The sequence below is a fragment of the Festucalex cinctus genome, chromosome 21 (assembly GCF_051991245.1).
Source record: "Festucalex cinctus isolate MCC-2025b chromosome 21, RoL_Fcin_1.0, whole genome shotgun sequence".
In the NCBI taxonomy this organism is placed as follows: Eukaryota; Metazoa; Chordata; class Actinopteri; order Syngnathiformes; family Syngnathidae; genus Festucalex; species Festucalex cinctus.
Window position 1 is genome coordinate 18,463,167 of NC_135431.1, and position 101,047 is coordinate 18,564,213.

The window sequence follows — 101,047 nt, forward strand, 5'->3', positions numbered from 1 at the left end:
GGCTGATTTCCATTTGTGCAACACCCGCTGGTGGCTAGTTTTTTAGTGCTATTTAATTTTCATTAGGGATGTTTTGGCCCTTCTATGCTTAAAATCTACACTAATTGTCAGATGAAGGGGAACGTAATATGCCTGTGAAGCAAGTCAATATGTGGAGGAACTCAATGTGCGCGTGCATTAACAATATAACAATAACATAGTAATAATAACATAATATTGATATGTACAAAAACACAATATTGCGCGTTTTTTTAGTATGAGGTCATTTTTTTTTTTTTTTTTACAATATTGTGACCTTTTCTAAATATCGCCAACCTCCCCCACAATATCGTGATAATTATATCGTGAGCTTCATATCGTGATAATATCATATCGTCATGTGTGGACATCGTTACATCCCTACAATACAGGCCAAAAGTTTGGACACATCTCATTCAATGTGTTTGCATTGTTCTAATTCCAATTTACATTGTAGATTCTAACTGAAGGCATCAAAAAGAATGAACATACGTTGAGTTATGTACTTCAAGAAAAAGGTGAAGTAACTGAAAACATGTTTTATATTCTAGTTTCTTCAAAATAGCCACACTCTGCTCTGTAGTTGATAACGTGTAGGTGGTGTGCTTTTGCTAAAATACCCAAACGATCCAGGCTTACATAACACTTCAATCTTCTTTTTAGAGTAGAAATTGTCAGGTGCAGGTAGAAGTGTGGACGAGGACCCAAGTGCAGGAAGCAGGGAAGTGAGGCAGGCTTACAGGTGTTAAGAACAAAAAGGGGATTTTATTTTCAAGGATATAAACTAAGAGAAGGAGGCAAAAAAGGAACTGATCAAAATACAAACTCCAGAAAGACGAACAAGGGATACTTGGTCAGAGCACAGGACAGGAGAATGGCAGTAACTCAGGGAGGAAAATAACATCAACGAACGGAAAACAGGTGACTAAATACACACACTAATTGACAATGACTAGACACAGCTGGGCAAGACACAAGTGGCAGGAGAAGCTGATTGGTAGATACACTGGGAAGCGAAGACACATGCAGGTGGACAAGGTTAACAATAACAAGACCAGGGGAGACAAACCATAAAGCAGAAACAGAAACATGACAAACTCAAAACTAGAACCCCAACAAAACCCAAACCCGAACCAAACCAAATACAGGTGACAAAATCCAAACCATAACAGAAATCAAATTATCCCACATTAATGGGTGGTACTGTTTCAAAAAAATAGTGTGATTAATCTGCGTTAATACGTGATTAATGCGACAATTTTCTGTGATTAATTAATCTATTAACGCTTTAACTTTGACAGCCCTAATATATATATATATATATATATATATATATATATATATATATATATATATATATATATATATAGATGAACTGTAATGGTGTTTTTTTTGTTTTTTTGTTTTTTAAATCCCTTCCACACTCCCACTGCCAAGTTCCCATAGGATATGACAGGCTGTGGACCCATCAGTAATGCAAATGAGAAATTCCTTCATCTCTCATCATGCATGTGCATCAAAATCATTGTAACACACAGAGATCTGCATGTCTCTGTACTTGGCTGAGGGGCTAAGCTGCCTGATTAAATCATTCAGAGGGCGCATGCTATCAGACTGCTGTCAGACCGCTCAGCAGTCTCCTCTGGCTGAAGCCCTCGTCCACTTCCACGGCGAAGCGGCGCTCACCTCTCTGCCTGCAGTGTGCGGGGGTGTGCGTGTGTGTTTGTTGGTGTGGGGGGGGGGGTGCCACACATTATATCTCATTTGTCATGATGAGGTTGTCAATTCTATTCAGGATTTACATGTGTCAATGCCTGGCCAAATATTGCGCTTTTTTTCCTGTCTGTCTATCTAATCTTCTTAAAATATAATGTGTGTGTGTGTGTGTTTTTTTTTAAATAATTATCTTGAGTTGTGTAAAGTAAAAAGAGAAAGTTGCTTGGAGACACTGTACCAGGTGCATTGATCTGAGAATATTGACGTCATCTGACGTTTCTCCCTTGTTTACAATGCTTCACCTTCTGGCACGTGGAACTACAGCCCCCTCAGCAAAGCATGCTCCCTCCCTATCTGAGACATGGAGGGACAAGTGCCAGTGCTAAAGTACTGTAAAATGAGAGAGAGTGGCAGTCCTTGCTTGAATGGTAACCCGTGCTAGACCTGCTTTAGGCATGCTGGGAAGACAAGCGGCAACTTCCCCAATCTCTCTCCAACAAGAGTTGACGTTGCACTTCCCAGATGCCAAGCGATATTTTGTAAAATACTGCTAAGAATTACATGATTAATTTTAAATAAGTTGTTTGTTGTTCTCCCACGGCAAAAGTATATTGTATGTTTTAAATGTTATGTGTCATGCTACCATTTAGTTGGTACCATCAGTAATATTAGTCTCCTGTTTTATGACTAGCATGTTTGTTTTCAAAGTGCATTGCAAAAGGAGGGTTCATGATCATTGTGTACAGTATATGCACTGTGCACTAATATGCTTGCAGAGGATCCCTCCACAATGGGGCACAAGCTAGACGGTCTGAGTGATTCATTTAGACTAATCCTGAAACTGAAATCTTTTAGTAGGCTATACGACATGTTTTACACTTGTAACACATACATATAGGTGTTCACAAATCTATTTAAAATGGTAAATAATGTAGTTGTTTTTTTTCTACACGGCCCTGGTTGATCTCCTTTGTTCTGCTGCCACCTGCTGGCCGTTTGTGTAATAACTACCATTTCTGAAACCGTTCTTTGCAGTTGAGAGGCTGCATCAAAGCCTTCTGTATGCTCTAGCATAAAAAAACTAAACAAAAAAACTACAACAAAAAAACCGTATAAATACGTCTTTGGGACACTTTAAACATAAAAAAACGTATTTACACGTTATTGGGAGCAAATGAGTTAAAGACATAATGAACTTGAACATATGTAGTATTTTAACAAATGCAACATGCATTTACATAAGCAGTTAAATCAGTCTCACAGACAGTTACATCAAGTCATGCCAATACCAAAAGTAAACAATTTCAGGCAGCCAATATTTTTTTTGCAATGCCATCCTGTTTGGCTGCATTTGTGTGAGAGCGAGATGACTGAGAAATGAGAGGCTACTCGCCAACAGGTGATTTTCTACAGCTGTTAGAAAATGGAAGTTGTTTGTTTACATTAAGCCATCAGCCAAGTGATAGCGAATGTGCTGAGGGAATACAACTCTGAATCTCCAGTATGACCACAACTGTGTCCATATTCATAGGTTGTGTCCTCCAAAGACTGAATTTGACGGTCACGTGACATAACTTCTGCCGGTGTCCAATTTACGTGGCCTTTGAATCTGGCCTTTGTTTCCATGGAAGGCTGCTTTGGAGTACGCTTGTGTTACAGCCTACATTGCGCCATTCTTCTTCTACACCGCTCTTCTTCTCCGTATGTTCCATGTTTTTGGTGGAGTTATTTTGAATGTCCAGGCAGAAGTTTGAAAAACTTTGAAGGAGTTATTTCAAATATTGTTTTATAATTATTTCATCATTTCCCAAAGGGGGCGAATGACAGAACTTTTACTAGTTGTCCATTGGAGGACTCTGCTTGAAGCACCAGACAGACGACACCCCTCATTCTGGACTTTGGCTGTTCTTCTCACCCTCCTCTGCGAGATACACCTTAAAAGCACAAACAGGCTGCTAATGGAACAGCAGGCACACCAATATGACAGTTTGGTCTAAAGACAGTGGTGGTGCTTTAAGAGTTTTTTCACCAAGTGGTTTTATGTTTTAAAGATTTTATTTTTTAGTGACAATTAATAGCCTACTTTATTTATTTATTTATTTATGTATTTTTTTTAATTTTTTTATTTATCCATCCATCCATCCATCTTCTACAGCTTACCCGAGGTCGGGTCACGGGGACAGCAGCTTTAGGAGGGAAACCCAGACTTACCTTTTATTTATTTATTTACTGTAACTGATGATGATGATGATGATTATAAAATTTTTATATCGCAGGAGCCTATCCCATCTAAATCCAGATAAAAGGCAGATTACGGCCTGGATTTGTAACTAGTCAACCACGGGGCATAATTATGATGATGACGATAATGATGTTTATTTGTCTATTTTTATGTGAAGAGATTTGTTTCAGTTGTGGTTGTTTTGTTTTTGTTTTTTGTTTTTTTAAGCGCTCTATAAATACCATTAACTCTTTTTACATTGTTTTGTTTTTATCGAATCGTCTTACTATGGTATTCTATTGTTTTATTGCAATGCTCTTATTTGTTTTATTTTGATTTTTTATTGCTTTGTGATCTGTATTTTAATGTACTTATGTATAGGGGACTACAGATGCAAATCAGCAACTACTGCTAGAATCTGGCATATTTACAACTTAATGTGTTGTTTAATAATGTGCATTGTCCCCTTCTAAGCAAAAAAAAAAGTGATCAATGATTTAACTAAAAAGATGCACAATTTTAAATAAATAGCACATAACTAACTAAATATGATTATACTTTATATTATGCCGCTAAAATAATATTTTCCTGAGTTGCGATAAGTGTATAATCTAAATTGAGGAAAAAAAGTGTTGTGAAATTATTTTACTGGTCTAACCACCATCTGTCACTAGAGGGCAGTCGCGTGTTATTTGGTGAATTTTGAACTTCCGCGGTGAGTTAAAACAAAGGTGTGTCTCCATTCAAAATGGTCATGAAGAAAGGAGCTGATCTAATTGTATGGCCTCTTGATAAATCTTAACAGCAACACTTGAATAATGTTTGACACCATTAAAGAAATTAATAATTTCCAATGCCAACTAAATCTGACACTGATAAAGGTCAGAATTTCAGTTCAGTTTTGTGTAGCTATCTACAGTTGTGAGTCTTCCACTGGCCAGATGATGCCTCCATGTTATCAAGTTGCTCTTGTCCATCCAATTAATTCTTACCCACGACCAGTCTCATCTCCTCCGACATGGCAGGACAGGGCCAGCCGTGATGGATTTGACATTAACTGGAAATGAAGCTGGGGAGATGCGACGCCCCAGTCCAATAGTGGCATTTGTCACTGGCCTGGTCATGCAGATTGGGCCAGCCTTGCTCAATGACTAAGATTAATGATGACGGTGGCCCTGTCTTTGTCTCCCTGTGTGGCTTCCCTGAGCACATGCAGCCCAGTCTCCAAATGCGACCAGTCTCATGTTAACCTCGCATCGCAGACATAACATGCATCTTGCTATGTAAATATGGGTTCTTCCTTGTGTTTGCATTAATGATGGGGGTGACATCTACATGCAGGATTATGTTAATTAATCCTGAACATGGCTTCAAGTGAACCATAGCTTTAATATAATGTAGGTGTTCTATAGGGGATGTTTTGTCTATTTGATTGGTTGTACAGTATTCTGGTGGGCCAGGTTTGTAATAAAGAAATGGAATAACCTTAAGCATCGTGCACCAGTGCACAGAAAATGGCTTTTCCCTGACAGATGAGGTAGCCGGGGCAGGCTCAGATGGATGGGGGATTGGGCCGCTTGTATAAGACTTCAGGGATGCAGCACATTCCCCAGGTCATCCATCATTGGGTGACACATCCACTTACATCCGCACCACACATACATACAGATGTAATCCTCTGATTGATCAGCAATCTACTGATTCGAACACAGTGCACGCTCAGGCCTGCAGTCTCTGCCTTGTCCTTCTGTTCTGTATGCTGTGCATGGATGCAAGCGTGATTTAATAGGCATTTAAGGTGAAAGCTAATAGCTAAAGTTCACCCGAATAATATTTCAATAACAAGTTGGTGTTTTTCCCCTCAAATGTTCAATTACAGAACTAAAAAACGAGTAGTATCTCAACTCAATACTTAGTGCATTACTTTCTTTTTAGATAACCAGAAAAAATGTATGGATATGAACACAAAAATCTTACTTTACAAAATAATATTGCTACGTTTTGTCAGGGATGTGCAGAGGGGGTGGGCAACGGGGTGGTAGCCCTGGGCGTCCAACTGGGGTGTATCCCCATTGCCCCTGCCCCTGTCGACGAAAATTTTAAATGCCGCTGACAGCTTTGTCTTGTCCAAGCTCAAAAATCTCCAACATTGTCAATCCAAAAGAAACAATTATTGCTGCTATAACAGCACCATTTATGTTATAAACCTCCTTTACTTGATCTTATCAGACTGTGTGGCATCTCATGTGATGATGTGTAATATGAGGGTGGGTATGTGAAAACATGTTTTGGCAATTAATTTCAATTTTCAAGTGTGTAGCTATTAAAAAAAAAAAAAAAAGACATCCCAACAGAGGAAAGTCTATAAAGTATGTGGTGAGGGGTTTTACAGCCTTAAAACTTATATTTTAAATGTAAAAAATAAAGTAGACTCCTTTGCGGATGTCTCCTATTTAGCGATAACTGAAGGAACACTGTACTTGAAAACAAACAAAAATGTTGATGAATATTTATCTTTTGATGTGAATGTCAATTTCAGTCTAAAGCAAAAACATACTTTGATCAAAACACCCCAAGTACTGTACAAGATAAAAAATTAAAGCACAATTTTAATCCTCTTTCCAGGCTTGCTTGTTTTCAGGACGTAGCTCTGTATCATCCAAATAAACCACGGCTAGTGCTAGGCCACACGACGCTGAGTACGGTTTGCGTTTCCATGACTACTATGGGGTGGATCTTATATATTGAGCTCTGAGTTGACAAAGTGAAGGTTTGATAACTCCATCAAATGATGAAGTAGCCTACTGTATGTGTAGTTTAAATGGATACTTGACTCATTGAGCCATTTTACGCAGTAAAAAGTGAACATTTTGTGCAGAATGAATTTTATAACTTCATTATTTTTTTTATGTAGTATTAATACCTTTAAACGTAGGTAATGACCAATCATGGCTTACCTGTTTTCCGTCCGGCTCTGGTCAGTAAACTGAGCCATGATTGGTCATTACCTATTCTTCCTTAGCACAGGTGATATCATCTTCAGTCGACAGTAAGTGGAAAAATGAGTTTTTAAAGTTATTAATAGAGATCCTGACGTTGATGCCACACGTCCCAAAATGGCCGTTAGCGCAACCATTTTGGCAGCACAGAAAACATGTCTTCCACTTGGACTAAACGGCAAATGCCACACTTTAACAATGATTGACAGCTGTTGTGGACCAACTGCCAAAACAAGAAGAGGCAAAAAAAGAATCGAGCATGTTCCAGGCTACCAAAAGAGGAACCAATACGTAGCTAATGTTGCACTTTGTACATGGTGGCTAAATCAGCAGATGCTAAATGTTACCACACGCAAAATGTGGGTGAAATAATCTGTTTTGTTCATTTGTGCTGCTACGGTTTAATAGATATTACACAGTTGAATTTAATAACTGACCAACACCATAAAGAAGACTTTTACGGTACAAACAATGACGGTTGTGGCCCGCGGCCAATTTAGCAGCTGCTAATTTGCTAACGTACATAAATAACAATGCACTGCCAAGACTTTGGTGAAACTGTCAACTTCAATGGCATTTTGAGTACTCATAAAGGGGAAATAAATCTGGATTGTACAAACTTGTCAAGCCTTTGTATAATCAGATTTGAAAGCACTCGCCAGCAACAGAGGTAATTCCACATTAGAAGTGTCACTAAGTTGGGGGAAAAAAAAAACAAAAAAACCTCCTGATACTTCATCGGCAATCCAACATATCCACCTTGTGCATGTATATCATGTCCTTTTCATCAAAGTGACTGTCAATGCTTTTGGGCGGAAAGTTGACGGATAAACGCGAGTTTTCCCCCGCCACGCCATTGTAGCCCATTAACGCTTTCCTGCCGAAAGGGGGCTTGTTCAGAGAAAGTCAGGTGACGTCAGGATCTCCATTGTATAGAAAAATAACGTAGTTCACAAATTCATTCTGGTCAAAGTACTAGCTTAAAGGGGCTGTCTGCCGGATTCACTCAGGAAAATGCACTTTTTAAATACAGGATGTACACTCTTTAACTTTCTCTCAGTCTACACATCTATGTTTTTGTTCAACTTTTGTGGTAATTTCATCCTAAACCCCCACCTCCCCAGCCTGTATTTTGCCATTTTGTGTTTGTTTTGTAAACAGCGGGACGTTTCTGTGGGAAGACAGTATTTACAACCCTCCACCCAATCGCAGAGCGGGGGGTGGCGTGTCGCAAACGGGGCCGGGCGAACGTGTCAGCTGCGTGACGTCACTCCCGCGGCAATTTGAAAGCACGCACGGATTTTTTTTCTTCACTCACTCATTCAAACACGTAAGCTTCTGTACATATATATATATATATATATATATATATATATATATATATATATATATATATATATATATATATATCCTGCTGACTACTGCTGAATGTTGTCCAATCTTGTTTAATTTGATATTCCACAATCTTTGTGAAGTAACTAGAATACTGCAAAAGAAATAAAAATAAAAATAAGTTTTTATTTTTAATCTATGATGTGTCCACTACAGAGGACATTTTTTTAAACTTAAATGCTAGGCTCAAATACAGTTAAAATAATTCTAACAATACTAAGAACACTAATGTGTTCTTAAGATTCTTATACAAAACATGCCAACAACATTAAAGCCTAAATTTATTCAATAAAAAGTGTTATACACTTACTTTTCCTCTTCCCTAAAAAGTGCTTACACTGAGGAAGCCATTTTCTTTAATGATGCAACCAAAGGTAGCAAGGCCCCACCCCTACACATTTGGTATCATTGGAAAGCTCTGAATGTCCTCTATAGAGCACAAAATTAATTCGATCGTATGCACTGGGTGGGAGATATTCAGGTTTAAAAATGTCCACTACAGAGGACAAATTTGAATTGCTGGTCATTTCACTGAATTGCATTGAATTGAATTCCACTTCCTGTAATTCAAATTCAATTTAACATTCTGTGGGGTGGAATCAATTTAAAATTTATCCATTGAATTGAATTGAAAATTATTTTTTTTTAAATTTTGCACAGCGCTGGTATACAAATGTGACACGCTTGTATCTGGTCCGCTTTTGAAACTTTTCTGCTTTTGAAACTTTCAGTCTGTATGTACTATGCACACCTGAGCACTACCTATGTGCACCCCTGTGTAAAAGTTAAAATAGTACAAGAACATTATAGAAGCAATATAACAAAAAAGAAAAGTCATTATACACTGAGTAAAGCTTTAGCTCACAACTATAATGTTGTTGTAATCATGCTTATGTAATTTTGACAAATGCTTAGCAGAAAAAAAAAAAATTTTTTTAAAGGTTTTAATTACACTAGCAGGGGTGGCCAAGTTCGGTCCTTGAGAGCCCCTATCCAGCCGGTTTTCCATGTTTCTCTCCACTAACACACCTGATTCATGATCTCTATCGTTATCAGGCTTCTGCAAAGTTTGCTGATTCGCTGATTATTAGATTCAGCTGCGTTGAAGGAGGGAGACATAGAAAACAGGCTGGATAGGGGCTCTCGAGGACCGAACTTGGCCACCCCTGCGTGACTAGAGCTATCGATCTATACCAAGTAAATACTGGTGACAATATTGCCAATAGCGATACCAAGTACTTTTAGGTTAATAAAATATTATGAAATTTTAAATAATTTGTCCTATTAAATAACTTTTTTTTTCTTTCTTTATTCTTTTTTTTTTTTTTTGCAAATTAGAGTTTCTCATTAGGTTCTTAAACATGCCATAATATAATATCCTCAATTGAAACATACCTGGGATGTTATTTAAATTTGCAAAGTAGTAATAATCTTCATATTCTTAGTCCCTGTCACTCTTCTGCATTAAAAGAAATGTCAGCCACCGAAGTACCTCTAGTCTAGTCACGACATAAACAATACTTACATGCACGAATACATAGCTCAAATATTAGTTGGAAAAGCTCAAACGAAGCATAGTATGACTCATTGTCATATTTTGTCATTCACTGTAAATATAATTAATCGTTACCGTCAGTGCCGCCCACCGCTGTGACTGCCAGGCCGGCACATGCGCATGCGCCACAAAGGGATTGCGCAAGGGACACATGAGAAACCCAAATAAATAAATACATGCAAAATATCGATACTAGCGCTCTGGTATCCATCCGATACCGATACTCACCTTAGCATTGATTCTATTGATACATGGATCGATCTGCACAGCCCTATTACACACAACAAAAAAATAACTTTGCATGTATGGACTGATGAAATTTGTGACTGCATAATACATACAATACATTATAATAAAGGCTTTTGATTTTGTGCCATATTTTTAAGCATCTTTTCTTAAATCAGAACATGGGGAAATAAAATTGTTAGTCTTATTTTAAATAATTTGTGAATTAAACTCTTTTGTTTTCTTGTTCAGTTCATATGAGATGAGAATGGGGCACACACTACAGCTGCTGCATGGCTGGAGGAGTCATTATCTTTCATGCATATTTGTAAACCAGTCATGCATTTGCCCAGCACATCCCAGATGCTGTTGGAGTCATCTGCCCAGCACACACCCTGCTGTGGCAAAAAAACTCAACTTCCTCTCTCTCTCTCTCTCTCTCTCTCTCTCTCTCTCTCTCTCTCTCTCTCTCTCTCTCTCTCTCTCTCTCTCTCTCTCTCTCTCTCTCTCTCTCAGACCTAGAAGAGGATGACGTTGTCTTTATATTGGGCCTCAGGAGAAGGTAAACAATGACGCCTGCCAAGAGGGCCCAAGGGATGAGTTCTAATGTGGCTTGGGTGGTGGAGCAGAGAGTTCCCTCTTTGTCCCTCGGGCATATGAATGTTAATTAAACATGTGCTCAGCCTAGGATATTGAGTAATTGGACGAAGAGCAAATGTCAAGTGTTTGTTAATTTCAGTGTTATGCAGTGGTTTATAGCGTGTGATCAGTGGAGGGCGGTGAGCTGGGGCTTCATGGTGTGTGACCCCGGGTCGTGATTAACACGCGCTGTCATGATATACGTTTTTGTTTGTCCTCGTTTTTACAATGAAACAGGTCATTTCTGTTTCTTTTGTTCTTGATTTTGTGTTAATCCGGTTTCTGGATTATCTGGTTGTGAATGGATGTTTGTGTCGGTTGGAAAATTAAGATGCATCAAGTCTGCAGGCATATCTGATTCCATTCGGGTTCCTCCTCAAATCTGATTTTTAGGGCTGACTGTCCACACTCTTTTTAGCAAGTGTCCAAATCTGATCTGGACTGAGACACACTATTGAGCCATCTGACAGGTTGCTGTCGCAGTGGAGGTGAGTGGAACATGAGCGCTGACCTCCAACGGCAACCAATATCACATCTACAACAGTCTGGACAGACATTAGCTGTGTTTCCATTCCAGTTTTTCAGAAAATAAAAGCAATACAAGTATTACTACAATTTCAATAAATGCTGAGTTGTGAAAAATAAAGGCATTATGTGTCGAGCTAGACTATTTGTCACATATGCTCAGTATACTCGCATTATGGGCATACACGATCTGGATGTTCATGCTTTGTTGACTTTCTTCAGTTCCTGTAGAGGTTTTCTTTTTTCAATGGGTCCCTAATCAACATTACTTCAACGAGTAATGTTAAGTACCTTTGAAAGAGAAGCTTGGGATGTACATATCCCATCAACAGTGCTGAAAAGGCAAGATGCAAGTACCGTCAGGTCATTTGTTACCTACAAATACACCGGTAGGTAGTGATGGGACTACTGATGGTTCTTTGACGGGAGCCGTTCAATCAGGAACCATTCATTTGAAAGAGACGTTCAAAAGACATGTTAGCATTATTTTGAATAATCAATGTTTTACTCAAGAAATCAATACCGAGGTTATTGATACATGTCATAGTGTGCAGTATACTTTAACTGTATAGGACTTAGTTATTGTAGTTACTGACTACTGTAACATACTTGGCAAAAGGCTACAAAGGCTTTAATATGTACAAAACAGCGCTTAGCTGCCCAGATACTGATGAGAGTGCGAAAACATGAGCAAATCACCCCAATCCTATGCACTCTGCACTGGCTTCTCATACAGTTCCGTATTAAATACAAAATCCTCCTTCACACCCATCACTGTCTGCACGGTGTAGTTTCCCACCTACCTCATAGAACTCCTCAAATCACACACATCACACACATCAGACAGAACCTGGTCAGGCCAAGTGCACCGTCTGCGCCTGCCCAGGACTCGGCTGAAGACCATGGGCGACAGGGCTTGACTGTGTGCTTTTATTGTTGCCTGTGCTGTTCACTTTGAGATTTATTTTATAAATCTAAAGTGTGTTACAAATAAAATCTATCATTATTATTATTATTATTATTATTATTATTATTATTATTATTATTATTATTATTATTATTATTATTATATGGTGGAATTCATGTTATTGTGGGTGGTACATTCGGCATGTTGGGAATTGTGCCGAACATTGCTTCATTTTGACAAATGAATAGTCTTAAAAAAATAATATTCAATAACGTTTTATTCTCTGAGAACATAAGCAAATAGAAATGTGTACAACACTTTGCATACATTGGCCAGCACGTGTGTACACTGCAACAGCGATATTTTGACTGTCTAGCTGTCACATCTATTAAATCTAACCTGTATTCACTCACTTGTAATTGGTCGCGAGTTCTCCGGCAGCTCCTCCTCTCCCCCGGCCCAGTTTCCCCCCCCCACACTTGGGTCCATTTCACAAAGCAGGTTCAACAAACTCTGAGTCTAACCCTGAACAGCGAGTTGAGATAAAAAAAAAATTAAAAAAAAAACGCTGCATTTTTGGTTCCATGACAGCTGATTTGAGTTAGTTTGATCAACACAGAGTAGTTTGACCTGGAGTTACCACCACACTAAAAAGACCGCATCAATGGAGTCCCAATTCGACTACTCACCATGACAATGGGGAAGCAGAGGGCCCCATCTCAAATGAAAATCTTAATGCGATCATATGGCAAATTTGAACATGTCTTTAGAAAAAAAAGTGCAACACCGCAGCAGCTCCCCATAGAGGGAGACGGCGTGGGACAACATTGCTGCTCGGGTCAATGCGTAAATTTAAATGGAACCCTTTGCAATCACAATTATATGAAAAGTTTAGTTTATCATTTTGTTGATTGCCCTTTACTGGACAAATTTTTTCCAAGGATTAAAAAAAAAAAAAAAAGATGCTAAATTAAGTTAAAAGTGTTCATTTGAATATAGCACATAAAATATAATACATACATTTAGGTATGATGCCGATTCACAACAGCGGTCAACTAAGCTAAAACAAATAGCAAAAAAAGGCACATGTTCCCATCTCAGGTCTGAACATGCTTTTATTGAGCCATCTGTTTTCAATACTTGTGAAATTCCAAAAAGCAATTATTGTTTTTGTTTAAGCACAGATGTACATTACACTTGGCACATTTGAAAACGGACTGCCCCCTTACAGTTTGGGAGTTTACAACGTTGCCGTGCATGTACCAACACGAGCCAGTGGCCCACAGTTTTACAGTCCTGCAAGGTATCTGTGTTCTATTTCTTTTACCTGTAGTAGTTCTTGCAGGTGCAGCACTGGTGGTTGGAGGTGGATGAGGTGGCCCATCAGCATCTTCCTCACTGCTGCTCCTGTCCTCTGTATACTTGCTCGCTGCTGCTGCTCTCATCACCTGGTGTAGAAAACAATTCACTTTAGAAAAGACCAAACATTTTTATCTTTTCAGTGTGTACATATGGTTACATCCACATATGTCAAACAAGCTCAAACTTGACACAAACTCACCTTCAGCTGGTTTATTAGGAGTGTACTCCTCATCGCTGCCAGAGTTTGCTACCTCTTTTTATGAAACAGGCTAGACTTACTTCTTTTTCTCTGGTTTCATTTACCTCCCTTTCTAAAACAAAAAAACTTAGATTTTCCCGCATTTCAGGGTTAACAGACTCAGTCTTCTCACTAAACCTGCTTTGTGAAATGAACCCCTGGTGTTGTACGCCTCCTCTCCTCTTCGCTCCGTCTTTCCGAGACTTGTGTTCTAACTTCTGCCATGGCGCTAAAGCAGGCATGTGCAGCGTCCCTTTTTTTTTCTTGTTTCAGAGCTTGACGACCCACTTCGAAATTAATTGTGTGATTGATGCTAATATGCAAAGATGACGCTCCCTTTAAAAAGCGAACGGTCAGCTCACGAGCGGCGGGATTAAGGGGTTGAATAGGCTCTCTATAAATACTCAGTTCTCATCGTTCACATTGAAGAGCCTTTCAAAAAACTTGATTCGTTCATGAACGTCACATCACTACTAGGTTGATAATCATCATCATTAATCCATTTGTATCGTGCAGTGGAAAGAAAAGAAAAATGGTGTGGATTCATAACAACAAATAAGGCCCACCTAAATTCTCTGATTTGCACTGACAAATCTAAAAGGCACTTTTTGTTCTGCACAGCTGTTACGTCAATGTATGTAGTAAATACTTGGTGATAGGAGCAGTTTAAATAAGTTTGATAGCTTTTCCGGAAGTATCTTCTTCATATGTGTGGCCTATTTTGTGACTTGCATTCAAAATATCTATGTGTAGTAGGGGTGGGACGATACGGGTAAACCACGATTCGATACTGTGACGATATTTGGCTCACGATATCGATAATATCACGATACACGATATCTACGATTTTTGATATATTGTCAAAAATATTTTAGCAATATGTCACGATATGTAACTGAAAAAGCCAACAGATGCCCATAAAAAGGAAAATGTCTAATTATGCATTTATTCAATGCCAAAACTTTGTACAATGTACAAAGTTCTGCATACTGCTTCACTGCCTCTGAGCCTTTTAACTGTAAACATTGTAAAGTGAGACAAATTAAAGTGCATAAACATTTATAACATAACACTGCACAACTGGACACAATATATCGATATCTACCGTCAGTGTATCGATAATTTATTGCAACAGAGAGCGCAATATATTGCTATATCGATTTTTTCTCCCACCCCTAATGTGTAATATAATATTTAATTAACCTTCCCAGAGCATGACTTAGTACAGTGTCTGAAGCACATAAGAGGAAATGTAATAAAATAAACGGGAGATTACGGGCAAGGTCAGATTTGGCAAGGAATGCCCACTTTTTTCAGAATTTAAAGTTAAAGTTTTGTTTAACGGTGTGATGTGAGCTTTTTCAAATGTAAACTAGGTGCCTTGAGTCAATAAAGGTTGAGAAATAACTGCTTACACCACTGTTAGTGACCAAGACTTTGATTGTTCGTTTACATGTTTTGTTTTGTTTTTGGTAGAATATTGATGGAATATTTTCCTCTCAAATGATTAATTAAGAAAGATCACTACTAAAAAGTTATATAAAGCAAGCCTTTTACCAAACAGAACTCTAAACAAGAGAAAAATGTCCAGTTGTCTGCCACTCAGAGATTATAACATCTCCGTCATTAGGATTATTTTTGCTGTAATGCAATAAACGTGAACCCTGGGATGGTTGTATTAGTCCCAGACCTGACAGTCCAATCTAATGAGCATCATCTCCATCTTGGGATGCTAACTGAGTATCCCAGCTCCCCTTTGTGTGGCTGGACATGTGTCTAACTGAATGATGAATGACCCTGTTTCTCCTCTTATAATTGGCTCCTTGCTGCTTGGACTGAGACTGGCTGCATGTCTGCTGGGCAGCCACCTCCATCTGTCAATCACCAACCTGCTGCTGCCTGCCTGTACCTCTGATAGCTATGCTAATGCACAGCCCCCGAGTCTCATTGGCTGAACCTTTGCTGGCCAAGCTAATCCATTAAAGCTGTGACAGTAATAATCTCTCCCCAAACACAGGGTTCCCCATGTGCTAAACGTTATTTGACCGTTCCTGTCACATTGCTCTTTGCTAGGCACAGAAGTTAGGTGATGGATGAGTCCTACCCGGGCTTATTCATTCGTCACCTTGGGACTTGCATGTGTGGGTGTCTTCTATATTTGAACTGTTTGTACCATTAGGTAATTACTTTCAATTAAAACACAACTCAGCTTGATGGTATTTCAATTGGGGTTCTTTTTTTACTGTAATTTATTTTCTGTTATTTTGTATGAATTAATACATGCATTTATTTCTCATTTTCATGAATTTCCCCAATGCATGACTAATAAATGCTTATTCTCACAAAATATCAGTGGTTGACAAATATATTTTCAAATATAGATGCCTAGTGGAGTGTAGGGGTGTTTATTTTTTTATGTAATTGCACTGACTCCAAGTGATTGATGTCATCAACCTGACCAAATATACACTCTGAAGCACACCCATTAACCTTGGTGGTTTATTTTACTTTCTCGTTAACAGCTGTGGAGGTGCAGCATGTTAAAGGAGTCCGCTCGCCATATTAAGCGCCTAAGTACTTAATTGTAGAGTGGGATCTCTAAAAGCGAATATAATTCTATTCTGTGAAGATCACCAATTTATTCAAATTCATGATACCGATATATCTCTAATGGAAATAATCTGTTAATGGGTCAAACTGTCAACATTGTTAAACTTTCAATAAATGTGCAGGCAATATTTTAAATAACATTTAAACATTCTTAGCTGTCAAAAAGGTAAAACAACCTTTTTTGGCACTGGTACCCTCACAAAAAAAAGGTAAAGTTAAAAAAAATAAATAAAATAAAAAATTAAAGCAAATTTGTGGAGTAGATACTCTCTGAGTGCAATTGGTGTGATTTGTTGATGTTGCACAGGACTTCCTTAGCTGAGGTCTCACATTACCAACTCTAACACTTGAAACTCCATTTTTGCTCATATTTTATTGATATTTTCCCTTAATACCAAACTTTGCAACTTTTGCGGCATCTAATTTTCCAGTGTAGAATGTTCTGTTGGATTTCTTTTGAATGCAATCGACTCATGTGTAGCTTCATTGCAGGTAATTATAATGTCACCCTTTTTGTTTTGAAGGCATGCAAAGACCTTTTCCATTTTACATCCAAAATGCTCCATATTCACCATTTCTATCTCAAAGTTACAGTCCTCAGGATCTAACTTTTCTTCTATTTGACTTTGACCTTTTATTTTCTTTCCTGTCATAGAAAGAGAAAGCCCAATTATTCCGATCCCTATAAAAGAATAGCATATGATGTGAGCCCTAATATTGAAACAGCAACAGACATCGAAATTTGGTTTTACCGTCACAAAAACGTAGGTCACAGCAAATTTTGCTCAATATAATCACGCCCAGATGTCATCCTATTGTCGCTTTTTTTTTTTTTTTTTCTCTCTCTTCTAGTATATGCTAGTGGCACATGCCTGGCAGTGTTTGATTGTCTTTCAGCATTGCAAGAAATGAAGACACTTCAATGAATTCATTTCTGAAACAAAAAACTAAACAAAAAATGTTCAACACATTTCTTGGGGGTGGGGGGGGGGGGGGGTGGGGGGGGGGGGGGGTTGGTGTATTGTCTGATTATTCTTAATCATGTTTGATATGCATTGCACATCACAAGAACTAACCCAGATTAACTGCACTCTTTAAAAAGTTGGGTCACAAAAAAACATAAATTGGGTCAAAAAAGGACCCACTGATTAAACCAAATCTTTAGTTCATCATTTAAACCAAAACGTTGGGTCAAATGAATAGCACACAAAACAACAACAAAAAATTTGTTTTGATTTATTCTTTTGACCCAAATTCTGGTGTCACCAACCAAAAGTTGGGTCGGGCTAAAAAACAAACAAAAAAAAATTTAGTGGGTTAGTCATTTTACCCACTTTTTGGTTTGCAAAGTAAACAAATAACCCAAACATCATGGGCTGATTCCCCCCAAAATGGGTTGTTTTGTGGATTATTCATTTGCCCCAACTTTTTGGTTTACATAAATTAACCAAAACGTTGTATCATGTAGTGGTCCCTTTTTGACCCAATTTGGATTATTTTGACCCAATTTTATATTTTTCATGCACAACCCAAAAAGTTGGGTCAGTTCTCCCCAAAAGTTGTTTTGTTCAAAAAAAAAAAAAAAAAGGGTGGGCGGGGGTTTGTTGGGTCGGTCCCTTTTTGACCCAATTAGGGTTATTTTGGGCCCAAAGTTTGTACGTCAAACTTTTCAACAACGTAAGTATGTACACTTCGTCATAAAATAAGTATTGGATAAAATTTACTTTTTAAGGGAAGGGGATGTCCCATAGGCGGCACGGTAGTCGAGTGGTTAGCACGTCCGCTTCCCAGTTCTGAGGTCTCCGGTTCGAGTCCAGGCTCGGACCTTCCTGGGTGGAGTTTGCATGTTCTCCCCGTGCCCGCGTGGGTCTTCTCCGGGTACTCCGGTCTCCTCCCACATTCCAAAGACATGCATAGCAGGTTAATTGGCCGCTCTGCATTGTCCCTAGGTGTGCGTGTGAGTGTGGATGGTTGTTCGTCTCTGTGTGCCCTGCGATTGGTTGGCAACCAGTACAGGGTGTCCCCTGCCTACTGCCCAGAGCCAGCTGAGATAGGCGCCAGCAGCCCCCGCGACCCTTGTGAGGAATAAGCGGTCAAGAAAATGGATGGATGGATGGATGGATGTCCCATATTTATATAGCATATAACACATGCACTTTATGTGATGAGAGTGCTTTTGGCAAGCTTCCAATCTGCAATGACCCTGTCAGGCCTCATTGCAGGAAAAGGCCTTTTCAACCTGTCACAAATTCTTACCAAAGAAGTTAATTTTATCAAAAATAAATAAATAAATAAATAAATAAATATTGAAGAAAACTCAGTGCCCGAGTAGTTCTGTGTTGAAATGGATGTTTCTACATATCAAGCTCAAACCATTTGCTGTTACAAGACCCCCTAAATGTAATCTAATAAGAGGCATGGATTTGGTAACATGTCACTTTTAATGCTATCACAGATGCGTTTCTGCTTTTGTCAAGGCAGGCTGACATGGATGTGATGGAATGGAAATCACAGTTGTAATCTCAGGCCAAAGGGAAATGGATGATTGTATGAATACAGTCTGACCATGGAAGTCCGCCGAAAAGGCAAACAACTTCAGGCGGAAGTATCAGCTAGCTGGCTGCAGTGCGTCGGTTAGCGCTCTACAGGGCGCCGCGCAGTGATACGAACGAACAGAAAAGTAGTGGCTAGCGGTAATGGCGTCTGACTTTATTCAGGAAAGAGTATTGTGATGGAAATGTATCACGCTTTTGAAAACAAATAGTTTTTAGAAGAAAAACGCTTTATTTCCGAGACCCCAGCCAGCTTGCTGGACTATTTTCCTCTCGTCCAACGCCGGACCAGAAATGGTGTCACCAAACGCTGTCAGGGGTAAGTCAGTGCTGATCGCACACACGGGAGGTGAGGATCAAATTGAGATTCATGTAAAAAAAGCCGAACGATCCCTTTAAAGTAAGCCACGTACCAGCTGTCAAAGTTACTTACCACTTAAATAAAGCACTATTATCTCAAGTTCAAGCTTGCATGTCAAAACAAAAAGAAGGCAGAATGACAGCCCATATAACAAACAAACAAACAAACAAACAACCAACCAAACAAACAAACAAACAAACAAACAACCTCATGAACTGGGTCACTTGTATTCACACAATTCCCAAAAGCAGGTCTTATCAATGTTACTAATGTAAATGGATAAAAATCAAATGTAGAAATAATAGGATATTTTAATATCACTTAGACTTTATAAACCGCCACTGGAAACTATACACAAAGTGATGCATTTCTCCACCATGTGGAAAAAAAAGAGGAGGCCTCAGATTGAAGGACCGTTGATCTTGGGGTCACGGTGATGTGCTAACTATAGTGTAAGGGTTGTCACACAGGCAGGACAATAGTGCCGACAAAAATGTCAGGTGAAAAACCTGGGACGACATGTGTCACTTTAATTCTGAAAGAGAGGCCAGTGCGGCAAGTTCTGTGTCCAGAGTGCCTGTCCGAATCCTACTCACTTTCCCCCTAATCTGAAGGAAACCATTTGTGTCCAGAGCCAGATGCAGCTGCAGGGGGAGAAAGGACAGCCTGACAGAAAACACTGATTCTTCAGAGTAAAAGCAAGGGAATAGGACACTTTAGGTCTGGGCTAGCGAGACACTCACCCTCTGAGACAATGCTGATTTACAAGATGACAATGTCAAAACAACAGATTCAAATGGAAAATAATATAAATACATTCTTCCTACATTCAACTGAATTTTTTTTCACTATTTTACAATAACTTTTTGTTATTATAATGACCAACTCCATACATTCATGCCCTTTGCCATATACTACTTTGTGAAGATGCTTTTTTGCCAAATAATCCCAATTATAATAAACCTATAAAATTGTATATATTTTATCATATAATATAATTATATATAAATATAATATAATATAAATATTAACTGCTTGTTCAATGGGTTTTGCTTTAGCTAGTTTTGGTTGGGTTTTATTTATTGCACTAATTTTAATCCCTCAAGTGGGAAATTCATTTTCCATTCTGCTGTATTATACAATTTTGTTGCACACCCTATCAGTGGCGTTCCTAAGGAACTTGGCACCCTAGGCAGGATTTCTGGTAGTGCCCCCGCATGCGCAACTAATTAGTCCAACCACAAAATATTCATCATAAACTCAAACAGGGCAAAAGTTATCCACTTCCCTAGAAATTTAAAACTGCAGTTGCCGTGCAATATGCATAATATAGTAATTGTACTACAATAAATCCCTATATGGGAAATGAGACCCTAGCAAAGAACGAACTTCATTGTTTACAACAACCATTCTGAGTATTATCTCAGTATCGTGAATCGGGACTTGCAGAAGTAAAGTTTACATTTCACAAGAATGTTTTTTCTTGTGTGCTTTTCTTTCATTTCATTAGCTCCTTTTCCATCAACAAGCCCAGGATCTTTGAGTTCTGGGCACACGGAGTTCTTGGTTGTAAAAGTTCAGCAGGGAATTTATAATTATGTTTCCACATCGTCTTAGAGTTCTCTGTAATCAATTCAAAAGAGTTTGATGACGTGTGAGGTTGATGAGCCCAGCCAATGTAAAACTACACCCCCCCAAATTTGACCAAACAATCAGCCGTGGTGATTTGATGGTTCTGTTAACTGGGTCTGATTATGCAGACCAATCTGAGTAGCATTTGGAAAAATACCTTATGAGAGAAAATGTAGTTTACACTCTTACTGATGAAATCTGCATTTTAGAGCATCTCCCACACTTATTTTACACTTATTGGTACACCTGTACGCCACACACTGGTATTTTCGCTGTATAGGAAGAAATTAACCTGTAAAGTATGCAACAAAAAAGTTAACAATGTAAGTGTGGCAACGCAAGATTGCCGCCGCCGGCTTCACTTCTCACTACAGCATTACGTCCATGCTGTACCAGCCTACAAATTCACCTCAGAGTCTGACCGTTTTTTTTTTTTTTTTTTTTTTTTTTTTTTTTTTTTTTTTTTTTTTTTTTTTAAAGCTTTGACCCAGGACAGCATGGTCGTGTTTTCATTTCATTTTCTTAACTAAAGAGCTGTGGTTGTACACGCGTTCGGGTCGGCTAGCATTGGGCTAGGCTAGCTTAGCATCACGTTTACAGCTGGCGACTTGAATGACATAGCCTATGTGCGCTTCTTACACAAAGCACAGATCCATATGAATACTGGATTAAGCGTGTGCATGGTGATGTGATTAGCACAGGGCTTCCATACTATATGTAAATAGTGAGCAGTGCTCGCCGGAACATCTTTTGGGATTTAAAAAAAAAAAAAAAAAAAAAAAAAGAAATTCTCCCTTCCCTGGTGCCCTTTTTGCTCTCTAGCGCCCCTAGCATCTGCCCAATCCGCCTAATGACAGGAGCGCCACTGCGTCCTGACCATCATCACAAAAACAATTAACGTGGTCGAGGGTGGCACAAGCGGCCAAAATGGCTGCACTTAGCAGGAAAAGGGTCAGGTTGGTTCCAGAGCCACAGAGAGTGGACTTCCCCGCCATAGTGGCCCACCACAAGTCAGGTAACCAACTAAAGAAATGCAGGGAAAGAACTTCATGCATATTGTCAAAGCCTTTTTGACAAGGAAGGTCTTTTGGTGACATGGATAATTTTCCCCCAAAAAAGAAAAGAAATAGGTTCAAGCATTGTGCCCATACACAATTGCCTTATCAGAGTACTCAATTTTGTGATGCCTATAGTGCCATGAATTGAATTCCGAACCAATGACATATTTAATAAATAAATAAATAAATAAATAAATATATATATATATATATATATATTTATTTATTTTTTTTACCTTGTAAAGAAAGCCACTAAGTTCAATCAAATAATGTTGGAAGGGGTTTTGAAGGACTTACAATCTGAAACATATCGCCAACATATCACAATCCTGACCACTTTTTCACCTCTGACCTTTTACCTCCTGAGCCTTTGGTTTCTGACGTATATGCCTCTTCGCACATATGATTTCCCTTATTTCAAATTTAAACAGTTTGCATGCTAAGGCTTGGCCATCCACGTAGGAGGTAAACATCTACCAAGTTGATGAGGGCTCAAAGAATCGAACGAGTCACTTAGAAGGCGCGGACATACATACATCAAATTGTGTTTGACATAGTCAACCCCAAGGTTGGGTCACGCCATGTCTCCTATCATTAGTCCTGCTCCTTTTGCCTGCCGCCAAATGCATGGTGAAGTGATCATGGAGCATGTGTAACTTGACACTTTCCACATGAGTTGATTACTGACATTAGTGTTGGATTTGACTTATTTGCCTCAGCTTTGGAAACTATGGAACACCTAAAGTGAACATTTAGGTATGAATGAATGGATGAATGAATGAATGAATGAATAAACAGATAAAATTGAACACATTTATGTTTAATTTAGACCATGACCATGTTATCATTTTATTCTCTTTTTGTCATGTTTTCTCCTTTTTTACATCTTCTTCTACTTCTTCTACTTCTTCTACTTCTTCTTCTTCTTCTTCTTCTTCTTCTTCTTCTTCTTCTTCTTCTTCTTCTTTTTTAATAAAAAATAAAATTAGCTTTGTGTTAGGATACAGGATTTGAATGCTATCTGTTTTTCTCGTATTAACTTGAGTATGTACAATATTGTGATGCTGTATTTCATGTACCGTAGGCCTATTTAATATTTTATTTTAACTATGTGAAGCACTTTGCAAGTTCTCTCTGTGAAGTGTTATGATGTCCCAGCATTTTTCTATATATATTTTTTATCATTGTTTCCCTATCTTTTTTTTCTTTTTTTTTTTGCAGTGCCCCATTTTTGGAGCTGAAAGTACCCCAACCACCACACACAAACACCCTTGGGAACAGTGGTGTAGCCCAGGGTATACACGGGTATATGGAGGATAGGATACCCACTTCTTTTTCACTCAGCATTGAGTATACCCACTTCTAAATCTCCTCTGATGCACACCGTTCAGCCATGGCCTACCGTCCTCTCCCTCTAATTGGCTGGTACCCCCTGCTTACGCTGATTCGATTGGCTAACCTTTGGCATGAGGACTGATGAGCCAATCGGAGGCAGAGTAGGGCTGATCATGTCGAGGAAAACCATCGTTCAAATGCTCCCCCGAGCCACAATGGTGACCCAGAAATTTAGCTCAGGTGAAGTAAATTTCCCTCGTACACGGGTTACTTGACTGTGACGTGGGTTCGATTCCCAGTTTGGACACTGCCAGTTACACAATAAGTACATGCTCTCGCTAAGTTTTATTGTATATATAGGCTGGTACTTGATTTTCAAGTACCAGTAAATTAAAGGTGTTTCAAGGATCTTTTCAAAAAGTAGAAGCCAAACGTCCGTTTGTCACTTTTTAAAAAAATGTGCATGGCAGACATCCCATCAGCTCTCCTGCTCATCCGCGGGGGTGGGGCCGGGGGAGGGTGCTCATGCTCAGCTAAGAACGAGCACGCACGAGGTCGTTACGGCAGATTGATTGACAGGATTGAGAACCAATTGTTAAGATGATCCACCCGGAAGACGGAGAGACAAAAGATCCTTGAATACACCTTTGAAACACAAGAATGGGGACAAATCGTTTAAGATTCAGGACAGAACAATTTTGTTTTTCACTCTTTTTGCTCATTGTTTACTACATATTGTAATTTGATTTATAACATATACTTTATGTTTGCCTCATGATAAATGCATTTCACATTATTTCAGGCTGCTTGTGTTACTAAACTGTTCTTAACAAGTCATGATAATTTTATTATTGTGAGCAAGTACAAATTCTTACATGTCACTGTTTCTAAAAGTTTTATTGGACTATAAAAAAAAAAAGGTGAAAATTGAGAGTACCGTATTTTTCAGATTATACATCGCTCCGGATTACAAGTCGAACCAGCCAAAAAATGCATAATTAAGAAGGAAAAAACATCTATAAGTCGCACTGGAGTATAAGTCACATTTTTGAGGGAAATTTATTTGATAAAGTCCAACACCAAAAACATACGTGTCATCTTGAAAGGCAATTTAAAATAAAAATAAAATAGAGAACAACAGGCTGAATAAGTGTACGGTATACTAACGTTACATGACTGACATGCCTGGTAATGTCAGTAACGATGTAACATATTAAGAGTTTGTAGCAAGCAGTGACGGGAGTCGGAGGCGGAGTGTTGAAGCACGGAGCCAAAGGCTGGCGTTTTATTGACATCAGCTTCTGAGGTCTTAACAGCAACTCCCCACTCAGCTAGAAGCTAACAGGCTAACTCCCCTTTTCCACATAACAAAACCTTCCCACCCGGAACTCTCCCTTCGTCCCAACGTTCCGTGGGTGAATTAAGTTCCCATCTCTACAAGTTATTCATATAACTCTAGCATAAAAAACATGCTAACAAGTTTACCAAACTATCAGTTTCACTCCAAATCACTAAATCCAATGAAATCTTCATCCTCGGTGTCACTTTTAAACAACTCCCCCAACTCGGGAGGTAAATGATGCGTCGCTTCCTCTTCTACCGGCAATGGTGAAATTATCAACGCAGGCCCAGAGCGCCCTCTTGTGGTTTAGTGTGAAAATAACATGTGAAATGAAATAATAATGTGTTAATAATTTCACACGTAAATCGCACCAGAGTATAAGTTGCACCCCCGGCCAAACTACGAAAAAAACTGCGACTTATAATCCGAAAAATACGGTATACCCACGTTTCCATAACCTTGCTCTGCAAGCTGAACTCTCCCTTTTTTTGTGAGTTCACAAACTCCAGAGAATACATCTTGTAGCGAGCGCGTTGATTTTTACTGATCAATCACAGAGCGACATTGTGTTTGGGGCGTGATATGCACCTGTGGCAAAACCAGGAAGCGCAGACGCCGGGGAAAATAAACAAACCTAACATAAGCGAATGGACACTGCAATGAATTCTATTCTTGCAGAATTACTCACAGTTTCGTTGTTGAATGTTGAACATCGAGAGGCGCTTCGTGCATTTTTACTTTTATTTCCCCACTACGACGAGAACGAAGACGACTTTTTCATCTGTGGCCGTGATTGGTCAAAACAAACGTGCCCAAGATGCCGCATCGTCCAATCATTTTGAACTATTGTACATAATGTCCCGCTTTTCCTAAGCAAATCAGTGGAGCAGTCCCAGATTGGTATTGTGGAGAACTTGAGTGAATCACACTATCAGTCTGGCCATTGCCAGGTTAACTTCTCCATGGACCACAACATACGCCACTGATCACGACGTGGGTTCAATTCCCGGGGTTGATGCTGCTGGCAGTGATACACTTACTACATGCTCTAGTTAAGTTTTTAATATTTTTTTAAGTAGCGATAGCCTGGTTTTGATTTTTAAGTACTGGTAAGTTAAAACACGCAGCCCGATGGATGAGTGGTAAGCATGTCCGCCTTCCAGTACTGAGGATGCAAGATTGAGTCCAGGCTTCGGCCATTCCTGGGTGGAATTTGCATGTTCTCCCTGTGCCTGCGTGGGTGTTCTCCGGGTACTCCGGTCTCCTCCCACATTCCAAAGAAATGCATGGCAGGTTAATTGGGTGCTCTGAATTGTCCTTAAGTGTGCTTGTGAGTGGTTGTTTGGCTGGCAACCAGTTCAGGGTGCACTGTAAAAAGGGTTGCAATCAGCATTTCATTGAAAGTAATAATATCCATTCAAAACAGGATATTGGATTATTTATTGTGAAAACTGTTTATTTTGCATTGACAAACATCAATTTTGATTTTGATGGAACTAAAAATACGTCCAAAGGACCCAAAATAAAGTACTTTATTTCCTTCCATTTAAATGTCTTGTCTTCATGCCCTCTGGGTAATATATTTAGTTTGATTCAAATGGACTTGAACATGAGCATTGAAAACGACAGCACATCAGTAACACCAAGGCATTATTGTACATGGACTCTGGGTGGCGGAGTGGTTACTGCCGCTTGACTCCGATGCAGGTGGCGTGGCTTCGCTTCCCCACCTGGGAGACCATGTTTCTGTGTGAGTGAATGCACTTTTAAAACAAATTGCATTGTACTGTATCTGTAGCCATTAAACAGTGTTGTTGGGCTTTGAGTGAGTGTTTAGAATACAGTTAGTTTGAAGGTCAACACTGCTTTCAGAAAGCAGACTTTGATATGATATTGATTAATTACAAGTTTAGATTGTGTATGGTCGTTGCCAAGTATGTTTGTCCGGCTCATTTGCTTGTTAGACAATCTCTTTGTTGTTGTTGTTGTCTGACTTCCTTTGAAAGACTGACCATATTATAAATGGGAAATTCTGCCTTTTCCATCATCTTCTTGCTCCTCTTCTCTCTCCATCCTCACCTCATCTCTAGTTCATATGTTGCATATGGATCATATTTTAAGATTAATAAATATAGTTTGAGTGTACTCTGTTGGCCAAGTGTCTTTATAATTTTGAGATGGGCAATCGTTTTTTTTTTTTTTTTTTTCTTCCTGCTTGACACTCAGCGTTATGGGTTGGAATTGGAGGGTTAGATCACCTGAGAACCTGCTGCTGCTCACACTGACAATCAGTGGCTCTTTAGAAAATGTGGGATGTCAAATTGAATGTTAATTCACTTAAAACTAAATGAATTAATTTGGTTCAGTATCTAAAATGTTAAAGTTTCTGTGAAGTTCTCTGGACATAATTTTTTTTTAGTTTAAGTGGGTTAAAACTTTTTACAGTGATGCCTGAAGCCAGCTGGGATAGGCTCCAGCACCCCCGCGACCCTTGTGAGGAGTAAGAGGTCAAGAAAATGGATGGTTAAATGGATGGAAGTTAAAAAAAAAATGGGGACAAATAGTTTAAGATTCAGCAGAAAACAATACTGAAGTCGAACCAGACTCGTTTTCACTATCTTTGTATGTTCTTTGTTTGTTTTATAACATGTACTTTATGTTTGCCTTTTGCCTCTTGATAAATACATTATTTCAGGCTGCTTGTGTTACCAAACTGTTCTTAAAAAGTCATGATAATTTTATTATTGAGAGCAAGTACAAAGGACACATTTTTAATTCTTACATGTTACCATTTCGAAAAGAGGACATTTTTCTGGACTACCTTAAAAAATGGTGAAAATTGAGCGTATACCCACTTTTCCAGGGACTACACCACTGCTTTGGAATCAACAAAAATATGAACAACAAACATACCTGCAATGATCACTGCAGTGATCACTTTTACAGTCTTTTACCAAGACAGCCAATAACAAAAACCTAAATCATTGTTGTACGGCAGAAGCCGTGGGCAAGCTAGGTCACGGCATATTTTCGCATCTTGGCTTTTATCAGCTTACTTGGTTCATCATCTGCTTTGGGTAGTCCTCTCACAAAATGTGTTCCCATTTTTTTAACAGACCTTCTTTGGTGGTGATTTTAAGATGGTCGGTATTAAAATTAGCTCCATCTCCTTGGTGTAACTTAATAATTTAAAGTGCTCAAGATAGCCTGCACGAACCCACCCCTGTCATAACGCAGGGGCTCACCAGGGGGCGCGCCCCACAGTTTGAAAGCCACTGTGTGTATATGGATCTTCCTCCTCTCTCGTGTCTCTCCGATTTTCAAGCTGGCTTGGTTGTCAAAATATAACATCAAGCACCTGTTGCTATAGGCGCTGACAGTCTGCACGTTTTCATGTTATCACTAATTTTTCGAAAGGCGCTGTTGTGTTTTTGGTTTCTCTTTTCACCCCATATTATTTGCAGTTTTTAAAATACACCTGTGCAAGCTTTACATAGAGGGAAATTAGATTTCAACATTCCATATTAGACATGCATGCAGAGCACAGTCACAATAATAATGCAGTTACAGCCAGTACACTCCGTTGTGAATATTGAGGCGGAGAAAATGGCAACAATCAGGCTCACCAGAGCATGAAATCTCGATATTGCTGAAGTGTAGTCCCCAACAAAACCATATAGCCTACTAATTTCAAATTAGTATATTTCAGTTGTTTTGAACACACTGCATAAAGTATTTTCCTTGAATGAGTTATGTTTCTGTTGATTATTGTCAGTTGGAATAAATGTATGCGACATGTTTCAATTGGTAGGCAGTTATTGAATATCACATAATGTTGCCATGATTACAGATGCATTATTATTATTATTAGTAGTAGTAGTATTATTATTTTTATAATTTTGTTAGGGCGGCACGGTGGAGGAGTGTTTAGCACGTCCGCCTCCCAGTTCTGAGGACTCCGGTTCGAGTCCAGGCTCCGGCCTTCCTGGGTGGAGTTTTCATGTTCTCCCCGTGACCGCGTGGGTCTTCTCCGGGTACTCGGTCTCCTCCCACATTCCAAAGACATGCATGGCAGGTTAATTGGATGCTGCGAATTGTCCCTAGGTGTGCTTGTGAGTGTGGATGGTTGTTTGTGTCTGTGTGCCCTGCGATTGGCTGGCAACCAGTCCAGGGTGTCCCCCGCCTACTGCCCAGAGCCAGCTGAGATAGGCTCCAGCACCCCCCCCCCCCCCCCCCCCCCGCGACCCTTGTAAGGAATAAGCGGTCAAGAAAATGGATGGATGGATAGATAGATGGATGGATTATTTTGTTATTATGATTATTATTATTATTATTATTATTATTAGGGGTGTGCCAAAAAATCAATTCATAAAAGAATCGAGATTCTCATTTATTAATCGAATCGAATTGATATTAACATCCAAAAATCGATTTTATTTAAATTAGAAATGAAGAAGAAAGGGAAAAGACAGTTGTAGCCCACATGCTGTTTTTGTGGAAAAAGTCCAAAAACAAAAAATACAAAATTCATAAATGTTAAAAAAAAAAAAAAAAAAAAAAAAAGATACTAATTTCTCTATTTGTCATTTTGTCTTGCAAAGCAGACTGGAGTACATCATGACAATGTTATGCATATCTGTAAATTGAAGCAGAGATCATTTGTCAATCAAATAATTTTGAATTGAAAATTATTTGAATTGAGAATCGATTCTGAATCGAATCGTAGACCCAAAAATCCTAATCGAATCGAATCGTGAGACAGTCAAAGATTCCCAGCCCTAATTATTATTATTATTATTATTATTATTATTATTATTATTATTTAAAGAATCACTTTGCTTAAAAGAAGTAATGAATAAATAAAATAAATAATATCAATGGGGAAATCGTGCACACGCCTTATAAAACGTAGCTGTATTTCATTCATTAATATGAATCGGTTTAAAATATACTGTGAAATACAAATACAATAGGAAGAATATTGTTTCCACTTCAGATGACTGCAACTCAACTGGCAAACGTGCTGCCTCTTAAGAGCTGGCCTTTCAGCGAGTGAGCTATAGTTAATTTTGAGCGCGCACACAGTTTGACAATGATGGATTTGGTTCTAATTACAAATCATCAAAAGCAACAAATGATTAAAACGGGAGAATGCATGGCTGTTTCCATCCTCTCTGATTGTGGCTCCTGCCCAGTCAGCCTTTGTTGTTGTATTAGAAGAGCCGTGCATCACAGTGAGGTTTTTTGCTGACCGTTATGACTCAGACAAAGGATGGAGTATGAACACAATCATGTATCAAATAGTCATCAACCAGAATGATCCTTTAATCGACTTTGCAATTTTTCAATATTACGCATGGTAACATAACAGATTATTATGCCTGTTATATCCTGCAGGTCTTCGCCTACTACTGTAACGGTGCATCTCCACTCATTCTTAATTGTAACTTTATAACAAGAATCATCCATCGCTCATGCCCTCATTAAATACTTTGATATTAATTAATCAATATTATTATATTCATTTCATGTGTATGACATAACATTGCAATATTTGTATGGTGTGTAAAAAAAAGGCAAACGGCCATTGTCGCATTAATTTTTTCCTTTAGATATGAATTGTTTTTGTCTCCACAGGGCAGCCTTATACTGCATATCGATAGTTCATACAATAGCGAATTTATGTTATTTTTAAATCATTAATTTTCATAGATGTTAGAGACAAAAAAACAGTATTATGATTTATGATTATATTTACAATTATATTTTCGAGTCTTACACGTGCAGTTAATATTATTTTATTTATTTATTTATTTATTTATTTATTTTAAGAAACACACTTTTAAGCAGCCGACACTATGTGTCCAATTCAGTGAAAAGTAGAGTTTGGAATGTGATGCATCGTTCTGCATTCAGCTTGCTGCGGCTCTGACCTATATTTCATACAGGCATGCAGGCGCGCGTTTCCGGCAGCTTTCACAACGCATTTATCTTGCGCACAGTCTGCAGAAGCCAACCAATTAGGCCTGTTGGCGCTCAAAGTGAGAGATGGAGGATACCGGGAAATCTTTGCACGCTGGTTTTGTCTTTTAGTAAATACGCAATGTAGCCTATACCTGTTATCAATAAGGGGATAATGCAGGAATTCGGATAACCGGCATTATGTTGCCTAGATTCTTTTTTTTAAACGTCGGAACGGTATTATTATACACACACACACACACACACATATATATATATATATATATATATATATATATATATATATATATATATATATATATATATATATATATATATATATATATATATATATATATATATATATATATATATATATATATATATATATATATATATATATATATATATATAAGTGAGACCTGGTCTGCAGCCGTGAAATAAATGTATGATCGAAATAACAAAATTGTAAATCTAAGCATATTAACCGGCATTCCGGAGTAATGCAGCCTTATTTTATTTTATTTTTGCTTGAAGTAATTGGTGGAAAATAAATACGACCCTAGGCCTAGGACTAGGCCTAACATAATAACATGAATAATAAGACGATATACTGGAGGGATATAGGTATTTCTTCTAGCAAAACCATGTCATCTTTAAATCTTAAGTTCGCTGCATGGTGATTTTGTTTCGATTTTTGTTGATGAAAATAATTATGCATCAATACTGAAAAGGGCACATGCTGTCTAGTTACAACTCGGTTCTGGCTTGTGCTCTCCTCGTCGATATACAAGCCTCTGCAGATCGTTGGCGTCTGACAGTGATAAATGAGCTCCTCTGTGCAGTTTATGCATTTATTTATTTATATTTCCCTCCTGTAATCCGGGGCCAAACAGCGATCAACGAAATACGGATTTACGAAATAAAAATTAAAAAATAGAAAAATAAATAATGCATTCCGTTGAATAAAGTGAGTATAAAATGATGTCATGCATACATGTGCAAACCACCGCAGATGAGCCTTTACAAACAAAGACGTGTCGTGAAAACTAGCTGCAGCTTCTTTCTTATTTTCCTGAATTTGGGAGCCGGCCCATCCATCATGGCTGTCACTATCAATCCAATAACAGCAGACAACTGCAATTCCGTCTCCTATCGAACCGAAGCTGGATACGTGACCTGCTCCTATACAACTAATTTTGTTGCTTTTTTTTCTGACGCCCACACACGACCTCTCCATCGTTCTCGCTCTCTTCCCAAAGGCCTCCTTCACATCAACACTCTGCTTTTGTCCTTCGTTCTTTATTTTATCTCGATTTGGTTCTACTGAAGACGTTCCGTGTTTTGGTGATAGAAAAGTCATTAAAACATTATCCAAAAAAAGATTGAACTCTTTATAAATTCCCCTCAGTTGCACACACAGATATAAGAATGAAAAGAAAATGCAAGATGAAGTCACAATTAAAAAAAAACGCAACGAAGAAGCACAAATCTATACAGCACAACAATTCAAATTGTTATACATATTTTTCAAATATATTCCACAGTGTTTGCGTGTGCGTGTTCGCGTGTGTCGTGTCTGTACATTTTTGTTTAGACAGGAGATGCAGATATGGAAGTAAAGCTTCACAGATTCGATTCATAAAGAAGAGAAAAAGGTGTCATCCCTGTGGTCCGCCGTGGTATAAAAATAAATAAATAATTTAGAATGAAACTGAAGGGAAATGCGTGACTGCTTCTCTTCTAAATGTCTTTTCGTTATTATTATTTTTTAATTAAACAGCAGCCACACACCTCCACTGCGCTTTAGCGCTCCCGCGCGTCCCGTTCTAGAGTTCATACTAAAGTCTCCTTGTAAACTGCATCAAAAAAGCCTACAAGTGATGCATTTTTCCACACTTGATCCTCTACACGTGTGCGTGCAAGCCAGAGGGCAACAAAGTTGAGGTGGGGCGCGAGGGGTGGTCACGTGGATATGCACCGGCGGCTTCAAGCTCCACAAGATGAATGAATGAAGATCCCTGAGCCAACCATGGAGGCCTGCAAAGACAAAGATGGGTATATGAGGAGGACGCGCAATGCATTATTATTATTATTATTATTATTATTATTATTATTATTATTATTATTATTATCCATCCATCCATTTTCTTGACCGCTTATTCCTCACAAGGGTCGCGGGGCGTGCTGGAGCCTATCAAATCACATCAAATTATGTTCGCGGCATGCATGTGCACGCAGCAGTAAATATATATGCACGTGTCTTATTTTTAAGACTATTGCGGAAAACTGAAATTTCTTGTTCGTCTCCATCGGTATTGCCCTTTTTATCGACTCAGATTGGAATGTGGAACAAAATGAAAATGAACACACAAGAAACATTATCATAATGAATTGGTATACGTAAGGAAAACAATAAGAAAGTCATCAGTGGGATTTTTTTATTTTATTTTTTTTATGACCCTTAAAAATAAAAATGACCTAGTCTAAATCTGTTTATAGATCTTTACCCTTTGGCTTTCTCCTTAAATACTTGGAAATTCAAATTTTAAACCAATTAATGGATTTTATATTTTCTTTTGTAAGATGTACTGTACGTATTAAAGTGTAACCCTGCATCATATATATATATATATATATATATATATATATATATATATATATATATATATATATATATATATATATATATATATATATATATGAAACATTAGACAATAATATGATTAATATTTAAATACTAGAGTCATAAGTCAACACAACTTTTCTAAGAACAACGTTTTATCCTCACAAGACCTACTTTGATCTGTTAGAATGATGTGTCAAATATTATCATTTCCACAATTTTACACTCCTAAGATCCTGCAATTGGCATTGAACGAATTTTGACTTTTGAATTTTTCGGGTGATCGATCAAAGCAGTTGTTTCTGTTTAATCAAGTTAAGTAGAGGTCAAGTTGAAATACCACATTCTGCTCCTGCCTTCATTTAAGCAAATTCATTATTTAGTATTTTTCATCCTCATTTTGGAAAGAACTTTTCAAAGCGCGAGCATTTCAAAATGAGATGTGTTGTGTCTAAAGCAGAGCATATGTCAGTGCTAGGCAGAAGGCAGGAGGCTATAATGCAAACTCACTCATGTATTCCATGCTGGTTAAATGTTATGGCTCTGGCTTTATTGTGCATGGAAAAGCGTAATATTTCTGCAGTCCTGAGGAAATTTATTGCTGCAGTCAGCATATGCTCTCACTGCAGATGAAATTGGGGGAGGAAAAAACACCAGGCTTCACTGAACTACACAGTAACTACCCGCTCATCATTAAATGAGAAGTAATTAGATTAAGGCACCGCCAAATACATAAAGTACAGTGTTTATTGTAATTGAAAAGCCATGCCGATCTTTCTTTTAATTTTTCCACGTGAAGCATCATGATACCTTTTGAACTTCATTCCCAATATTCGGGGGCTGATCAGACAAGGAACGAGGCAGCTATGTTGGCCAAATTTGGCCCACTGGATAAAAAATGAAGCAAATGCACCTCCTATTTACATATAAAGAGCTCTATTAATCAAGGTAAGTGTCATTACAGCGCGGCTCATTGAGCAGTGGAGTGTGGGTGTTAAATAAAATTCTCTGTGCTTGGATGCCTTTGGCAGGCAATATGTCTTGATTTGAGAACTGTCAGCAGCAGTATGAAGCTGATAGGGGCCGAAGGAGGAGGAAGAGGGGGGCAGGGGTGGGATTAGCCTGATTCTTAATCAGATTGCAGGATGGGAAGAGATGGCAGAATATGAAAATGAAGCTGAAAGAGAAAGGAGTGGAGGAATGTGATGTGACCGCCACTTTTTTATATATGAATCACAAGGACTATTTTTTTTTTAACCTGGTGTTTAATTATAAGAGATTCAAAATGTGTAAGTACTTCAACAGAAGTCTTTGATTCTTTGATTTAAAACAAAAAACAATGTTGCCTGTTAAACATGTTCTTTGTAAGGTGGGTTTTTACTGGACAAAACATGCAAACATTGCAACTTGTTCCCAGACCCCATTATAAGATATCCTACAAAATGATAATAATTAGTAAGAAGAAAAAGAAAAACACATAGGAAAAAACATATACATACTCTCCGTTCATACCTTCACACCTTATACCATGCAATCTACAATATTGTACTGTATAAAAACATACAATGATATAATAATTAAATATAAAGAATTAACAATTTTGCATCTTGCTTTTCCCCTCCGTGAGTCATTATCATGGTGGAGGGGTTTGCGTGTCCCAGTCAGAGGTGGGTAATCCAGGTCCAGAAAGTAAAAACCCTGCCACAGTTTGGCTTTTGTCACAGGAGGTTCTACTTGACTGATTGGTAAGTAACTTGTTTACCTGCTGGTTGATTAGAGGCACCTGCGGCTAAAGCCAAATTGTGGCAGGGTTTTTACATTCTGGACCTGGATTACCCACCTCTGGTCCCAGTGATCCAAGGAGCTATGTTGTCTGGGGCTTTATGCCCCTGGTAGGGTCACCCATGGCAAACAGGTTCTAGGTGAGGGACTAGACAAAGCATAGCTCTTGACCCTTTATGATAAATACAATTAATGGAAGTACGTTTCCCTTGCCCGGACGCGGGTCACCGGGGCCCCCCTCTGGAGCCAGGCCTGGAAGCGGGGCTCGAAGGCGAGCATCTGATGGCCTTCACCTATGTGGCCCGGCCGGGCAAAGCCTGAAAAGGCAGCGTGGGGCCCCTTCCTATGCGCTCACCACCTGTAGGAGGGACCAAAGGGGTCAGGTGCGTAGCGAGCTGGGTGGTGGCCAAAGGCAGGAACTTTGGCAGCTACAGAATCTAGGTCTTGGGACATGGAATGTCACTTCTCTGGCAGTAAAGGAACCTCGTTCTGCTGGAGGACTTCAATGCTCATATGGGAAATGGCAGTGTGACCTGGAGGGGTGTGATTGGGAAGAATGCCCCTTCTGATCAGAACCCGAATGGTGTTCTGTTATTGGACTTTTGTGCTTGTCACGTTTTGTCCATCATGCCTCCTGGACGCCTCCCTGGAGAGGTGTTCCGGGCATGTCCCACCGGGGGGAGGCCCCGGGGACGACCCAGGGCACACTGGAGAGACTATGTGCACAAAGTCGGTCTATGATCAGTCAGCAGAGAGAGAGAGAGAGTCTTAAACTTCCTTATACGCCAACATGCGTAGGCCAAAGAGAGTAGGGCAAGCAATATGGAAGTGTAAGTGAATAATATTAAAATGTGGATTTGTTGATTTTTGTGAAAAATGCATAAAATGAGATCTTGTACTGTTGCATGTGAGTTTGCTGTTCAGCAGTTTTATGCCATCCTTGAATGGTAAATGCACGTTCTTTGGACTCGGGGGAGGGGTATGGGGTGGGAATCACATTATGGGGTTATTTTTTGATGATTCAAACCTTTTATTGTTGAAGGCTTGATCTTTTTTCCATGCAGTGAACATGAAATATATTATGATGATACTGTGTTGAACTGGTTTTATTTAAAAAATAAATAAATAAATACATACGTAGTATTTTGTCCATGTTTTAAAATGACATTTTGGTCATACAACTGCTAAGGAAGTGCATGGTTGTATGTTCTATTATACACAAGTACGTCTTAACTTTTTGATAGATAGCCCCGAACAGCTTGTCAGAATTTTTTGAAAAGATAAATGAAATGAGGGCGAAAATATGCAGTAATATACTTACTTCACCCTGTTGTTGAGGCTGGCCTCAGAGGTTTGGGCTTACATGTAGTGCCACTGCCCATCCATGCCCATATTCATACCCATACCACCCATTGGCCCTGGAACAAGAGTTCAGTTCAGTTATGCTCCGTATTTACTCCACAAATGCACAGAATCCAATGTTTTTGTTTTTTTTATTATTTTCTTGCACTGTCTTTAATACGCAATTTTAGGTGCTTAGGAAGTATAACTATCTTTAACACATTCACTGCCAGCCCAGCAAAAATGCATCATTTGACGTCTTTTTCCGTCAATGGCAGTGAATGAGTTAAATTGAATAGAAGGAAATGTTAGAATTTTGGGGTTAATGACAGAGAGCGTGCTCACCTCCTGGTCGGAGACCCATGTGCTGCTGTCCATCAAGGACAAAGCCTCCCATTGGCTGGCCGTCTGGACTGTAAGCTGTACCCTGACTCACTGAGAGAAGAACAGAGTAAAATAAAGGTGTCAATGGGACAAAACATGAATTACACCTATTTGTAGAAGCATTTCAACCTTCTATGACTCTGAGACACGCAGGGAGTAGTCTGCTGCTGGTGCCCAGTGTTAGGACTAAATATGGTGAGGCTACGTTTCAGTTTTATGCTGCTAAAATCTGGAGCAGTCGTTCAAAACATGTGAAACATATCGCTGGCAATGGGCTGAAACCTCACAAATCACAGTTTGGAAAATTTCATATTTTTTCAAAAATCTATACTTATGGTAAATCCACATATCTGAATTATGGATTATTGACCGTTCTAAAATGTTGAAAATGGTGTGCTCTCATTAATGATGCAATGTTCATGGTTGAACAAGGTTTTGGCCCGCGATATCCAGGCTGACAACCATTCGGTTTTATCTGCACATATGACAACTTGTAAAATTTTAGAGTATGCACTCCTCACTTTTAAATTGATTAATTATTAATGATTATGTTTTATGGAATGGTTTTTATTTGCCTTCTTGTAAGTTTATGTAGCTGTAAAGCACTTTTTATTGCCTTGTGTACAAAATGTGCTCTACAAATAAACCTGCCTTGCCCTGCCTTTTAATCCTACTAAACTAAACTAATCTGTGTCATCACCTTTGATTATCATTTAATAGCACACTAAGTTTCATCATTTACTTTATGGTCTGTTAACTCTGTACAAACTGTTTTTACCTGCTCTGTTGGACTGGTCAATCATAGGCTGAACTATTCTCCTCCTTGCATTGATGAACCTGGAAATCAAATGTATGTCATGTAAATAATGTTTGATTTGTGCATATGCAATAACAAATTTCCATGGTTCATGAGAGGCTTGAACACAATCAGAGTGGTTCAACAAACAAAGAAAATCACAGCTTTACATTAAAAAATAGTTTAAAAATAATATAATTTGGTGTTCCCCATGCTGCCATTCGCAATTTGACCTTAATTAGACCTGCTACCAAATACCAAATTCTTCAGCTAAAACATTCAGGAGCAACCCTTTGATGTGGCAGTTTTCGACAAACTGGAAAACCCATGCTGTGTCTCCAGAGACTTCAATAATAATGCGCTTCACTTCCACAGATACAATCTGGTGTATTAGAAGCTTGTAACATATCTATAAAAAGAAAAAAAAAATCTATTGATTTAGGTTTAGCCTTGTAGCCACAGGCTATAATGTGACTAACTAGTTTGCCAATGCTTTTTTTATGAACACATCCCCAAGGCAGCACAGTGAGTCTGAGTGCATTGATATCTGCATTAGAGCATGTGGATCTTAATGTGTATAAAAATGGATGCCACATTATGAGGAAATCTACTATAGATAATAACTGCATTGAAAAACTACATTTGAATTACTTAGATTGAATGTGTATTCTTTAATTTGAATCGTTGCATTGCAAAACTGAATCTGAATTGTACAATTTAAATTTGAATTCATTCGTTTGGAAGTCCACAAAATTTAAAACTGAATTTAAAATTATGAACTGTACTTCAGATACACAGATCTGCTCTTCACTGCTCTTCACCCAATCAGCACCTTTGTTTTTGAGCATGTCATACATGTTCTCTGGGAAAACGTTATGTTCTAAGGAGCATTTAACCAATATCACATTTTACTTTAATCTTTAAAGTCATCGGTCAGGAAAAGATGAAATGTGATTCATTTCAAATTTAGGCATGGACAGTATATTGTTAGCAACATAATCACAACGAACCGCATAGTCAGTATGTCTTGAGTTCCAATTTGATTCCGTTTTTTGTTTTTTCTTTTAACCTTTACGTCATGTTTTAGGCATTATTGACACCAACAGGTAGAAACAGCACACAGCACATATTGATAGACAGTAGGGACTCATCAGATCATTAAGATGAAGTAATATTAAATATTTGTCACAAATCATAAATATATACCCATGAGGATGTTTATATTAATTGTCTGGATGTGTTGCTGCACCATTTCTGATCAAATATCAGGTGTCGAAGGCAAAACACTAATATCAAATCAATGCTACTTTATTTAAACTGTCCATACCATTTCCTATTGCTTGTTAGCATTAACGTAACTTGAAAAACCCAGAAGTTGTGGCACTCTTATCATCATCATCATATTTGAATTTTGGGGTTAGATTAAAAATACAAAATGGAACATGTGGATTAAATTTGATTTTACTAGTTAATTGGCTGGGTCTCAGTGACCCAAAAAGCCATTTTTAGATTTCATAATATCTTCCCTTAAGTGAAAATAACATCTCAGATACAATGTGACAATTAAAATGGCACTTACCAGTTGTTGACTTGGAGAATGGTGAGGCCTGTGTCTTGTGCTAGTTGTTTCTTCTGTTCCTCTGAGGGATACGGGTGCTGCGTCAGATAAGAAAAAGTCATTGCATATTAGAGTCACGTGCCTTAATTTCCAAATGTGACTGCACAAGTGTATTCTAAAAAAATAAATTAAAAAAAACAGTGCCTGACCAATGTTTGGCCCTGTTAACACTTGAGGCTAAAAGCGTGTGGCTTTGTGTGACATTATTTGACATTATTTGACATTGCTTGACAAACGATCGGGTGGGATGTAAAGGGGCACAATAGCGTCTTTTGTTTGGGGCCTTGGTAAGGCCAGGCCCCCCGTCACCCTGCAACCCCTCCCCACATCACTCCATCCCCCTATCCTCTAGCCTAGTCCTTTTGCAGACTTCTTTCTGGGTCTGTGATGAAGGGAGGAGGGCGGCAGATGGCAGACAGAGGTGACCCATGTACTGGGAACAGGGTCGTGGGCCAGTCGCTATTCTGCTGCTGTCAGACCATCAGCTGCCTCCCGTGGTCATCAGTGAAGGATGAGCTTCCAAGCACTTCATTTTCAACTTCTTTTCAGGCTAGGTACACAAATATGCGCGCACTAGGGGCCCTATTTTTTGTAGACAGGCGACCGTGTGCTTGGCGTAAAAACGAGCGCATCTTCATTTTCATGCCGTTGCAAGTCGAGTTTGCCGTGTTTTGGAATTTGGCAGACGGAGCTGGGCTGCCATTAGCCGCACCTGACAATCTGATGACAGAAAGTAGACTGCGCATGGTATAAAAATGGGTGTATCAACATGGGTGTATCGGCAAGTCTTTTTAGCGTGTTTGTAAATTTGATATCTGGCTCTACGTTTCCGCAGGCATTTTGGCAGATTCTGTTGCATGCACATGGCTCATTTGTCTATTTGGTAACCAATTGTACGCTAGATTTTAGACTAAATGGACTGCTTTTTACGGAGCGCTTTAACTACACCAAATGGTGCCCAAAGCGCTTTACAATTGAAGCCTCACATTCACCCATTCACATACACCAGTGGTCGGCTGCTGCCATACAAGGTGCTGGCAGGTCCGCTGGGAACAAACCGGGGTTCAGTGTCTCGCTCAAGGACACTTCGACATGGTCAGCAGAACCCACAACCTCATGGATGGGAGACAACCACTGAGCCATGACTAGGTGAAAAGTGGTCTAAATTGTGGCACAGGTGGTGTAACATGATTTTTGGTGGATTTGATTGAGGTGCAGGTAGACAGATTCTCAGCTCCGCGGACTTGTTTGGTGCATATTTCCTTTGTTAAATTTGAAAGCATGCACAGATTATTATTTTTTTTTCACTCACTCACTCTCAGAAGCTTACATGTGTGAATGAATGAGTGAAAAAAATAAAATAAAATCCGTGCGTGCTTTCAAATTGCCGCGGGAGTGACGTCACGCAGCTGACACGTTCGCCCGGCCCCGTTTGCGACCCGTTTTTACCCACGACCTCTGAAACAGTGAGGTGGATGCGCTAACCAGCATGTCTAGTCTTACTTGTAGGGATGGGTATCGATTCTAATTTCCTCAAACGATTCGATTTTGATTCATAAGGGTTCAGTTCGATTTGATTTCAATTTTTCCTCTTTCGATTTGATCCGCTTCAATGCAATCGTTCATTCATTCATTCATTCATCTTCTTGACCACTTATTCCTCACAAGGGTCCCGGGGGGAGCTGGAGCCAATCTCAGCTGGCTCTGGGCAATAGGCGGGGTACACCCTGGACTGGTTGCCAGCCAATCGCAGTCAATGCAATCGATATTGATTAATTATGGAACATCAATTGTTCTTAAAAACCAAGGGCATGATTAAAAACTCAACAAACAAATTACAAATTCAATTTTACAGAGGCTGTAAATGGTTAAGTAATTCAATAATTGTAAATAAAGATACTGAATGGTCTTAAAGTACAATACATCAGGTCGTTCATTAAATAATTCACTTATTTAGCCCATTATAGCAATAAAAGTTAATATTTTGTCTATAATAAATTGGATATTTTCATTATTTTTCATGTACCTTTAGTACCTTTAAAAACACATTTTGCAACTTGCTGTCGACTGAAAATGACATCACAAGGGCTCAGGTAACCAGTCATAGCTTAGCTTATAAATGTCACGTGACCAAATCTTGTTACCTGAGCCCTTGTGATGTAATTTTTAGTACTAATTGTACATGAAAAATAATGAAAATATTAAATGGAAGAAAATACTTTGAAATTCATGTGAAGAATAAATATCAAGAAAACAGTAAGATAAAAAAAAATATAGCCTTTAAAATTCTACTTTCTTTTGAATTTATGGGGAAAAGGAGATATTACAATCATCGATTCATGGTTTTATGAATTGACAAATCGATTCACTATTGATTATTCAATATTTTTTTAAATCCAGCCCTACTTCCTTGTCCTTGGCCCAAGAAAGGCTGGTTACTGTTGTACTGTAATGCAGCATCAATCAATCAACTTTGAATCAACTTACGTCACATTATAGTTGACTGCAAATAAAATCTTCCGTCAACTCCTTGTGCATTCATGTGCATACATGAATCCAGGGGTACATTTACATGTAGACATTAATATTAGAATTTTTTAGCACTTTTACCTCCCCAAAAGTGATTCTGTTTTAATTAATAACAGAATAACCAGTTCATGTAAAGTGTCTTAATATATCATCTGGTCCAGTAGTTCAAACTCATACAAAAATCAAATGGGACATAATCAAGATACTGCACAAACCCCATCTGAATAGCCAAACAAATCTTGGAAAAGACTCGTTTTGCTTCTCTGAGTGTGAGGCCATGAGTGGATTCCTGGGTGTGATGACTAAATTCAAAGTTTGGCATTTGTCTTTGAATGTGGCCAAATGTAAGGTTGCATGGAAACCAACAGTTTGACCAGGCTAATGAGACGATAATGAATAATATAATGAATCGAAACCTTTACAGCTGCTTTCTCAATAGATCTTTCAAGTCTCTTCAGAAAGGGCCACAAAAGCATGAGGCTACGACGGAGGAGCCCCCTACGCTGTAAACAGCCGAAAGCTTCACACAGCAACGTCTGACAAAACATAATCCAGCTCCATTCACAACCTCAACAACTGATGAATGCTTGATCGCTTGGGTGTTGCAATGGGCCTTTCAGAAGCCAAAGTCCCCTTGCACACTTTTCATTGGCACATCCTGCCATGGCAAACACTTTTGCTTAACAAATTAGGCCTGAAAGGGGATTGGGGACAGAAAGGGGATAATTCAATTATCTTCTTTTTTTTCATCTGGAAAATCTAAAGGTGTGCTTTGGAAAGAAAGGGATTACTATGAGTATAGGATCTGTGTGGGCCTCTTATAAACTAAGCAACTTAGAGCTTATGACACATCTGAGAGTGTGAAGTGTCGAAAAAAAAAAAACTGTGAGAAGAAAACGGCTGTATCTTTTAGACCTTGGACAAAAGGTAAAGCACTCGGTTCTCTTTCATTCTCTTTCTGATGTTGATATCTGTATAAACCATGTAATAGTGTTACAACATGGACTTTGACATGTTGGTCTTTTCCTCATTTTATAGAGGATCAAAAATAAAAACAAACAGGAAAATAACTTTCCCACTATCTTGCAATAGGAAGAATACAACACTTTGTATAACGACAGAAAGGAATCAAATGCGACCACTCCTAACATTCCGTCGGGGAAATACAAACCAGACATGAGAGTACTATACTATGGCAAACCATACCAAACTGCATTGAGAATTTTGTGATGGAAGTTGCTTGAATCCTGCAGTTGTTTTGGTCATCATGATGAACCCAACTAAATGGTGTCATGACTCGAGTCATGCAGGAGTAATGTTTGGGTCTTGTCTCATGTCTGGGGTCACACCTGGGTTAAGTTTGAGTAGAGTTCTTGACCGTGCGCCAAAGTTCACGACCCGTTATGTGCCTGTTTTGGTATTGATGTAACAGCATTCCAGTTTCAACTAGTTTTAGGCTATATGATGTCTGGACTATATGATGTCAAGGATCTTTTATGCTATATGATGTTGGTTGATGTCAGGAACTATCTGTAATTCCGAAGTCAACAGCCAATCAGAGAATTCCATGTCAGTACTAGTACTTACATGTAGGGGTGCACCGATCACAATTTTCCGGCCGATCACCGATCCCCGATCTTTTAAAAAGTCTGACCTGCCGATTCCGATTTTTGCCGATACCAATTTTTTTCCATTACACGCAGCATATGCCTTCAGTGTTCCAGTCTTGTTTTAAAGGAAAACACTGAACAGTATCATCGAAATAATACAAACGGGTTGTTTTAACTGCACATGAAGTAGTTCTCTCAAATAAAAATGAAAATCCTATTAGTCATCTTGGCAGAAGAGGACAGTGCCTGACTTTTTCAGACCTCTGAGGGGGGAGATGAGATTGGTGGAAAAGATCGGTTTATTTTTATGTGATCGGCCGATCACCGATCTTCTAAAACCAAGGATATCGGGGCCGATAAATCGGCCAGCCGATCGATCGGTGCACCCCTACTTACATGTCTAGCCACAACCAATGAGATTGATTGACTGTCTATTTAAGGGTCTGAGAATTGTGTGTGTTTTGCAGGATTATTGCTCAACTGTTCCTGTGTACAGCTCTCATAGGTTCTGCCCCTCAATGTGAATAAATAGATAAAATCTTATTTGTGTCTGCATTTGGGATCCTACCTCTCAGCACACAACAAAAGGTAAGAAAGATAAGTCAACATTTCTTACTGTGAGGTGCTGGAATAGCCACGCTCTCATTATATTTGTAGCCACTTTCGGGAAGATCCCTCTTTTCTTCTGCCTCTTCTTGTCCTGGTCATCTTCATCCCCTGTGCCTGGTGATGCTAGGCTGTTATCAAGGCCATCTCCTATGATTAAAAAATGAACAGAGTACAGTTGAAGCCCAAGTTACGAATGATCCTGTTTTTGAACTTTTTAAGTTACGCACACATTTTTAGTAGAAAATCTGCCTCTAGTTACATTACGTTTCGTTATGCAAATCGTCTCAGCATGGATGAGTGCACGGATCAGTGCTGTGCTTTTCGTGTAATTTCACCATCATTGAATCTGTGCGTAACTCAATGCGATAATTGTCTTCTTACTCAAGGTTACGGTTGGCTGTAAATACCCCAAAACTCCTCCGGGGCAACCAATAGAAAGCTGCCGTGTGTGCAGCCGGAAGTTCCACTTCCACACACACGCTTCTTCCAATCACAATTCTTACAGTGTCTCCCTAGATTTCTGAGTGAGACAAAAAGGTTTGACTGCATGTATTGTATGAATGATACATATACTAGGGGTGGGTATTGCCGCCCACCTCACGATATGATACGTATCACGATTAGTGTTGTTCCGATACCGATACTGGTATCGGCAGAGACGCCGATACTGCATTAAAACAGTGGTATCGGCATCGGTAAGTACTAACAAGTAACATGTAGGCCGTCAGGTCACACACGTTTTCGTTCAGTTTCGCTCCACTACCAGGGGCACTAAATAATCTTTACTTAATAAAATAGATTTATTAGTAGTAAGTAAGAATCCGTGGAGTTCACCCTCTGAAAACCTGCCAATTTTGTGTTTTCGGTGGTGAAACCACTATTTTGCGATGAGACGCAGTGATCTCTGGTGTGGGCGTAGTGCCATTAGGTCGGTAGTGGTGTGATTTAGGTCACATGAGCCAATCAGGTAGCTGCTGCTTTCTCCTCACCATAGCAACCGCATATCAAAAATGGCGACCACAACGCCGGAGAGTGAAAAAAAAGTTACAAAGAAAGTGGGGAAAAAACTTAGTTCCCGTTCAGGTTTGCCCATCGCTTCAGCTGGCCCCGTCCTTCCAGCCATCTGCATCATTTGTAAAAATAAATTTCAAAGTATACTCGTCTGGGATCGGAAGGCACACGGAAGAGGGATCATCTCGCCAAAGCAGAAACATTGTCAGCAGGTATGTGTTACACACACGCGTGCCCATTTCTGTTATTAATGTGACCGATATTTAGTATAGGGCTGAAAATAATTTTTTGCTAGGTTAAGTTTTAAGGCTATAGTTTATTAAAAAGGCGAGCTGCTGAATGATTTATCGAGTGAATCCAACAGTTGTTACCAAACTCGGGTTACCTGTGCCCATCAGTCATAATAGAGAGTCACAGCTACACCCTCCCTTTCCCCCCAAACTCTCTCTCACCAACCTCAACAAACACTTTACTTAAATCTGTGATGTGCATATACTGTAAAGAGGTGATGTGACAATAACACATAATGTAATTCTTTTTTGTGTAAAGGCGGGTTGCTGCAGGCAGCTGAGATGAAGAAAGACTGTTCCATTCTTCTGCATATTCAAGACAAAAGACTGTCACAATGGAGGTGCAGTTTTGTTTCAGAGATTACACAAGGTTCTTAAAGTCAACAGAAACAGAAACAGTAACCAGGGACGAACAAATGTGAGTTGTTACATTGCACTATTTCATTGTCACTTTGCTAAAATTACACATTTCAAAAGTAAAGCATTGGTCAGCAATATGTCACTTGTCTTCTGTTTACATTTAGAGACAGCATTAATTAGAAAGCATGACTCTTTGCATATGTTGAGTGTGTATGTGTGTGTTTCAGACAACCCTATGCTGAGAGCTACAAACTCTTTTGTGAACAAGTAATCCGTCAAAGGATTATAGTTGACAAAGATGTGATGAGAATGGACAAGCTAAGAGGTTTGTGAACAGTGCTAAGAAACACGAGGATCTTGATGCTTCAGACTACAGGTAACATAAATCTTCACACTGAAAAACATTGTCTGAAATCTATGGGGAGAGAAAAATAGTTTGCTGACAAGCTCAATTTAAGTTAAAAAAATAAATAAATAAATAATATTGATTCTCTAAAAATGAAAACCAGTTGGTTGTTAATTATTACATGTTTAATTAAGTAATTATTAAATGTGTTTTTTTTTTGTCTTCTGTATTTATAATTGTTCTTTGACGAAGAAAGTATATAGGCCTATAGGCATATTTTTATTTCTATCCAAATATACAGTTATTCACTAGAATTTTCAGTAGGATATCCGAATACCAAAATATTCGATAGCTGCAGCACTAATAATACTAATTTTGAGTTGTGGCACGCCCACACGAGTTATTTTACCACACACCCGTGTCAAAACTAACTTACTGCACACACTGCACCACAACTTCGAATTTTTGCTAACATAATAATAATAATAATAATAATAATAATAATAGTAATAATAATATATATTATAAATTTTGTTGGATCCAAAAGCAACTTACATAATTATAGTTCCATATGATTGTAATTGTCTTATTTTCAAATGTTTAAATATTTTCTTGATTTGAACAAAATAGAATTGTTTTGAATAATCCTGATTTCATTTATTACCAAAATAATTGTGATGATTATTTTTTTCCATAATAGAGCAGCCCTGGTGTGATGTGAATATGTGTATCTTGTGCTCATCTTTCCCTTTAATTTTCTATTTCAGGCAGGATATACTGAAACGAAGATTGAGGCGTGATTTCCCCCAGCTGTTTTTTCACACCCCTTTCCAGCGCAACACCTCTGAAATGGTTTTTGTAGAGACATTATCAACAACTGACAAACTTTTAGACAGGATACCTCACTCATCAGATACATCAACTACTGAGTCTACTGACGTAAGCCAAGAAAGTGACACTAACACATAGCTGGTAAAACATCAGGTTGTAAAATCACAGGGCATACGAGGACACTTTACAGTGCAGGGCTGTAAATTCTGCCATTGTGCTTGTTTCATTATCAAGATGTTAACTCTCCATTTTAACACTTTTCAAGCAAAAATAAAAATGTCTGTATTCCATTTTTCCACAACACAGACCTTTGTTAAATTGGTCTGCCAAAATAAAAGCTGTTCCAATGAAGTTCCATGGTTTTATTGTGAATGCACATTTGATTTTTATTTGATTTATTATTTTTTTTAATTAATATTTTTTGTGTGGGGGGGCAGGGTTGGGGGGGGGGGGGTATAAATAACATGCTGTGATGACATAATCTGATACTTAAATAAATATTCTATATGTTATAATAATCTGGGCTCTGAATGCATCTATTTTCATCTAGTCCATTTTGCCTTGTTCCAGGTTTGTGGTGCATGGTAGTATTTTTGGCCGTTGTATGCTGTCTACCTTTCATTACGTAGTAGGTAGTTAATTGTTTTCATATATGAAACATAAACATAGCTAAATGTAACATTCGTGTGCTGGTGTCACTTCTAGTTGAAGCGTTTTTTTGTTTTTTGGCACAAATTTAATTTATTTAATGATCTCAATTCACATGATTACACCAAACCACCAATACTTGTTTCTGATGTTAGGTACATGTATTTATAACGTCTGGGAATGATTTTCTGTTGCCAAATTTAATGTAAGACGTTTTACAACCAAAAACTGCAGCACAAGATTTTCGTTTTTTGTTATTTACCTATATATGCATTTCTGGCTTGTGACAAAATTGGGGCAGGAAAACATTGGGTGAACTTTTAACCCAAAGTTCAGAAGGGTATTATCTATCAAAAAATGCATTGAACAAGTAGTGCCCAGACAGTGGAGCGAAACTCATTTTCTAGGCACTTTTTTGGGGTTCACCCCACGGCCTAATGCCGATACCAATATTTCCAACGCTAATATAGGACTTTGGATGCAGCATCTTGTGTCTTGCTCATGCATGACATTCACTAATATGTAACATGTTCACTACATTCGATTTAAGATATCCTATTGGCCCTTAAATGCTCTAAAGTCTAAACCAATGGCAGGACAGCTTTTTCCTGTCGAGAAAAAACAACAACTTTGGTATCAGTACGATGTCGGCATCGGCCGATACTGCAAAGATCGGTATCGGAATCGGTATTGGGGGCCAAAAAACTGTATCGGAACAACACTAATCACGATACAGGGGTCACGATACGTATCGCGATACATATGTATCCCAATACTTGATCTTCAAGGCGATACATATCCCGATATATTTCATTAACTCATTTGCTCCCAATAACGTGTAAATATGTTTTTTTTAATGTTGTAAGTGTCCCAAAGACGTATTTATGTGTTGTTTTGTTTTGTTTTTTATGCTAGAGCATACAGAAGGCTTTGATGCAGCCTCTCAACTGCAAAGAATTGCTGCAGAAATGGTAGTTATTACACAAATGGCCAGCATGTGGCAGCAGAGCAAAGGAGATCAACCAGGGCCAGCTAGAAAAACAGTTTTAAATAGATTTGTGAAAACTGATGAAACTTGTGAAAACTGATGAATCAATCAATCAATCAATCAATCAATCAATCAATCAATCAATCAATCAATCAATCAATCAATCAATCAATCAATCAATCAATCAAACAATCAAAACTTCGCGCTCTTCCAATGCTAATTGCTGCAAAACGGAAACAGATAGAATCATACTTTTTCTTTTTTTTTTCCTGATGAAAGAAGAGACTTTAATCTTTCTTTTGGTAGGTTCCTTTTATACCAATTGAACACAATATCCTGTGGGCCTTGCAAAATCAGTCAAAATCCAGTAAAACAGCGAACGGGATTGCTTCTGTGAAAATGGCTGGGAGTGAATGAGTTAATTTACTTGCATTTTATAACAGTCATACGTATACCTAAAGGATATGTTTGTTATGCTGACTGACAAAAATATTTTTTTAGTAGCTCTTGTGGTTTACCACCAAGCGGCACGCCTGGTTTAAATGTGCACATGCATGAGCCGATATGAGCAAAAATATCAAAGTATTAAAATTACAGCTCTAAAATGTGCTTATTTGAAATATTTGAGGAAATAAAAGCAGCATTTTTTTCATGTAACACATTCTATTTCATTTTTAAACAAACTATACAAAAATTGGTACATTAAGACATGTGCCATGTTCAGTTTATAAGTATATAAATGTTGATATTCTTCCTCTGCTCTCATTTTTCTTAGCAAGACACAGTGTCCAATCACTGGTGAGCTATTTTTACATTAATTGAAGTTAATTAACTTCAAAGACGCTGCTGTTTTTTTTATTTTTTAGGTACAATGCAAGGCAAACGTTAACTGCCTATTTAATGTTAACAACCAATATCAATTCTCACGCCTGTGTATCGATACGTAATGAGGCCCGCAACGATATATTTCCATATCGATTTTTTTTAGCACACCCCTAAAATATACACAGTAAATTCTAAAGAATACATTGTATTTGAAAATAAGTCTATTTGTTCTCACTCTAAATAGAGTAAAATTTTCACTTGGAAGAGAGTAAAATAAAATAAAATTAAAAAGTCACTCAAGGTTTGAGGAACAAACTACTGTTAGTTTATAGTATCGTGGGACCAAATGTGCTCAGTATAGAGTAACATTTACTCTACAGAAATTACTGTGTACATTATTTATTGTATTGGAGTATCTCTTAAAGGGGAAGTCAACACGTCATTCTGATTAATGCTGTCTTTGTGCAATATGAATGAAGCAGAAAAATCAACTCGTTTTTACCTATCTCATGGGGTGGCCATTTTGCCACTTGCTTTCAACTTAAAATGACATCACAGTTGCTCAGGGCTCAGTTAACGACCAATCCGGGCTTACCTGTTTTCTGAGTTTGGTCATGTGATCTTTGCAAGCTGAGCTAATTAGTTGGGAGCAACTGTAACATAATTTTTTAGTCAGCAGCATGTGGCAAAATGGCCGCTGCCTGAGACGGATTTAAAAAAAAATGGTGGATTTTGCTGTTATAGTCCACAAACGCAATATCAATCTGAATACTGCGTTAAACTGGTAGGGCTGCAAAGAACACATTAGTGTAAGGTTCATGTTTGTGTTGATTTCCCCTATCAATTGGGGAAAAAAACGATACATAACTTGATACATACACAAATACAAAGCTTTTTTCTAACACAATTCCAATAGCGGCTGCCTTCACTTCATTAACGTGGCAAAAAGAACGAGTTCCTCTGGATCTTTTTTTTTTTTTTTTTTGTTAAAAAGACAGTAATTCGAAAATAGACAAAATAAAAACATCTGAATAAGATTGTTACGTTATTTTAGAAATAGACTTTTTTTTTCAGTGAAGAAGCTCCTCCCCTCCTCACTAAATGTGTTATTGCTTATTTTTATTGTTTACTGTATTTAAACAGGGTCAAAGAACAAATTAAATTTGTAAGTTCTGGTACCACTGTACTGTGTTAATTTTCTCCTTGTGGTCTTATGCCTCAATTTTATTTTGGTCTTGCCACAAAATATATACAGTACATATAAACATATACAGTTGGGCTGTATTGTACTTCCTCTCACCTCTGTTTGACTCCCCCGGACATTGGATAATGAAGAGGAGTTTGTAGTGTGGGAGCTCAATAAGACCAAGAGCTATTAATACAATCTGAGTCAGTGGCTTGACATGAAGTAATGACTGCAGGAGTTGTGTGCCCAACGTGAAATAATGAACGCTCATTCAGGCACTGTGCTAAATGTAATGTTATTTATATGTGACCTCTATTTGAATTGAGACTAATGATTTCCTTGGAAGAAAAAGGCTAAAACACAATAACAAAAATGAAGTCTGACCTGAGTATGAAGTACGAACCAAATAACATCAAACCCTGTCTTGTTCATCACGTTTGGGTGCTGAGGCAAAATGAGGGTGGATGAGTTGCCAGGGCGGGGGATAGGAAATTCATCACCCTTGTGTTCCCATGTGTTCAACCTACGACGAAAGTTCCCATCCCCCAGTCGTCACCCCAAGCATCACGTACAACGTCTGCGTCGAGATCGTCTGCATCTCTGAATCCCGCCATTAGCAGCATCCTTGTTTGATTTCAGAAGAAAGCTGGCACGGATCAAGGCAGGAGGCTTCCTTTAAGCAGAGATTTCCGCCCCTGCTTGCCAGCGCTCCCCATCTTGCAGCGCGAGGAGCACACTGCCATTAATTGTGCATCAGCCGAGATGATTTACTTTTAACAGTGGTGGTTATTTTTTCTTGCCCTCGGGGCAGAGTAGCCTTGAAAGCCTGCCTGGAGGGCATGTGAATAATGCATCTGAGAGACTCCTCCCCCGAGGCGGGACACAAACCCTACTTTTCTTAAGATTTGCCCGAGCATGTCTTTTTGTTTTTAGGGATGCATCAATCAAACGCATCTATATGAGCCATATTCATGAATAAATATTTCAGCTAATGAATATTGACATTAAAAAGGATGTGTTTCATGGATGGGGGGGTTGTGGGAGTTTTGACGGATGGCATCCAGCTCTGAGTCACAGGACAGATACAGAGATGAGACAGCCTCTGTCCTTCAGTCAACGCTGTGTTGTTCTGCTTTTTTTCCCCTCTTGTATATAACAGTTTGTAGTTTGTGTTAAAGAATTGACTGTAGAATTTACAGTAAAAACTGGCAAAAGAATGCCAGCTAATTATTGTAAAATCTTACTGTTATAATATAATACAGCATTACTGTAAATTTTATAAAATTTATTACTATATATAAATTACAGTTAAGTAAATTTTGTGCAATTTATTAATGTACAGAAATTGCAGTTACTTAGAACACAGCAAATAAAAATGTATTAAATTACAGCATATTACTGTTTTTTTGTTTTTTTGTTTTTTTTACAATTTATTACTGTATATAAATTATAGTTACTTAGAATATAGTAATAGGATGTAACGATATCCAAACATCACGATACGATATTATCACGATATGAAGGTCGCGATATGATAATTATCACGATATTGTGGGGAGGATGGCGATACAAAAGAAGATCACAATATTGTAAAATATGAGCTCATACAACAACAAAAAAAACAGTATTGTGTTTTTGTACATTACAGCAATGAAAAATATGAAAATATAAATATATATATATAAATATATAAATAATACTAATACACTAATACAAGTAGTACAACCAATTAATACATTTTTTAATTAATAAAAGTAATAAAAAATAAATTAATAATTGTTTAAAAAAAATAAGAAATTAATATATACAATAAATTGAGTTCCTCCGCATATTGATTCTGTTCACAAGTATACTGTTCCCCTTCATCTGACCATTATTGTGTATTTTAAACATAGAAGGGACAAAACATGCCGTGTGAAAATTGAACTAGAAAACTAGCCACCAGAGGGTGCTAGAACTGCAAAAAATGGAAATCAACCTGACTTTTTTTTTTTTATACAGATGTGCTGCTTTTAATATCGTGACATGACGACGACGATATATTGTGGCAGTTTTAATATCACAATATCACGATATTGCCATTAGCGTTACATCCCCATACAGTAAGTAACTATAATTAGTAAACATATATATGTATATATATTTTTATAACACGTTGTAATATACATTTTCAGTAATTAACTGTGATCTTGCAATAATTGGCTGGCAACTATTCTTTGCCCATTATTTACTGTAAATTCGACAGTCAATTCTTTGAGTCAATTTCTGTTGACTTTGGCTAAAATGTTTTGTCCCCTGCACTGCTTCTGTTTTGAAGTAAATTAGGCTACAATTGATGCAAAGTATCATTTCTACAATAATACAGTATTATTATTGTAGAAATGATACTTTGCATCAATTGTAGCCTAATTCCGAGCTTTGACTCCCTGTAGTTGTAGTGCACTTTGGGTGTCTTAAGTAAATAAGGCAAACTGCCACCAAAAAAAAAAGTCAAGAAGGAACAAATAAAGAGAGCTCGGCTCAGACTAATTATCTCTACGTATGGCATGCCAGCCCCCACCCCTCCCCGACTTCACCCTGGTCTACCTCCTCGCCTCTGCTCGCCTCATCCCTCTTTCTTGTGCCGCAGAGAGGGGAAAGCCGCAGGGCAGATCTTCTGCTACACTAATCGCTTCTGACTGCTCCCCGGCAACTCAGCCAATCTAAGCAGTGTGTGACGGTCCAGTCTCAAAGTCGTACACCCGTGCAATTCTGCCATGCCCCTGCTCTCACCCCCCCGCCTCCCGTTACTCCATCTCCGCCCCCCACCCATCAGGCTGCGCTCGGCACTGCCTGCCAGTGTCTGCACGCGTGACACCGGAGGGTGGAGGTGGAGGGCTGGGCATTACTGCAGGGATGGCTGGAGTCTTGCCCCGGGGCGAAGAAGAAAAACATACACAAAAAGTAGCACCCTAAGATATGAAGACGAATCGGGCCTTTTTGCACCCTCCCTTCTGCCGTTACTGCTCTTTTCAGAGGTGATATATAAGATTTATGTTTTTTTATTTCAAAACTGCCTGTCCAGCCTTTTTCCCTGCTAATTTATTTAGGCTATTTGACAAACCAAACACTCCAAAATATTGCGATAACGTCGATTCTGTAGCTGACTTGCATTTTTCATCCCTTTTTTGGTGATCAAACAGCGGAATTGTAAAAAAAATGGAGCCAAAAATAACTACAATGTCAAGAGGACAAAGAAGAAAACGTTTTTGACGACAGTCTAAATCAGGGGTGTCAAACTCATTAGCTCAAGGGCCACATGGAGGGAAATATATTACCAAGTGGGCTAGCTTGGTAAAATCATGGTATATGACTTAAAAACAATTGCCGTCAATTATACGCAGATTTATTTTATTATTTTATTTTTTTTGGTGGTGGGGGGGGGGGGGGGTGTATCGCTATTATAGCGGGGCTCAACTATATATAATATATCAAATATATTCCAAAAATAATAACACAAATGCAAATGAAAAATGCAAAATTACCAGTAATTTAATTTGTGTCGTATTTAACACGTTTATGTTGGTCTATGATTTTATTTGTATATATATATATTTCCTTAAACATAACTTGAGGTGGTGTGTAAAATAATGACCATGTACAAGTTGCATTGCTTATCTGAGGAGTGCTTTTGAAATCACAAATTTATATGTGTTGATTGCGGCCGGCTGATTAATTGGTCCAACTCCTAATTTTTTATTTTTTTTTTAACTTTACAAAATCATCTCTCCGGCCGGATTAAACTCCTTTGCGGGCCTGATCCGGCCCACGGGCCGTATTTTTGACACCCCTGATCTAAATAAAATATATCTCTCATTTTGCATCAAAATATGCTCATTTTACCACATATGGGAGTGTTTATGTAGGGTCGTTAGACAAAACTCTTGAGTTTGTAAAATAGGCTAGATCAGGGGTGTCAAATCATATTAGCATAGGGGCCGCATGGAGGACAATGTATTACTAAGTGGGCCGAATCGGTAAAATAATGGTATATAATTTAAAAACGATTGCCGTAAATTATATGCAGATTTTTGCAATTTTTGGGCCAGCCCTAAATTACGGGGCTCAAGTGTAATCTATTGTTTAAAAAAATAACACGACTGCAAATGAAACGCAGCAACACTTTGCCTGTATAAGTTCCGGACGTGTTAAAGATACCTGTTTTGCATATATATAGTTCCCAGAATGCATTGTGTGGCGAAGTTAATTAAGTTATAGGGCCAGTAATTGAATTTGTGACGTATTTAACACGTTTATGTTGGTCTATTTTTTTTTTAAACAAAGCATAACTTTAAATTGTGTGTAAAATAATGACTTCCCGGGCGATTTCATTTCCACGGTATACTACTCATCTGAAGATTGCTTGTGAAATTACAAATTTATATATTTAATTGTGGCTGGCTGATTAATTGGTCCAACATTACAATTTTTTTTTACTCTACAAAATCGGCTCACGGGCCGGATTAAACCCCTTTGCGGGCCTGATCTGGCCCGCGATCCTTATGTTTGACACCACTGGGCTAGATGGACTAGAAGAAATACAAATTCAATTTGTTATAATGTGCCACAATGCAAGTTTCTAAACTGTTATACGCCACAGATTTAACATATATCAGTTGCTTAATAATGATGTTCTCACACAAAAAGTAAACACAACCAAGCTACAATGTGAATTTATTTTCAAGATGTATGAGATCAAACACTTGACTTTGCCTTCCAGATTATTCTATCTAAGGCAGGTGGGTATTATTTAACCTAGTGCAGAAGTGGTTCCCATTTGAGCTCTGTTTATTTTATTTTTTTCATCTCTATTTTTTTGCCCTTTTAAACACTGTTACGGTGTAACGAGGAGTCAGTGGACGATGGATGAAAAAGACAAAGTGGGGAGCACTTAGCAGAACTGATTGCTGTACCCCATTTGCATCAGTGATGCAAAGCCAGCACGCCTATCTAATGAGCTCAGCAGGTCCCTGATCCATCATCAGTGACACCGCACAGCTCTTTCCCTTATTAGGCATGATGCACAGCTCCAAATGGAGCAGTCTGGATTGTTTCCAAGTCTCGGGGAATGCCTCTGCGATGGGATCTAAACATGATGATTAAATTTAAAGCCAAGTCAAGCGGTTTTGCATATTGTAATAAGAATGGCAAGCAGGGAATACCTCTTCTACTGTTTATTTTTATTTTTATTTTTTATATGAAACAATGGTACAAATATACATTTGAACATACTTATAGGCAAAATGACAAAAAAAATAAAATAATCCCATAATACTACAGGGTATTTTTTGTTAGCATTTGGCTTACATTTAGGGCTGTCAATAATTAAAGCCTTAACTCTTTAGAGTAATTTAAATTAATTAAAGCATTTTTTAATTAACGTAGTTATCTCGGTTAACTCAGTGTGCAGCCAAACTTGGAGGAGTCGCTGGCAGGAAGACGAATTAAAATGGACTGTAATATAGTTTTTCTTTCTGATTAACTTGCTTGATGCTTGTCGGACAACTCTAAAGTAATTTACACACTTTGCAGAACCAAATTCAAATAGTATATTTGGCATATCATCTCAGAGTAAAATTCTCTGCTCAAGTTACCTCCACGAGTTCTGAGAATTGTTTCTATGAGGAAAAAAATCAATGGATTGTACAGCTCAGTCCATTTTGATTGTTTTGTTTAACAGTGTTCTATTATTCTAAGTATTCTATTAAAGGATCGAAGAAACATATTAGAAGAGTCTGATGATAAATATACTTTTTATTTGATGATTTTACATTAATTCTAAGATTTTACTCAAGCAAATATCTGTTTCGAGCTTTGAAGAAAAAAGTAGAAGCAGAAGTAGAAAAATGTGATTAATCGTGATTAACTCATTTGCTCCCAATAACGTGTAAATACATTTTTTTTTAATGTTTTAAGTGTCCTAAAGACGTATTTTTATTTATTTATGTATTTATTTTTGTATGCAAGCGCATACAGAAGGCTTTGATGCAGCCTCTCAACTGCAAAGACCGGTTGCAGAAATGGTAGCTATTACACAAACGGTCAGCAGGTGGCAGCAGAGCAAAGGAGTTCAACCTGGGACATGTAGAAAAAAAGCTAAATTACTTAAAATTTTAAATAGATTTGTGAAAACTGATGAAACTTAGCTCTCTTCTAATGCTAATGGCTGCAAAACGGAAACAGATAGAAACATACTTTTTTTCCTGATGAAAGAAGAGACTTTAATCTTTCTTTTGATAAGCGCATGCTTTTATAGCAATTGAACACAATATTCTGTGGGCCTTGCAAAATCAGTCAAAATTCAGTAAAACAGCCGGGAGCGTACGGGATTGCTTCTGTGAAAATGGCTGGAAATGAATGAGTTAATTATGGAAACTTGTGTAATTAATTAGTTTAAAAATTAATTGCTTGACAACACTACTTAATTCTACAGATATGTTTGAAAATTAAGGAAACAAACGTTGTTTATTCATAAATTTTCAGATTTATTTTATACCTACAGTGCATGATTTCTATCCACTTTTCCTATAATGCCACGAGGTATGCACAATAGTATGCGTAAAATGTTCACTTGTTTAATTTTTGAACATGTATAGTATAGTATAGTATAGTATAGTATAGTATAGTATAGTATAGTATAGTATAGTATAGTATGGTATGGTATGGTATGGTATAGTATAGTATAATGGTCAAATATAAAATAATAATAATAATAACATGACATAATGGTAAAAAAAAAATTGAGAGTATGTTAAAATGTATTTGCAAATAGGTTCAAACATATTTGCCAGTCAAAAATGTTTACGCCATATTGGCAGTTCCACGCCAAAAAGACGTTGACGTGTGCCTGTGAGGACCTGCATTCAGTCTACTATTTTTCTGCACACCCTGGCCTGTTTCATGTCGCAACAAGCAAGATGGGCACACTGCTGCAAATAGGCCATACTGTGCTATGACATGATTCGGGTTGGAGAGTCAATGCTTAATGTGTTTCACTGTATGCAAAACGTGTGAGTGTTGAACTAAAGCATCAAAACGTGATCACAACACTTTTTTTCTTTCACTCTCCCTTTCCTTCAGTTCCACCTCCTCACCTCCTTTTTCGAACACCCACACCATGACAGATGAAAGAATGACATTATTCCATATTGACAGTGAAGCTGTGATTTCACCGGCATGTCAGCATCCACACCATGAAACATTCCATCCGACTTGAAGTCCGACAGAAGAATTTCACATATCCTGTTCCTTACAATCCATTTTTCAATACAAGTATAACAGAATCTTTTTGACCTGTTTCTCTCCCACCTTTTGTTTTATCTCCCTCTTTGTGATGGACATTTGAAGCTTCTCCTTGTCCACCCCCAGACCTCTTCCAAACATTCCTCAAATAGCTCAGCCCCCTTAGCTGTGGTCGACAGCAGCAACCCTGGGGGTTGAGGTATCAAAGGGAGCCCTTTGCATATCACACAGCTTACAAGGAAACAACCAAACGCTGGGAGGCCGCAGAGAAGCAGGCAGCCCAGAAGCCCAACCACCGGCCACTGGTGGATAGGATCATTTTTCTGTGGTTTTAAGCCAATCGCCATTACCACAGCGCTCCCAAATGACATTTGGTTGGTGTTGTCAAAACATTGGGGGAATTACTACCGGTACTCTTGCTGCACACAGACACTTGCACTTGGCATAATTATTGTAAAAAAATGGCATGAATAATTTTGTCATTTGAAATATTTTGAAGAATTTAATGATTGGAACAGTTATAAATGTTGGTTTATTCTAGAAAATAAATACATAGTTTGATAACATAACACATTGAAAGATCACAAAACCGGATTAATGGTACACATTACATATATGAATTAATAATAATAATAATAATAATAATAATAATAATAATAATAATAATAATAATAATAATAATAATAATAATAATAATAATAATCTGCGATCGGCTGGCAACCAGTCCAGGTTGTCCCCCCGCCTACTGCCCAAAGATGAGATAGGCGCCAGCACCCCCCGCGACCCTTGTGAGGAATAAGCGGTCAAGAAAATGGATGGATGGATGGATTATAATAATAAAAATAATAATAATACTGCCATTTACTGACATGAAGTCTAGGTTGTACCCCACTCTCACCCAAAGTCCACTGGGATAGGACAAGCATAATAGAAAATTATTATTATTATTATTACTATTATTATTAATCATAATTAAAAAAAAAAAAAATAGAAGTACTGATTTATACCACATTCATATACAATGTAACTCAATATGTTAACCGTTAAGGAGATTTAAAGGCATGATTAAAAGAAAGAAAGAAAGAAAGAAAGAAAGAAAGAAAGAAAGAAAGAAAGAAAGAAAGAAAGAAAGAGAAAAGAGCACACAGTAAGACCAAGATTTTTGGAAAACATGATTTTAAAAATACTTTGAAATGTCTTAATCATAGGTAAGGAAATTGGGCATAGTTTTTAACCTAGATTTAAAAGAATTCACATTTTATTGATATGTTTTAAATTAAATCTTTATTCACTCATTCATATTATTCACTCTGATAATAAATGACAGTTGATAGGAGCAAATAGTATAGACAAGTGCACAGGAAAAAAAAATGCTGTTTATGGGTGATTTTAGGTGTGTCTTACACACGGCTGTCTTATCATGAGATTTTACAGTAAATTATTACTTGACTGTCCATCTAGAAAGATAAATAACAAAAATCACTAAACTTAGTGAAGTGGTGTTGCTTTGTCCATCAGGTTGGAGCAGGATGGGTGGGAAATTGTCCAATTCTACCTAATCGGTGACAACAAATTAATTATTACAGATCTGCAAATTGTGTGCCATCGAGTAACTATGCTGCCTTCTAGTGATCAGCAGCGTAACCATGTAATATTGGGCCATATCAGTAGGTGGCAGCACTTAGCAAATTGTGCTGTACTTTGACGATAAATGTGTGGATGCCATTATGGCTAGCAAGACTACAGTGGCAGACTGATGAAAAATAAATTTTTGAAACTGAAAGACGCCTACTCTGAACCGGACCCTGGACAAAATTCAGACCCAGATGAGGCCAAACGAGTGGAGGTCACCGGGGACGTAGCAATGAAAACCAACTCCATTGTGATTGGCTTGTGGTGACGTTGCTATGGTCATAACTCCCAAGTAAGCTTAATAGGGCAGTCAAAATATAACATTTCTTGACAATAATATGTTATATGTGACCTAACTATTCTAAACATGACATTGTGATTAATATTACATTTGTGGAATATGAGTTATGAAGCAAAATCCAGCCGTTTTTATCCATCTCAGGGCGCGGCCATTTTGTTACTTGCTGTGAAGATAGCATCACAGTTGCTCAGGGCTCACAGCTCACCTGTTTTCTGAAGCTAATCTGTGACTGGTTGTTACCTCAGACCTGAGCAACTGTGATGTCATTTTCATTCGACAGCAAGTGTCAAAATGGCTATTGATAAAAACTGCTGCATTTTGCTGCTTAACTCATATTCCACTACCGCAATATTAACCAAGATACCCTATTTAGCCTAGTGGATCTGCATAGAACATATTATTGTCAAGAATTTTGGGGGGATTGACTTCCCCCTTTAAATGCCACCTTCAAACAAAACACTTCTCTTCAAAACAAGAATGCAGACTATTTTGTTCACCTACGTGAACAAACGGAGGAAACGAGAGCCCTTAAACCTAGCTAGCACATTGCTTAACTTGTAAGTCAAAAAAATTTCACAATGTGGCAGACACATTAATACTTCCCGCCTGCAAAGCCATTGTAAATGAGATGCTTGGACCTGAAGCTGCTAAAGAAATAGCTTAATGTTGTGTTCATGTGAAATTATGGTAAATATCACATCTGGTAGAAAATTGCACATGAACGCCCCCGCATGTCGTATTTTCCACTAGACAACTTGGAATTTACTCTGATACCCGAGTTTCTGAGCAGAGAGAACTTTTCACGTTTCAACATGGCGGAGAGTGCCACAGGATTCGTGAATGGCAAGAAATATTAACATTCATAAGGGCGTTGTCATCCGCTAGCAGGTTGTTTTAGAATCTACACAATTACGTAGCATACAAAATTCAATCTCCTGTCCTTTACAACTCATTATTTGTCGTAATTGTTCGGTTTTACGAGCAAAGACGATGTCTACAACAACAACAGCACATGAACAGAACTCAGTCATAATTAGGAGTGTTTGAGTGGTAAGGTCCAGCTTTCCAATAGCACGTGAAGGCAGGGTCAGTCCCTCTCTAAAGGTAGCACATTTTCCAGACATATTGATGATATAATTGACATAGATATAGATTAGAGTTGCGAACTGTCCCGTATATCCGGGACGAGACGCCCCATATTTTGAGCTAAATTGTTATGTCCCGTACGGGACCTCAAAAGTCCCCTAAAATAATTCTCAATTCTTACACTAAATGGAGCGAACGTCATCTTAGCCATCTTAGCCATTTTTGGACCACGGGTGCTCCCGTAGTTTGGCAAGTGACAACGAAGTTGCTCGTAGCCAATAAAATGATTCGCTGGATATGACGTTATATGTGTTGATCTTGCAAGGTAGAGAAGCAACTAAAATAAAAAAAAATAAATTAAAAAAAAAAACGCCGGTTGGCATGGGTTCACTTCTTTGCCTGGGAAACCACGTGTGTGGCTTACAAGATGTAAGCTTGTGTGAGTGACCCCCCCCCAAAAAAAAACTCTAAACGCCGATCTTAATACGTCGGCTGCGAACGGGGCGGGAGCAATACAAGATGTATTCTCGTACTATTTATGAACAAATACTGCGAGAAGGACAGAAGACTGCTCGAGTCAGCCAGAAGCAGCAAAAAGTATCCATGGAAAAAGTACATTTGGTGAGTCACGCTCCTCTTTTGCAATTTATTTTATTTTTTTTGCGCCTGTTATTTTTTTAGGGAAAAAGACAAATTGTGGTTTCTTTGAAATTTTGTACGAGGTTACATAATAATGGCCTGCAGTAAGGATTAAAGAGAATGTACAAACTTTGTGCATTTCGAATCTAATCAGAATATACACTGATTTCACACATCATGCTCACACCACCATGACACCGTGCCGTGCACCTGTCCCTTATTTCGGGATGAGAAAGTTGGAAACCCTAATATAGATATAATATAATATAATGTAAAAAAATAAGGAAACTCTGTAGCCATTACAGATTTTTTTTTTATAGCAGAAGCCCAGGGAGCCTCAGCAGGTAGCATACAACCAGCCCTGCTGTTGCAACCGCAGCTCTGATCATTCCGTTCTGCTCTCTTCCTTTGTTTCATATACATAAAATGCTCTGCCCTTACATCCCCACGGGGGGTATTCTGCACCCCCATCCTCAATGTATTCTTTTCCAGGTCAAAAGGCCATGGACCTTGAGGTTTCTTCCCACTGTTGTCTAAAAAATCCCTAAAAGGAAAGAAACTATTCACACACAGGCCGGCGTTTAGATAAGCAAAAAATGTTAAACGTCTATCCCCAACAAGCATGCTTCCAAAAATTTTGATGCGGAAATAATGATTTTTAAAAGTGCTTGGTGCAATATCAAAGTAAAGATCGTGATCTGCTTCTTGATTGTCTACTTAATCCTCTCAGTTTCTCTTGTCTTGCAAAGCATCCTCCTATTGTTCTTGTCAATGCTCTGCCCATTGATGCCTGATGAGCAGAGGGTGGAAAGTTGCTTTAAACTCAATTCTATTTTTACTCCGGCCAAAGGGGAGAAAAACAAAAACAAGCCATAAAACTCTTATAGTCTCCAATTAGCACAGCAGAAATCACACAAACTGCTGGCATAGTAGGCCAACACAAAGGGTCACGGATGGAGAAAATGCACAGTTAAGAGATCTATTTATCACTTGTAAATGAGTTGTACCAGCACACCATTGTCAGGGGTCTTCATTAATTAAGCAACATTTAGTTTGAATACGGTCCCACGTTTAGATTTTTTGTGAATTTCTGCTCAGTCTAAAAAGGCTCCCTCTTGTATTTTAATAGCAATCTTCAGTGTTACAAGGCGGGCATAATATTTTATCATTGACTACATTTACATGCGGTCAATATTTGGGTTAAGGTTCAAAATGCGGTTTTGGAAATATTTGGGACAACCCGTTTACATGCATGAGTTACTCCTGTATACATATGCCAATCTGAACCAGAACGCACGGACAACATCATTACGCAAATAGGTGTCATTTCCGCAAATAGGTGTCATTTCCGACACAAAGACATTATATTCATGTCACTCAATACACCAATAATTGTGGGTTGCGTGCCAGACACACAGACTTATACACACGCATATCCAGTATGTGTGTATAAGTACACACTGTGGCATTATCGCCGTAGACACATGGTGCGTTTCCATTACCCTCAGTTTTGCGCAAAAGGCATGTTTCGCAAAAGTAAGCCGGTAATGGAAACACCGGATTTGCGAAAAAACTCTCAAATATCGCAAAAAAGTTTTTGCGCTCTCATGAGGTGGTTTTTGAGACGTATCGAAAAAGAAGTATTTTGCAAAAGTGTAATGGAAACACTTTTTGCGCATTAGTAATCATGTGACACCCGTCCGGTCACGGAGGAAAGGACTGTAACACGTTGTTTATGTGTATTTTATTTATTTATTTTTATTAAACTTGCAATTACTATTTGTTTTGAGAATTATTAATTTCGGGTTTGTATTTTAGTTTTACATGCTGAAGTGATTTCTATCGGCTACTGCACGTCATGAGCATAAAAGAGAGAGAGGTGTAATCGAGCGAGACTCCTTGGAAAAGTTGAAGGAGAGGAGAGCTTGAAATCCTGTCCTGCCATGTCTGGTTAATTTAGCAGAAAACATCAGAAACTTTTAACAATTTGTAACCCGCCTTTTACTCAGCTTCTACATGGGAACAACAACATTTTAGGATTACAGGAAGTATAGGAAGTACAGTGCCACTCGCTTTCGTGTCAGAACTGCTTGCCGACTGCCGAGGGACATACACAACACCAATACTAAATGCCCGAAACCGCCCGATGAGGGGTGAGTGTTTTTAAAGTAATATAACTAGTACACCGGGCGCCAGTCGACCATAAACATCATGAACGCCTCCTACAGAACAGCGAGGTCTCGCAAGACGGGACATTCAGAGAATTGCGCCTCAGATGCGAAACTCTCTTCAATGGAAACACCGACAATTCGAAATTGTACTTTATCGAAATAGTACAATATCGCTTTTATTTTTGCGAAAAAGGTTAATGGAAACACACCTACAGAAAATAACGCTGATGAAATAAATCAATGTATTAAAGTTAGGCTCGCTTAGCAAGTGCCAACGTAAGATGGCCACTGTGTATACAGTACAAGTAGTTTGTGTACCCAAAACATTCCTTGCAAATACAGCATGTGCAGAACAAAAACCAATGTTGCCTTCAAAGGAGGTACCCCGATCACATTCATATGACCAAATATTTGGGTTAGAAAAAGGGTAAGAGCGCATGTGTTTACATGGTCTTTCAAATGCCAAATATTGTCAAATTTTGGTTTTTGAAAGGGTTATTTACTGCATGTAAACGTAGTCTGTCAAAAAAATGTTTTGACCAGTCCAGTCAAAAACAATGTTTCAAACTATTTGCCACTGCCAACATTGGGGCCTATTCACTAAAGGTTTGTGTCGCCTTTGCACGGTGAGAACCGGTAAAAATGGAGCAATCCGGGAGCGCCGAATTCACGAAACATGCGCAGATGGGGAAATCCGTCACTAAGTGTGCGGCCAACCAGATTGCATCACGGTGCACCGGTGTTATTTGTGCGTATGTAAATTAGGTAATTTGCATACATTTGACGCAAAATATGCCCACCCCAATGCAAATGAGACTCATTGATCTGCAGCGTCCAATTCACTAACACCAGCGCAAATAGCCACATGGAGTTTGCGTAACGCAAATAACGTTTTTGGAAAGCATGTATTAACCTGCCGCAACCTCGATCCCAGGATCATGACAGCAGTTCATGACACAGTGCACGTCGCTCTCTGGCTGTTCACGCAGGAGGTGAGAAAGAGAGAGGGAAGGGGACATTTTTCTACGTTGTTTTAGGACACAAAACGTAACCCGGGCTGATCGGCAATGGCGGGGAGGCATTTTAAGATCATTTTTACGTGCCAGACGCCTACTGTACGCCCACGCCAACCTCTGAAAATATATTTTCAATTAACGATCGCACCAATAATTTGGACTTTATGAATGAATGACGCCGTTGTCGTCCTCTCTGCTCTGTACAGCTTAATGGCACTACAAACGGTTACTCTCGGTCCAACCTCGCTTTCTGATAATGTCATCTTTCTCACAACTGTTACTACAACAACATGTTCTTGGCGCAAATCCATTGCTATGTGTGGTAAATCAGGTGCAAATTTGTTCCAAGCTGTCAGTTTTGTGGGCGTATTTGCGCCGGTATATGATTAGAGCAATAGAGCCCTTGTGATGTCATTTTCAGTCGCCAGCAAGTTGCAAAACGTGTTTTTAAAGGTACTAATTGTACGTGAAAAATAATGAAAGTATCAAACAATATATAAACTTTTTATTGTTATAATGGATTAAATAAGTGAAGTATCCCTTTAAATAAACACCTTTGTGAGTATTGTCATGCCTTATCCGATTCTAACCATATGTGATTAAAAACATGATAAAGTGTGTACATGAACTGTCATGAAATGATCCCACTGAGTCACCTTACAGTAGGACCCGTGTTTAAGAGAGGTCACTGAAAATGCCAAGCTTTGATATGGAGGAGGCCTGTGGGTTCTCTTACCGAGTTCACTGGTGTTGTCTCCACTCTGAGAGACGTGTCCCCCACTGGACGGTCCTGGGGTTCCTACCGAGGGTGTGGAGTGGGCGTCATCCAAATCTCTCCAGGATGCTGAGTTCTGAGAGGTCAGGGTAAGGTCCGCACACCGGGGGACAGGAGATAAGAAAATAAAAGTAAAGAAGAGAAGAGGGAGGGGGAAAATAGATGAGGAAGGTCCAGTAGGTCCAGTAAGAGATCCATTATGCAGTTATACAAAGACAGCTGCAAAGTGCAATTAGCATTGCAAGGCAGCAAGTTAAACAGCACGTGAGAAAAATTACCATTCTGCCTTTGGTGGACTTAAATGAAACCCCGTAGAAAAGTGTATTTCCCGAGGATATCTGGCAACTCTGCAGCATGTGAACCTTACAACGCCGTGCTTGCTTCTGTGAGCAGGTTTAGGGAGGAACCCTGTATTTATTGGCTAGGCCACTCAGACGGGTATAAACCCAAGCCAAACAGTAGATCTCCCTCTTCAGCCTCTTTGCGTCAGCTGTTTGCCTGATGGTGATCGGATGAAGAGCTCGGCAGATGACAACAAGAAGCACGAGGACAAAAGCGCAGTGTGAAGGAGGCCTCTCCATGATGGCCTCCCTTTTCTTAGCCGACCAGAAAATAATTACAGCTCCTCTGTAAACGCAGCTAGCCAAAGAAATGCCATGTGTTTCCACATTTATCAAGCTAATGAAGGTCTTATTTCTTCACATCTCATCTATTAAAAAGCAATCAGAAGCTCAAGATGCTGCGCACTGTAAAAGAATATAACTTATATTTTATTGTGCTATTTGAAATACAAATTGTTGACATTTATGGCTCCAAAATAATTTGCTGAGTTATTTACTATAAGTTGGGTGGACAATACAAGGGGCAGTTCTGTAAACTGAAAATTATTTATTTGTTGGGAAATGTGGTAACGCCAGTTTTACACAATATTTAGTTAAATTGCCCAACTTTTGTTGCATTGAAATTTTGAGTCCATATACCTTATTTTTTTTACAGTGTGTACGTATTGAGTACATAATAACTCATTCTTTAGCATGTACAGAATTACATAACGATTAAAGCAGTGGTGTCCAAACTATGGCCCAGGGGCCATTTGTGGCCCGCCGTCCATTTTTCAGTGGCCCACGACATATGCTAAAAATGGCATTTGACTCAGTTCAAATAAAATAAACAAAAATGTTTGGAGATGGCCAAAGTAAGATGGGAGGGTAACGAAAAACAGCTGCTATTAAAGGTTATTTTAGTTAACTAAAACTAATGAAAAAAACTCAAACTAAAATTCAAAAAACAATATTGTTTTGTTTTTTGAAATAAAATAAAATCGAAAATGCTTTTTAATAAATGAAAACTAACTGAAACTACGTTTTTTACATTTTACAAAACTAACTAAAACTGACTATAATTATAGCAAACATGTCTTTCGTTTTAGTCTTTGGAAATGATTTTAAATGTGATTTTTAGTAGATTTATTTTGATATAAACCAGAATAATGACGTTTGAAAGTATGTCACACAGAAGTGACGTCATCTAGCAGCCAATAGAAAAGCACCAAAAGATGACGTCCATGGTGTTTTTTAAATATTGTGCACAAGTAATACACATTAAAAAAAAATACTAATACTAATACTGAAACTAACAAACTAAACTAAAACTAAGCATTTTTTAAATAACTAAACTAATAAAAACTAACTAAAATGAACAATTCCAAAACTATATACCCTACTGCCATATTACAAATAAATTGGTTTATATACTGTGGCATTTTTCTAAATATGTAAAAGCACAAATAAATTATTTGTACATTGTACAATTTTTAGGACTAAACAGGACTAAACACAATTTCTCTTCATAACATTATGTGGCCCTTGCGTCCTTCTGATTTTCTGTATGTGGACCTCAAATGAAAAAGTTTGGACACCCATGGATTAAAGTTAAGCAGTGCATTTGAATTACAGTAGAAATGTGTGAAAATATTTCAAAGTAAACGGAACAGACTCAACACACGCAGCGATTTTTTAGGCTAACTGCAATCAGGTGCTGCTATAACAATGAGTCATCTTGCCTCAATGAGGAGTTAAAGTTACCATACAGTACACATCGCAGTGAGTGTTATCAGAGTCCGTGTTATCAGGTAAAACACGCACCACAAGAGTTAGAATTCAATTAGTACTTCTAATGGATTTATGACGCTTCACACCTATCATTCTTGTTTCCTGACATGAACCACTTAATGGATTTTTAAATTTGATGCTTTAATTTTGGTCTCATGGTTAAAAATTAGCATAAAGAATCATGTGAAATAGCTCTGTTTTCTTATTGGTCAAAAATGTGAAAAGAAAAAGTGTGACATATGGGTTAATGACTGCTTTTGTATGATTACTACTTTTACAACCTGGGAAAATAACTTTAGAATAATAAGAATTAAGGTCATATTTTGGGGTCTTTAGCAGAATTAAAAACAGCAACCCTAGCGCAGTGGCGTTCAACTGATTGTTCTGTATGTGGCCCTCTGCAGAAAAAGTTTCTACTCTCGAGAATTAAATATTGTATCTTAAGGGACAGGCAACTGACTCAAAATGTACCTAATCCCTTTCTTATTTTTAAACAGATAAACAACCAGCTACTAAGACGTCGGCCTCAAATATGCACACATGCACACATATATTTTCTTTTATTGTATTATAGAAAAAATATACAAATTTAGAACAGTCCTAATATGTTTGAGAAAAGAAGTCAAGTGCACTGGGATTTGAGGACGATGTGCCAAATACTGGGATGGGAATGTTATTTGCTCCTAATGCCAACACAAAATCCAACATAACACTGGCAGCTACAGCATGTGCAATTAAGGATTACAATCGCCATTAATGCTGATTTTCTGTCAAAATCATCGCAGGAAACTATAGCTATAGTTATTCAAAGAAATTTAGATATGAGTTTTTGATTAGCTTTAAAAAAAAACAAAAAAAAAAACGTTTTATTGCTATTATATACTACATAATATTCCATGAAGGGCTTGAGTTAAATGGAATGGATGAAACAGAGAAAAATAATACTCTTGAAATGGCAGACACAAGCGAGACTGATCATAACCAGACGAACATTAGACAGACAACATCAACATCACATTAATGGCTTGAACGAATCCACAGTGAAAAAAAAATGATTCTCTCATAAACCTTCAATTCATTGTGTCCTTTCATAAGGTGCACCACTGATTGTATTTGTACCACGACACCAGAATAAAGGATGAATACGAATCAACAGAGGGGGATTTCTCTCTATATAAGGTATTTTTACAATGCGGTAAACTCACATGATCTGCAAGGTTGGTGGAAGATCCTGACAGATCGTCAAAGTCCGATTTGCAGACGTCCCGCTCCTCAATGACCAAGTCGATGGGCATTTTGCCCTTCAGGCAGCTGATGTACCGATGGCAGAAGTTATCACACAGCTCATGCACCTACAATAAAACCAAATTATATTCTTTTCTTTTTTTTTCTTTTTTCCCCTCACATTTTCACACACAGGTCACACATAAAAAAAATTGTAGAAGTGCTGTGCTGGGACACCTGGCCCTTATAAAAACAGTAATTAAAAATAAAATAAAAAAATTAGTTGGTCATCCCTTTTCAGCTTTTATGCTTTAAAGGAAAAAATAATTAAGGGGATATCATATTTTTTATCTTGAAAAGCACTTGTGAGGTCAAAAAGTCACTAATGTTGGACAGCATGGAATTGCTTGCAATTGCTGTTACTTCCCAAAATGTTTTGCTAGGAGTTATTCCACACCACTGAAACACATGGCAAGGTCAAACTGGAAAAGGTGACAAATTGAACGAATGCCTTGGGATGCTTAAAAATCAAGATGCAAGGAGAATTGTGCATGAGATCCACCATATCCTTTGATTGATTTAAGTATTATTTTATTATTTTATTATTTAAGCAATTTTGATATAGGCTATTTTATGAATGCTTTCTGTGGTTTTAATACTAACCTTTTCTAATTCCAGTAGATGAAAACGCAACACTTGGATGGCTTGAATCATCTAAAAGCAAAAAGAAAAAAAAATGCAAGGAAGAACCAATCAACAGGTTGAAGATCCTTCGGGCGCTTTATAAAACACTTCGTTATGAGTAAATGATTTTAATAACTGCGCCCTAAAGGGATGTGATTGCTGCAGGCAAGCGCTGCAACGCGCGTCTTCATAGAAAGGGAAGGAAAGAACTGTACTCACCAAGTTATCCAGCTCTGGATTCGAAGAAAATAAAGGTTTTTCTGCGCGAATCTAAAAGTGAAAAACATGAAAATGTCAGCCAGTTGTCATGCGGTTACTTAAAATTATTGCTATTTAACGCAGAAGTAATAATAATAATAATCTTGCAAAGCCGGACGTGTATTTATTTCGGTTCGGATTTGGATTTGCACGGTCGTCGTACCTGTTTGGCAAACACCGCTATGTCTTCATTGAAGGAGTCCGAGGAGCACACGTCCCCTCCCGCCACTCCGGGTTCTCTCGGCGTGCAAGTCGCCAGCTCGCACTTCTCGAACACCAGTGCAAGAAGCGGGAATAACGGGTGACTGCAACACAATAACGTCAAACGTCCGTTAATATAAGACCGTTCCAGCCGATTGCATTAAAAAAAAATTCAAAAAAAAAAAATTTCAAAAAAAAAAAAAAGATATAAAATCAATTCAGATTTCTTTTTAATATTTTTTTGGCCTATCTAATCAATAATGCAATATATATTATAACATTTCGACTTAAAACTTAAATTGCATTAAATCAGCAAACATTTGAAAGTGTCTCATGCCAACCTTTTATTGCCCGCAATGTTATATAATTGGGGGGGGAAAAAACAACAACAACCTACCCATAAATCTGGTCCTTGTCTCTTTTCAGCGCGTCGTTGACAGCACTTCCCATGCTGCCTGGCATGATGCTGTGCGGCGCGTGGGCCCCGTAGTGCTGCGTGGGATGCGGAGGCGGCCCGTGGTTCAGGTGGTGGACCTGGGGTATGGGCCGCGGTGCGTGAGGGTCTCCGTACATGGATGTCGGGACTCCAACTCCATCCATCCCGCCTCCGTAATGAGCCAACTCGTCGTACTTTGTAGAAGATTAGATTTATGAATTTATTGTTAACGAATAAAACAATATGAATGTATTCTTCCACACAATCATTGCACATAATTTAAAATAGCAATAGGCTATTTTAAATGTGTCGAAGAATTGCCAAATATTAACACAAAGTATATGAAAAGTCATGGTGTGTTTTACTTACCCGTTGCGCCATCGCTGCGCGCAATTTTTTAAGTGTGTTAAGAAAAGTAGCGCCGAAGAGCAGGGATGACTGTAAAATCCAAGAGTCAAAAAAGTATATTCCTAATTAGTCCAGTTGGCAAGTCAGTGGCAATCAATAGAAACTGATCAGAGGGAAGAAGGGATCATCATCAGTCCTCGTGACTGACGCGCAATTTGTACACTTGATTCCTGTGGTTTTTCGGCCAGTGGATTTGAGCTCATCTGTTGGGATCAGTGCATGTGTTTGATGTGCATCTGAGCAATAGTGGCAAGTCTTGGATAGAAAGATTGCTGACTCTCTGCCAGTCAGTCCTCGGCGTGTTGGGAGCAGGTTCTCATGAACGTGCGCGCCGACACGCTCTCTGCTCGCAGATTGGTTGAGGAGCCACTTATATGAAGCGAGGACTGCGGGGTATGCTAATGACGCAACTTGGTGAAGGCTGGATTCAGCCAAGCCCACATTTAACATCGAGCTCATGTGAGAAACAACTACAATTTCCGGTTATTGCTTTCACAATAATCGTTAAACAATCATCCACATGACAGATTGCTGGTTGCCAGTGGTCAAGTCATATTTGTTCGACATCTTCATCATTTACAAGATTGCTGCTCTAATAAAGGGAAGAGTCGCATTTTAATTTTTTCAGAACGTTTCACCGCACCCTCTTCTTTACGTCATTTTAAGTGCATGCTTTTATTTTAAAATAAGGTTTCCGGTCAGTATGATCACGCTGTCTCGAGGCTCCGAACTCGAATCTGGTGAAGGAGTTTTCCAACTTTCAGGGCCTTTAAAATGATTCACTTCCGAGTAGACTGGGTACTCGGTAATTCTTCAAATTATGAAAATGATTAGCCTATTTAAATGCAACATTTAGTAGGCTTATTATTGTTTGTTTGATATATATATATACGGATTATTTTAATATTATATTAAATAATGATCATATAGTCTATGTCAAAAGCTATGTTCAGAAGTTACTACACTTATGAATGAATTATTTATTATTATAATAATATATCATATAGCTTTACAAATCAACAGGCAGTCCCTGGACTTTTTTTTTTTTTTAGTATTTCTGTTATTAAAGTTTGTGTTTGTTAAAAGTTTGCGGTACCATGCCATGTAATTAGTCAGCTCAATTTCAGTTGTCTTACAAATAAAACTAAATAATAACATTACATTTAGTATATTGCTATGTCGAGAAAATAAAATGTTGGCGTTCTAAATAGGTGATAAATATATTTGAATATTTCAAGTTGCTGTTTCAGATTAGTTTTAAAGAGACAATGTGTAGGATTTAGTGCCTACTAGTGGTGAAGTAAACATTTATTCATTTAAAAAAAAAAACTCAATTTCAATATTATGCAAAAAGATATGTTCTATCACATCAACATACATAAAAAAATAAAAAAATAAAATTGCAGGTCTTGCAATTGCTAATTATATTAATTAGGTATAGTGCCACACCTTACAGGATGCTGACATGTTTCATCGCCATCGTTCCGGATGTCCGAAGGAGAAGAACTTCGCCCACGTAGTTAGCCTCTGGTGGTAGTTTTTCATGTCGGACCCAATGGGTCGACTGCTGCTGACCTTCCACAGCAGGGGCCTGCAGGTGGTCATCACTGAGTCTCGCTGCTTGTCTCCCTCTGCTTTGCACTCTGTAGCTTTTGCTAGCCACTCTTGTTAGCCACTCTAGCTAGTTGCTCTTGTTTACCGCTGTAGAGAGTTCTTGCTAGCTGCTCTTGCTCGTCGTTCCCAATCGTTAGGCTGCTCGCTCGCTTGTTCACCCCCCAAAAAAATTGTTAGTATTTGGTGGTAGGCTTGTGAACTCGCTCTCTCTGAGGTACCGTGGCACTCGTGCTTCAAAATCGTTGCATTCTATTAGTTCAACATGAGATGGAACTAAATAATACACATTGTCCCTTTAAGTACCACGTGACAAGATTATTATTATTATTATTATTATTATTATTATTATTATTATTATTATTATTATTATTATTATTATTATTATTATTATTATTATTATTTTATTTTTTTATTTTATTTTTTTACAAAACTTCAAAGACAGAAGTTCTTGGATATAGTAAAATATAAAGTGTCAATTTAACTCCCATTCTGTTAAATGTAACACCCTCCTCGAGTTTATTTTTGGTCTGACCCATTCTGAGTTAAATTCACACCTCAGAAAGTGTAAATTTTCAACATTTCGGTAGAGCCAATTAATTTACGACATCAATAGTTTTATTTGATGCATAAAAGAGATTTTTCTTTTCTTCTGTTATTTTATTTCATTTTTTGGTGTAATGTTTCTGAAATGATCCGCATTGTCGATTCACTGGAGCCTGTCCCAGCTGTCTGGGCAGTCATATTACAATCAAATAATTATTTACAGTATGTAATCCTGCCAACCTTATCACCAAAATGTTGTTGACAGCAAAGGAAGCATTTTCTCAAAATGAGAAATTATTCTTGCATATACTTTATTTCAAACATAGACACATAGTCCACACTATTCTTTGATATGCCGTTTGTGAATTATTTAAAGCATATATTTGAATTAGAAATACACTAACGATAAGGAAACAAGGAAAACATGCCCCATGCCCGGGGGCTACATCTCTCCTCATTGCATATTATTTCCATCCTGTTTCTGTTTTTTTCTCCCTATGTTCTCTTTCTTTATGTTTACCTCAATCTAACTCCTCCTCCCTCCCCACGCAACCTCCCACAACCACGGCAAGCCATGTGATCTGAATGAATGCTGATTCAGGGTGTCAGGCCCTGTCTTACATGAAATAAATTACCATTTAGTCGGGGAAATATGCATCTTTCTCGACGCATCACCAGAGAGAGGCCAGTGCACCACCATCCTTGACCTCTTCTTCCACCCCACCCCTTATGGACCCACACACATACACACGCGGTTGGTTCTTCAAGTTTCCTTCCACACCCCCTTCCCCTCCGTCGTCAGACAGTCTCGGTCTGGCTGCCTCTGTCACCCGTCATCCTGTACCCCAGTGAGAATCATTAGCATTGTCAGAACTGACTGAGAAAGGAGGCCAGCAGAGACCTGGGTGGATGAGGAGCAGGGGCAAGGGGTGTGGTGGGGTGGTTGTTGTTGGAGGCGGGTGTATTTGCATCTATGTGGCAGAGATGGAGCGTGTTATAGCATGCAGCATGTACTCATGTGCATGAGTGATACTATACTATACTCAAAATGTCCAAAAAATGTGTTTCCTTGAATGTGCATTAGTGTGTATAAAAGTCAGTAAGGTTTGAGATGAGCTTTCATGAGATGCAGAGAGCTGATGAAAGATGCAATTATTATTATTTATTTTTTTGTTGCATCCCAACTCTGCCACATTAAAGGGCCGTGTTAAAATGCTAATTCCTCATCAAACACATAACCAAAGTGATGTATTCCTCCATTCGCCCCTCTCTGAGAAATTGTAGGTCATTCTGCTCTCCAAGCACCATCCCCTTCCAACCTGAAAAACAAGCTGTTGGCACTCTTTGACGTCATAAGGTGTGGACCCACCCCCGCACCGCCTCTGCGCACTAAACACACGCCCATTTTCTCTGAGATCTCCATGTGATAGTGACAAAATTAGCCTTTATCAGTAAACATTCGGTCCAAATGAATTCAAAGCAATAAATTATCTTTCACATTTGCAATGCCAACGTGCAATGGCAATTGGCTGTCTTAAAATCCCCGTTCTGGCTGACACTTGTGTAAACTACAAGTATAACATTTGCACTATTGAACCTAACTGAACGAATAGTATAGTGGTTGGTGTGCTCCCTCTGTAAGCAGAAAGTCCCTGGTTTGAGAACAGCTCAGCATTTTTCCCCCTCCTTCATCTTTCCTCTCCGTTCTTCCCTCACCTCCCCTCCTCCTCCATGATTTCTTGCGGCAAGGAGTCGTTTTGTTTAAAATTTTTATTGAAGAATTGACCTTACCGCAAACCATGCCCGCATAACCTAGTAAACTAATCAAGACGCAAGACGTCATGTCTGTGACGGTACATGCATTTTGCTGCGGACAAACAAAAGCAATCCCACTCACGGTAGTGCATTGCGGTTGTCCAAAGCCAAGAAAAAATAAAAATAAAATGGTTAAATGCTGTAATCATAACTTGTATAAGAGAGATAGCCACTATCCCGATCGACTAACCGGCGTCCTGCTGTAGTCACAGCTTGTGTAAGAGAGACACGAGAGAGACACTGTCCGGTTTATTCCCTTCCCTAAACGCTCAAACAACTATGGAAACTTTGTGGAAGACCACACACACACGACCAGTCGAATCGCTCCAAAATGACCAAAAACTTGCACGAAAATGTTCTCCCTTGTTGTTTTTAGCCAAAGGCTAACGATAGCGCCGGGTAGCTAACCGTCCACATGTTTGTTGACTTCCTATTTACTATAAATGCCAACAAAACATTGAAACTATGAGGTTATATAAGTTCATTCTTACCCTGCTTGATAGGAATAATGTATTGTTTTGCCAACAATCAGTCGAAGTGGGTGAAGTGACTCTGTCTTTTTATGACCTCTGCAACAGCATATAGCATATGTGTATTGCCTTTTATTTTTGGGCAAAATTGCATGGCGAGAGAGTGAAGATACCCTTCACTAAAAATTGTAAAGCCCCCTTTGCTTGCTTCGAAGAGAAATATCGGTGTCCTGAAAATACCTGGCCGAAAAATCACAAGGAGGATCTGACAACTTTGCCATTTACAGCGCATGTTGTTTCGCGAATCTTGCCCGAACAATGTCGGAGGGAGCTGCTTGTTGCATAATATGGGTGGGTAGGGGCGTGCCACGGTAAGGTCAATTGATGCCTTGCATTCATAGGAGTGCTCATACGCAGATCTCCAACAGCAAACTGCAGTTGGCTCGCAGGGGGCGTGGCAATCACACGGGGAGAGGTGGGGTTTTACTGTACCAAGTGTTTTACTTCCGCGTTAGAAAACTAACCAGCAAAACACCTAATATTTCATTACAAAATTATATCGCCATGGAGTCAAAGGTAAGATTTAATCATTTTATGGCTGTAGTTAACTGTTGGAAATGCTTAAATAGTAATAAAATAAATAAACTACTCTTTAACAGTATTATTTATTTATTTATTTGTTTATTTAATTCATATATATATATATATATATATATATATATATATATATATAATACTTCACTATATAAATAAAGATGACTGTCTTCTGTTGTCCACCATATCACAACCATCAAGCAGATGTACTTGAGCATACCATACCAATGTATGTATGTAGCACATTTAAAAGACAACAAAACTTTACACAAAAGTGTTGTGCCAATCACAAAAAACACACACAATAAAAGCACAGTTAAAACGTATTAAAATATAAAACAATACATCAAACATTGAAAAGCATAATGCAAAGGAATACAAAGGTAAAACGTCCATGGGGTCAAAAAGGGGAAGGGAACATTCACTCCTGAGTTTTAAAGGGTGAAGACTGTAAAAACGTGTCTTCAAATATCATTTGAAAACCTGCAGGGTGGGGACTTGCCGAACAGGTAAAGGCTGCACGTTCCACAGCTTTGGGGTTGTACTGCAAAAGCACCTGGATTTGGGAACGGCCATGAGAAATTCATCAGAAGACCTAAGGGACATTGACGGACATAGGGTTCAAGTAGATCAGAGAGAAGGTGGGGGCAAGTCTGTTTAGACACTTAAAAGCAAACAATTCAATTTTAAATTAATCATAAAATGTAAAATGCCAATAGATGGATTCCAGTACGCGGATGATGTGTTCTTGCTTCTGTGTACTGGTTAGCAGCCGAGCAGCAGCATTATGGACCACTTGTAAGCAGGAGATTGGGGCCTGATTTACCGCAACATCCAGAGTGTTTAAGTAGTCTAGGCACAATGTCAAAAGAATGTAAAACAGTTTCAAAAACAGATCACATTGTTTTTTACCTTAGACAGCATGACAATAAACAACTGACTCAACTTCCCTGATGGACTCTCCACCGACTTTGACTGGTGTGTTGACAGTGGTGTTGATCTTCATTAGCGCAAGTCTTCCTTCTGTTGATCTAGAGTCCGGTCTCCAGGTGATTGGTTTTGTTTTGTATCTGGCTATCATTTTCTGACATGAGCACAAGGTCAACAGAAAAGTCGAGGTCAACAAGCTGAGTCCAGGGTGTCTTCTGTATACCAATTGTTCCTGCCTGTATTAGTGGCTTTTTTTTCCCAGTCAGTAACAAGGAATAATAGGAGTGGTGACAGCAGGCAACACTACATGGTTTACATGGAGTCCTGCAGCTCATGTCTTGGTAGGTGGAGCACTTGAGGGAGGTAATTCTCTGAAAACTCATTCTATTGCAGTGCCTTTTTGCCTACACTGTCTTCTAATAATCTAAGAAGTTAATGTAGAGGGAGGAGTTACAATCTAGTGACTGCTCCACAATGATGTGAAGGCTGCCAAAATGGTCGGCACGGGATCTTTTCCACCGGAAACCTGCCTGCTGAACCCAAACTGATTTAGTGTCTGCTTCCTCTGACAATTTGAGGTATTCGAGGTAGCATTTTATTATCTTGTCTTGTCCTGGTGTGGGGTGCTGCAAATGCTTTGTAGTAACGTCTATTGGGTCAAGTTTCTCAACATCTGGTCAAGTTTCTCCCTGCTCGAGTCTCCACGGTCAGCTCAAGCCTCCACGTTGAGCTCAAGTCTCCACGTTCAGCTTAAGTCTCCACATTCAACTCAAGTCTCCATGTTCAACTGATGTCTCCACCTTCAACTCAAGTCTACACCTTCAACTGAAGTCTGTCCACGTCAACTGAAGTCTGTCCACGTCACGCCAACTGAAGTCTGTCCACGTCACGCCAACTTAAGTCTGTCCACGTCACGCCAACTCAAGTCTGTCCACGTCACGCCAACTCAAGTCTGTCCACGTCACGCCAACTCAAGTCTGTCCATGTCACGCCAACTCAAGTCTGTCCACGTCACGCCAACTCAAGTCTGTCCACATCATGCCCAGTCTGTCCACATTCGGTCCAGTCATGATGCCAGGTCTTCTCATGTTCCATCCAGTCCCTTATTTAGTTCCAGTAAATTAAGTTATTCTCATTCCTGCCTTTCTCCCTGCCTGGTTTCTCCGCCTTTGGGTCCATCCACCACAACCATACACCTCAGATCTTAACAGTTTCTGTTTCTCTGGTTTTACAATACATACGTTGGTGTAGTATAACACATTACACCTGCAGGTTGGTTACAAACTAACTATAACATTTACATGTAGGCTGGTTGCAACTGTAACATTTTCTATTTTCTCAAGTACCAGAGATGAACTACAGTCATGCAGGTAGGCTTTTATTTTATTTTTTTTTATTTTTTTTATTTTTTTTGGTTTGGAAAAAATGAACGTGTTAGATTACTCATTATTGAAAGAAAGTAATCAGATTAAATAACGTGTTATTTAGTAATGCATTAGTGACAACACTGTTCCGATCGGAATTTTGTAATGCCAAGCCCGATAATAGGTCTCTGAATTGGGCTTCCTCTCTAATGGACTAAATTTGCCAATGTGGTGAATCATTTTTCAAAGAAATATTTCTCTATCCAAGGTTTCTTCCTCCATGGAGATTGCAGACCTTTTTGTTTGTTTGTTTTTGACTGTTAAAAAGCCAGAAATCCATTTTATTTACCAACCACGCAAATCCAACCAATCACAGATGCAACTACCAAGCAGGTGTGTTGTTTCAACTACCCACGTACTTACATATGAATGGCTATATCTTATGTATATACTGTCCTGTATGAATGTTTAGTCTGTAAAGAATCTCACAAATGATGATACACTGAGGTTCCGTTATTTATGTCTCGAATCGTGGTCTGTGATCTTTTTGTCTTGTACCAATGGGTCACTGCTTTCTTGTGTGGGAGCTAAGATACACACAATGAGCCTCACGCGTGTGTGCGTGCGTGTCCACGCATATGTGTGCGCTTGTGTGTGAGCGTGTGCTTGCGTGTTCCTCTAATGATGAGCCTGTCATTGTTGAGTGGTGCGCCAAGGTGGCAGACCAGACCAAATCCCCCTCAAGTCCACATTTGTGTATCTATTTTTGTGTGTATTCATGCGAATGTGTGACTTCATGCCCCAGACTGGTGTGTGCGTGCGTGGGTGTGCGTGTGTGCGCGTGTGTTCTCTTCCCCCAGTCTGGGTGTCAGTATTAATGAGCCCAGATTTCATTTCCGATGAGCGATTATTTGACTGTTCATTTGGCTAAGATTTATGACGAGCTCCTATATCTGTAGCCCGCAGCGCTGCTCTAGTCTTTAATAATGGGAAATGAACACATTAATCACCCTGTAGCAGTCAGCCTCACAGAAAACACAGGAGCGATATGCAATCTGCAACAGTGGACACGGGAGAATATCGTTGCCTATTCAAAAAGCTTTATCTAGCACAAGGTAGTAAGAAAAATTATACGTCTAATTGAATATGATTTCACATGGTAAAAAAAACAAATCTATAAAAACTGCATAGACAAACACACACACTTGGGGGTCAAATCAGAATCCATATAGCTACAAATAACTATGACAACAAACCCACAATGTTTAACCAAAGAAAACTTCATTTGTCACTTAAATTAATCCACCATCAACTGTCTCATGTTTCTGTATATCGGTTACTATATATGTTTTTTTTTTTTTTTTAACCCAACTATGAATTCAGTTTCTTTAGAAGTTCGAAGCCATCAATGTCTATGGACAATATTGCAGTTTCTCAATATCAAGGACACAGAGTATGTTCTTTTGACGCTGGCATATTTCCGTCATTTACCGCAGATATATCATGTGACAAGATTTCAATGAAATTGGACTACTATTTCGATGTTTCACAATGTGTTTGTACAACATATATCTTGTAAAACATCATCAATGTGGACATCGGGGACAGTGCCTCTGGATTGGCAGACCAGGATGGTGGTCTCACCTTTAAGAAGGGCGACCGGAGGGTGTGTTCCAACTATAGAGGGATCACATTCCTCAGTCTCCCTGGTAAGGTCTATTCAAGAGTGCTGGAGAGGAGAATCCGTCGGGAGGTCGAATCTCGGATTTAGGAGGAGCAGTGTGGTTTTCTTCACAGCCGTGGAACACTGAACCAGCTCTACACCCTAAGCAGGATCCTTGAGGGTGCATGGGAGTTCCCCTAACCAGTCCACATGTACTGAGAGAACGTGTTCAACCGTGTCTCTCGGGGAGTCCTGTGGGGGGTGCTTCAGGAGTATGGGGTACCGAGCGCGGGCTGTTCGGTCTCTGTACAACCGGTGTCAGAGATTGGTCCGCATTGCAGACAGTAAGTCAAATTCGTTTCCAGTGAGCGTTGGACTACAAGTGGATAGTTAATGAGGCCAAGAAATATACGTTCAAAGCATAAACAAAAGTGTGGCTGGACACAAACGGATTTATAAGCACATTTCTATTATTTATTAAAGAAATTTATCAGAGAAATCAAGGAAAAACATCATGAAACATTGGGTATTATCCTTTCGTAAAGGATGATAACGATCCTCCAAGTACTTCCGGGTCATCTGCTCATGGCCTAGGTTGAAGCCAACAACATTTGCCGATTTATGTCACATATATTTGTGACTTCGGTAACAAATGTCCAGCAGTTGGAGTTCCTTCGTGAAACCTCCCGGAATGATGGCAATCCCCGACTTTGTTTGGTGGCTTCCTCTTCCTTCCGAATCATGGATTCATTTATGTGGAATTATATCACGCATGCCCTATTCCCATGTACAACCGCGTAACTGATAGCTTGCAGTTTAAATTGTGCCTCGTTAGCATGTCTCTTAGCTGATGCCATTTACGGAGTTCCGTAGCTAAATTGATGTTGTTTTGCACAGTGCAAAATGCAAATTCCAGCAGTATTTTGTTATCTGATAGTTCCCACCCGCTGCACCTCGCTAAAAAGGTGGGGTTCAAACGGACTAGACGAAATGACCTACAGGAGACAGGAGGTCACACTACAGTCTGGTGTTTTATTTTACTTTTCTCTATTTTTTTAATGAGAAGATTCATGTAGCTCTAAGTGTACACAACTGGCTTTCGTTTACACACTGTAGTTCCTGGGAGAAATGTATTGTGTGCCGGTCAACCAATCATGGGTGTATTTCTTCTGCCATGTCACATCATCACATGGTTAGTCAGCCAATCGCGTGCTGTATTGTGAATACAGGCTTTGTAACATGAACCCGGAAGGAAAGTGTTTCAAAGCGAATTGCTACACATTTTTAGCAGAACGTCTCATTATTTTGCAGCGAAAGAAGACAATGATGATACTAAGGAACTTTTAATACTGTGACTATTGTGGTATTCCTAATTGTCCCAGGTTTTTTTTAATCGTCATTTGGATGGCCAGCTATGATTGGAGGGGACATTGTGTGTAACTGAAAAAATGGAGCACATGATACTGTCTTCACTTTTCAGCTAAAAAAAATGGATCCAAAAAATATTTGTCATTCTTGTCTATGTTTTCATGCAGACCAGTGTTATAAATTATTTAGTTTCCAAGGAAAATGTTTCGCCACAACCAACTCTCCGCTGTGACTATAAATAGTATCATTTGTCTATAAAATTGTAAGCAAACCTCTGAAAGAGGAGCTAATACCTTGCACACGCTCTGACAATGAGAGTCCCACTGTCACTTACCGTAGTGGATGTGCAATTACACTTTTTTCTAATTGGCAAAAAAAAAAAGTTCCCTGAGGTCTCAAGTGCCCTCCTGGCATCACAACACATCCCCCCAAGCGGCGCCTGCCCCCCTATTAGAGAAGGACTGAACAAGGTTCATGTGTTAGCTAGAGCCTATCTTAGCTCACTTGTGTACACCCACCACCCACTCATAGGGCACAAACAGTCATACTCACATTCCATTTATTTACAATTTAGAGTCTTCACTTGGCCTAACACTGAGGAAGGCCGGAGACTGGATTCGAACCCCTAACCTCAGAACTGTGAAGCAGATGCACGAAGCTGCTGAGCACCATGCCGCCCACTCGCAGCATAAAGGAAAAAACAACCTTAAGGTTGCCTTGGAGAACTGCAGTTTACAAAATGATTCATGATCCTTTTATATACTACATTCCTTGATTTTACTCTCAAATCTTCCTTCTTGTCCGTTCCTATTATATATATATATATATATATATATATATATATATATATATATATATATATATATATATATATATATATATATATATATATATATATATATATATATATATATACAGTATATATATTCTCTTCTTTAATTACTCTTGGGTTGTGCTCTATATTGTCACTAAAGATCTGGTTAGTCATTAACCATTCAACGTGTGTTTGTGTGTCTGCGTGTGCATGTGATTGTGTGTGTTTTAGTCCCTCGGGCATTGTGGATGAAGCCAGCCAGCTCATTATGTTGCCATTGGAAAATTTTAATTGTTAATTCCAAACAAAGACTCACTGGCCATTTTTTTTTTTTTTAACACATCCATGGTTGTGTGGTTTTCATTCGCTGGTGCATCGTAGAGCTGATGTCTTTGATTGTCTTTGCACATCCTCTTTTTAAAGGGACAGCAACATGTAAAATCAACTTTTTGGAGTTTTTGGCCATGTAAGGTTTGGGATGAGCTTTCATGAGATGCAGAGAGCTGATGAAAGATGCAATTTTTTTTTTTTTTTGCGCCCCCAACTCTGCCACTTTAACTCTGACTGCCAGCCATTTTCGGAAAAGGTAACCCCTATACTGCCAGCTGATTTACAGAATTTTACCGATCTTTCAAGCTCCACAGAAAATGTTGTGTTAGGACTATGGAAACGCGGATACCAAATGAAAGATTGAAGTCTCATCTTTCATCTAAAAAAAAAAAGTTTGTTTCTACCTTATTCGGATCTTCAGTAATCAACAATAGAAAACACCTTCGTTTCACCCAAATCCTCTATTTTCTTCCAAAATACGGAGAAATCAAGCTTTTTGTGAAACGATGTTATTTCATGCACTCTAGTGAATTTGGCACTCTTTTTTTTTGCATGAGTGATAAAACACTACCCCAACAATAAAAAATGTTTTTTGGATTGCAAAATAACAGTTTATTTACATGCAACAGTAGCAATCCGAACAAACAATTTGGAAAACTCTTTGCAAACTATTTACACGTGCGCAACAGTTTTTGTCAGTCTGCTTCTGCATGGACTGATTTGCGTAGAGGTTGGTATGATGAACGATGTGCTGGAGAAGTTCATCCGTGATGAAGAGCTCCAGGATGTCAGCTGGCAGGTGGGAATTCAGCTCTGCTGCAGCATCCCTTGGTCCTGGTTTTGCAGCAAAGGGGAAGATGGTTGGCTGCCAGCCGAATTCATCAACTTCAAGCCAGCCAGAATCTTTGGGATCTGCAAATATACATTTCAATATCATATATTATTTTAGTGCACTGTGATGCAATGTGTGTGTGTGTGTGTGTGTGTGTGCATGTTTACCTTTTTTTCTTCGATGTATTGGTTGATGCACATTCTGTAAATTATAGAAGACGTTTACCATCAAATATTTTATTAGAGCTGTGGAGAATCTTTTTTTTTTTTCTTTTTACCTTTTTTCTGCTCACTGTGAGAAGGGTCACTTTGGGCCCTATGAGGGGGAGCTTGTTGCGGTGTATTGAAAACATTTTTGTTTTTTTGTTTTTTTACCTTTCTTTGTCGTAGAACCAGCGGTCGGACGTTGCTGTGAGCACGATCTATAAAATATACATTTACGTTTGTATAGGTAATAGATGTTTTAGTGTATATCAGCACATTTACACACGCTGCTAGCAGATCGCCCGAGAAAGTTAGGAAAGTAATCTTACTAGCAATCTCTTAGCATGTTAGCGCTTACCTTCACGTTCTTTGGAAGACTGTCTTGCATCGGACCCATAGTAGTCGTCATCGTCCGATGAAACGTCATCTGTGCAGACGTGCTCAGTTGTGCACCACTTTTCTCCGGTGTTAGCATCTCTAGCCGGTGCGGCCTTAGGACGTGGTCGAAACGGCCGCGTCACCGCTTCAACTATGACTTAACTCCGTCATCACTGTGCTCTTGAGCACTGGTCGATGCTTTTGAGCTTTGAAAATAAGGATCAAGCGTGAGCTGATTGCCATCTGTAGCCTTTTTGACTCCCTTAGCCAAGTTAGCCATTCTCTCCCCCTCAACACTCTAGCTCAGCCTCTCTTCTTCTACTGTCTACTTGTCTCCTACCCGATCTTGTCCAAAAGACTCATCACAGCCATCTAGTGGCCAGGAATACTCATTATAGTAACCCGATCGGCTTGATACTTGGAGCACAACTGCCCAAGGCTTTCCTCCACCCGTTTCCATAAAAAAACATAGTAGACGTCAATTAACGTCTATGGCGGCCAATTCTAGGTTTATACTGAACGTCTTTAAACGTTTATGGCGGTCAAAGAGTTAAAGGGACAGCAACATGAAAAATCAGATTTTTGGAGCTTTTAGCCGTGTTAAAATGCTAATTCCTCATCAAACACGTAACCAAAGTGGTGCTTTCCTCCATTCGCCCTCTCTGAGAAATTCAGGGTCATTCTGCTCTCCAAGCACTAGACCCTCCCAACCTGAGAAAACGAGCCGTTGGTACTCTTTGACGTCATAAGGTGCAGACACACCCCCACACTGCCTCTGCAGACTAAACGTACGCCCACTTTCTCTGAGACCTCCATGGGAAGTGACAATAGTAGCCTTACATTATGTCTAAATTAATTCAAAGCAATCAATTAACCTTCACATTTGCAATGCCAAAGCACAATGACAATTTCAAAATCGCAGGATTCTGGCTGACAAATAAAACAGTTTTGCACTATTGAATCTAACTAAACAAATAATATAGTGGTTAGTGTACTCGATCTGTAAGCAGCAAGTCCTCGGTTCGAGACCAGCTCAGTTTTGTCCCCCCTCCTTCTCCTTTCATCTCCCTTATTCCCTCTCCTCCCCACCTCCTCCATGAGTTCTTGTGGCAAAGAGCCGTTTTGTTTCAAATGTTTATTAAAGAATTGATGGCTTGCATTCAGAGTGCTCAAACCCAGAGTTCCAACAGCAGACAGTAGTCGGCTCGCCGGTGGGAATCACACGGGGAGAGACAGGGTTTTACTGAACCAGGCGTTTTACTTCCGCGTTAGAAAACTAACCAGCAAAACACCGCATGCGTGTGCATGTGTGTGCGTGTGCGTGCATAAATGTGTATGTGTTTTGACAGTGTGCATAAATCAACCAGACATTGATCCTAAATATCAGCCACTTGTTATCTGCATTGTTTTTGACTGTCCATCTGTCGATCAAGCGTGATTCAGCGAAGCTACGAAGTTCAATTTTAACGGAACATGGTTGCAAGACATAAGACATCAATTTGGGCCTATAAGACATCTTGGCACAGTATGAGGGGGCACTTAAACTTAATGACCGACTAACATAACAGTGAACTAAATGTCACATTTAAGAGAGTGAAAGTCATACATTTTATGTGGGTGTCATTAACAGCGTGTGTTCGCTGTGATGGGGTCAAATTTCATGCACACATGTACATGACAAAAAATAAATAATAATTTCAACCTTTTTTTCCCCCATCAATATATATGATTCTCTCAAAGAAGCATATTAATGGCAAATAATCATTTTTGCAGTCCCTGTCACAGAGCTGGGCATGAATTTAGTGCTGGCTTCTACCTTGCATATGAATGATGAGAATAAAGAGTGGGATCTGGCACAGTCGAAATGCGCACCCTGTTGGCTGCTTATAAAGGCAAAATGTTTGTGTCGGTGTGTAGTTTAATTGCGCCATCTACAGGCTAGATTTGGTAGCACACTTTCATCCAGAGGTTTTCTTTTCTATGGCTAATATTTTATAATACTTGAGCTGCAAGTAGTTGTAATTACCATACCAGTTGATCTGACTTGGTAATGGATATTTAAATTTTATTATTGTGCGCCTATTATAGCAATGTATATCATGGCCACAAGTTAACATTTTGTGTGTATTATACTTATATTGTTGGCATAAATTAAAAACAATTCCATACCATGTCTGTGTCACCGTAGACTCAACACAATTGCGAATACTCTATGAGACCTCACTTTCTCCCTTTCTCCATCCATAGAATAGCATTGCTTCTCTGCACTCAATTACTTTGTGATGACATTTACATTATACAGTATGTACAGGATATGCCCTGCGATTGGCTGACAACCGGTTTAGGGCGCACCCCGCCTACTGCCCGAAGCCAGCTGAGATAGGCTCCAGCACCCCCACGACCCTTGTGAGGAGCAAGCGGTTAAGAAAATGGATGGATGGATGGATGGATGGACGGACGGACGGTATATACAGAATAAAGTGAGACAGTCACATTTCAGTACAATAATAACAACAATAATTAAAAACAAATCTCAACAATGCATTCTTCGAGACAACAGCTGATGGCTTACAACACAACGACAGTGAAGCGCAAGCACGGCTGGCTCGTCCATTAGGTAGATGCTCAGGGCGTGTGGGACTCCAGGAGGGCGTCAAAACGGGTATGATGTAGTGTAGGCGTGTGGGCGGAAATCACATTGAATGAAATGGCATTAATTTCTATGAACTCTTCAAATGTAAGATATAAGGCCTATAGATTCAAATGCAAATGCAATTACTCAACTGAACTTTATTTATAAAGTACTTTAAAAACAGGCATTGCTGTATACAAAGCGCTGTACATGAAACAGAAATCAGTTCTAAAGTAAAGAATAAGGTAACAAAAACAAGAACAAAGCAAACATTTTAAGTGAGTGTAAAAGTTTTTTGTTTTTTTTGTATACATGTAAATACATTTTACATCAGTTAAATTAATAATAAGAAGTAGGCGAGTGAAAAAATAAATAAATAAATACATAGATAAATAAATCAATAGACATCAGATTCATAACACAAAATGTTAAAAGTAGATAAAGAGGGGGATTGCCTAATATTTTTTGGAAGGTCGTTCCAACGGGAGGGACCGGCAACTGCAAAGGCTCGATCCCCTCTAAGCCTCCGCTTTGTCCTTGGTACCTCCAATTAAGTCTGGTCTGCTGACCTGAGGTACCGGGCGTAGGGTGCAACAGCTCAGCGAGGTAAGGTAGGGCAAGACAATTTAGAGATTTAATAACAAATAAAAGAATCTTAAAATGGACTCTAAATTTTACGAGCTGCCAGTGAAGAGAGACCAAGATAGGGGTTATGTGCTCCTTCTTTCGGGCACCAGTAAGGAGACGAGCAGCAGCATTTTGAACAAGCTGGAGACGTTTGAGGGAGGACTGGCTGATTCCAAAGTAAAGTGCATTACAGTAATTCAGCCAAGATGTAACAAAGGCATGGATTACCATTTGTAAATGCTGCTGATATAGGACAAAAGTGGCCTCAATGAGACTAAGTGGGACATAGATTTGACTGTATCCGCATATCAATTCAAATAAATCCCATGTTTTATTAGGATGGAACCCAAAGGCAGTGAGTGTAGTGAAAACAGTAGAGGCCCCAAGATAGAACCCTGTGGAACACCATTTGACAGTGGGGCAGTGCGGGACTCGGAGCACCCAAGGTTCACACAAATTGTTCCGTCAGCCAAGTAGGATCGAAACCATTCAAGAGCACTACCACTAATGCCCACTTGGTGCTCTAAACGAGCCAATAGAATACTGTGGTCCACTGTATCAAAGGGTTACAAAATCCCTTCTTCATCAATCATTTATAATCTAAAGTCGCCACACTCGATATTCAGTGGTTCGTTGTACTAACAAAAGAATAATAATCCACTCGGAAACACAGATGACTTAGACGGAATAGAGTTAATAAAACATGCATTTATTCACGATTGCTACACTACAGAATCAAAACACTGCCTATCTAACTATTCTACCGTCAGAAGAAAAGAAATAAAATAAAGCTAATGAAAATAGGGAAGGAATGCGAATGAATAAGGAAACAGGGAAAAGAGAAATTTGACCTGCCAGATCTGTGATATGTTTCAAACGTAAGTTGCACACAGGGATACGCCGAGTTAGAAATCAAACGCACACTTACGAGAATCCTTTGCGTCGAACGAGCAAAAAGGTCTTGTGAAAAAGGGGGAAAAATAGTCAATGTCCGTTCCAAAAGGAATGAAAATCAAAAAAAGGGGGTTATTCCACAGGTGAGCAAGGGAGCCGCTCGGGGGCTGACGTAGTTGCGCGGCTCGTCCCTTGATTGGTCCGCGACTCGGCAAGATGTTTCTCCGGCGAGGTTGATTCTCCGGCGAGGTTGGTTCTGCCGGACAGCTGTCCGATTCCAGGTGTTGGAGCTCGGTCCGCTACGCGCCTGCGTACGGGGAAGGCCAGCCGTTGGAGGTGAGCTGGCACCGCAGCGGGGCGCCACCGAATAGCAGGTGCGGGGCGGCTTAGGTGCACAACCTTGAGTCCGGCGGTACGTTGCAAGTGTACCCCGGGGCCGCTGAGTTCGCCGCTGGCGGGCAATCACCGATGGTGAAAAAAAAAACAAGAAAAAAAAGGAGTAAAAGAGTCTTTGGGGTCAGCGTTGCAGTTTGCACCTGCTTTGGCGTGGCGTGGAGCGAGTGTCTGCTCTCGTGGCAACGGTTGCTGCCAGGAAAAAAATAAGGGGCCACGTGTTTGGCAAGTTTCTTGGAACAAAGAGTTCGAGCAGGCTGGGAAACTTGCACGTAGAGAGCGATCGGAAGATGATGTTGGAGGAGCGAAGTTGGAAGAGCAAGAGAAAGAGAGGGGTCCCCTCATCTTTTTAAAGTCTATGGGCGGGGCTTCAGTAAGGGGGTGGCACACCCTTTCTGTTCGCTCACGCAGACTTAAAAAAAATTATTTAAGGGATTAATAATTTGGCATTAAATTTGGTCAGTCTGGCAAATCAGTTTCCCCACACAACCCGTTTAACACATTGTAATTAATGCATCATAAACCAACTTGTGAGGTAATTTCTACTTGAGCCTAATCTGATTGAACTGAAAGATATTGATTACCTTTCATTCCTTATGGAGTACAAATGGAATAGGACGTTCATACACACAAAGATATAACATGACTCATACGTAGTTCAGTTATCTGTCAAGAATGATCATGGTATAAATGTGTAAAAATGCGGTTGCTTGTATGAATTGTCACTCAGGATAGTTCCAAGTTTCAGCACTTGACGGTGCTGTTGCTCCATCTAGACGTTCCAGGAGTGCCCCCCTGGAGGGGTGACGCCAGAGAATCCCCCCTGGTTGATAAGAAACTTCATAAACATTCCTTTGATCAGTCGTTTGTATATTCCAATTCGTTGAAGGCGTTTGTCGGGCTCCGAGAAGACGGGCTTGAATACACTCCTTCGGCAGACGCATAAATTCCTTTGTCACCTGGTCAGCGGCTTCAAAAGAGCTTTGTTGGTGGTTGGGTGACCACCTGCAGAGCTAACCAAGCTTAGATCCTGTCTGGGCAGTGGAATATTTATGCAACTGCAGAGAATTTGCTTTAGAAGAAGCAAACTTAAAAAAAAAATTAGAGGGTTGACTGGGCCATAGGCCATACTTGTTACACTGCCAACACACCCAGAAGTTCAGTCGGCCATTACTGACCTAGACATCAACCAGGTAAAAAAATTCTATGAAATTTTGTGACTGATTCTTGTTCAGATATGTATACAATTGTTTGTTTGTTATCTAAGTCAATTTTTTGCTAAAGTTAGTAACTGTAAGGATTTACCACACCGTTAAACATGATGTACACAAATGTGGACAGAAGGACTTAGTTTTGATATTTTTGTTGAAAATGTCCACAACTGTGGACAGTGGAGTTAATTTAGAAATTGTATATTGGGATTATTTTTAGTCGATAAAAAAAAATATTTACTACAGTACAAGCTGATTTGGTATTCAGTATTGGATTTTTCTTATGATAGTTTTTTTCACAGAGTTATCCAGAGGACTGGACTTGCTTGGGTTAATTGGTGGAGACAAGCATTGATGCAAGATTTGTCAGAAATCAATTATCCTGATACTGATTATCAGCAGCCATGACAGGATCCCAGCAGCAGTGAGCGGGAACAGTTATGGATGTGAGGACCCAATCTCACAGCCCTTTCAGCTTATCAGGGGATGTCAACATATCCCTGATGAATATGAAGGATATTGTTTGGATTGTGACAAAGCTAAATCACACACTTTGAGGAATCACTCTCGAGTGCAGCAGGATGAGGATGATGTCTCAAGCAATGTCCCAAAAGAGACAACACCAGGACCAAGTCATCAAGAACAGTCGAAGAAAGGGCCTGGGGTGCGCTGGAAAGCTTCACTGCTAATACTAAATCAAGCTCAGTTTGAGCACGAGGAAGAAACTGTGGATGACAGGGAGGGCTGGACCCTCAGGATGACAGGATCAAAATGACTGCTGATTGTTTAATGCTAGAAGTGGGGACCCACTCAACACATCTTAAAGACCTCCGTGTATTTGGCAATTCAAAAAAGAACAAGTTGCAGTTCCTCGAATTTCCTATGGATGTGGCCAAGATCTTCTTGGTTCAGTATAACAATGATAACTTTCAGAGCAGGAGGATGACCCAGATGTTTGGGTCCTAAGGAAAAAGTGTCCACTGACAGCCGTTCCTAGTACACAAGGGAGCTAATGCCCATTTCCCTGAGGGGTAAACTTGAAGAATGCAGTGGGCTGCAGTGTAAAAATCTGGGGCCTCATTTATAAAGCTCGCGTACGATCAAAATGAGGCCAAAACTCTAGGTACAAACATTTCTGTGCCAAAAGTGGTATTCATAGAAAACAAACTGAACGTGAAACTTTACGCACCACCACGTCAAGTCTGGACCTACCGTACGCAATCCGCACATTCTGGAGACATGGGAAAACAGCGACACAATCAGCTTTGTGGTGCATTTATATTCCTCAAACTCCATGTATGCTGGATGTTGGGTCACATTATAATGTTTTGCAGACTTGCTCCAACGTCACAAGCATGCAACGGGGTGGAAAGCTGCACGTGAATAAACATCTTAAATGCCCGTCTTCTCCCATTGATCGCCTATCTTGAAAAAGCCTCATGCAACAAATCACATTAGTGACAACTAATGTGGACATATACTGCACGCATTACATCATCGCGCTGCGCAACAATATGCGTCTATCGTAGCGTCACCCACCCGCCATTAAAGGCTAGTTAAAACGATATTGACACAAGACAATAAGGTTGAAAAAAGCTAGAAAAATAGTTTTGGTGCATCTTTGCTATGGAGATAGGGTTTTGTCAGTCAAGTACAAAAAGAAATGCACGCGTCTGTCATAAACGTTCCCAATGTGATCCACGCAGCCGTGATTCTGGATGAAGATCCATAAGCAACACATTGGGAATATTAACAACAATAACAGTGCAGTCTACTGATCACCTAATTTTGAGACAATTTAGTAAGTCTAAGTAAAGACAATAAAAGCGTAAGCGGTTTTAAGAAAATTGATGTATTATTATTATTATTATTATTATTATTATTATTTTCTGTTAAGGTGGGGGTGAGGTGGATGGACCCAGAGTCGGAAAAACCAGGCAGGGAGAAGGATGACAGTAACTAGAGTAACTTTGACGGGCTGAAACGTGGGTAGACTTGGCGTGACGAACGGGGGCAGAACTGGCATGACGAACCTGGACTGACTTAGCGTGGACAGAATGCGGAGACTTGGCGTGGACAGAATGCGGAGACTTGGCGTGGACAGAATGCTGAGACTTGGCGTGGACAGAATGCTGAGACTTGGCGTGGACAGAATGCTGAGACTTGTCGTGGACAGAATGCTGATACTTGGCGTGGACAGAATGCTGATACTTGGCGTGGAGGACTCGGAAGACTTGGCGTGGCGTGGAGGACTCGGAAGACTAGGCGTGGCGTGGAGGCTCGGAAGACTTGGCGTGGCGTGGAGGACTCGGAAGACTTGGCGTGGCGTGGAGGACTCGGAAGACTTGGCGTGGCGTGGAGGACTCGGAAGACTTGACGTGGCGTGGAGGACTCGGAAGACTTGACGTGGCGTGGAGGACTCGGAAGACTTGACGTGGCGTGGAGGACTCGAAAGACGACGTGACGTGGAGGACTCGAAAGACTTGACGTGGCGTGGAGGACTCGAAAGACTTGACGTGGCGTGGATGACTCGAAAGACTTGACGTGGCGTGGATGACTCGAAAGACTTGACGTGGCGTGGATGACTCGAAAGACTTGACGTGGCGTGGATGACTCGAAAGACTTGACGTGGCGGGGATGACTCGAAAGACTTGGCGTGGATGACTCGAAAGACTAGGCGTGACTTCAAACACCATACAAACATGCAAAGTATAACATCAAACATTCAACATGCAATGCTCCCACACCCGCGTGAGACAAACACCACTCCCTCATACCAACACTAATGACACTAACAGGAAACACAGCAGGCAGGGGGAACCAATCAGCAACACACACGGGGAAGGGAAGACAAGCAGGTGGACAAGGTTAATGATAACGAAACTGGGGAAAAACACACAAGAACACCAGACAACCAACACTCACCAAAATATAACAAAAACCCAACCCCAACCAAACTGAAACGTAACAGGGACAGAGAGGCCAGGGGCTGCAGCGGCACAGGCGAAATGGCCAGGGGCGGCAGCGGCACAGGAGAATCGTCCAGGGGGCGGCATTGGCACAGGCGCAGTGTCCAGTGGCGACACTGGCGAAGCGGCCAGGGGCTGAAGCGGCACAGGTGAATGTCCAGGGGCTGGAGCAGCAGCACAAGCGAATCGTCCAGGGGCAGCATTGGCACTGGCGAAGCGGCCAGGGGCTGAAGCGGCAGCAGCGGCACAGGCGAAGCGGCCAGGGGCTGAAGCGGCAGCAGCGGCACAGGCATAGCATCCAAGGGCTGCCGGGGCGCCTGAACGAGGGCCTGAACGAGGGCCTGAAGACGGCGGGACACCGGGACGGGGACCTGAGGAAGGCCAGGCGCCGGGACGGGGTTCCAGAAGCCGGCGGGGCGCCTGGACGGGGTCCTGAGGCCGGCGGGGTGCCGGGACGGGGTCCTGAGGCCGGCGGGGCACCGGGACGTGGTCCTGAGGCCGGCGGAGCGCCAGGACGGGGTCCTGAGGCCGGCAGGGCGCCGGCACGGGGTCCTGAGGCTGGCGGAGCGCCAGGACGGGGTCCTGAGGCCGGCAGGGCGCCGGCACGGGGTCCTGAGGCTGGCGGAGCGCCAGGACGGGGTCCTGAGGCCGGCAGGGCGCCGGCACGGGGTCCTGAGGCTGGCGGAGAGCCGGAACGGGGACTAGAAGCTTCCGCAGGGTCCGGGTTGGTGGGAGCATTCTGTTAAGGTGGGGGTGAGGTGGATGAACCCAGAGGCGGAAAAAACAGGCAGGGAGAAGGATGACAGTAACTAGAGTAACTTTGACTGGCTGAAACGTGGGTAGACTTGGCGTGACGAACGGGGGCAGAACTGGCGTGACGAACGGGGGCAGAACTGACAGATGAGGCATGACGAACATGGACTGACTTAGCGTGGACAGATGGAGACTTGGCGTGGACAGATGGAGACTTGGCGTGGACAGATGCGGAGACTTAGCGTGGACAGATGCGGAGACTTGGCGTGGCGAGATGCTGATACTTGGCGTGGCGAGATGCTGATACTTGGCATGGCGTGGAGGACTCGAAAGAATTGGCGTGGATGACTCGAAAGACTTGGCGTGGATGACTCGAAAGACTTGGCGTGGATGACTCGAAAGACTTGGCGTGGATGACTCGAAAGACTTGGCGTGACTTCAAGACATGCAAACATGCAACGTATAACATCAAACATTCAACATGCAATGCTCCCACACCCGCGTGAGACAAACACCACTCCCTTATACGAACACTAATGACACTAACAGGACACACCTGGGAGACACAGCAGGCAGGGGGAACCAATCAGCAACACACACGGGGAAGGGAAGACAAGCAGGTGGACAAGGTTAATGATAACGAGACTGGGGAAAAACACACAAGAACACCAGACAACCAACACTCACCAAAATATAACAAAAACCCAACCCGAACCAAACTGAAACGTAACATTTCCCTTCTTAAAAAAAAAAAAAAAAAAAATATATACTGTGCACCTGTGGCGGCATTACCGCAACTCGTACCGCTTGCTTTTATTGGCCTTCCGTGACTCGACCCCTTCAATGAGGTACATCCTCTTCTTTTTTTTCAGTTTTTTTTTTTTTTTTTTTTAAATCTTTTTGGGGGTTTTGATAGGACCTACTGTTCATGCAAAAATTCTATGTACATTATGGTGAATTTAGCCTTCTTTCTTGCCTTTCATTGACCGTCCAAATTGTTTTGATTTGGTGTTCGCCAACACGTGCTGCTTATTAATACGCAGATGAGTTGATTTCCATTGCCAAATATGGGCTGAAATAGGCGGACTTGGGGCGGGGAACGGCGTGGAATCTGCTGAGCACACCGGTTGGGTTCGTGTGGCATTTATAAAGAGAACTTGCGTGCAAATATGCGTATGTGTGTCTACGCATGGTTTTATAAATCTCAAGTTTTTTTCTGCGTATGTGCGTTTTGTGTTTCCTTCGTACGTACATTTCTGCGCAGGTTTTCACGCACAGTTTTATAAATGAGGCCCCTGCTCAGGAAAAGCTATAGGGCAGTTGTGTTAACCTTGCTCTGTAATTCTGAAATAAAGGAATTCCCGCGGTATTTGTGAGTTCACAAACTCCCGAGAATACATGTTGTACCGGGGGGCGGGACATGCAGCTGTGACGAAACCAGGAAGCCGACGCCGGGGTAAACAAACAAACCTAACAAGTACGAATGGACTCTGCACTTAATTCTGTTCTTGCAGAATTACTCACCGTTTCCTTGTTGTGTGAACAGCGAGAGGAGCTTCGTGCATTTTTAGCTGTTAAGATGTCCGTGCTTGTTTCCCCCCTTCGACAAGAACGAAGACGACATTTCCATCCGTGACCGTAATTGGTCAAAACAAACGTGCACAACGCTGCACTGTCCAATCAGCTCGAAATATTGCACAGAATGTCCCGCCTTTCCAGAGCAAATCATCGTAGAGCAGTCCTAGATTGATATTGTGGAGAACTGCCTTGAGTGAATCACAGTATCATTCTGGCTATTGCCAGGTTACAGTTGTGTATGCTTACAGAAAGATCTAAAGTGTTACACAGCCCTTCACACATATGTGTAAAGATGTTTCCAGGTGGAAAAATTGTTTGAAATAGTAGTTTTGGGACTGTAAGTCAAATATGATGTGTTTCATAACACGACATGTTGTTGAGAAATTGAAATGAGCGGTTTAGGACACGAGGAATGCAAAATGTAGAATGCTTACTATGTACTTTTGAATATGTTTTTCAGCAACTGTTAGTAGCACTTCAGATGATTCATAATGCTCACAGGGGCACAATTTGGTTTTGCTTATCACAACTCAAATGGGACTGTATTCTATTGAAATGTAAAACGAATGTCCACATATGCGGACATCCTTTTTCTTAAAAACTACATAAAGTAAAAAGATAATTGTTTGTTTTTTAAACTCAGCAGGTCCCAGGCATCCCGAATAACCAAGAGAAATTAAAAATGCATGCCATGCAAGAGTCCAGGTCTTAGGAGGTTAAATGCTGCCACGACGTTTTACCGATCAAGTCCGGAGTCAAAGACTGAACACACCACCACACATCAAAGTACAAAGAATATAAACTTTATTGCACATTCTAATTAAAACACAAACGTGCTTCTTCTACCAAATCACACAAAGACAGACACAGAGCATGAATCATGAATTCCTAAATTGCCATCAATTCAATTGGCACGTTGGCCAAAACCCTCCCCCGAGATCTAGGTTTGTTGTGCTGGTCCAGCTCGGCTCATGACAGGTCAACTGGGAAAAAGGCCAGCCCAGTGCTGAAAACCACAGAGCGGCTGCCATGGAGCACACTATAATGTAATAAATTACAGACAATGTAATAATTTCTGGTGACCAAGAAAACCAGTCCCCAGACCTAATAAAACACTCCTCATTGTCGTCACGTCTACGAAAGATGACACACCACTTTGACGTGTCACAAATGAATCGTCTGCCTCAAGCCGCACAATATCACCGGAAATGTTCATTTTAAGCTCTTTTAAGTGGGATGGAATTAAAATCAAATATGCGCTATAAAAGATACAATTTGAAGATGCAAAATGGTCCTTCCAAAAAAAATAAAAAATCCACAAACTTAATATAGCTTAATAATCTTTTAATTCACAAAAAATATTAAATACAATTTCCAAATGCGGTAATATGACCTCATTTAAGTAAGAAAATACCACAAGGAGCAACAATAAAATAACCAAACTTTGGCTGATGCCTCAGAAGATTATTTGTAAGCTTAATGTGATCTTCAAAGTTGAGGCTGATTTCATCTCGGGGGATCAAACTTCCGAAAGTTTTAAACGGTTTGATATTTTTAACAGTTCCTGAAAATTTCAGGTTAATATATTTTTCCTAAGGTACTGGTTGCTATGGACATTTGAAAGATACAAGGACCAAAACTTTCAACCCGTTTTTCCCAAAAGTAAGGATTTCAACCGACCGTTATGAGCTCCAGACTCAGAGGGAGGCGTACACCAGCCCAGGAACAGAGCACCTATTCGGGTTTGCCGCAGTGAACCTCCGGGTGAGCCCCTGCCCACTGGTAGCCAGCTGTCAAGATACGCGTTTATCGGCAATGCGGAAGCCTCATGGAGGGTCGAGGTTGGTGAAATTAAGTAAGGATATGGAGCTGCTATGTTATCTGCCTATCATGAAAACATTATAGTTACATGTTTTGTCGTGCATTTATAAGGCAGGAAAGAGCTGGGAGAACGCAACTCTGGCTACAGTAGTTATTAGAGGTCTAAATTCCGATTTTCAATTGAACACTCCATCACAGCGAACGAGTTTTTCACTAGAAAAAAAAAGAAAAAAAAAAAGTTCCTCAATGTGAAAGATAGAAGGAACAATATTGTAAATGGTACTTCATTTATATAGTGCTTTTCCAACTTAAAGGCCCTCAAAGTTTTTTACATTCGACTAGCCATTCACCTACTGATGATGCAGCCTTAGTGTCTTGCTCAATGATACTTCAACATAGTCACAAAGGCATGGGATCAAACCCACAACCTCTGGTTTGGGAGATGACCACTATACCACTGACCCAGGGGTGTCCAAACTTTTTCATTTGAGGGCCACATACAGAAAATAAGAAGGACGCAAGGGCCACATAATTGTTATGAAGAGAAACTGTTTTTGGTCCTAAAAATTGTACAAATAATTTATTTGTGCTTTTGCATATTATTGAGAAAAATGCTACAGTATATAAACCAATTTATTTGTAATATGGCAGTTGGGTTATTATAGTTTTGGAATTTTTCATTTTAGTTACTTATTAGTTTTCAGGGTGGTTCTGTTAGTTTTTATTAGTTCTTTAAAAAATGCTTAGTTTTATTTTAGTTTGTTAGTGTCATTATTAGTATTAGGTTTTTTTTTTTTTTTGTTTGTTTGTTTTAAATGTGTATTACTTGTGCGCAATATTTAAAAAACACCATGGGAGCAACGTCATCTGAAGGTGTTTTTCTATTGGCTGCTGCTAGATGACGTAACTTCTGTGTGACATACTTTCAAACGTCATTATTCCGGTTTATATCAAAATAAATCTACGAAAAATCACATTTAAAATTATCCCCAAAGGCTCATGCATTGAATTAATTTCCAAAGACTAAACCGAAGGACGTTTGCTATAATTATTGTTAGTTTTAGTTAGTTTTGTAAACATAAAATGTAGTTTCAGTTTGTTTTCGTTTTTTAAAAAGCTTTTTCATTTGTATTTTATTTCGGTTACAGTATTGTTTTAGTTATTTCATTAGTTTTAGTTCACTAAAATAACCCTTAATGGCACCTGTTTTTCGATACCCTCCCTTCTTACTTTGACCATCTCCAAACATTTTTCTTTTGTTTATTTTATTTGAACTGTGGGAACCTCGTTTAAGGCTAACTAAGGTAGCGCTAACTAGCGGTGGTTATAGAGGTTCCCAGAGGATAGTCAACCCTCAGTGCAGTAAGACACGGGGTTTTTCCATTTAGTCTGGCCAAGAACTAACGTTAGCTGATGGGCAAATGCCAACAGTAGCAGCAAATTTAGGTAGTCTAAGACATTAACATTAACATAAAATAATTTAACCTGACAGACCAATTTACCTTCACAACTTATCCTTGCGACGCGGACTTTCTCCTCCACCTTCTCTGGGGGAAAATGCGCGAAATGCCCGCGGTTGTTCCTTCTTGTTCTTCTTCCTATTAATGTCGGATTGACAGTGCATACCGCCACCTACTGTACAGGAGTGTATAGCACTTCCAGGTGGGAATGTTGTGTTGTGATGTACAGTAAGGAAGAGTTAGCCTGTTAGCTTGCCGGAGAGTGAGAAGTTGCTTGCGGCCGTCACTGCTACACGTACATAATCTTGTATGCAAATAATTCCATAAAAATACATTAGTTTTATCACAGAACATCAAAATTGATACTAAATTGATTAAATAATATTAACAATAATGATATTTGTCATTTAAAAAAAAATCATAACATGACGTCCCATTGACGTCCAAATGAGGTCATAATTAGACGTCTACATTTTGGACGTAATTTGCACGTCGTTTTGTAGTCCAGAACTGGTCTTCGACCGACCGACGTAATATGGACATGTTCTGCAAGTCCATAGGACGTCCAGTGTTTAGTGGGGAGTCAAATTCCATTTTTACTTTTTAGCATATTGACACGACGAGAGGAGGTAGGACTCAGACGCAGAATGTAAGTTGGCCAACAAGGCTGCAGCTTTAATGACAGGAAACTCAAAACTCCTCTTAAAGAGGGAAAAAAGGCTGAACAAAAAGAGCTCAAAACTGGAGATACCAAAAGGGCACTCAAAAACAGGGACAACAGAAGGCGCTCCACTAAGGAGGAAAACAAGGGGCAAACTAAGGGCGCAAGACAAAGCAAGGCAAGCCATCAAACAAGGACTGTGGTACGAGGACTGTGAGGACGCTTCCATGCACTGAGATGTGACACTTCGGCACTGAGGGGAGAATGCAGGTGGCTTTTATTCTGGGTTGATTGGTGACAGGTGGTGATAATCATGGGAGGGAACCGGTAATTAGGGAGCGGCAGGAAGGGCAAGTGACCTGGGGTGAGAAGGGAATCAGAATATCAAAATAAAACAGGAAACATGACTATGAAAATAAAAGCATGGGCCGTCACGCCAGTGGCGGCGTGACAGTACCCCCCCCCCCCTCAATGGCCGGCTCCTGACGGCCATCCGACACAAAGAGTCCAAAAACAAGGGCGGGCGGAAGGGGGCACGGAGGTGGGAACACGGCCCACCCCTCCGTCCCAGACAAAAAGGCAGTTCAGGAGGGCGTCCATGAAGCCAGACAAGAGTCCCGTCGGGACCGTTCAGGATGTTCCTGATAGAAGAGTTTTTCCTAACGCAGGATCAGGTTCGGAAGGTACCAAGGGAATCTCGTGGACCGGTTTGACTTGGTAGACTTGGCAAGGCGTGGCAAACGTGGCAGACTTGGCGTGGCAGGCTTGGCAGACCTGACGAGGCGTGGCAGGCTTGGCGAGGCGTGGCAGGCTTGGCGAGGCGTGGCAGGCTTGAAGAGGCGTGGCAGGCTTGGCGAGGCGTGGCAGGCTTGGCCGACCTGGTGTGGTATGGTAGACTTTGGCGTGGACGGCTTCGGCGTGGACGGCTTCGGCGAGGACGGCTTTGGCTTTGACGGCTTTGGCTTTGACGGCTTTAGCTCTGACGGCTTTGGCTTTGACGGCTTTGGCTTGGGCGGCGTGATGCAGAGACTTGGCGTGACTTGATGCAGAGACTTGCCGTGACATGATGCAGAAACTTGGTGTGGCTCAGGGTCTTGGCGCTGCGCCCGGCGAGGCTCGGGGGCTTGAGGCGGTGCCTGGCGAGGCTCGGGAACGAGAGGTTGCAGCGGGCGAGGTTCAGGGGCGAGAGGTTCAAGAGTCACCTGGTTGACTGCGGATGAGGATGCACTGGTTGATGACTGTTCCAAAATGTGATCCATACAGTCCATTCCCCATTCCAGTACGTTTCCGGAGTTCCAGTCGATTCTGGGGTTGTGTAGACGTAGCCAAGGGTGTCCCAGAACCAAAGTGGGTGACGAAGCTTGGATTACATGGAAACGGAGATTCTCGATGTGTTGTCCAATTTGAACCTTCAGGGGTTCGGTGATGTGGGTGATACAAAAGAGTTCCTTGCCATTCAGAGCTCTGGCCTGAATGGTCCGGGGAAGGGGTTTGGTGGTGGCTCGTACTCGCTTTACGAGGCCCCAGTCCATGAGGCTCTCGTCGGAACCGGAGTCGATGAGGGCATTCTGTCAGGAATGCCTGGCAGTGTCCTGGTTCTCCCGAGTATCGCTCCGGGGAATCCAGTCTCAGTCCTACTCCGGCCAATGCTGGAGTTGGGGTCGGTGGTTCAGCTGCTGCTTCCGGTTTCGTGATGGTTGGCATGGAGTGTTGCAGGTGGCTCACCAGCTCCTGCACCTGTCCAGCGAGTTCTCCCATCCGGGTGACCATGGCTTGCTGGATCTCCTCCAGGTGCGACAAGCGAGTGGCCTGCCTCCGCAGTGCAGCCTCCAACTTATCTGCTGAGTCCATGCTGGCCGAAGTGTACTGACACGACGAGAGGAGGTAGGACTCAGACGCAGAATGTAAGTTGGCCAACAAGGCTGCAGCTTTAATGACAGGAAACTCAAAACTCCTCTTAAAGAGGGAAAAAAGGCTGAACAAAAAGAGCTCCAAACTGGAGATACCAAAAGGGCACTTAAAAACAGGGACAACAGAAGGCGCTCCACTAAGGAGGAAAACAAGGGGCAAACTAAGGGCGCAAGACAAAGCAAGGCAAGGCAAGGCAAGGCAAGGCAAGGCAAGGCAAGGCAAGGCAAGGCAAGGCAAGGCATCAAACAAGGACTGTGGTATGAGGACTGTGAGGACGCTTCCATGCACTGAGATGTGACACTTCGGCACCGAGGGGAGAATGCAGGTGGCTTTTATTGTCTGGGTTGATTGGTGACAGGTGGTGATAATCATGGGAGGGAACCGGTAATTAGGGAGCGGCAGGAAGGGCAAGTGACCTGGGGTGAGAAGGGAATCAGAATATCAAAATAAAACAGGAAACATGACTACGAAAATAAAAGCATGGGCCGTCACACCGGTGGCGGCGTGTCACATATGTTGCGGGCCACTGATAAATGGACAGTGGGTCGCAAATGGCCCCCGGGCCGTA

General features: G+C 39.8%; 2 protein-coding genes and 1 long non-coding RNA gene across 4 annotated transcripts; 1 reads left to right on the forward strand and 2 right to left on the reverse strand.

Moving 5' to 3' along the window:
- Positions 1–32,018: 32,018 nt before the first annotated feature.
- On the reverse strand, positions 32,019–71,026 carry meis2b (Meis homeobox 2b). The gene is made up of 13 exons (XM_077511185.1): positions 70,613–71,026; positions 70,205–70,437; positions 69,770–69,911; positions 69,568–69,618; positions 69,328–69,378; positions 68,646–68,792; positions 65,291–65,405; positions 43,951–44,090; positions 39,157–39,233; positions 37,560–37,618; positions 36,743–36,832; positions 36,378–36,474; positions 32,019–32,688 (listed from the first exon to the last, which is right to left on the reverse strand). Exons 1-12 carry the CDS (start codon positions 70,622–70,624, stop codon positions 36,416–36,418), a joined length of 1,176 nt encoding a protein of 391 aa, XP_077367311.1. The 5' UTR covers positions 70,625–71,026; the 3' UTR covers positions 32,019–32,688; positions 36,378–36,415.
- LOC144010738 (uncharacterized) lies at positions 45,016–45,725 on the forward strand. Its single transcript, XR_013281318.1, has 2 exons — positions 45,016–45,166; positions 45,504–45,725. It is a non-coding gene; the product is annotated as an uncharacterized LOC144010738 (long non-coding RNA).
- Positions 71,027–82,761: 11,735 nt separating the features above from the next.
- On the reverse strand, positions 82,762–83,882 carry LOC144010842 (uncharacterized). Of its 2 annotated transcripts, none has more exons than XR_013281364.1 (4): positions 83,550–83,882; positions 83,266–83,409; positions 83,156–83,189; positions 82,762–83,068 (listed from the first exon to the last, which is right to left on the reverse strand). XR_013281364.1 is itself a non-coding variant. In XM_077511350.1 (4 exons), the coding sequence occupies exons 1-4, from the start codon at positions 83,664–83,666 to the stop codon at positions 82,964–82,966; spliced, it is 303 nt and encodes a 100-aa protein (XP_077367476.1). In that variant the 5' UTR covers positions 83,667–83,882; the 3' UTR covers positions 82,762–82,963. The 2 variants fall into 2 exon arrangements, 1 of the variants encoding a protein (XP_077367476.1); XM_077511350.1 differs by having other exon boundaries at positions 83,363–83,409.
- Positions 83,883–101,047: the final 17,165 nt, after the last annotated feature.

Bases quoted from the DNA above. Each gene is read 5' to 3' on its own strand.
- meis2b (XM_077511185.1), bottom strand. The intron at 68,793-69,327 runs GTTAGTATTAAA...GTTTTATTGTAG, and splicing joins ATCTACTGGAATTAGAAAAG to GTGCATGAGCTGTGTGATAA. The intron at 39,234-43,950 runs GTAAGAAATGTT...TATCTGACGCAG, and splicing joins GGCTATTCCAGCACCTCACA to CACCCGTATCCCTCAGAGGA.
- LOC144010842 (XM_077511350.1), bottom strand. From the start codon at position 83,666: ATGCTAACACCGGAGAAAAGTGGTGCACAACTGAGCACGTCTGCACAG. The intron at 83,410-83,549 runs GTAAGCGCTAAC...TATATTTTATAG, and splicing joins GTCTTCCAAAGAACGTGAAG to ATCGTGCTCACAGCAACGTC. The intron at 83,069-83,155 runs GTAAACATGCAC...GTATATTTGCAG, and splicing joins AATACATCGAAGAAAAAAAG to ATCCCAAAGATTCTGGCTGG.